The 144,179-nt window shown below is 36.9% G+C and overlaps 1 protein-coding gene across 1 annotated transcript; it reads right to left on the reverse strand.

Moving 5' to 3' along the window:
* Nucleotides 1-22,358: 22,358 nt before the first annotated feature.
* Nucleotides 22,359-84,313, reverse strand: LOC577797 (formin-like protein 2). The gene is made up of 28 exons (XM_030990740.1): nucleotides 82,871-84,313; nucleotides 80,507-81,705; nucleotides 73,183-73,266; nucleotides 67,643-67,738; nucleotides 60,574-60,653; nucleotides 51,684-51,767; nucleotides 50,754-50,916; nucleotides 46,910-46,986; nucleotides 45,309-45,402; nucleotides 44,616-44,693; nucleotides 43,723-43,833; nucleotides 41,308-41,460; nucleotides 40,352-40,453; nucleotides 39,264-39,551; nucleotides 38,418-38,658; nucleotides 37,810-37,934; nucleotides 37,048-37,250; nucleotides 36,202-36,349; nucleotides 35,050-35,136; nucleotides 34,573-34,641; nucleotides 33,534-33,614; nucleotides 32,647-32,776; nucleotides 31,219-31,382; nucleotides 30,695-30,796; nucleotides 30,182-30,220; nucleotides 29,658-29,726; nucleotides 28,916-29,018; nucleotides 22,359-23,400 (listed from the first exon to the last, which is right to left on the reverse strand). The coding sequence occupies exons 2-28, from the start codon at nucleotides 80,885-80,887 to the stop codon at nucleotides 23,297-23,299; spliced, it is 3,456 nt and encodes a 1,151-aa protein (XP_030846600.1). The 5' UTR covers nucleotides 80,888-81,705; nucleotides 82,871-84,313; the 3' UTR covers nucleotides 22,359-23,296.
* Nucleotides 84,314-144,179: the final 59,866 nt, after the last annotated feature.

The following is a 144,179-nucleotide window of genomic DNA, read 5'->3' on the forward strand; positions in this document are numbered from 1 at the left end:
CAGTATTTTAGTGTTAGGAAGTTTAGGGATTATTATCAAATTATAAATGATCCGCTATGTTTCAGCGCAGATTTAAGCGGATATGACTTTCAAACATGACTCGAAACTTTTTCCTTGTAAAGAGCGCAAATTGTTGAGCTAAGTTTTAAGACATTTCGAAAGCCATGCTAAAGGAACGGAACGACGAAGATGAAGCGAGTAAGAGGGAAGATGTGACGGGAGATAGGGGAGGGGAAGACAGTGAGAGATAGCAGAGAGAAAGAGAACCAGACAGAGAGGGGTTAGAGGCAGAGGTAGAGAGAGAGTGTGTGTGTGTGTGTGTGTGTGTGAGAGAGAGAGAGAGAGGGGGGAGGGGGAGGGGTAGAGAGTGAGATAGATGAAGGAAGAAATAGCTTGCACAGGGACATACAAGAAGAGCCGAGGGCAGAGACATGGGAGAAAGGGACAGACATTCGAATAAAGTGGGCATGGGACAGAGGATAAATATAATTTATGTGTGAAAAAGAGGGGGTAGAAGGAAATAGGGCTAGAAAATTAAACAGAGAGAGAGTGGTAAGAAAGAGAGAATCATAGGGGTGAGAGAAAGTAAGAAAGAGAGAAGAGGGAGAAGAGATAGAGTAAGAGAAGACTGAAATAGATTAAAGAGAGAGAAAGATAGACAGACGGAGAGAGAAAGATAGACAGAGATATAACAGAGGCAAACAAAGAGAGGTGGGACGGAGAAAGAGAGAGAGAGAGAGAGAGGCGGAGGGAGAGAAAAGAAGAGAAACAGGGGAAGGAGAGAGAAACAGACAGACAGACAGACAGATAGAGACAGACAGAGAGAGAGAGAGAGAGAGAGAGAGAGAGAGAGAGAGACGGGGAGACGCAGCATGACAGTGTAAAGATGAAGCGAGCGAGTGCCAGGCAGGAGGCGTGAGTATTTTGGATGCCTTTCAAATAGGGACTTCCTCCGCCCGCCTATGGAGTAATCAAATAACCCGCATTATTCAATTTACTGGATTATTCTTGAAACACTTTTAGAAAAGGAAAATGGCAATCTGTTGATAAGTAGACCTTGATCTTCACATGAGCTATACCTAGAATGCCTTTCTTCATACCGTCATACCAGTTTTATGAGTGTGTTAATTTGAGGTTAAAATAAAGAACGTATACTGTACTATACAGTAGGGTATTTCAGCTTGTCGTACATGGAAGCCTCGTTATGTGTAAATCCAGCAGATTTTATAATTGTTATGAGTTTTGCCAGCTGAAACAGATTCCATACAATCTCCTTGACTACCACCATCATCCCCATGACAACTTCCACCCGATTATGTCACCTCTTTTTGCCGAAAAAGAACATAATGACAATTGCCCTGTGTAAATGACTATATTAAATACGGGTAGCTCGTGGGACGATAATGTACCCTACATGCTGAATCATTATCGTGAATATGATTATTCGAATGTTGTGCTCTTCGCCACGGCTCAGGATTTTCCGACCTTTTTCTGACATAGCAACCAATTACCAAATTACCAAAATAATAACCAATCACACAGCATGTTTCAAACTTAGTATCAATAACACCGGTATTACGATAATTACGGTTTGCTAGGAACGAGAATTCGATTAGTATGAATGAATGCAGAGGTATACTGCATTGGCTCTTCAGTTACTCCCACAATCAATGATACCGGTACGTATCGAGTTAGCAGCTCTCTAGCCAGAGGCGTTGCGTGGGATCAGAAATTGAGTGGCATCATCTTCTTTTCGCGTTTCATCTCCCTCCCTACCCCTCCTTTTCTTCTTCTTCTTCATCTTCCTTTTCTTCTTCTTATTCTTGTTCTTCTTCTTGTTCTTCTTCTCGTTGTTGTTCTTCTTGTTCTTCTTGTTCTTGTTCTTCTTGTTCTTGTTGTTCTTGTTGTTGTTGTTGTTGTTCTTCTTCTTGTTGTTGTTGCTCTTCTTCTTGTTATTCTTCTTCTTCTTGTTCTTCTTGTTCTTGTTCTTGTTCTTGTTCTTCTTCGTCATCTTCCTCTTCTTCCTCTTCTTCTTTTCCTCTTCTATATGTTGTCTTTTTCCCAACATTTGATCGAAACACGTGCCCCATGCCACATGCCCCCCCCCCCCTTTCTAGCTAGATCACTGTAACTATTTATATGTCAAACAGTGAGACATGTTCATTCTTTTTAATTATTTGTTAACGTCAATAATCATGCACGTCAACATTTACACCTGCACTCCATCTAATTGTATAGCTAATTAGTGTCAACGAGACATCTTTCCGTTCACCAATCATCACATGTCATGTGGAGCGCGAGATCTATATATTCGAGATGTGACACATTCTGGTTTATCATAATCAATAACATCCTTGACAATATGCATTGAATTTTTAATGAGGTATTAGCTGATAAAGATTATTATTACAATTTGTCAGAACTGCCTATCAAACTTTGTGTATTTAATATTGTAGTAGATTTACATTTTCATTATGGTAAATTGACAAGTGATATACATGTATCGACGCCATATCCACTGGTTTAAACCGACCACAGTGGACGTTCTCTCTGAATTGCCATTACCCTATGTTTATGAACTAAGACAGTACATTTTTTCTACAGCGACCTCTCTCGACCTAGGTTTAGTAAATGGGGAATACCCTCTGTTTACTATTTGGCCACCATGAATATAGCCACTCTTCTAACTTTAAAAAAAAATTCTAAACCAGTTTGGAAGCGCAGAATAATTATAGAGATCGTTATTAATAATGAACTATCGGAATACGTTATTTCCAACAAGACCAAAGTGATAATTAAATATGATAATTAATTTTCATATGGACAGAATTCATTGAGTAAAAACGTTAGTGTATGAAATCAACTGAACGATATGTGAACTCTCTATACCGGATACTCAGCTAACATGGATTTGACCTGGATGGGTGTGATCGTAGGTCCATGGTCACGCTCTATCCTGTGTATCGTACGTTTGGAGCTAAAAGGACATTAACTCATATGCTTTAGCACAGAGTTAGAGTTAACGACCTTCTGGCTCTGAACAGATGATATTAACATGCTTAACTGATTAATGTAGCAGTACCGGGATTCGCGATATGGAAAAACCTGTCAAGATTTTAAAGAATGAAATGAATGTACATGTATAGACAGGTGAAAATGAACATAAAGGTATATCATTTTAAATAAGTGCATGCATTGTGGATTAAAAAAATAATGTATGACTATCCCATCTTTAATTCTGCACTGCATATCTTCTTCTTTTGTTCCCAGTGGTAAGATTGAGGTTCAAAACCGACCCAATAGGCATAATTCACTTTCGTTTAGGGTATTATGATGCTACTATATGCCTAAAGATCATTCCATGTAATATCCAGGCATAAAATGGGGATCTGTTCGTTCAGGGGGCTCCCGCGTAATATAATAATGTCTTTTTAATGACCAAGTGATTATGGACGGGATTAATTTCATGATTCAATTATGCGATAATTATGCCTTTATCTTCCACACAGGTACAAGTGGAATATTCACCGTTAGCGGAATGGGGAATGGGGAACAAGTTGGGCACAGCCGCCATTTAAAGGGATCCGGTAACTTTGTCTGAGATTCTGAAACAAAATCCTGGATAAAGCTAATGCTGCAATGATGATTATGAACCTTTAAGTCAGTCAGGAATCCCATGACTTTTACAAGCCGATTGCCTGTCTAATTATCAAGATATTTATGATTGAAAATCGAAATCGAATTTTGCGTTTTCCTAACGGTTTTCCATAGTACTACAGTCTAGTGGAAAAAAATGAGTATGGTAAAAAAGGCCGGTCACTTAAAGATTTTAATTTTTTTGAGGCACTTCATGGTCATTTTAAAGCGCAATTTGTTTAGGGCTTCAATATTACACCATAATCAAAGACACTGATAACACGTTTGCCCATTCATCTCAAATTTAACATTGTTAAACGATGCATTTAAGAGTGATTCACTATTGCTTGTCATAGGAACATACACCAAATAACTGCATACAGGTTTTCTTTTTATAATGATCAAATGCGATTTGTTAACCTATTGGATTTTATTGATTATAACGTATATCCATCGTTATCCCTTTGATGAAGTGTCTGCTACAATTTAGACCCTGGAGGATGATTCACAGGATCAGTATATCCAGGCATAACGAGGGAGCTCCCGCATAATCTAATTTGATAATAGCCAACATATATCCGAGATGAACTTAATTCAACCAATTACCCTTAGTAATGATATTTTACATTTTCTGTTGGCCTTCTGACTTATCCGTCATATGGAAAACATATTTCCGTGATCCTTCATAATTTGGTATTAGCACTTCACAGCTGACGTCATCACTTGTGTCTTACACCGCTTTTCCTCATAGTCATACGGATTTAAAGGTTTTGATCTATCAGAATTCAAACTGTTATGGAGATTCCACCAAGACCTATTAAGGAGCGAGGGTTAACTCTCATCTCTAATGAGCATTCAAGAACATCTGATACAAGATTAATATATGTTTCCCTTTACATTGTACAAAATATATTGGCTCAATTTATTTGGCAAGGATTTCATTTTACATGTAGGTAAATGAAGGTGTTCTATCGATTTCCCCCCTCAAAAGTCTCTTTTCCGTTAGACGGGAAGCCCCCTCCAACCCGAGGCTTCCGGTTATGTAACTCTGTCCCCGAGTACACCACTCACCAGTCTCGCATGGAGAGAGTAAACAAAAATGACGGAAACATAATGTAGCTCACGTTTGTTTTAAACGTAGTCGTCGGGCGAGGGAATCTTCAGCTAGAATCATGAATTATTTTTCACTTTTCATTAATTTCGGAATTCACTTTAAAGGGATTGGGTAACTTTGTCTCGATTCTGAAACAAAATGCTGGATTTAGTTCATGCTGCAGTGATAATTATAAACCTTTAGGTCAGTCAGGAACCCCATGACTTTTACAAGCCGATTGCCTGTTTGATTATCAAGATGTTTATGATTGAAAATCGAAATCAAATTTTGCATTTTCCTTACGTTTTTCCTAACACTACAGTCTATTGGGGGAAACGAGTATGGTAAAACCGGTCACTCAAAGATTTTTTTTTTCTTTTTTGAGGCACTTCTTAATCATTTTGAAGCGCAATTTTTTTTTTAGGGCTTCAATATTACACCATATCACAGACACTGATAGCACGTAGGGCCATGCATCTCAGATTTAACATTGTTAAACGATGTCTTTAAGAGAAGTTTTACCAGTTACTTTTATTAAAATATTTAATTCTACTCAGCAAGTATGCCCCGTAAGATCAGTCACCTGTGTAAGCTACATACCCGTATGCTATCTTGTCAAGTGTGATTAGTACGAGTATGATCGGGCGAGACAGCCTCAGAGACTAAACAATTAGGGAGGGGTCGATGAGTAATACGAGCTTGATCTCAGCGGTGATCAATGATCACGGGTGATATGATCACGATGAGATGATTGGTCATGGTGCGCTGACACCGCAGGCTCGTGGATGGAGATTATTAACCCGTCTTGTGATGCGAGGATGACGATGAGAGAGGCGGGGGAGGATTAATCCCAGATTAAAAAGGAATGATTTGAAGTCATCAACTTTTCGTCTGGTGGACATTGTGTTTTTGTTCTTGATTGTTTTATTTACTTCAATATGGCTTCTGTTTGTCATGTTTCTAGAGTTCAGTGCTTGTTAATGTTTAGTTTCTGTAAGACTTCGACCTTTTCGTCATTTTTTAAAATTCTTTTCGATAAAAAGCCCAATTCCAACGACACTAAGATGTTGTTAAGTTGCTCTTAAAGTGGGACACGAGTTGCGTAATAATGATCCAGCCATTAGGAGGGCATTGGAGGTTATTGCCGTGCCGGGCGATGAACCTACGATACTTGGTACTTGGTTGTTGTTCCTCCAAAAGATTCCTAGTGGAATTAAACTGGAGGTCGTGGTGGCAGAGGGTGGACTTATTTCGGAAGGAGTGCTACTTTAAACTTTGCTTCGCATTCAAACCACACGACCGCACTCCATCAAAGTGAGACGGTTCCGGGAATGGTAATTGCATCCGTGTTATCATGGTGATCAGTTGCGAATATTCTTATGAAAATTACCACCAAAAAAAAAAAAAAAAAAAAAACGAAAACCAATCATACTGACATTATTATTTTTCAAAGTCGTAAGTCAAAGGTATACAATAATTTAGATCCGTGCTTCTCTGATGAAGCGAAAGAAATGCCTGTTCATACTAACGTGATTGGTACTCCAAGGATTATGTAAATGATATAGAAAGCGAAATGGCACTGATCTCCATATTTAAAGGCATTGTTTGACAATGCTTCCAGTTTGCCCTACGTGTTATCAGTGTCTGTGATAGGGTGTATATTCCTAAATAAATTGCGCTTCAAAATGATCATGAAATGCTGCAACAAAGTAAAAATCTCAGAGTGACCGGTTTTATCGTTCTTATTTTTCCCAATAGACTGTAGTGCTATAAAAAAAAATAAAAAAACGTTGGGAAAACGGTTTTTTAAATTTCGAATTTCAATTATAAATATCTTGATCATCAAACATGCAATTGGCTTTTAACAGTCATGGGATTCATTTCTGACCTAACGGTTTATAATTATGATTGCAGCATGAGTTAAATCCAGGAGTTACCTAATACCTTTAAGCGATGGCCTATACATGGAAGGCCGATTCGGTCAAACTTGATGCCTTTCATATGAAAAGCTTACCCAATATTTTGTCATTTTTGTTTAATATCACTTCTGGTGAAAAGCATTGATTGGCATGCATAATTTCCACAGAAAGGGCATTCATTTCGCTTTATCCAAAGAAGCACAGATAAAAATGATTGAAAACCTTTGAAAACATACATAACTAGACTAAGGCTTTTGCAATTTTCATTCCAGCTACAATGGCGATGAAAATTGTTCTTTTGAATATCCAGAAATCGATAAATATTAGGAAGAAACATCCCTAGATGAGGGCGAAATATATGACTTGGTAGTCCCGTTTTTATAATAACAGTCGGTCTGCAATCAAATTTACATATTGTTATTTTTTTTTTTTGGGGGGGGGGGGGGTGGGGGAGGCTTTCAAGTTGGAAGGACAGTGGATAACACACTATGTAGGATAAGCCATATGGTTTCTAGCCATCTCTCTCTCTCTCTCTTTTTTCTCTTCTTCTTCTTCTTCTTCTTCTCTCTCTCTCTCTGTCTCTCTCTCTGGCCCTGGCTAGTCATTCGACCATCACCGTAGCGGGATGCGGATCGCCTCGGCTCGCCTAACAACCGTCTCCATTTACCACGCCTACTGTAGGATACCTTCAATTATTGCAAGGTCATGATCAAGGTCCTAGTTACGGCCTTGCCCTGAGGAACATTTGACCAGTCTGGTTACAGATAGAGAGAGGGAGAGAGAGAGAGAGAGAGAGAGAGACGGGGAGACGGGGGAAACGGGGCTGCTGTTATACCCCCAACGACTCGATATAGCCAGACTATCTTGACAAGTTAGGAAAGACTTCGTTTTCACTTCATAGAGGAGCACACCTGACTGAAGCCGTCAGAAGACCCGAGGAAAGGCGGGAAAAGAAAGAGGATGAGAAGATTTCCTTAGAAAAGCAGAGAAGGGGGAACGGGATGAGGGGCGCAAATGGGAACAGAGGAAGGTAGAAAATAACTGTAAAGCCGATGAAATCCTTAAATCTCTACGGAATAGCTAGACATCAAGTTTCACATTGAAAATAGAAAATGTGGGGCAAAAGCCGTGTTATAACGATTTTGTAATATTTAAAGGAGCAGAGATGGGAGGGGCGACAACTTTTCCTATATCTTTTTATTTTCTTCCTATTATTATAATCATCATTTTTTATAAGCAATGTTTGACCCAAGAACATAGCACTTATTCAGATTTTTTTTTTTTTTAAAGGTAAAGACCAGTATTGGAAACGCCCCAATTTCAAAAAATGAAATGGAAGCTCTCATTACCAATCATGTGAAAGAATATGTTTTGACTAATACATTATGATAAAAAATTTGCCGGGAAACCGCCTACTAATTCATACACTGTTAGAAAAAAATTAAACAAGTTGTTTAAAATTTTAAACAACCCCGAGTTAACCGGTGAATCGCTCAACGTTCTTTAAAAATTAAACAAATTAAGGTTGTTTACATTTTGAACACTTAGTTGTTTAAAAATTAGGAAACCTTTTAAACAGTTGTTTAGTGATAAAATTGCACAACTCGGTTGTTTAAAGCAAGTTGTTTAAATTTTAAACAATAATGTTTAAATTACTAAGCAACTGTTGTTTATTCAGTATTACTGCACAACTGGGTTGTTTAAAAGGAGTTGCTTAAATTTTAAACATAACTGTTTAATGGTTATTATCTGGTTGTTTGAATTTGTGAAATGACCTACTGGAACCACTCCTGCAATAATCACAACGATTTATACACTGCAACATGCAGAGTTTGTTACTAATTTACTTCAACATTTGTTCATCATATTCATGGCAGTGACAGACAACATTATTATTTGTCTCTATAACTTCACCTAAACCCCATCGGCGAAGCCGAGAAGAACCAAGTCGTCGCCTTGCCCTTGTTCCGCCATTTTCTTCTGCACTGCACTGCACTAGCACTTGCACTGCACACACTAGCACTGCATGCTTGCATGCATGTATTATGTACGTACTTTGTGCATATCGCATGTGTGTGCGCAAATAGCAATCGCGTATCGAGAAAATATCAACGACGCCCCCGGGAGTTTTTAAACAACTCTGTTTAATTAAATATTTTTGTCTTTTAATACATAGTTGTTTAAGTCAATCGAGCACTGATTTTTCGATTTTGAACAACGTTGTTTACTTTTTTAAACAACATTCTTTTAAACAGTGATATTTTAAACACCGTTCTAACAGTGTATATTTGGTAAATTTGTTTCTCTCATGGTCTGTGAGAGATATAGGGTAGTCCCATATACGTCTTTCTGTGTATAGTGCTTGTAACTTTACGAAGAATGGGCTAAATTTCTTATCTTTTTGATGATTCCAGAACCTTGCAGATGCTAGATGCTAGATGATCAACCTTTTCTGTGTATAGTGCTTGTAACTTTACGAAGAATGGGCTAAATTTCTTATCATTTTGATGATTCCAGAACCTTGCAGATGCTAGATGCTAGATGATCAACCTTTTCTGATCGATTCCACAACGTTTCTTTCACAATGCAATCGCATGACCATAACTGGTCTTTACCTTTAAATATTTCTCCTTGTGCGCCTCGAAGTAGAAGTTCTAGATATATGGCGCAATAAAAATGCCTATTATTATTACAGGTATAGTATTATTCCCTGCATGATCATCACCATCCTTATCATGTTAATGATAATTTTCTTCCATACCTTTGTGCTTTTTCTTCTTCATTTTCCCTTCTTTCCTTTCATCCTATATATCTATTTTATTTTCCTTATTTCTCTTTCTCTTTCTTTTCCATCTCTGTTTCCCCCTACTTCACCTAACTTAGATTATGGCTGCTACACTATTGAACATCATTTGAACACCCCCCCCCCTTCCACCCACCGCTTCTACCCCTTCCACCCCACCCCCTTCCATCCCCTCCCTCTGCAGATTTCATCCTGGAGGAATCTAAATATACCTGTAATTCATCGGGGTATATATGTTTTCCTTTGACGAAATCGTGAGGGTGTTACCATGGTTCCTGTCAGTTGCAAGTCTTATTACTTATTACGATATCTAGGATCAAATAATCATTGGTTTAGCAGACACGTCCATAGGGATATGTCTTGTACATTGACTTTCGTGCGAACCTGCCAATATCTTGATTAAAATTATAAACACCTTCAATTGACACTTCAATTATTCAATACCTTACGATTTGCAGGGGCGTCGCTAGTTCATTTTGAATGGGTGCGGAGGTTTCTTTCTTTTCTTTTCATCATGTTTTATTGATCTTTTTCATCTCAAATTAATCATCACAAAGTATCAAAATACATTATGATGGATCATATTATAAAATACAAATGACGTGTAATGTACACTTGTCTAACATACATAAAAACAACAACAACCAAAGGACTAGTTGTCGATTGCTGGTATTAATAGATTATGCTAGGAGTCCACTAGGCCGGCGCCAGTTGGTGCCAGTTTGCGCCAATGCAATTTACTGTGGCGCCTAGTGTCGCCAATAAGGTGCCTAGTGGCGTGTAGTGGCTCAAACTGCCTCCCAACTGGCTCGTGGAGGCCCGTAACGGCGCCAAATTTGAATGTGGCGGCAAGAAAATTTCAAAATGTTTGAAATTTTCGTCGCGCCACTTGCATCGAGCAATCAGCGCCAAGTGTCCGCCAAGTGGCACCAAATGGCGCGAACATATCGCTCTTTGTCGCAAACAATCCGCCTAATGGAATCCACTGGAATGTAATGGCTCGCGCCAAGTTGCGCCAATGAGATTTCGCGCCACATGGCGCCACTTGGCGCCAAGGGGCACCTTGTTTGCGCCACTACGCGAGCCAAACGGCACCCGATTGGTGACTACTTCGCGCCAAATGCCACCTGGTTGCCCACCATTCGGCGCCACTTGCCGCCTCACAGTGATGGCGGCAGTTCTCCAAGCTCCAGGGATGAGGTTGTGCTGGGCATCCTCCTGGTCCAACATGCGGACGTCTGGTGCCTGATAGCGCTTCCTGATGAGGTTGTGCAGCATCACGGCAGCTTCAACGAGCAGGCGGACTGTGTCTGTTTCCTGTCTCATCTGGCTAAGGAAGCACTGGAACTGCAGAGCCAGAATGCCAAAGGCATTTTCAACCACACGCCTTGCCCTGGACAGCCTGTAGTTGAAGATCTTCTGATGTTGGTCCATGTGACGACGGCCATAGGGCTTCATGATGTACGTCCTCCCACGAAAAAGTACGGCATAGGGTGCTCTTCATCATCATGGGGAAGAGGAGCTGGATCTGGGATGCCTAAAGTGCCAGCTTCAATGCACTCCTTCAGTTCACTGTTGTTGTAGATCTGGGCATCAGACTGATGGCCAACTCCACCCACATCGATCCACATGAACTGGTACTTTGAATCTGCCAGAGCCATCAGGACAACCGAGAAGAACTGCTTGTAGTTGAATTAAAGGCTGCCTGATTTGTTGGGCTTCTGGAGATGGATGTGCTTTACATCATAGGCTCCCAGACAGTGAGGAAGATTCCATCTGGCTTCAAAATCACCTGCAACCTCAAGCCAGCCTTCATTGGTTGTGGGGAGGGAGATGACTTCTGCAGCATACTCATCCACTATCGCTCTGGCTACATCAGGGACAAACTTCTGGATGGTTTCCTTGCCCACTCGGAAGTTGTAAGACGGCTCGGCATAGGTGGCCCCAGTGGCGAGATGGCGCAGGAAGACGGACAACTTGAGACCAGGGGGAATAGCCTTCCTGAAGTGGGTGTCCTTCTTCTGCAGGTGGGGTGTAAGCCTGACCAACAGGTCATCAAACATCTCTGGGGACACCCTGGTGTAGTTCTTGAACTTCCTCCTGTCATTCTCCTTCAGCTCTTCCATCAAAGTGTGGTACTGTCCACGTTCGGCCCTCAACTGTGGGTGGAGCATGGGTCTAAACCACGAGTTGTGCTTCCCTTTCTTCTTAGGAGGCTCTTCTTCTTCAGGATTGGCCAGCATAAGTTGATAGGCAGTGGCCACCTCAGCATCTCTCATCATCTTATGATGGAGCAGCATCATCACTCCAACATTATCAAAAGCCTCAGACATATCAAAATTGTAAATATTTAGTAGAGAGATGTTGTTCATACAGCAGCTGAGGAGGGTCTGAACCAGGTAGCCGATGGCTGGTATTTATATAGTCGGCAAGTAGCGCCAAGCGGCGGCAAGTTCAAACCAATTTGGCGACCTTTGGCACAAACTAATCACCAAGTGGCGCAAAGTAGCCGCCTATTGGCGCGAATGCCGCCAACAGGGTGAATTTTGGAATCAAATGGCCGTGTAATGGCGCGAACTGGCGCAAACTGGCGCAACATTTTGGAGCAAGCCGGGTGGCATTTGGCGCACGCCATATGGCACCCAGTTTATTCCACTTGGCGACACATGCCGAGCGGACATTAATTCGGCGCCACAGCGAGCCTCTACGCGCCAATCACATAATCTTTGACGCGAACTGGCACCAACTGGCGCCGGCCCAGTGGACTCCTAGCATTACATAAGCTCACAAGAGACAACCAGAGATAAACGATGGTCATCAGAAAGGGAAAACAATATCAAAGACCTGGCCAAGTGAAAGAATACATATAAAACTCAACCTCTCATTCCCTCTGATCATGTTTGTAATTCTCAAAATGTTTGCCCACTTGGCAGCATGGATGATGGGCGGGGAGGGGATAGCGTTGGACCAAATTGTTCAAATTTAGCGGAAAATGTTCCAAGAAGCAAGACAAGATAAGGGAGATATTCCGGCCTAAAATGAAATTCACTGTGCGTACTCAGGTGTGAATACAAGCATATCCACACTTCTTGTGTACAAAACACAACCCTTCAACAACAAAAATGATTAAATTAATTTTTCAAAAAAGGTTGATATATATTGTGAATTTCTAAACCTTACTATTTACAGCCAACACAGGATTCACCGCCACGTAAAAATGTACATCTTACATACGCAAAATACATGCATACATCTATACAGGGACTCCCTCTTAATTCTGCATAGGTTTGCCATTTAACCAGACTGAAGTTCAACTTGGTAGTTTACACTTCTATTTTAATTTAACCTTGATCAACCCCGTGGAGAAATCAAGGTCTATTTTGGCTGAATTTAGCAGGCGAATTGGGTGATAATCAGTGACTGCTTGCCAAATTAACAACCATAAACCCTTCAAGCCGTCCAAAATTCTTGAAGTAGAAGTCAATTACTATATAATCCTGTTTACCATCTAATGTATCAGGTTATATGACGGCTTTGAAAATAACGTACCTCGATATGTTCAAAGGAAAGTAAAAGTGACTTTTTAAATGTGTCTAAATCAGGGTACCCTGAAATGACTTTAAAAAATGAAAAGTTGCGATTTTAACCGTCAACTGTCATAGTTCTTGTTACTAAATATGACAAAGATAAATAGTTTGTCGTATATTATACATGTACATCTCTGATCTCTCCTTTTGGGGTGGGTGGGGGCGGGAAGTAGTACATTGTTTTCCGAGGATTTTGCTTTCCTTATTTGCTTTCCGTAGCCTATTCTGTACGCTCTCCTAAGACATCCACTATAGTTGACTCATGTTTCCTGTAAATACCGACGAATCCCATTATCCTCCCCTCTCTCCTCTCTCACTATCGCTTTACCATCTATCTTTACTGTCCCTCAATCTCTCCCTATTGATTACCTCATTTTCATTAAACGGAAGTAATGAATTAGTATACTTGGATAATCTAATAATTTATTTGTTTGATGTTTTGATCATATATTTATAAATTACAATTTTACAATCTTATGATCATATGAATATGATCTTATGTTATTATGTCTGCAATTTGTGCAGTGTCTGTAAATATTCTCTATGCAGTGGGTTTTTTTTTTGCAGGGCCTTCAGGGATAATAGCAGTTTGTTAACTGAAGAGTCAACCCTGCTTTAAAACCGTAATCAAATGGATACAATTTATAAATATTCTACTATTAATATAACAGGAATTCAATTCAATGTCGTTTCTAATATTATTATTGATTCTCATAAAACATTATTATGCAAAATATAAAACTGGCAGTTTGTGTTCAATTTCATATATTAGCATTACATTGATTGAGATTATGACTAATGTATGGATATATTATGTATCGACTACCATAATCTTTAAAGGTTAATTTATGCTTAATTGGTATATACTTCGCCACTCAGCGCTACCCCACTTACCCTTTGCCTACATTTTGCTCTTTCCCTTTAATAGTTTTTTCTACACTGTGAAAAGGCTGGGTAATATTTTCCAACACTTTGCCCAACGTTGTGCCAATAGATTGCAATAGTCAACCCAACCATCTATTGGGCAATATTTTCATATTTTGCCCAACAGCCGGTCAAGATTTTCCCAACAAGTGGGCTACCATAGTCGGGCAGTTGAAGGATCATATCTTTGCCAAAATTTTGGTCAAAATACGAAACAATTATGCACTTGTGAAGTAGGGTACTTTCGTTTACCAATACCACTGGGCAAAATATTGCCCAATATATGGTTGGGTTGACTACTGGCACAACGTTGGGCAAAGTGTTGGAAAAATATTGCCCAACCTTTTCACAGTGTACCTTTATTTTTTTCACATTTGGTCTTAGTATGCGTCATAAGTTTTGCTCATTTTTCTCATCACAAATATAGTTTTGAAACAAATTTTCCAGAAAATCTGTGAAATGAAGTTCCTATCGAGTAACAAACTTAACCCACGAGTCACGGGTTGGTCATGTGAATTCAAATTTTCTCCCTGAAACTTGAAAGTCAGATCATAAATCGAATTTGATAAAAAGGACATAGAACGTCCCTGTGCGGGCCCTGTGACTGGCTCTTGTTCCTGTTATCTTGATGTAGCACGTATATCGATGAGTTCCTTTGTGTGTGAGTGTATTTTTAGCAAAGAGATAGTCATCTCGACATATTGTCATTGCAATCAAAGACAATACATGAGATATAGGTGTGAGAAAAATCAAAGTGCCACATTAATTTTGTCGAATTATCTCGCTTCCTATATCTTCGCGGCTGAGCACATTCAGGTATGACCTAATGGCAATGTGCTACATGACTGTATGTGGTTAATGTCAACAGATGCAAAATGAAACAAATTAATTGTTGGCAGCGGAATAGATAACATCCAGTCACTGAGGGGGCACCTTTGTCAAAGGGGGTGGGGGCACGGGTCTTGCTGAGTGGCTTAAGTGAACATGGGCAATCAGATGGGGAGAGTGGAAATGATTAAAATAGTCTTATTCTTAAAGATAAAGTTGAGTTCTGGTCATGCGATTGCATTGTGAAAGAAAAGGTGTGGAATCGATTAGAAAAAGGTTGATCATCTAGCATATAAGTATTGGTGTGTACTGCAAGGTTCTGGAATCATCACAATGATAAGAAATTTGGCCCAGTCTTAGTAAAGTTACAAGCACTGTACACAGAAAGATGTATATGGGACTACGCGATATATATTCAGTCCGGATAGATATAATAGTTTACCAAATATATGAAGTAGTAGGCGGTTTCCCGGCAAAATTTGTATCATCATGTATTATTAGTCAAAACATATTCTTTCACATGATTGGTAATAAGAGCTTCCATTTCATTTTTTGAGAGGGGGCGTTTCCAAAACTGGTCTATACCTAAAATTCTGTTCTCTCTCTAAATTTCTTTCTGTTTTTTTTTTCTCTTTTATTGTCGTCACATGCCCTTGTGCCCCCCCCCCCCCGTATTAATTGTCGGTTTATGCAATCGGTCACTGAGAGAAGAAGGTTCTGATGGAAGCAGTTGATTATAAATTGGGCGGATATACAAAGAATACATTTGCACGTCTGACCATGTGGTATGGGATGGAGAAAATTACCTAAGAAGGTCAGAGAGAAGAAAATCCTCCTCCTATAATAGATATGAAAAATAAGTGTTACCACTTTCATGATATTAATAATGATACTGATAATATCGATTTATCAAGAGCGCTACAAACAAAACGTACGACAGCACTTACAAAATTACAGAATGTGAAGATAAACATAAAACTCATGAAACAGATAAATCGTAATTATTGAGGGGAGTGGGTGATTTGAGGGATCTTTTGCAAGTGACAAGACAGGTTAATTCTCAGGTGGAAAGTGGGATATTGTTCCACGTTTTCGAATCAGCCACTGTAAAATATTGCTGGCGAATGGGACATTCAGTTTAAGAACCTCAGCATGAAAGAAAAAAACATGTTAATGTTACCCCTTCCTTCCGTGGTAAGAAACGTTGTTTTCTCTAGTGTTTAAACCTGCACACAGTCATGCTATTTTAAAGTTGAGAAAACAGTTCATCAATCTTGTTTGCAATTAACAAGAAATGAGCATTTTCCAGGGTGACCTGTTCCCTTAAAGGTAATACAAAGTTTGGTATGGGGTCATGGATTTTGTTCAAATGAACATATTGGAAGCATATGCGATCCTACAATATTCAATGATCGCTGTCGCAATTCAAATCGAGCCTAAAGTGATGAAATTGTAAATAATAACACTTGTTATGTTATATAGCTCCCTCTCAAGGTCTATTAATTAAGGCTATACAACAATGTTTTTCGACTAAAATCGACCGATTAGCTATTCCCGTTTGGAAAATATACATCACAACTACATATTCTGAGATTTTCATGGTGTCATCTATTATTGTACGGCCGTAGGCGTTATTTGAAATTTATCAACATTACCGGGAGCATCGGTAAATTTGTATATTCAATTTTTCTCGAAAGCAGAAGTGTTTTAGGGGCTAAATTTTCTAGTGCTCATAATACATCCACAGGGGCATCCAAATATATTAAAATAGTAAAGAATCCCTATATCCTCCCAATTTTCAAAATTTCCCAAAACTTTGTATCACCTTTACCAGGGGAACGCCGCCCTTGGGTCATAATTGCGGAATGAATGTTCTATTTTACTGCAAATTTACTGAAATTGAAGGATTACAATGATGAACCCCATATGTGGCTGTCACTCAAAGGATAAAGCTAACATACTCAGATCTACGACACGTCATAATTATATGTGATAAATTTCCTTTGATTGAATAACAAATCATATTATGTTCCAAAAATAATATATTGCGGTATGAATTATCGAGAGAGACGACCATGAACCACGGGGAGTATCAAACAGTCATTGTCTGGGGAGGGGGGTTATTACGATAAGATTTATTCATTCAAAATAATTGAGTTGTATAACTATGTGTGTACTCTATATGTAATGTATTGCAATTTGAAATAAGTTGTAATATTGAATGAATACAATAAAGAATACTACAAAACAAAAAATGTCCGACAGCTAACTCCCCCTCCCCCACTTACCCTCCTCTCCTTCTTCTTCTTCTCTCTCTCTCTCTCTTTCTCTATCCCTCTCTCTCTCTCTTTCTCTATCCCTCTCTCTCTCTCTCTCTTTCTCTCCTCCCTCTTCATTGCCGCCCCAAGGAAGAACAGTAGTGTTCTATAAAAACTGCTGAATCGGGCTATCCACTGATTTTTTTGTCTATGTACATGTATAAATATTTTACTTTGTATATTTTACTATGTATAATATTTTTATCTGATTTCGGAAATAAAAACAACAACAACAACAACAACCTCTCCGATTCAAAATAATGGGCAACACGGTTTTATTTACTTGTTACAGAAAACTTTCAGCTCATGGTTTTTTTTCCGGCACGGCCGCCCCTCACGGTCTACTGGCAATATCTTGTCCATCTTGACAGTCAAGTGACCTTACAAATAACACGCTTAATTTAGAACTCAAATCACCAACAACCCTGCCATGCAATTAGGACGACACTTTTTGACATTTGGCACGTCACTTTCTAATTATTGACAAATATACATGTACGTTCACCATTCAAACTGACCACCCCATGATGGTCGGTGACTTCAGTTTAAAATGTGCGCATCGGCGATAACAAACCAGTGATTGAAGTGATCCAACATTACCTATTAAACTTGACTTTACGCTAAGTTGCCGAATTGAAGATCCCCTGTGATCTACGTCAAGATGGACGGATATTAAAATTATTTCCTATTCGAGGTAGGTAAGTAAGAAGTGGTCGGAAGGGGGAGCAAATAAGGGGGTTTATAATTGGTGTACCTTTCCCACTTCCCTATAGGCAAAACGCCTTCAGGTCGAGTTTTTGAAGGGATGATTGGTTGAATAACAGTAATCAGCAGCACTGTATACTTTTAATAAAGTACCTTGGAAAATTGCCAACAAACGTTCACACTCGACTCTAACCCATCTCACAACGTTTTCTCTTTCTTAATAAGTAATATAAACCTACCCCCGATTTACATCTGGGTAAAAACAACTCAACTGCACTATTTCATTTATTTTCCCTTCTCATTTACCTTATTTCCATCTCTCTCTTCTCTATTTCTTAAAAAAAACTCCTATAATTTTGTTTGGCATTGAACCCCCTCCCCCAAGTCATCTCTCTCTCTCTCTCTCTCTCTGTGTCTCTACTTTGGCATATCTTGCATCAAATACATGTACCTATACATTTATATGTATCTCTCAGACTTCCTTGTACAGTTCTTGAGAGGAAAGATGAGAGAAAAGGTGGGAGAAAAGAAGAGAGAAAATGAGTAAAAAGAAAACAGAAAGTAGGAGAAATCTTCTGTCTTAATCTTCAATGGACATTCTACACACAAAATCACTGGAATAAAACACTAAAGTACCATCAGAGGAATAAGTTTATCTTAAAAATATCAGAACATTTTATTCTGTACAGAAAAATAACACAAAACATACGAATGAAATTTGACTACAGATGTTTTTAAGGTACCAGGGGGTACCCCAGTGGTGAGAACTTATAATTTCATTCTTGGCTGGTTGCCAAATATGGAGACATTCTGAGGAGGAAATTATACAAGTTTTCCATAATTCTAATCTTGTTTGCCAGTCAATACAATGTAATTTCATTTTAACACCAACATGTGTGAGTCATTAGTCTTACTTTTCTATTGGGTATAAAAAAATATCAGTTAATAAGACAAATTAGAACTTCACAGACATAATGTACATGGACATACACTTCCATTGGAAAACACATCATATTCGTGTTAAGCTAAGGCAAGAAATCTGAAACAGTAAGTACACGTAGAAAATAAACCATTTCCCTATCCATTCAATAATGGATAAACCTTATCAAAATATGAAAATGAAATTCAGTCGATTTTAGAGACAAAGAAATGCAATTATTGATTCATAGATTTGGAGTTTAGAACGAAGGCAAAGTATCCATTTTGATCCCTTAGAAAGTTATATTTTAAACGAAGCTCCGTTCATTCAAATTAACCATTAACCCAAGTAGTTTTTCTTTCTAGATATAACAATTATCATATCTTGTTTATGATAACAAGTTTTATGAAACAGGGCCACAACAAGTCCATGCGGTTAAGGAAATTAAAAGTCTGATAAATGGAAATAATAATAAGCCACTGCACAAAATTGGTCCACAATAATAACGCACATCTATCATATTTTGAAAAGTAAACTGTACTAACATGTGACAGACATATCACATCATAGTGGAGACAGTTGGCTCAATAGAGTTTGAGTGACAAGGGGAAAAAAAGTAAGAAAATTGAAAAGAGCAATGTAAGAACATTGTTAAGAATAGCACAAATGACTTCAGCAACTTCAATATCAATGTTGTGTTGGCGCAGCAATGCTAATACGGTTGACACTCTTAATAAGAAAGTACCAGTAAATGTATTCATTGAACGACATTGTCTTTGTCATCTATGAGAACTTGCCCCCTGAAGTCCAACTATTGTAATGGTTTTTAGTAATGATTCAAACACAGTGAAACACCAGTGAGCTCATTCCTATAAAAATCTATGACATGATGAGGTTTTGGTGACTTAATTAAAGATTGCAAACTAACATCGCTTGAATATTATCCACGAAACAGTCTTAGAAGTGCGGAAAAGCAGAAGAGAATAATCTTAACAGACACGCGTTTGGTCAATATCATTGGTGAAGGTGCTACAAACCTGTCTCTTTTATAATTGAGATGTCAGTAAAGTGTACATTATGCATTCTTGGTCATTTATTTACATGTTCATGGAAAGGAAAATTTGTTTTGTTTTATTGGTGAGCATTCTACTGGTATATAGATAGAATCTTAGGGATGTTAATTTAATAAGGCACAACAAACCATGATACCCTGTGAATAATTCTCACATTAAAGGGTTTATGTGGCTGCTAACAATTTCAAAGGAAAACAAAATTGTCAGCCATAACAACTTAACACCACCAAAAAGTATTTGTATCACATCATGTATTTCAATAATTTGGGGGCACAGCGAGTCTTTTCTTTCTCATCTTTTTTTTTTAAAGTGCAACATTAGTTATGATCTTTACAAAAAATAAGCTTTTAACTTTCATAAAACTATCGGCTACACTTATTTGATTTGTTTGGTCAGAAAGTCTGCTATACAAAGCCAGAATCCATCCTAAACACTGGTGTCAAATGCTATTTCCTGCTTGAGAGTAATGAAATCATCATCGTAAAAATGGCAAAAATGGAAGGCTGGAATGTAGAGCACTTCAACAAGTTCTACTTTGATAAACACAAAACAAAAATCTTAGTAATGTGTGTTAGGTTAAGGGTTATACTGGACATAAAATGGCAAGTTGAAATTTCAGTAGCTTGTCAAATAGACAATTTTTAAACAAGTTGGGCAAAGTATAAAAAAAGGTTGCAGTGCAATTTGCATCGTGCATGGTCAAAAATTTAAAAAAAATTACGTTATCATACTTAAAAGAGTAATCATAAAAAAGGAAATATAATTGTACATGTAAAAGGCATAATATTACATCATTAATGTGTATATAAAACCTGATTCCATAAAAGATTACTAAAACATTGTATCTTCCTTAAACAGTTTTTAACTGTGCAGTCATACATTACTGATTTCTAAAGATTGTGCTGTGCTTTGTTTTAATAAATCCTAACGTACTAGCACAGCTACAAACATAATGATTATCTGATTTGTTTTCATCGTAAGGTGCTGGAACTGTGTCATTTTTGCATTATAATACTACAACATGATTCTAATTCAATTTGGTCTATAGCTTTGCTTACACATGTATTATAAAGGCATCTTCATAGCACTTCATAATGATTACATACTGGTAAATGTTGAAGGTACTAAAAAAAGAAATCAGGAAATTTCAGTTCATCTGAAATTTCTGTAAATCCCAGATATTAATAGGATAATACCAAGTGTCTGTTTCTGCCTATAGATACAATAGACCTATGAGTAGAATGTTATCAATAGCTTGTTAAATATTCATGTTGAACATAAAAACAAAACATAAAATGAAGATATTTTTTCCTCCAAATTACAAATTAAGAAATTCTGCAATACCTTGTACCCATTATCATGGTATTAAAGTCATACAGGTAAATAGCTTACATGGATACAGATAATGTGTTTTAAATGAAGATTAATTGCAATGGATAGTCACGGGTGCTGCAATGAGCATTAAAGAAACATCAACTCAGTTGTCAAACGCTACCAACATATAATATACAGTCCAACATAGATATAAATAATTACAAAAAGAAACTTTAATACAATAATAGATAAACTTAGGATGTTATATTGCCCAATGCATTTACATGTAAAACACAAAACACCTCCCAAGCATTTAAGCTCCTGCTCTGAGTTGCATAACATAGAACGCAGCACTTTGCTGCATATACATATATATATAAAGTATAAAAAAGAAACATCAAGACACAAAAATAATGTCTCATAGAATGCTTGTATTCAGCAAGCAGATAATCATAAATAGAAAATTTTCTTAACAATTTCATCCTTTCTATATACATTTGTGTCGTTCATATATACTTTTTTCATAATATAAAAATTATTTCTAACTATAAAAAGAATAATACCTTTTATCATTTCTTCCGCAAAGGAAGCAATCGTACTTTCTAAAAATCGTCACTTGAGGACCAAAAGGATGTCCTTATACAAGGTCTGTAAATTTCTGAGGCCTTTTGGTACTAAAGCAAGAACTTTATTATAATAAAACATCATAATTGAACATAATCATATATATGTATTTAGTTTAGAATTATATGTATTATCTATTGATAGCAGTGGCATTCACTTCTATAATTAATGGGTCCGATATTAATCACCCTTAGAAAATTTCCATTGAATTTCCATTGAATAGAAACCATGCAAGCATATCATCTCTTCAGAGCCAGGAGGGCATTAACTCTGTGTTAAGGTATGTAATTAAAACGTAGCACCCTTCTGGCACAAAACAGACGATATGACAAGATCATGTGTTCAATATCCAGATGTAGTGGGACTGCTATACATGTACATAACTAACTCCTTGATTCCACGAAGCAGTGCAGTGATACAGAGATATCTGTCTGCTTAACGCCAAAAGAACTTACTGTAACTTGAGCTATCAAGAGACCAATTCTGACTGTATAAAGGTGAAGATTACACATGGTGATCTCGACTCGGTAGGAGAACAGAGCAGATGTGATGAAATAAACGCCTCAGTACATGGCTATAATGATACATGTACTAAGCTTTGATGTGGAAATGCTCCATCCGTTGATATAATTATTTCATAATAATAGCATCATATCACTTACATAATAAAGTAGCAATGACCGTCTCTCTCTCTCTCTCTCTCTCTTCACACCCTTCCCGAGCTTCATCATGATAATGATTTAATCACTGTCCACTCACGTCTAATCAACTGACCATAACTGACCATCACAAAAGCACCACTGACCGACCAAACACAGAGGTCATGTGGGTGTGATATGGGATGCAGTCCCCATCTCAATTCAAGAAAATTGTGTCTATATTTTGAGTGGATGCTGCCCTCTACCATCAGGGAGATGTCGTGAAAGATTACGCAATCAGCAAACGATCTAGAAGAAGTGCTTGTAGTCTTGCTTAAATTTGCATTGTATCTACACATCTACAATTATCATAACTAATAGAGTACACACAAATATTTCTCTTCTTCCTGTCAAAGTTTTAGTGCAAGATAGGAGTCTTGGTTATTCTTACATGAAAGTGGATGACAACATTATACATTGATGTGTATATTAATGTGGTGTATCGTGTGCTTATCACTACATAATAAAGGATTATATCCTCTATCCAGATTGTGCACTCTCAAAACGTGAAGCGTGCATTATCTGTTCTATACGGACACCACTCGGTACAACTTGATTAGCCAAGAGTCTCAAACTGGTCTGAACCCCATTTTTTCTGTCACATATAAAGCCAGACAAAGCCTAGAGAAAAGGGGTGCCAGGCAGAGCCTAGTAATAGCAAGGTAAAGCCTGTAGCTGCAATCCTGTATTGATGTGCTTTCTAATATACTATAAGATTGCTGTCCATGTTGTTAACCCAATCACTCCTGATATCTCTCTTTCCCAAAGGTTTACTACAGGAAACATAGCAAACAGGTTAATACACTCTTTGTGGTCACTGCTCTGTGCTGGTCAATATCTCCATCCATCGGTCATCTAGATGACCATCTCGTCTGCTAGGATGGTCGGTCGTTCAACCTGTCTGCGCCGGAGACTCCGCCGTATGCCATCGGCACGTCGGTATGGCTCGTTTTTCAGATCTGAGAGTGTTACAAAAGGGAGGAAAATAGAGATGTTAAGTTGCAAACCACTGATGGATTTGTAGGAGAGGAATTCATTGCCCATGTAATGCAGAAAATGAGGTTTCATTTGGAATTAAAATCACATGAGCATAGAGGTCTGTCTCATCTGCTACTTATGCCTTAAATTTCAGAAAACATTTTAAAGGAAAAATAATAAAGAATTTAAACATAAAGTATACATGAGTGAATGTCTACTAAAATATTGTCTGAGAAGAGTCAGAAAGGTATTTTAAATAGAATTGTTATAAATACACATGCCCCAAAGCAGACAAAATGGCTGCACAATGAGGCACATAAAATATTAATTATCATAAAAGAAAAATAAGTAACCTAGTAGTTAGCATATCTTTAAAAAAAAAAAAATTGTGAGCATTTGCAGTACTGAAATCACTTCAAATCATATATTCATTTTTTCCTCCCAGCAGTTTGGATGATAGTTGTTTCAAAACCCAGCAACTGAATATTAGTGTGAAGTTATCTTTCCCAATTTTCATGATTTTTAAAGAATCTTTGATGCCTTCTTGTTTTGGTGCCTATTTCTGCGTACTTATAGCAAATTAAGCTAGGCTTGAAGGTGAAACATGGGTATTACCGTATTCTCTTTATAAAATAAAAAGCTTTTATATCATTTTTAAAGGCAAACTGAAAAAGAAAAAAAAACATGATTTGCAAAATACAAATGCAATACATCACTCTTTAATCTATACATGAGTGGATTTTGTGTAAATTCACAGGTAGTCAGCTCTTTATTTTGAGCTTGTACATGTAGAGCTAACATGGATGAAAGATGAATTTCAGGTATTTGTGCTAACAAAAAAAATAGTGCAACTTAGATTATATTCCACTCAAAACTAAATGGTTTAAACAAAAATGAGGTACAAATTATCATTTATATAAATCTAAACATACATGTACATGTATGTTTGTCGATATAGAGGAATAAAAAGTAATGAATTTTAAATGTGTGTAGGTAATGTTTAATCATATAGAGTAAAACCTGTCTAAGTGGCCACCTCTATATAAAGGCCAACAGTCTATAATGGCTGCATATCTTGTCTCCCTCAAAGATAGAAATGTGTGTTGTAGACCCTGTCTAGAAAGGGCAACTGTATACAGAGGCCACTTTTTTTCTGTGTCCTTCGGTGGCCTTAAAAGATAGGTTTGACTGTTAATGCTAATGACAGGGTTTCTTTATTAAATGCCCTGTTATTAATCTGGTGATAGATACATGTAACTGTTATTTCAAAATTTTGCCAGGAGATACATTAAAGGATAACATTAAGAACAGCAATCAATACACAAAATACAGGAATACCAGTATTCAAAACCTTAATTCACTCTACTTGAATACATTTACATATATATATATCATTTTTGAGGAAAAAATACAAGTATGGAAACTCTTTGATCACTAATGATATCTACTGAATATTTAGGTATTGAAAACAAAACTGTTTACTGGTATGATAAAGAATCAAGAATACTCGATAATAATGCGCAAGTACAGCTTAATATTAAAGTAAGGATTGTAAAATATCCTTTTTAGAAGTGTGTAGGTCAAAGCTTTCGGATAAATTGAATTCTTCATGAAAAATGAATGTGAAGTAGTGTGCTGAATGTAGCATTCTATATTAAAATTCTGTGATACTCGGTATGTCAAAATCTAAGCCCTATTTAAGCTGCAAGCAAAACTGAGTTACGAAGAGTGCAAAGCAAATTTCTGCCAAAAGCTGTTTCTACCTGTGGCAGAAGCAAATGTGATTAATATCTAAAGCAAGCAACTAAAGCAACGAATTCAAACTCAAACATTCAAAAAGTTGAAGTCCCGTACTGCAAGACGTTTGGGATAACTACTTGTATGTGGTCTACTAGTAGTGGTACAGCGATCATGATTTGAAATGATTTCAATTTCCTTCATGTTTTTTTGCTAATGGAAACATTTTTTTTTCTCATGGAAATTTATGAAAATACATCTAAGTTGATATATCTATAACAAAGCTTCATTGAAATTCTGACTTGATGAAAATGAAATACAAGTGTGAACAAATTTGTGAAAAGACATATTCTGAGGACAAAGATCTGATGTGTATGAAATTCTAGAAATGGAACATAACATTTATCATGGAAATGCCACATTTTGTGAAAAAAATTCACGTTCTTCAAAAATAAAATATGGTACAATGAAGTTGTTTAGTATGGTGTAAGGGATTAAAATAGGATTAAATGGGATTAAAATGGGATTAAAGGGATTAGAAGCTTACCGAGCTTGTCTTAAAGCTGATCATTTGAGCAAGCGGGAGAAACAAAAATCAATGGAGAGCAGTAGAAGTAGTAGGTAGGGGCAGAGATTAAAACCATCAACAAAATAAAATAAAACAAAGAAACATGCAATATGTTAGGCCATGTATATAAATATAAGTTGATTGTATAACGATGTATCCGTTCGTAGCCAGAAGGGCGTTAACTAGTATTCTTTAACACAGAGTTAACACCCTTCTGGTGCTGAACAGATGTAATGATGTTTCATCAGGGGAATGTGAAATCATAGTGATGAAAATAATTACCAGAAATGAAAGTAATGATATAAAAATCCGTGGGAAATAATAGGAAAAAAGAGGAATCCCAACATTTCAAGACTGATACCTTCTACCCCTTTCTTTGATAAAGGTAAAGGAAAGGATTTTATATATGAATCAATTATATATGAAATCATTTTCAAAATGGCAGAGTCCCTTCACTAAACCTCTATAAAAACGTGGGTTGATTGAACTTAGAAAAAGCTGTACTAAAGTACAAACACTTCTGGTAAATGAAATAACAAGTTATCCTAATATTGGAAAAGCTAGGACCCCCTTTTCTACTTCTAAGTGATGCATGGTGCCTTTTAAACGTTTTTCTCTATTTTGAATCAGAGGTAAAGGGTATACACTTGCACATCATAACGATTTAGCTTTTGTACCCCCTCTTTGACATTCATCAAAAGAATGAATTGACCAATAAAAGAAATTGATTTTCAGTTCAAAACCAACACTTCATAGAAAAAATTTGACTCTTAAAATTGTTGTCATGGTTACAAATGTTTAATTTCAAAATCCAATCTGTTTCTCTTCTCTAAGTTACACAAAGTGCTTTTGGTATATAAGTTTCCATGCAGGTGCTTTTTGGGTCCACTAAAGAGACAAACGGTAATTGTGGTTCCCAATTACAGAGGGTCTATTTCTAAACTATGTGAAAAGCATATTGGTGAAGGGGGATCAACTCCAAACTGAATAAAATAAAAGAACTCATATAAATCATAATATAAGAACAATTATTCATGCGGTTAACTAACTATAAGCCATTCCATCCAATGAACCACATATACAATTTGCCTTTAACAGCTACTTAAAGTAAGTGATGTATCCCTCAATTTTAATTTAGTGAAGTATTGATTTCCCTAAAGTGTTGATTAACTGTTATGATTTGTCTGATTTCATTATTTCTCTCTCTTTAGACCTATGGTGTACATTTACTTATAATTACTGTAGAAATATGCATTAAGATATTTATACTTTCTTATTAGTGTCTTGTTTGTATAGTTGCCGGACATGTACATGTACATGTACAGTTTTTAGTTTGATTATTTAAATCTCATTGTTTCAATCTACTAAATATGTAAAATCACTTTTATTCAGATTCATATTCTTATTTTCTCAATCCTGTCACCACCGGCATCAACAAATTGTTTGGATTTTCACTCATGAATTTATGACCCAATGATTTTACGTCCAAAACAGATTTTTCATAGATACCATTTTACAGATACTGTACATGTATGCCTAAATAATCAGGTAGGGTTTGCTTATATTTTAGGATAGAGGAAAAATCTAAGGACGGGTTTTGAAATATAACCTGATGAATACCATACATTTTGCCATATATGGAGGTTCATTATAGAAGTACAGGTTATAGTCTTGAGCTCTGAATTTGCATACATATTTAATTTATGGGTTTGCTAATGAAAGGTTTGGGGAATGGGGCTAAAAACAAGCCAAAGGTGGGATCACAACAAAACAAAATAAAATTCTTAAAGACCTGTTGCTTTCCAAGTGTCCCAGTTCAGGAGGTAAGGGATTAAAGAGCAAATAAACTACAATACTTTAATATTAGGAAGATGGTTGCAAAGATTTTCAAGATATCAACATTAGGTAAATTCAATAGCATTGTGCATTGTTTTTTAAATGCGTAACATTACAGTTCCATATATTTCTCATCATGATTTCTATGAAATATACATGTACATGTACTTAGAGAATTTAAATTATCCTTGAGTCGATTTCTTGAAAATCTTTACGATCATCATTATACAAGTAAATTACACCCCTATCTATTGTTTTAATATCATACATGTACTTCTTCTGAATATCCCCTAACATTTCACCCAATTTTCTAACCTTCACATTTTAAAAAATTATATCTTTTATGATTTAACAACAAATGTTTGATCCCTACATGTAAATGTCTATTCTGGTTTGTGTTTCACAGAAGATAACTTTAATAGAAATCTTTTGATTATGAAACTATTTTTCCAACAAAAATAAAAGGTCTACCACTCCAATGCATGACCAGGGACCCAGGGACCTGTTTCACAAAGCCTTTCTTCACTGACAAATGACAAAAATCAGCTGATAACCAATCAGAAGCAAGGATTTCACTAGCTTATAACAAAAACTGTCATTTTTCACTGATGACAAGTTTTGTGAAATGGGGTCCTGGGATTTATGATTATATATGATTATCTCCAATGTGATCAAATGAGTCTCACCATGTGTAAGGGTTTGGGACAAAAGAAATATACCGGTAATGTGTATAAACCTATTGAGAGCATGGAAGCTCGTTTCAAATGTAAATTCCCGTCACCACTTAAATATTGATTGGAGAGATTGGGTGAGGAAAGAAGAGGATACATTCTGGTTAAAATATAATATACAAGTAATACAAATAACTACAGAATTTTTAGTATAGTATTTACATATTAGAAGACTGATCATATCAAGTAGTTATAAATCAATCATAATAGCTATACTGTATATCCAGTACCCAGAAATACAAGAGAATTGGATGTCTTTAGTCAGACAATTTACATTTTCCAATTGTTATTAATTAATACACCACCAGAAAATTACAAACAGGATTAAACACTGATCTCATTATTAAAAAATCACACACAAAATCACCAAAGGGTAATTAAATAGTGTAAGGAAAACAACCAACAAATTTTGTCAATGACATAATAAGTTCCCTCGACAGACAAACAAATCTGTTGTTAATAAATAAGCACAGTAGAGCATCTAACCACCATAGTTTTGGATAGAAACGAACAGATCATTACAAGTACACATAACTCTCTGTGCTGGGTAGTGAAAGGCAAGCTTTTGATCAGATTTTGAGTGATTTGTTACGTTGAGATTGAGAGATGTTATTAGTTACTCACCTGAGATGATGTTTTCGATAGCTCCGTCCGAGACTTCTTTGGGTCCTTTCTCTTTGTTGCCCGGCCCCCTGTACCGCGTCTCAAGCTCAGCTACTACTGCAGCCTGCATGTGATAGTAATCATCAGATAGAATATGAGGAGTCACAAGAATATTATCATTCTAAATTCCTATGACTGAAGTGTAGGAGTAGAAGACTTTATTGGATAATTTGTTTAGCACAAGACTCATCTGCCACAAGGTCTATTCAGTTAACAAGTGCAATTTTCCTATCTTGTTTTGCCTTGTGACGATGGTAAAGAGGATTTGTAAAATATACCATGTTCTTTACAGAGATTGCATACTTGTAAATGCAATCTAGAACAGAAACCAGTCTGAATAATCAAACAGGGGTTTAAACCTAGAGCTATGTAAAGTATTTCATACACACTGCTGTAAAGCTACCAATGCCCCATTTCATGAAGAGTTGCAATTAATTTGAATTGATTGCAAGTCCTCTTATCAACTGCAAACTTACATCTCCTAACTCTAATCTACAGAGCTGCAAATTATATGAATCTCAAGTTGAGTTGCATGTGACACTGATCAGTTATATTTATTCATAGAGATACATGGTAGCTCGGCTAAAGCCAGGGTAATAATATGATTGCAAGGCCCTCAGGGAGAACAGTATGAATACGGATGAGGCTACCCTGGGTAAACAAGATATATTAGTATTATCATTATTATTATTATCCCCCTTACCTGATTCTGTTTGTCTTTCCTGACTTTCTGAGCTGCTGAGATGTTAGCTGCTGTGTCCTTCTGGGATTGCTGTAAGGTCAAACAGATAAATCATCATCGATTAGAAAATGAAACTGCTTCTTTCCACTTATTGTTTTCTTAAAGGTTTGTCATCTCAAGGTCGTTTTCTTTTCAGCCAGTCTTCCTCACTTTTTATAATTCATCTTTTCTATTGTCATACATTTGTCTCTTTATATATGTATTTTTATCTGTTGATCTCTTGAGGAGAAATAAATGAAACTGAAACTGAAACTTATATGTCTCAAGAAACTTGTGATTGAAGTTTCCATTAATGCACGATGAGATTTTAATCACGGAAGCTTCGCTGAAGCTGAAGTACCATACTGGTAGTACTCAGCGCTTCTTATGTTCAGGAAAAGTCCCACGTACACTGTAAGTGGAAATGTTCATGGACGACAGGGACACACAGAACAACAACAGAGAAGAAAAAAAGACGGATAGCAACAACAACAAAAAACGCTCACCTGGAGTTTTATCCTTTGTGCATTCTCAACTTCTGCTTTCTGTTTCATGGAAAGAAATTGTAAAAAAATGTATTAACATACATGGTAGGAGTAGCATCATAATAGTAATATGTACATACAAAAATAGACTTCTATAATAATGATAATAATGATAATAATATCGTGCTTCTATATAGTGCTTAATACATCTACGATGTCTCTATTTGGAGCAAATTTTGGACCAAATCAATCCTTCCTTCATACAACATTTGTAACTAAGTATCACAGGACTTATCTATGGTCTGACACTAACAGGGATCCAATGCATATGAGCCCCAAATTACATGTTTTCAAAACTTAAACAGGAACACAGAACAAATTCTATATGAAAAGTTACAAGTTTTTCGCTTATTTCCACCCTTTTATGTCACTCTAGGGCCAAGATCCCAGTCGGTAACTGCTCCTCTTGAGCTGTGAGGCCACAATATAAAAGGCTTTTTTTGTTGTTGTAAGGTTAAAGTGTTTAAGTAGTACCTTGAAAGCAACTGAGAATCTATGGAAGAGAGCGAAGAAGGCACTGGGTGGTAACGTCTTGGGATTCTCACCAAAATATCCAACTACCTCATTGAATGCATCCTGAATAAAATAGAATCAGAGAAATTATAAGTTAAATGCATTGCAAAGGCTTGATACAAGTTACAGGAATCATATCTGACTGTCATTAGCAATATCAACATCAAGACGAAAGACACCATCATCATTATCATCATCATTATCATCAACAGTTTCATCATCATCATCATCATCATCATCATCATCATCATCATCATCATCATCATCATCATCAGCGTCGTCGTCGTCGTCGTCATCATCATCATCGTCATCATCATCACCACCACTATCAAAATCATCAACATCATAAGCACCACCATCATCATCATCGTAAGTATCATCATCACCACCACCACCATCATAATCACTATCACCATCATCATTATTATCATCATTGTCAGCATCATTACCACCACCACCATCATCACCATTTTAAGATTACAAACCTTGGCTTTCTTGAGAACCATCTCTAGTTTGCGGACCTTCTCCTCGTTGTTGAGTAAGAAGTCTCTCAGGATTGTATTATCACTCTGCTGAGCGTACTCTCTCTTACACAGCGTGATACCATGACCAAGACTCGTGATGTCAGAGATCAGATTCTCCAGTGAGACTAGGGACAAGAAAATGAATAAAAATAGTTATTTGAGGTTGGTAAGGAAAATACATTTGAAGATGAGCTGTCTTAAAGTCATGCTGATTAGTCACATATTTGTAGTTGAGTTGATAAGCGGAATGAATAAAATATTTTATATACCTCACTTAAGTAATCCAGCCATCTGATTGGTCGAAATTGCATTCATAAACTTCAACTGTTCCTGTAAAATTCCCGGTAACCATGCATAAAACATTTAATATTTTTAATAACCATGGTTATTAAAAAAATAGGTCAGCCTCCATGGTTACCCCATAGGTTTACATGTTAAAAAATGGTTTGAGCGATCGAGGATACCGTATGTGTGCGAAGGATTGGTCGGTAATTTCAATACAATTGAATCTCGATCGATCTTACCGACAATTTTATCTTGCATTGTTGACATGAAGACGAAAATAAACTTCCAAAAACAAAAAAACAACATCTGCCGATAGATCTTGATCTAAGTTCGTGCCAATATGCATTGCAAAAGTAAAAGAAGGGTGCTTTTGCGAAGCATTCATCACGCCGAAGCCGGTTTCAATCCATTGTAATGTATATATTGTACAAAACTGCCAAGCATGTGAACAGCGCGCGATGGACGAGTGGTGTAAGGCGTTGGGAGAAAGATTACTCATTGTACGCAAGAGTTCGACTCTCACCTTCGACAAAATAAAAAATATTTTTTATTTTTTATTTTTTAGTCTATTTTTTTCGGCATATAAAAGTATTAATGACTGCTTTAATATTCGAGAAATAGTTGTTTTTATACGCTCTCGGGAAGGTTACAATTGGGCTATTCCCCTCGGCAAGCCTCGGGTAATAGCACAATTCTAACCTTCCCTTGAGCGTATAAAAACAACTATTTCTCTCAAAGCAGTCATTAATACTATACTAATTGTATACTGTAAGTACTACCAGGATCTTCTGACAAGATATTAATCTATATCTGCCACAATCGACCAAGGTCTAGCTAAAAAGGTACCAGTAGGAAGGAAATGCTTCCATGTAAATGCACTATATGCTCTGAGAAAGGTTGCCAAAGATGGAGTGTAACACACATAATTCCCAAATTTTCCTGGAAGTGCACAGAGACACTGTTTTTCACAAGTAATGTGATAAAACACTACCAGAACTGAATATCCTTATCATCACTACCAATCTGTACTTTTAACAAAACTGTATAAAAAAAAATTGAAAATATGAACGGTCTATGAAGAATGGATGACAGAATGGTTCTTACCTGCTGCTGCCTTCTCTATGTACTGAAGATCGTCATGGAAACTAGCGACATCAGGGAATTTTTGGTGGATGGTTCCTACGATGTAATGGAGGAGTGTGATCTTACGGTCTGCTGACTTGGTATCAAGGACCTGTGAGGGTTGAGGTCAAAATAACAAAGATATTTTAGAAATGAATACAAAGGAGAGGTGTTGTGGTCAAGTGGATATGTCACTGGACTGTCGATCACGAGGTCCGCGGTTTGAGTCCCGCCGCGACACTAATGTCCTTTGGCTAGACATTGATCTACGTTTGCCACACTCAACCCAGGTGATGTAAATGGGTACCTGGTAGGAACTTAATTCCTTGAAATGCTTTAGCGCCTTATCTTATCAGCCGGGGTAATAATATGATACCTTGTATTATTGTGCAGTAGAGTATACATGTATTCATATAGTAGCTGCGCTATATAAATTGACCTATTATTATTATTATTACAAATGTAGTGGTGAAAAGAAAAGTTTAAAATATAATCTTCAGTATGAAATAAAATTGTGATTGGATCTCAATACCCTACAGGATGGGGGAAAACATTTTGCAAAACCAAGTTTCTTGAAAATGATACCAAATACATGTAAAACCACTATCAATAGACCAATTTTTGTAATGGCAAGTCCAATATGTATGCTTGCAATTGAATAAATACTTTAAATAGTTCAGATTTGTTGTTGTTGCAACAAGTAGTGACTTGTAGTTTGCATATCTATTATAAAAATCATACTTTGGAATGCAAATTAGTGCTTGATTTTATTGTGAATATGGAAAACATATAAATGACATAAAAAGAAGGTACTTTGTAAGATAGAGAAAACAATGAGTACACCCTGGATCATGTAATGGAGAGCTTACCGTGTCTAGAGTTTGGAGTTTGAAACCATAGGCTGCTCCTCTCTTTGAGCTGTTCAGGTAGTTACCGAAAGCTAGGATAACCTGTGAATAGAACCAAAGATGGGAGACATTGAATGAGAAAAGATGATAACTATCTACAGAGTACATGTGTTAAACATATACCTCTACATTCTAAAGTCTCGTTCAGACACAAGGTGACAAATCAGCAGCAGTCTTTGTATAATGAAGTTAAAGGTAAAGACCAGTATTGGACACGCCCCAATTTCAAAAATGAAATGAAAGCTCTCATTACCAATCATGTGAAAGAATATGTTTTGACTAATACATGATGATAAAAAAATTGCCGGGAAACCGCCTACTAATTCACATATTTGGTAAATTTGTTTCTCTCATGGTCTGTGAGAGATATAGGGTAGTCCCATATACATCATTCTGTGTATAGTGCTTGTAACTTTACGAAGAATGGGCCAAATTTCTTATCATTTTGATGATTCCAGAACCTTGCAGATGCTAGATGCTAGATGATCAACCTTTTCTGATCGATTCCACAACGTTTCTTTCACAATGCAATCGCATGACCATAACTGGTCTTTACCTTTAAGCCTCATTCAGATATGCTGTGGTAAATAGCAGCACATAATAAAAATTTATGATGACGTGTAATACGCTCCACATTTCTGTATCTTATAATACAGAGCTTAGTGAATACGTGCAAGTCCTTTGTCGCATGCAGTTGCTATTAATTTACACATAATAAACAGCAGCGGCTTTTTTGAGGCGAATTACCACACCATATTCGAACAATGCTTGTAATCCAAAACTTAACATTGTCCCTACATTTTGTCTGTGAAACCTCAGTCACACTGTCAAGTTGACTCCACATTGACTCTTAACTTAGCCCATCATGCGTAATGTATCTCGACTGTTCTGTAGTCTGTCCTGTATCGCTCTCATAAGTGAGACTGGGGTATTACACAGCTAGAATGACTCATATTTTTATAAATAAAAAATGCAATAAACTCGAACATGAAATAATTACCTCCAGTAACTTCTTAATCCTGGCAGAGTTCTTGATGGATAATGATGCAGATGTGATTGCATTCAGTTGCTAAAAGAAATAAAAGGTAAGCATTGGAAGTGTTAATTTGTTAAAAAATGAGACATCAATATGTTGGATATTCCACTAGATTATTAAACATTGATACATACATTGTACATATAAACTAAAAGTGCATTGCAAGAACGGGAAACATACAAAAAAAAAAATTCAAAAAGATATAAGACTCATAAAATAACCCTTCTGAGAGAAGGGGCGGGAGAATTCTTCCATTTATGAACCACATGTACCAGTCTAGAGTCTAGAGACACTGGTACTCTACTCTACAGGGTAGGAGGAATAAGATAATCTTGAGAAATGTTGAAGGTGACCTTGAGAGGTAATGAAGATGACCTTGAGAATTCTTGAAGGTGACCTTGAGAGTTGTTGAAGGTGACCTTGTAATGTAGATGCACTTACCGGTGTGAAAGAGAGAATGGTATCTGTGAAGTTACCCATGAAGATCATACAACCTAGACGCTGACTGAGCCTATCAACCTTACACAGCTGAAAAAAGAATGTCGGAAGGGGAAATAAACATATTAGTAAACTGCAAGATAACCGAACATTGTATTCTGTACACTAGATTGCAGGGTGTTATTTGTTTGTTTGTTTGTTTGTTTGTTTTTATTTCTGCATTTTCAAAATGAAACATAATCATATACATAAAGTAACAAATATTTCTTCATTCTACATAATTATACATTTTTAAGTACATTGAATAAGATGCATACAAACACAAATATAATTTCAATGAAAAAAGATAAATTACAGAAAATTTCACTGTATGCTTGAAGTAATTGATCTGTCATTACTACTCTTTTATCAGTACTGTCATATATATATATCAACACTTTGATCCACAACATATCTATTGATTGATTAACTATGTACATGTAGCATTCTATTCACTGATTTGTTAATCAAAATTCATCTGTCTCTGCTAGTATCTGTTCCTTCATATCTGAACGATCAATACATGTATCTACATGTATCTATCTTCCATTTATCACCCTCTCCCCCTCCAATCATCCCTCCTTCCTTCCCTCCCTCCCTCCCTCCCTCCCTTCTCTCTCTCTCTCTCTCTCTCTCTCTCTCTCTCTCCCTCTCTTTATCTATCTATCAATCCATCTCTCTCTCTCTCTCTCTCTCTCTCTCTCTCTCTCTCTCTCTCTCTCTCTCTATCCATCTCTTCTCTCTTCTCTCTTACCTGAATCATGAGTCTATCCTCAGGTGTTAGAATGTTGATAGGCTTCTCATTCCACCCACCCTCCCACCCATCCATCCAACCACCCACTCACCCACCCTAACCCTATCCCTCTCTCTTACCTGAATCATGAGTCTGTCCTCAGGTGTTAGAATGTTGATGGGCTTCTAATTCCACCCACCCTCCCACCCATCCATCCAACCACCCACTCACCCACCCTAACCCTATCCCTCTCTCTTACCTGGATCATGAGTCTGTCCTCAGGTGTTAGAATGTTGATAGGCTTCTCATTCCACCCACCCACCCTCCCACCCATCCATCCAACCACTCACTCACCCATCCTAACCCTATCCCCTCTCTCTTACCTGAATCATGAGTCTGTCCTCAGGTGTTAGAATGTTGATGGGCTTCTTATCTTTCTCATATTGCTGGAATACTTTCTTCTCTTCATCCTTTGGACAGCATCTATGAAGCTGCTCCACGGCATCAATTGGAAGAGCGGCAAGATTGGTCCTGCAATACAAAATCAAAAGTAGGCAAACATTACAAATCGTGTTAAAGGTAAAGACCAGTATTGGAAACGCCCCAATTTCAAAAAATGAAATGGAAGCTCTCATTACCAATCATGTGAAAGAATATGTTTTGACTAATACATGATGATAAAAAATTTGCCGGGAAACCGCCTACTAATTCATATATTTGGTAAATTGGTTTCTCTCATGGTCTGTGAGAGATATAGGGTAGTCCCATATACATCTTTCTGTGTAAAGTGCTTGTAACTTTACGAAGAATAGGCCAAATTTCTTATCATTTCGACGATTCTAGAACCTTGCATATGCTAGATGCTAGATGATCAACCTTTTCTGATCGATTCCACAACGTTTCTTTCACAATGCAATCGCATGACCATAACTGGTCTTTACCTTTAAGATATAGGTGTAGGTTTTTAAGATTTAAAAAAAGATCCGACTCTTGCACTTGAAGGAATATGGTAGTCAGTTTCAATGAAAGAGGAGGTTCTAAGCTTTCCAAATATGTGTCATTTATTAATTATAATTGTGATTAAGTTATGATAAAACATTGATAGTTCTCTGTTTCGTTTTTTCTGGGACGCACTGTATATCTGACATATACATCTATGTATTTAAATAAAACCAAAATAGAAAAGCATGACTAGTTCAAAAGTGGCCTATAGGGTGCAGTATACTGACCTTTTGATAGCCTCAATGATCTGCTCCGTTGTGAGTTCAATCTTTCTTCTGATGATCGAGATGTTTTGTAACCTGTTTGAGTCCATGAGGGTTGTGGTTTTTTCTTTCTTCAACGTTAATTTGGCTTTACCGTCCGTCACCGTCTGACCTCCGCCTTGCGTCTGTGCCTTGAACGTCTCCTCAAAGTTATCAAAGTCAATATCCTGATAGAGAGATGATCAAGAGGAAAGGATTAATAAAAGATTAATAAAGGATTAATAAGGATTAATAAGTAGTTCAGAATGGTGCTATACAAGAGGCTAATCTTACTACAGTCACACCTGTCTATAAAGACCAATCAAGGGAGACGAGAAAAGTGGTCTTTATGTACAGGTTCCTTTAGTACATGTCATTGAGGGAAAATAGAAATGTCTTATTTTTGTTAGTGATTCAATTCAGGGGTGATAGAGAGGACTATAACATTTTTTAAAAAAAATTAAAATCCTCAACCACCCCCCCCCCCCCCCCCCCCCCCTTGAGTAAAAAAAAAAGTTTTTTTGGGGGAAAAATGGCATCTTACAACATTCCCCCCTTTTGAGTAAGAAAATTAGGGGGATATTAGGGAAAATTGGGAAAAATCAGGAAAATAGGGGTAAAATCAGAAAGAATTTTTTTTTAGGAAACCGATTTTAATCGAGTAATTATCAGGCCTGTTCAATTAAACCAACTTAATATCAGGGTGGAGTTTCCCTTTAAAGAAAAGCTTCTGAGTAGATGACTTACCCCCATGACCTTTTCATCATCAAGCTCACTAAAGACGGTTCCTCCGATCTGGTTTGGTTTGAAAGCGACCCAGTTGAGCGCTGGAAGACGATACTTGGTACGGATCTTCCTCTTTATTGTCACAGCTGAAAATAGGAGTCAAAGTAAAATGTAAAATTACATTATTATTTATTCTGCAAATACAAAGAAAATCATTTAATATAAAACAAGAGTACATTTGGAAAAGAGTCGCATGGATGCTGGGAAAAGAAAAAAAAAGTTTAACTAAATAACTACACTGTATAACCGGAAGGTCTGCTTTTCCAATCCATGTGACTTTACAGACATGGTAATAATAAATGGTGAGGTATAATAATCTAGGAATCACTGTGTAATCAACAATAATCATTGAAAAGATGATATAACAGCATAGAATAAGCACAGATGTCATGTTATAGATGGCGAAAAAATGAAAGACAGCCTTTGGGGCATATTTTTATCAAATACCACTTATACTACTGTGAGTCTGTGACACTTCGCAATTTCAAGAACAAAATGTAAATTTAGATTTAGAAATATTTATGTGTAAAAAAAAGTCCCACATTTCACATTTTCAATGTGTTACTTACATCCTTGAGGCGCTCCACCGATCATACCAGGAAGAGGGGGTGCAATGGGTGCTCCGGGTACTCCTGGGAATGGGGGAGGGGGTGGTGGACCACCACCGATGGTTGGTGGTGGAGGGGGAGGAGGGGGAGCACCTTGGCCTGGTGGAGGGGGTGGGGGAGGAGGAGGAGGGGGAGGTGCTGTTGGTAGAAAGACAAGAGAAAATAAATGATGGATACAGTTAATACATGTCAAAGAATGGTTTTTTCAAGAACATATTATTACCAAGAATCTTAACACTGGGCTAAACAAGTTACAATAACTGATATTCTGGTAAGCTCCTATGCATGTACATATACTAGATTGGCTTTATGTATGATTATTAAGAATTATGGGCCATTAGCAGAGAGAAAAGTAATGAAAGAGCAAGTGACTCATTTAATCGAAATGACACAATGCTTATGATATGACGGAGTGTTGGCTCAGTCAGTAGAGTGTCCGCCTCACAATCGGGAGGACGTGGGTTCGAAACCCGGCCGCGTCATACCAAAAGATGTTAAAAGATGGGAGTTGTTGCTACCTTGTTTGGCGTTCAACAATAAGGGATAGAGCAACGTCGATCTGGCGCTGTTCAGTGGCTGCCGGGCTCACGATCAATTGGGCAAAAAGAATTTCCGTTTCGGTTTAATAAAATTTGGAGTGGACTATTACGCTATTATTATTATTATTAAAATATTATGAATCAAACCTTAGCATTTGCATGTAGGAGTACCACATTTCAAAATGCTATCTTTCCTCAACTTGGGAAAATCAAAATAAATTTCAAAATCTCAGAAAAGCTATTGCAGTTGCAGCAGTTTACTTCATTATATGAGCTTACCTGCTCCATTGGCGATTGCAGGAGGAGGAGGTGGAGGGGGAGGGAAGTCATCATCGGGTCCTATCGTCAGAGTACCATTACCGCCTCCAAGACCACCACCGCCGCCGCTGCCGCCACCGACACCATTGCCGCCAGTACCAGTACCGAAACCAGTACCGGAACCATCACCTCCACCACCGCCTGTTCCGGTGCCTGTACCGGTGCCTGTACCGGTTCCTGTACCTCTCGGGATACTCTTCAAGACCTCTATCGTCTTCTCTGCTTCTAGCTTCTCACTCTGTAGGTACGATAGACAGAAAGATATGGAATGAAAAATAGGGATATCTCAAAGCACCTGAATGTACATTTGGATTAAAGAAGAAGTTGAGTTCTGGACATGCCATTGCATTGTGAAAGAAACGGTGTGGAATCGATCAGAAAAGGTTGATCATCTAGCATATAAGAATTTGTGTGTATTGCAAGGAGCTGGAATCATCAAAATGATAAGAAATTTGGCCCAGTCTTGGTAAAGTTACAAACACTGTACACAGAAAGATGTATATGGGACTACACAAACACATGGTGTAAAAATCCTACCCTGGATTTTTACGACGTTACATGACATATTTAGAATATGAAGGCATTTGAAGAGCCATGCTTTTCAAGGAAAATGTCTTATCTGATGTTCTTCCACACTTGCATAATAAGAATGATAATGCTCACAACTTATTTTCACCTCTTCCCAGAACTCAACCTTCTCTTTAAAGCTCTTGATACTAGAACTGATTTTCCCCAAATTGATCTTTTCAACACATTCACCATTTGTCAAACTCGTCCCATTCTGTGGGTACGTGTAACTGTTGGTTGAATCGTCAGTTGTTGGAACAGGTTTTTCAACTTTCATTCCCAGCGGAAAATTACACAGTTATCACTTCATTCAATAATATACATGTACATGTATAACTTCTAAATTTTTAACGCTAAGGAAAGGAGTGAAAATGAGCGCCCCAGGAAGTTGAGTTCTTGTGATATACAAAACAGCTTGGTGGTAGCAATGAACTCCTAAATACATGAATCTGAAGATGAAGATATATTAACCTTGACCATTTCCAGTTCTCTACTGACTTCAGCGACCCCTAGCTGGAGCTCTGCGATCTTAGCTAAAGATGCATCCTCCATCATCCGTAACCTGTCAGTCGTCTGTATTGAGAAGAAACAAAAATTCACTTGAACAACTCTCACTGAGCTTTGGTCACCTCACAGGACATGCTCTTTGATTGGCTTTTCTCTCACTTACATTGTATCTGGAACATTATACAGATGTACACCGACCCATGCGGCCGGGGTCCAGGGCCCGCCTTAGGGCCCTGGAAGCTCTGGGGTTCTAGATGCTCTCTGGTGCAATCTGAGTCTTATTTTGCAGCATTTTACACTTTGTATTTAGTTAAATAATTCCCACTTAAAAAAAAAAATAACGTACAAATTGTACAAAATGCATGTTGAATTCCTTTCAGACTTCCGAATACACAGGTACTTGATACTGTATTCGGTGTTATACATCTGAGACCATTTGTTGGTCTTCTTTTGCTGATTTTCCGCCATTTGGATTCTGTGTCAATATCCACGCATTGGTTACAGCGATCCTTATGCTGAAACAATCTTTCGCTACTCTTAATTTGTCTTTTAACATAGTGGAATTACTACATGCTAAAGTTAACAGACAATATTTCTCATTCAATTCACAGATATATATATATATACTGATAAGCGCCTTTAAAAAAAATCATGATAAAAAAAAAAAAAAAAAAAAAATATCGGGAGGATAAGGATGGTGATCGTAAGGTCGGGTGTAGGGGTGAATTATCGGGAGGGTTGGCATCTCTGAGTGCAGTCCCAATTTAAGAAGAAATGCTGCAATTTAGAGAAACAGGTATTGCGTTCTTTATAGACAGGTGGTTACAGAGGCAGATTTCATTGTACAAGTACAAACACATGTAAGCATGACATTTACATATATCTAATGAAGCCTTATAATGTAATAAATGAATACTGACCTGATATAAGACTTCTTCCAGGTTACCGACTCTCTCCAACGCAGCCGTCTTGGTATCAGAGTCTTCCATCAGCTGACCAACATCAAAGACATTGTCCAGATAGGCCTGGATCTGGACCTGGAGACGGTCACTCTCCGTCGACTTGAGCTTCTGCTGTACTTGGCCAATGTGTGAGGGAAAAGCATTGCGGATGGAGGGAAGGAAGGGTGGAGGGAGGGAAGGAGAAAGGGATGGAGGTTGTACATGATTGAGGGAACGATTAAAGAGGAATAGTAAATTGTGCAGATTGATGGATGGAGGGAGGGAAGGATGGATGAGGTCAGGGATGGAGGGTAAAACGTGATTGAGGGAAGGATGGAAGATGAATCGAAAGCATGAAGGAAAAGAATGCAGATGGATGGATGGAAGGATGGATGGAAGGAGGGTGCGAGGGATTGAGGATGGATAAAGGAAAAGATGGTACAGGAAGAGAAAGTTGTGCATGGGAGGCAAAAGAGTGGAGGATGAGCATCGTGGACGGAGAGAGGGATGGATGGATCAATGAATGAAAAGATGGAAGAGAAAGAGAAAGATGGGGAAGGGAGGCCAGAGTGTGAAGAAGGAGCATTGTTGGTGGATGAATGGAGAGGGATAGATGGGGGATTAGGATGGATGGAGAGAGTGGAGGGAAAGATTGAGGAAGGATGGAGGGAAGAATGGAAAGACAGGTCAGCAGATTGTGGATGTGGTAACAAGGATGAGGATATAAGCAGAAGGAAGGTAAGGGATGAAGGGAAAATGCATAGAGGATGGAAAATGGAAAGATATGGAACATTTGGAGGGAGGGGCAGAAAGAGTGTTACGCAACAAAGGGTTTTGAAGTTGACAAACCAAAGAGGAAACATAATTATAAAAACAAAAACACAGATGAGGGGTGCGCAAAGAACAATATTTGGAAATGAATTTAGAAGAAAGGGTTAGAATGAAGGAGAAGAAAGAATAGAATAAAATGTGTGTGTGTGCAGAAAGATTACAATAAGTGAATGAGAACACAAAAGTTAAAAAATATCAGAAATGAAAAAGAGAGGTTTACAAATGAAAGAGGAAGATAGATAAAACAGTCAAACATTACAAATATACAACAGATAGAGAAGCATCAATAAAGGTTGGATGTCAGTGAGAAAAAAACAGAGAGGGGGAGATAATGAAAAAGGATTGACATTCAATGTGGAAGAAACACACAAATACAGGTGGTGGATGGAAGAAACATATGAAGACGTAGGGTAGGATGGGAGGAGATAAGAAGCAGATACAAAGTCATTTACCAGGTACGGTCGCAATTGAATGAAAAATGCAGAGAAATATACATGACAAAGGCAAGGCATTCAGAACAAATTCACATGCGGTTACAAAGAAGAAGCATTCAACAAACGAACGGACATGCGTTAATGACGCAAGGATTATTGAGCATCGATGACAAAACCATGCACGGTCGTTTAGAGAGAGAGAGAGCAAATTCATTAGACAAAGAGCATTTTGAGGGAGGCATACAGCCGGGGGAGATAGGTTGAGAGCAGAATCGATTTCACACAAGCAGGCCAAAAAGTAATGAGGGAAAGAAACAAAAAAAAGGCCGAAAGTTAGAACACGGAATGAAGACAGTTTGGAATATATAAAATCATATTTCAGAAATGTTTCCTGGAACACGATAAAATGCTGTTAAACAGAAGTCTCTAGTCACAAACTTGTACAGATGACTAAACCACAATAATGGCATTCCTGTGATATCCAAATAGATTCCATGCTTCAGGCATTGTTCAACTTTGACAGATAACAAATTGGATGCACTACAACAAATACAGATGAAAAATTCCATTCCTAATTATACAAGACAATATTGAAGCTATTGTTTAATCAAGTGTTCTGGAAATGTCCATTATATCAAAAACCTTTCTTTTCAAGACAATGATGCATTTGGCTTCAAAGTGGGCATTATGTCCATGGCAATGTGCCTCTCATGAATTGCAAACCAATTCACAAGCATATCTCTTCGAATAGTTTAGAAATAAATGAAAAACAGATTTGTAGACATGCTATTTCATGCCATTTCACCATTCAATATACTTCAAGATAAATCAATGACCATGGCAAATACATGTATCTTGTAGAGAGTAAGAAGTTGATTAAGATAAATCCTAAATCAAACTTTAGTCTGATATCAATAGTATATGTAACACTTGTTATGCCCCCCCCCCCCCCCACATAACATGAGTCTAACCCTGAAGTTGGAAGTCCTAGAATTCACAATAAAACTAACATCTTTAAAAAATTCAATTAAAATTAACTGAATTACGTCCCCCCCCCCCCCCCCCCCCCCCCCCCCACACCACCACCACCACCACCACATACACGTTACACGTTCATGCCTATACTTGCCTCTAAATAGTTATCTAGTCCTAGACATGTGAACTCATATTGGAGATGTGCTCTGAAGTTCATGTTCTCTACCGAATGCACAACTATGTTGATGAACTGCATACAGGCCACCTGGGAGAGAGAGAGGATGAAAAATATCAAAAGAAAATGAGAAAATAAGACAAGACTAGAAGCTCAAATGGAAACGTTAATGGGAGAAAAGAATATTGTAATAAAATATGAACAAATTACACTGTATGAGTCTGAAGTTGCAAACATTTTGTGGTAGATTCCATAACCTGGCCTAAACCAGTTAATGATCCACAAGATTATATGAAGGGAGTTCAGTGTTACATCTTGACACTTTCTATAGTACTAAATTTGATTTTGAAATGTAAGCTACATGTATCAATACCAATTTCAGTATATTTTCTTGGAACTCAATTTTACCAATAAGATTAAGAATGACAGAAAGACATAGGTAGGTGGAGAAAAGAGGAAAAGGAGAAGGCAGAGAGGGACGGAAGGCACAGATGGAGTAAGATAAAGAGAGGAGGGAAAATGGAGAAGAGATACAGAGAGATAGACATTCAGAGACAGTGATGGTGCAGGAGAGAGAGAGAGAGAGAGAGAGAGAGAGAGAGAGAGAGAGAGAGAGACAGACAGACAGACATACAGACAGACAGAGGGGGGGGGGTAGAGACAGGGAGAGACAGATGGGAGGGAAGAGAGAAACAGTCAGAGAAAAGAATGATACAGGAGAGAGAAAGAGAGAGATAGAAAGAGAGAGAGAAAAAGGAGAGAGAAAAAGAAAGGGAGAGAGAGTGAGAGAAAGAGAGTGAGAGAAATAGAAAGAGAGAGAGAGAGAGAGAGAGAGAGAGGGAGAGAGAATCACAGGAAGGTTATATACTTACCATGAAGTCTATACTAGCTTCTTCATATCTTGTGAAGTACTCAAACATCTTCTGAAACCTACACGCCTCTACACATACCTAAAAATATAAACAAAATTACAAAATTAAAGATTAAGTAGGGATGAAGAAGAAGGCTAAAAATAGAGAAGGAAGAATTAAGGGAGAGAGAGACTGATGGATAAGTACAAACTGATATTGTCTTTAGAAGTGTTTCTCCTCAAAGTTTTTTATTCTACATATATATTTACATTTATTGGGGAACCATTTCTTAATTTCTCTGCATTGACATTACCAATACCCAGTAACTGTTACTGATGACAATTACATGTCTACTACATTTCAGAAATATCTACATGCTTCATTACAAAGCAAAGAATACTTTACTAATAAAACTTTTCCTTCCTCTAGTCTGGGGTATTAAATGAAAGTGTCACTACGTTTATTACATCAGCCACTTACAAATCTATCCCTCACCTCAATAATAATAATACATGCATTAACAAGATAAGATGTATATCTTTCATAAAATTGGTTTGAGGTACATTTATGTGAAGAGTCAAACTTCATTTCACTTTCATACACCACTATCCATAGCTAATAATAATAATAATCTGCTTTTATATAGCGCTTAATATATCAATGATGTCTCTCAGCGCTTTACAGATAAAGATTGCCACACATTAGAATACTTGCCAATTTGAAGTTGTCAAATGCACTAAGGATGATTTCATGTCCTCCTTTGACGAGACACACAGCTGCTAACAACTCTAACACTAAGGCTTTGGTTCTGAAAAAAGAAACAAAAACAAAAAACAAAAATAGTAACAAGAAAATACAGTAATGGAAACCTGACTGATTTTGTTCTTTCTAAATATTGGCGGATAAATACATATGATATGAAAGTTTTGCTATGATAATCTACATCAACTGACCATGTGCATTTTGTTGTAAATTAATAACAATTTTGTTACTGTGAAACAGACATCATATCATTGACACTCCTTGCATATTTTAAGCTACAAAAGCATCATGCCATCAAAGTACATTACATGAGCATGTACAGGTGTATGACGAGAAGTGACAGAAGTTAAAGAAAATAATTCAAATAAAATTAGGTGCCCTACACTATGCATACAGGAGTGTGGATGTTTAATTTATGACCAAATGCAGTGTGGAGAATTTCCCATCACTAAATTGCTGCACCTTGCTGGGTAGTTCCCACCAAATCAAACACCTTCACATGTGTCTAAATATAACCAGAGTTAAACCATTAGACGTCTTTCTTAACCCCAGGTCAAGAGCAAATAAAATCAACCTCTCCTCTTCGCTCATCACCTGTTTTTGCTGTCTATTACCTAATTTGATTTTATCACCATCTTGGCTTGTTAGGTGAGTAGACAGAAATCTGTGACATTCTCTACTCTAAGATCTCTCTCTATCTCTTCCTTTCAATTCTACATTGTACACATGGCAGTGATGACAGTACTTTCCCTTCTTCAGGAGGGAGATCTTCAATTTATTGGAGGAGTTTACAAGAGGTTAATAGAGTAGCAAGCACAGGTGAAACTAAGTTCAATATACACACAAACATATGAGGTAGCAAAGTCAAGGAGATAAATTGATAATCTTTGTTTATTGCATTTCATTTTAACAGTTTTCTATTTCTAAAAAATCTGTTTCATGATATTGATTGTGAAATTTCAATAGGAGTGATAAATAAAGGAAAGGTTGAAGCATTAAAACTTTTCTCTGCTTTTGTTCACCTGTTTATAGGTACTTGCATGCTCTGGGCATTTTCTCATCTTTCTATGCTCACTTCTCAAGACATTCTCTACCAAACTAAATGGCAGATACATGTACGTACATGAACGGTGTATCCTTTTTTTTGTAATATAAGATATTCAGTGCAAATTTGGTCTGAATGTGTGAAACACATATACACAGTTAACAAATGAATTATTCATACCCAATATATTTTGTGTAAATTCAATTTTTTTGTGTTTTTAGCAACTCAAGAATGAAAGATGAATTGGCTGAACTAGAGTCTTTGTTGAATACTTTCAGATGTCAGCTTTGATATGGCACATTATCAAGAAACACATAGTGGGACAAATCAATTTTCCACATATTTACAAAATTACAAAACTTGGTAAGGGGTATGAATAACTTAGCTGTTAACTGTATGTATATAGAAAATATATATAAATATATATTCAGTCATAACAAACTTAGCTACGAGTAATTTTAAAAAGAAAAAAAGAAAAATGAAATAAATATGTTGTAATATGACTTACCTGGGTGATTTGTGGTTGAGACTAAGGGCTATTGCATTGATACATTCTTTGTGATTAATAACAAGGTTGAAACCATACTGAAAGAGAGAAACAAAACAGAGGGAGAGAGAGAAAAAAGAGAATATATCAGGTTAGTAAATCTATACTTGAAATGTGTCCATTTTACTACATAAAATACATCAATACAGTAATCTAAGTGTACTTCCACAACAGGAGAGAAAAAAAATGTCCTTTGTGATTAATAACAAGGTTGAAACCATACTGAAAGAGAGGAACAAACTAGATGGAATTCGACTGCGCGCAGTCGAAAATGATGCCTCCGTCATAGAGCAATTTTACAAACCGAAACGGAAGAAATTTTTCAAATTCAAGTTCAATTGTAATCCATTAACATGTTCTCAGAATATCGTGATTACAAGCAATTTCTCATAAACATATATGACCCTTTGATCTTTGTCCTCATGACCCTAAAATCTACTCAGTTCATTGGCTCTGCAAGATTTCCTGAGTTAAATAGTAATCCATCTGTCAGTTCTAATGAGAATGCGTCCACAAGCTATTTTTGCATACATAATGAGCCCATGACCTTTGATCTTATGAACCATTCATTGGCTCTGCAAGATACATAAATGATCTAAGTTTGGCAGGAATCCATCAATCTGTTCTAATGATAATACGATCACAAGCTACTTTTGCATACATAATGAGCCGCATGACCTTGACCTTTACCTCATGACCCCAAAATCTAATCAGTTCATCAGCTCTGCAAGTAACATACATGACCAAAGTTTGGCAGGAATCCATCAATCGGTTGTTCAGATAACGCGATCACGAGCTGTTTTTGCATACATAATGTGCGCTGTGACCTTTGACCTCGTGACCCCAAAATCTAATCAGTTCATTGGCTTTGCAAGATACATACATGACCAAAGTTTGGCAGGAATCCATCAATCGGTTCTTCAGATAACGCGATCACAAGCTGTTTTTGCATACATAATGAGCCCTGTGACCTTTGACCTTTGACCTTGTGACCCCAAATTCTAATCAGTTCATCAGCTCTGCAAGATACATACATGACCAAAGTTTGGCAGGAATCCATCAATCGGTTGTTCAGATAACGCGATCACAAGCTGTTTTTGCATACATAATGAGCCCTGTGACCTTTGACCTTTGACCTACGTGCTCCAAAATGTATTCAGATTGTTTTCCTATAGTGATACACACTATCACTAAGTTTGAAGTTTAAATCTCCAGTGGTTCTTGAGATATCATGAAAACAATCTCAATGTATGGAATTTCATAAGTTGACCTCTGTGACCCTTGACCTTTGACATACGTGCTCCAAAATCTAATCAGATCGTCTTCCTATGGTGATACATACTATCCTTAAGTTTTAAGTTTAAATCTCAAATGGTTCTTGAGATATCGCGCTAACAAACTCAATACAAGGAATTTCATAAGTTGACCTCTGTGACCTGTGACCTTTGACCTACGTACTCCAAAATCTAATCAGATCGTCTTCCTATGGTGATAAATACTATTCCCGAGTCTTAAGTTTAAATCTTAAATGGTTCTTGAGATATTGTGATAACGGTCAAACGGGACGGACGGACGGACGTACGGACGGACGGACGGACGTACGGACGGACGTACGGACGTACGGACGGACAACCCGAAAACATGATGCCTCCGGCACCACCTTCGGTGGCGGAGGCATAAAAATAGAGAGAGAGAGAGGGAGAAATAAGATAAGTTATTAGGTTAGTAAATCTCTACTTGAAATGTGTATATATGTCACATTCTCAATAAACATAAATCAGGACAAATCAACTTTTCACATTAAACAAAATTAAAATCTTGGTAAGTGTATGAATAACTTTTTAACTGAAGCTACAAGTAGCTTAAGAAAATAAAATAAAAGATAGAACAAAAAGAGAGAGGGAGACATTCGGTAAGATAATTTATAAGGTTAGTCAATTTCTACTTGAAATGGTTTCTTTTTTACTACATCAAATACATCAATGCAGTAATTCCGCTCTACCAAAACAGACGAGAAAGAAAGAAATAAAGAGATAGAGAGTGAGAGTGAAAGAGAGAGGAATGGCACCCATACAAAATAAATTCACTGAGTGACTAGAAACAGGATGTGTGGTTAGAGTGGAAATGTGATAGGGAACTTCAGATATACGGATAAGAGAAACATTAAGAGATAGAATGATAGGAGCAGGGATAGAGACAGAAAGGGGAGAGGAATAGTGGGAGAGGAAGAGTGGCAGAGAGAAAGAGAGAGAGAGAGAGAGAGAGAGGGGGGAGAGAGAGGAGGAGAAACATTGAGAAACAAAGATAAAGATACAGACATACATAAAGAGACATCACTATTCCCCCCCCCCCCCCCAATTAACAAAACAAAACAAAACATTATTTCAGACCCTGAACTACACTGGAAACTGAACTTGGAGACAAAGATATCCATAAAGAAAATAAAGGATCCATCTCTACCAACTTTCTCTTTTCTCTTCCTACTGTAACATTAAGATAACCACAAGCAAAAGGAAAGGAAAGAAAGTAAAACAATTCATCTCCATTTAAATCCTTGTTTCTTAATCCTGTCGCAAGCTTTCTGTGAGATTCTGGCAATCAGCTTAAAATATCAGGCAATATGTTACCTACATAACACCATCACTGACTCCATAGCCAATTACTAGCCCACTTCTACCATGCTATAAAGCATGTATGATACCACTTTGTCCAATTATATCATTACAGGATTTTCCCTATTCTTAAGAGCTAACCCTTTTTTACCAATTGCTTTATAATGAAATAATGGAATTTTCCTTTCATTTCTCCCACAGGCAAGCTTCAGAATGTAAAGCCATCTGTCATTTTTCACACTTTTATTCTTATTGGTAACCATGAAGCTAGCTCCATTTTGTGACTGAGAGACACTAATTTTAGTGGGGGCGAAAACTTGGCAAAATACTGACATGGCATAATTGGATTAAATTGATGCAAATTTCATAACTCCTGAGGTTTATGGAATAGTGCACGTGCTGTGCTCATGTATAAAAATGCAAATATCCTAAATTTATCTGGAAAAACAGCAGATTTACATGTGTTTTTCACAAGTTCTTCAGCGATTTATCATCATACCATCTGTGCAAAAATTGATTGCACACACTGAATTGCCTCAACTTTTTGGGCAAGGTTTTGTAGACTTGTTTATATGTTCAAAACAACCTGCCTTGAGCATGACAAACAATCTGCATTAGTCTAAATTGGTTTCTTTGAAAACTAAATTCTTTTACCAGACCTCAAAATTAGCTTTAAAAGAAAACAAAAATGATGATGATCAGAATAAATATCTTTTTTCTATTCCATACAAAGTTTTTCCAAAAAATTGATTAGAGACAAGGCTATCAGTCCATGAAAAGCAGTCTTAATTAACAGGTGGTTTATATGATTAAAATATGATTAACAAATATTTTTAATGGTGATCCTTCACCTCCTACAAAAATAAATTCTGTGACTTAACAATGATTATTAATTTTCTCATTAAAATCCCATCAATATCATTTAAATTTGGAAACAAACAATACCTATGGCTCCTCATCATTTCTTGACTTTTCCAGATTTTTCTTTGCCACACAAACCCTATATAACTAATCATTGAAAAGTGGTCTTTATAGACAGGTTGTTACTGAAGCACATGTACTTGTGTGTTCCACTGTGATAATTCCAAGCAGAATTGCTGTAATAAGATTTTGACGCTTGAGAAACAAGTGGTCTTTATATAAAAGTGGTCTTTCTGTAGAGGTGGACTCTTGCTGCCGTTAGAAATACTTACTTGGAAGTTCATGATTGCTCTGCAGCACATAATACAGACGTGGACGTCATCTCTAGTGATCGCTAGATGAGACTGCATCGAAAACTTCTTCCCGTGCCTCGACCCTCGGACGCTCAGCGCACTCCTCTGCTTTGGCGGGAGCGTCTCTAGATGTTCTTCGTGCCTGAGGGGAATGAAATAGAGACCGGGTTTGGCATTTAGACGATTACTGGGAATAAGATCAGATAACTCTGGCTAATTTAGTGGATGAACGCAAAGACACATAGCGTTTATTGGCTGGATTGGTCTGTTTGTGTCATGCTCATGTTACATATAACCATATCAAATCTACTTGGTGCAGATGCCAATCAGCGCAAGTATCTCGCAAACAGTACTGCAGCTGATAAGAAGAAAAATAACAAGCAATACTATTCCCAATCCTCTCACTCTTAACATTACGATTGCTTTCTTCGCCTCTCTGCACAGTTGCTCGTTTGCCACACTTGCAATTATGCACAAAATATTAGGCACCAATACTGATGGAACGATTGCTTTGTTTAACAATCTACATATAACAACTCCCTCTTGTATGGGCCTTGATTCTGGCCAAGAATAGAAATTTACAGGGAATACTTTTTTTTTCTTCGAGATGCCTGATGTCTCCTATCCATGTTGAGGCCCTGTTCATCACCCATACAACATATGAAAATGCCAGAGCCTAAAAAGTGGCATATCTTAAAGCCCCACTGTACTTATTGTAGCTACTTGCTCCCTCTTTATAGAAAACAATGCCTAATCGGTGACCATTGGTCTCCCATGATCCTCTTTTTATTATGTTAATTGAAAGCCGAGTTGATGAGAAAGCCACCTGTCAGTGACCATCCTGGATGGTCTAATCCCTCCTTGCCAAACTAGTACAGATGGTCTTTAAGAAGGATTGCGGTTACTTACGTCATGGTTTTGTTGAGCCATTGCAGGTACTCCACCAGGACATCTAACCCAAGGTTCTCCTCATTTAGGAACTCCCTCACCCACCTGCACAAGAAAAACAAGAACAAATCATCAATATTAGAGAGAAGTGTCATCTTTATAAGTTAATACGAATCATGAATTTAATCTGTTCTCAATCAATGATAATAATAACAATATTTATAAAGCGCAACATATCCACCTGTAGAGATGCTGAAAGCGCATACAAATAATTGATATTAATATTCAACATACTTAAGATTAAAGAAATATTAAATGTTAACTTGCATTAGATCACACAACTTCATGGTGCCAAGGTACATGTGTTCCATAGTATCAAACATTGGGGAGTGTGTAGCGGGATATTGTTATCCAGACTCAAAAGATCTTGGTTTCATGAAGAACCGGGAAAATATGCTCTGCCTTGAAGGCTACCAAAAAGTGCACAAAATACCTGCTTGAATGTCATTTCATACCTGACATAGAGTACAGGTATTGAATTGGATTAAATTGATTTATTGTCCATACAAATGGAAATTCGTTGCTCACTGGTACAGGTGTGTTACAAACAATGTACATAATGTACACATACAATTAATATCTATATTCATAGTTATACGAGTTAGTGAATAAACATGGATTCCACAGTCGAACCATACTGGCCAGACGTGGTTGTGTCCAAAAGTATTAACAAACAAGTAGATTGCAGCCATTCCAGCGAGGGGAAATCATCAATTATCTCTTCCATTTCAGCTTTCAACAGGATGATATTTGTTTTTCAAGTCTCTTGACAGTGGAGAATGACGCACACAACTCGATTGTATCACACAAAAACTTGCTATTTTGGTCCACTTTTATGTCGCCCAGCTTTTGGGAGGTTCTGTTGTGGTGTATGGCAAGCTAGACTTGGATACCAGGTGTTTTGAGCACTGATTGGTATTGAGGTATTCATTTACGTTTTGTTTCATTGCCTTGAATGAGTAGAAGATAAAGACAAAGATACTGGGCTGCTTCTGAAGTGAGTCTACAATCTTCCTAACTGAATGAGGCAAGCAATGATGACACATCGATCAGATATAGCCCTCTCTCTTCAAATTCAACCTCTACATGTATCTCTCCCACCTCTCTCTCTCTCTTTCTCTCACTCTCTGTCTCTCTGTCTGTCTCTCTCTCTCTGACACACATACACACACAAACACTTTCCTCCAATATCAAAGCAAAATGAAAGAAGCCTGTCAAATATTAACACCTGGATACAAAGTCTAGGCTTGAACACTTTCACAGAATCATTCAATTCGGGCCACACTAAAGAAGTACATGTAACAGACTGGTCAACCAAGTCTAACTGCCATCTGTCAGCCGACTGATAAGCGGTTTTTAATTTGCGGCATACGTGGTGCGCCAAGCGGCCAGTGTTTTCATAGACACTTCCTCGCAAATTTCAGCTCAATTAATATCAGGTGATGAGGTCACATGTTGGTGTTACGAGAATGAGGTCTGCGTAATAGCCGGCCCATTAAGGACACTTAAGGTCCCGCAGACTTAGCAACCAAGCGTGAATACTGGGCTAACAGGCACTTAAGGTGTACAACAAAAGTCACACAATACATGTAGTTCAGTGGAGGGGGGGGGGGGGGGGAGCAAAAAGGATAGGTAAAGGAGTAAACTTTATTTTTCTTCCATCGAATACGGGAGGGAGAATACGGGAGGGAGAATTTTATCCACAACAAGTGTGTAATACAGTACTTAAACATTCATAAGAGAAGGTAACGAACTATGCTTAACTTAATGGCTATCATATAAAGACCAGAAGGTCCAATCCCTTTGAAAATCGAGTAGTCTTCACAAATTGGTAAAATCTTTGAACAAGAGGAAAACAACTTTTACAGAATAATCAAAGCAATGACAATAAATTAAAAAAACATGTTTGCTGAAGATTGGAGACCCTGAAATACTGAGATAAACTCGTTCCATTTCCACTTCTAAAGATAAACAACCACTTGCCTTCTAGATGAACCCAGGCAAGGAAGGAAAGACGGTCGATTTGTAGACAATTATAGGAAATAAAGATTGACAATTTGCAATAAAATTCTCTCACCAAGCTCCTATTTTAAAAAGTCTGTTAAAAACAAAAACAAAAAACCCAACAGATGCATTTATGATTAATTGAGACAGGTCAGGATTAGGTTGAAGGACAGGACAAATATTCCAGTCACAATAAAATAACCGGTTTGATTGGTGAAATGTCAGACAATTTCAGGCAATAAAATGAAGGATTCCCAACTTCACAATCAGTGTCAGCTCCTATTAGAATGAAAGAACTTCACTAAATCATTCATGCAAAAGTTCTGAGTGATCAAAACTTTAGCATTTTAGCAGCTCAATGAATGTGTTACAAAAATGTGTACCATATTAAAAATAAAGTTTCTCGGATGACTATTGAAGCAGAAATCAGTGGGAGAAATATTTGAGCAATTCAAATTACGAAAGGGAGTATTCAATGAATTCCATCATCTATCAGATGAGTAGAAAGAAAATAAATATAGAGTACATTCGTTGCTTTTAGAATTATTCCACTTCCTTGCGCCGTCCATCACTAAGTGCTGTTTCTATGAGCTTGAAATAAATATACATGCATGCCTGTGGTTTTCTTTCATGTTTCCTCTTTCTAAATAAAACAGAAGTCTTTTGGCTATAATCATCAGCATGGGATAATGCTATCTTCACATTAATGTGTTAATAAACCTAGCATTAGCCGAGAAATGCTAGCGTTTATGTGCATGATAGAATCGCTAAATAATGCCCATGATTTTGATGCTGGTACATTCATAACGATTATTCTGCTCCTAGTATTAAGCACTCTTGGGGGTTTATGAAAGGTTTATTTGATACCGGGTAAGTGGTTTTTCCCCACAACATTATGTTGCATTCTGGAGAATGCTTTTAAATTTATCTCTGCATGAGTTCTCAGAAAGTACAGACAACTTTTTAACAAAGATATCGATCATTTAAAAAAAAAAAAGAATTCCACATATTTTTATCCTGTTGTTGAAGCCATGAAGGTACACTGTACAAGCAATTTTAAAGATTTTTGGATGAAATCTGTTACTCCTAAAAGCTTTACAACCAAAGATACAAATTGTTATGAACCAAAAGAATACACGATGTTTCAACTTTTATTGAAACTTGAAAGAGCACTTAGAGCACATATAAGCAATTAGAAGACATATGAGGAGCCGAACAAAGAGCTTTAACATGGGTATCATCATTACAGCATTAGTTTCTTTATGTTGCAAAGAATAATCGTTCACAGAAAACAGTCATGCTTTCCGTTTTGAAACTTATTTTTCGTTTGTGTTGTATTTGTGACACACCCATGCATCATCATCACTTGAGTCCTTTCCTTTAGTCAAGATTTTCTTCAAAGGTTTCAATCGCAAAAAAACTACTTAGATGTATCTATCAGCACACACACATGAATATTTCACTTTCTATGCAAGTATAAACACATACTGCTTCCGTGGCATAGTCGGTTAACTTGAATCTAAAAGCCATACGGCTCTCAAACAACAAATTTGCATACAAGTCCTTTATCTCCATTTACCTGATTTACATTACGGATTTGATACAAGAGAATAAACCGTTGAAGGCATAGTCATTCAAAATCAAAATAACTGGTGCCCCTGTATCATAAATTTTGTAAAAAATCATGAGACAGCATAATATTTCACTTAGATACACATGCATGCACTTAATTTCAAGTTCACTATTTCTACTTCATCCTCTTCCTAGACAAGCAATTTAACAAGCCGGTCGCTAATCGGCTAATTGCAGCAAACTACATCCCAACACCCCTGCCTCTCTAAACCCACAGTCTGGAAACATCATGATCGTTTAATTCCTCCTTCCCAGCTCCGTAATTTGGCTGGGGATTGGTTGCTCTGGTCTCTGTGGGTCCTTGCATAAACCTGACCTTGCACCAGAACATGACAAGGCAGTTCCTGGTCACCTCTCACCTTTTGGAAAAGGACACAGCACTTTTTTCCCTTCTTTTTTGTGAGTGCAAGACAGATACCATGATAAACATTTCAATGTCATTGTCTTCAACAACTGGAATCAGAATTTCGGACTGTGGTAAAATAGTCCCCCAAAACACAGAATGACCTATTTAGTATTTTACAAAATTTCAAAATGAAATCAAAGTAAGAAAAAATAGTGTCTTTTTGTTTTAGTGTCCTACAGGAATGTTCCTTTACTTAATTTACTGTTGATGTCATAAATGTTAACCAATTGACTACAGACTTCTTTCATTTCAAGTATACACCCTTCCAGCTGTCTAGATAGCAAAGCAACCTGTTCCAATCCATCTTACGCCCTTGTTAGGTGGAAGAAAGGCAGTAGAGTCATCTAACGCCCTTCTAACACTCCCACAAGGCCATGTAATCCATTGGGTCATGAACCTGCCCCTAGTCCAGACTAATTATGCTCCTATGGATGAGGACTGGGGCAGCAAGATCCTGTTATTGCACTCTACCAAGGGCAAGTAGAAGTCACTTATTTTCAGAAACATTTTCTGATTTAGGCTCCCAGATATTCATTTTCCTGCTTGCTTGTATCATGCTTTGCTTCAATAAATAATATTATGTCATTATTCACTTTCAAGTTTCAGTTCAATCATTCACATAAAAAATAGGCCTCACACCTAATCATACAACGATGATGGGTAGGTTTGGAAACTAATATAAAGGTTTTGTTGTTGTTGAAAGGCTTGATATTCTGATAAAATGGGACAAACTATGGGAGTGAATTTGGAGGACTGAAACTGACAGTAATTGCAAACACACATCTTTGTTATCGCTGCACAATATACTATGGAAAGTTGGAAACATTATTCTCAAACACCACAGAATCTAGTTCAGATTGGGCTCAAAATAGCTGTGAAAATTTTGTTACAATTGGAAAAATGTCTGCTTTTCTTCTCTGTGTTTTCTTTTCCTCAGGCCCCCTTGCACCTGCACAATATAGGCCAACTCTTCCAACCCCTCCTCCAAAACAGGAGGGAAAATAAAAGGGGAAAGGGGTAAAAGCCGCGGAATCAACACTTGGCCTAGGTGAAGCTGTGAACAAAATGCCAGTCAAAATATAAATGCTCCATAACAAAGCAAAAGCACACATTCCTCTGTCATATAATAATAATAATAATTGTCACATTTGTATAGCTCTTCACAATACGTTTCTAAGCGCTTAAAATTGTAATTATTACTACCATGGTCCTTGGATTCAATTGCTAATCTACATGCTCCACTCCCTGAGGAATCTTTGTTGAGAGCCAGAAAGGATTTAATTTGTTTATCCTTTAATCAGTTAATAACCTTCTGGCTCTCATCGAGCATGGGAGAACACACTACCTGTACATTTTAAGAAACAAATCAAACTTCCAACTTCGTACGTTGCATTCATCTATATCTGGAAATTATATTCTTGTATTTTTGATATTCTTGTCCTACAGGTGACATTTTGAAAGCCCCCCCCCCCCCCCCTCATCTTGCAAGGTAGTTGAAGCAGATTATCACCACCTTGTACAAGTTGTCATTATATTGCCAACAATTCTTTCTTTTTTTGTCACATGTTCAGTGATTCAGCAGCTTGGCATTCAGTCAGAGTCAATGCCCAGACAGAACTGTCAAATAGCTCAGCAGTTTTTGACCACAGGATTGAAATCTTTTCTGTCATTATTTCAGACACAAAGTAAAATCAGTTTGGCATGACCATTCCTGTCAAATGATTCAAATGATTTTTCTCTACTAAGTATGGCACTTTAGATCCTTTCTTCCATTCATTTAAACATGGAAAGTAACACAATTTGCTGTTAGCCTTGATCAGTTCTGTCCAGATTAGGATTTTTTTTAATGGCACTTGAAATCCTTTCTTCTATTCTTTCAATCACTGAAAGCGATACAATTATTACAGTTTGCCTTAAGCGCCTTGCGCTGTCCAAAATCTGTATTATCTTTTACTGTGACAATTGGAATATTTTAATTGAATCTTTTACAGAGAGAGAGAGAGAGAGAGAGATAGCAACGCAATTCTTTGAAAGCTCCCTGGTCAAGGAAACACTGTCACTTTGCTGTCAGTTGATTAATCATTTAATCATGTCATACACTTCAATAGTAGGCCAGTAGCAACTATTGACAAACACTTAATTTGAAATGCTGATCTACAAATCTTCTCCTTTGTATCTGAATAATTAGTAAACAATCAAAAGACCTCTGTTCATTAGTCGGTTCTTAATTGCATTTAAATTGTGGATATTGGGATTTTATTCCACAATGAAAGAAATACCTGTAATGTAGCATATAGCCATATACATGAAATGTATACAAAATGCATTTAAAATATTGAATGCATCTCAGAATTGAGGGTATTGACACAAGAAAACAGGATATTTAATACATACTAAAAATATTTTGTATTTTGGAGTGGAATGAGGAGACCCTTTCAAGCATTTGGAGGCTTGATTTTGCGATAGAATATATCAGAATAACTAGAATTCACAAAAATGTCACACAGCAAAAGAAAAGATTCATCCATTTAACTATAACACACCCCCTCCCTCCCCCTACCCCTCCCTCCCCCCCCCCCCCCCTCTCTCTCTCTTCTTCCACAGGTACATTTTGAACTTTAAAATTCATCTAAAAAGGTAAACCTTCACGTCATTCACCAAGCCCATTGTGCAATATATGTAGTTTCAATGACTGTGGCTTGAAATGACTAATGGCATTATAGCTTTTGACAAGTAAACCTATTCATTACAGCCAACAAAAGAAGACTTAATTTCAAATTCCAATCATAATTCCATTCGTCAAAGGAACTAATCCATAGAAATGTTGACCAAGTAGTTCATTGAAAATGTTGACTTTAGGTTCATTATCCGGGCTATTTTATCCCACACAAAAATATATTTCAATTTAGAATGCTATTGTTTGATTGGGTGAATCTTCAAAGTTCCACATGATGTATATTGACATCCTACCATACAAAGAGAGAATGTCATTCACCTAAAGCCTCGGTCACAAATGCCATTACGAACTGCTACGAATGCCGTACAAATGATTTTCAGACAATGGAAATTCGGGAAGACAATGGAAAAACGGAGATTTGTACGAAATTATTGTTCGTACAAACCTTTGTGACTGTAGCATAACGGTCCATAAATGTATAAAAAATATATTATCAGCTGATCACAAAAAAGCTGAATGTCGTATCAATAGCAGTATAATGGCCTTCTTGCGGGCAGCCGGAAATATGAGTACACACCGCTTTAGCTCTCGGCAGATAATACTTCCACTACATCACTTTAAACCCCACAGTGATAAAAATATTAATAAAATAATGATCAAATAAAAATAATCAAATAGCAAGGTATATTTCTCTACTATCCTTGACTGTAATATTTTTAAGTCTCTGGTATGCAGCCATTCTTAATTTCTTATTCCATTTCTTACATTTTCTTTATTCTTGTTTCGACACAATGGAGATCATTATCATAAACTTTTTGTAAGACTATACTTCCCTTGACCCCATTCCCTAACAATGCTGTAGTGGTTTTATTTAGATAGATTTTGATCGCTTGTGGATGAGTTTCCTGGTGAAATCTCTCCATCAACAATTCTAAATTTATTGGAGGATAAGGCTTTTTCTATTTCATCAGATATACATATAAGCCAGTTGACTCAATGAATCTTTTATCATGGGAAAAATATTTCTAAAAGTTTGTACAAATATGTCCAAAAGACTCAAATGCATTGTAGTTTATTTCTCTTACAACGGTTTGAACAATTCTTTTAACATGCATGTTTTTCTTCTCACAAGATTAAATCTCTGAAAAATTGTATTAGTGTGTTCATTACCTCTGGGGGACATTTTGAGACGCTTTGTTACTGCATTGACTAAGTGTGCTATGAAATGAAAAAAACATATTCGTTTCTAGACAAGAAGTCATTGAATACTGTTAAATTTTTGTCAAATATTTTGACAACATATCCCTTTTTAACACCCTTTCTTTGACACATACAAACTATGCCCCGAATCCTGATCATGACTGTACCAACCAACACCATGCAAACTTCTGTCAAGTTATTTTTAATCACACCTTAAACGTTCGAAAGGAAACAACAAGCTTAGTGTTTGTAGGTGTGTGTCTGTCTGTCTGTCTACCTGGATACCTCTCAAACCACCACATGACCAGGGTTGGGAGAAAAAGGTGATGAGGGACACGTCTAACAATCTTGCTCTTACTCACTCTGACAAGCATCTGTCAAAGGCACAAACAACTTCTAGTTCTAGCAGTCAGCTACATGGTTGGGTAGTGTAAACAGGAAAATTTTGAAACAAAAACTACATTTTTTCTGCTAGGTTCTTGTTCTGTTGTTTGTTTGCTTGCTCACTATAGCTCTCAGTCATAAATATCATCTCCTTGATCAATTATAATTGATATGGGTAAAAATGGATGACATGGACTTTGAACCCTGAACTTCCAATTTGAAGAACCACTGGACCACTTGGTGTTTGCCCATAGCTTGTGCTTTACTGCCCTTAGAGTATTCAAATGATTTTATCAGTATCAGATCATAAACACTGGTTTCATAACTGTTAAAAGCAATAAGATATCACAGCACTTCACACACAAAAATATCCTCAATGATTTTTTTTTCTTCAAACTGGACAACTCATTGCTCTAAACATACAACTGTGAATAAATCACTGGTGTATTAAAAAGCATGAGAGGTGGGCTAAGACTTGAACCCATGACCTACTACACAAGTGCACAATCACACAACCACTAGACCAGTGTGCTCTATCAGGTACTTACTGGATGTTATTTGTTCTGAGTGAGATTTCCAGGTCTCGAAGATTCTGCGTTGACGTATCAAACATCTTCCTTCTCGTTCTCTGTAAGGGTAAAGAACAGTGTCCAAAAAATTGAAGTTAGCACAAAGAAAAAGTCATTTTCAGAGAATTAAGTCCTATTTAGAGAGGGTTTCCAACCAAGAAGAGATTTTTTAAAATAATAACTATAGTCTGTTGAGAGCCAGAAGGGCAGTAACACAGAGCTAATGTCTTCCGGTTCTCAAGAGAAGATTAATGTATGTAACCCGGTGAATTACAAGTTCATCTCAAAATATGAAGTTTGGCAATAAACATCACCAGGTGACATACCCCTGTAGTTGGGTTGTTGAAATTGGTTGCAATTTGTTCTCTCACTATTTCAGGCATTATGGCTGCAATTTATCATCTGTATCAAGAGCAAGAAAGGCATGGACTAATATAATTTGACAGTGAGTTTACTCCCCTGTTGCTATAAGAGATGACTTTTATTATAGGCAGTAAATTCTAGTCCCAACAAAAATTTGCAAACAAGACAAAGAGACTTCAGGGATATTGAATCACAGAGACTGTTCATCAAAGTGGCATATATTTTCCCAAGCATGTACTTTCCTTTTCATAGTCATGGAAAGTGTAAAACACATCTATTTCTTCAAGCAGAAAGCTATCTTGAACAAGCTATCTTGTTTAATCGACTGTAAATTGATAGGTTTGGTTGGAAACTCCCTTATAATAGGACATCAAACTAATGGTTTCCCAAAAAGAGCATTATGGAATGGTGAAGTTAGTTATGAATTGTAGAAGTGATGCTGCTTTTCAGGAAACCATTATAATGTTTGTATGTTAGTAAAAATTAATGAATTAATCATAAGAAAATAAAGATAAAACTATAGTAAATATGTGAGGGAAATTGTCATGAATTGGGGCACATAAAAATAAGGAGAAATCAGTTATATTCTACAGAATCAGAAACAAACAAATTTAAAGAGAAAATGAAACAAATATCAATATAATAAAGGTTAAATCATTAGGACTTGATAGTGACAATTCAACTTAAGGTACAAAGAGGGAGTTATATGTTTAGTTTGCTTCATTCGCTTCAGGTTTTACTTCATGAAAGTTTTATGGTAAGGGCTGGATTTTGGGTGTTTTTTTTTTTGGAGGGGGGGGAGGGTAGCTTGGGTTTAAGCTTGGGTTTAGGGTAAGGTTTAGGTGTACTGCTCTTGGCGGGGCTGAGGTAAGGAATTCATTATCATAGTGCATAAAATAAACGATGGGCATTATTGGAAGCATGCAGTCAAACTGAAAGGACCTCTCCTTGATCCCTTATCCTGAAAGGAAACCCAAACCCACATACAGAAATAGAAATATAAATAATTGTCAAGTTAAGGAAACATCTCCCATGACAACTTCAAACTACTTTAAATGTTGCAAAAGTGTTTTGAACTAATGTAATTGTCTGTTTCGGGGCAAAAGGGCATTAATTCATGTGATTTTTTCACAGAATTAAGTCAATTAACACTGTTCTTGCTCCAAACAGACTGTTATTATACTCTACTTGTTTCTAAGCATTTCCTGCTTATAAAAGTATCATCACTTCATAGTGTACCAATTGAAATTTCTGGTATATGTTTATTTTTTGCAAGAATGATGTGACAATTTTATTAAATAAAGACCATACAGGAATATGAATTTAGAGGATCATTAATATATACTGCTCTAACTTCTACATGAGTATCTGAGCAAGATATATGTTTACAGTGTATGTGAAAAAAATGTTCATAGTTTTAAACGGGCCTACTACCATCCACATCCCGTTATCTCCATCACATCACAGAACATTTCAACCTAACATAGTTTCACAATGTTTAACTCCCTCTTTAAAAATCACCAAATCAATACCAATGGGCTCTTCCAGACATCCCTAAATTCTAAGATGAAAGAGCACCTCATGTTGTGTACAATCTGAACCATCACTTCAAATGGCTTGAACAACGAGAGCAATACTTTGTAGACGCCTTGAGCATCTCCCGGGATGGATACATGCGCAATTTAAATGTAGCTACAGTCAAACGTGTCTACAGCGACCGTCTAAGGGAAACACAAAAGTGGTCTTTGTAGACAGGTGGTCTTTATAGACAGGTTCCTTTAGTACATGTTTCAATGAGAAACCATTTTCAAGGGAAACAAAATATGTGGTCAGTCACTAAAGCAGATTTGACTGTATTATTATATTATCATGAATGACACATTTCAGTTATCAGTGAGCAGGCCCACGAATGGGATGGAATATCATGTAGACTCATGTGTAGACGAATGTGTATTGCACCTGTACCACTTGTTGCTCTACTGTCAATGTAAACAGACCCTAGCTGAAAACCTTCTCATCAATACATGCAAATTTAAGTGCTTTCCTAGCTCCAAGGCCATCATGGATCTTCCCTTTTCAAGTCTTTTTTTTCTGCATTTACTTGTCATAGGCTGTTCGCACAAGAGGAAATTTATTTTTCGTTTGGAATGTTCATTCATGCCGTTTGCTATTTAACAATTTTTTATAGGTAGTTATAGGGCTACTTCATTCAGACTTGAAAAAAACATTATTTATCATAAAATGATTATAAATAATAATAATGGGTTCTTGTTTAGCGCTCGTGTCTGTCAGACACTCTCAGCGCTCCACCTTCTTACCCCCAGCATGGCTGCCATTATGGCGCTCTAGCATTTCAAGGAATTTTACAATTTCTAGCCATACAGGCCTAGCCAAACACTTTTTAGAAGTCTGAATGAGGAGGGGGGGGGGGGGGTTGTACGATGATATTCACTATAACCGTTACTTTCATAGAAGCTACAAATGGGCATCTCAATCATGGCAGTATGCATAATGTAAATGTATCTCAATTGTCAAATCTATGCTGCCTATCTCATCCATTACCTTTAGTTTCAACAAAGAGATACCTCTTTAGTTTCAATACCCTAGGTTATATTTATGCCCATGATCTTAGAGCACACACATTCCACTAAAAACTTACTTCCGCCCAAATAAAAGCGTCCCCAAAACAAGGTTTTCCAAAATACTGTTCACACGTTCCTAAAGCAGCTCTTGTCTCGATAAAGCCCAGTTTGGTGTTGCAGGAAAATTGAATAATTTGATGGAATAAATGCAGATTAAATCATAAGCTTATCTACAGTAGCTTACAGTTACAATTTCATTTGCTTTCTGCTAACCCATATCTTTATCCTTTGGCTGCCAATGGGATAATATCTGTTTTTGTGGGTTTTTTAATCAATTCACTTTCAGTTGATTGATATTTTAAAAAAATTATGAAACATTATATTCCCAATCCTTACTTCATTTTTAAATTACCTGTATTCTATCTGTATTGTTTAATTGGACTAAGTACGAATTTCAGCTCACAATTTGCTCAACTGCATGATCTTAAACATTTCTATCTCAAGCTTGTGTACTCCAGTATCATATACATGTAACTTCTGCACTTCTTTAGATACCCATTTTTGATAACATTCTTTTCACCAAACAGGAAGGCGAACATGACTTTTACATGAAAAATGATATTCCAAAACAAGAAACTATCCTGCTTTAGGCTCCAGAGGTCTCGGTCCTCTTATTCCCAAAGGAGTCTGGGAAGACAGGAAATAACAGTTAGTCTCCATACGACAGGCTGTTACATGTAGTTCATCATCTATAATATCATGTTCCTTAATGTCAGCAGTGATCCGTGACAACATGTACAGGAAAAAGCCTGTTTATGAGACTACAAAGGAAAACTTAGTCTCTGAATGACAGGCTCATAGTTCATCATCCCAATTTCAGAATTTACTAACATCTCTAATGGGCTGTGACAAAACACAGAGGAAAACTCTGTTACAGCAGACTGCATACATTAAATTAGACTTCACCTTACAGGCAAATAGTTCATTACCTGACCAAAATAAACCCAGAATTCAGATACAGTTTTTGATGTTACGTGAGCAAACTTCTGGAAACAAGTCTGTACAATGGGAAATGGATGGTTTGACAATTTGACAGGGCTCTTTCGATTGGACTGTTATGGCCAATTTACTCCTCGTATTTCACCAGGGGTTTCTGAATTTAACAACAAAAAAGCCCCCCCCCCCCCCCCCCCCTCACAAAGGCCTTGCTTGTCTCATTATAGTAACCTAAATAAACATTAGCAAATGATGCTTGTACATGAGTCTAATGGGGAATTACAACCGGAAGTCTTGAAGTATGTCACAATTTCTGCCCTGATTTGCACAGAATTCAGAGTTTCTTCTGCAATATTGAAAAGTGAAACGTTGAGTGGAAAATAATATATACCGGTAACTAATGAGAGTCACCCCGTAGGCCCATATAAATATCTTGAATCTCTTTTGTCCCATGCACAACATCATGAACAAATTGATTCTGATGATGTACAATTTATTACTCAGCCCCCCCCCCCCCCCCCCCCCACATGTTTTCCCACCAGGTCAATATGAACCTGAAGATGCTTGGTATTTAGCTGGTTTATTTAACTTTGTTTTGCATGTGTGTATGAGGGTGGGGTGGGTAATCTATAAATAAGTTCATTGGCTCAACAAACATCAGGTGCAATATTTGGTTTATGCCCTCTTTTGCTAAAATGAACACATTCTGTTGTTGTTGTTATGTTTTGCTATCATCTTTGTTTGTGTTTTGCTTTAGTTTAATATCTTTAAAAGGGAGGAATTAGCCTGTTCTAATATTTTGTTGAATGTCGATGTAATTTGAAAAGAAATCAAATGTTTTGAGATGAATCAAATCATTTCTATAATCAAACGGAGACCTGAATGATTTCCTATGCATAAGGGCCCTACAAAGTTAAGAGAATCATATGATATCAGCCAATTAAAGTAATCACTGAGATGGTTTACAGTGACAACCAATGATTGATGTTAATACCTTAAGTGAACCAGTAGGTAGGCAGGCTTGCTTGACCAACCAATCAGTATACCAATATATTTATTGCTTCCATCTACAAACGTACGGCCCCCATGAGACCTGAAATTAATACTGCTTTCATTCTTAATGGACATCACTACAATTTGGCCCTCTAAATAGATTTCCCTCACTATATATCCCCATGTATGTGATACCTCATTTATGCAATCAAAGAAATCATTTTCCTCTAATGTTTTTTTTTTCTTCTTTTGATACCAAATATTTTCTCTGGTATTCAGTGAACCTCATCAGATAAATAAATTGTTATCACGGAACAGTTGTAATGTCACATATTAAGATATGCAGGACTATATATGTCACAGTCATGTTTAGGTGCAGTGTTGATAGTAAAATTGATAGTTTATTGCTAATACGTGACGATTTGTGAAACCCGGTAAATAGCATCTTATTTTTAATGAATAAATGTACTGGAAAATAAACTGAAGGTTAATCATCTTGTGAAATTATTAAATGAAATGATTGATCCTCCATTGAGAAAGTTATAATGCACAAAGTTTTTCTTTAAAATCGTAGCTCTAAAGGTGATTGAAATAGAGAGGTGTTTAATACTTTGTGAATATTGAGTACCAGTACTGAAGTGGATACTGAATATCAATCAAATAAGTGATTATGGGTAAAAATATTGAGGTGTTTGGGTACCAAAGTGAATATTGTGAAATATAATAGTGAAAACAATGAAAATATTGAAGAAAATAATGAGAAATTAAAAAGTGACTTGAGACGGAAGGATTAGACACACTTTAAGATGAAACTGGTTAATTTCGATTTAACAATAAGTGGATAACTGGATATAAATGGGGGTAAATAAAATATACAATGACCAAATTGTTGGGTGAACTTAAATAAAATCATGAAAAATTACTCTGAAAAGTGATGTGACAAACACATATTAGTTAAAAACATTATTGAATATGATGAACTGAATCGTGGCTGTCATTATAGTATTAAACATGTAAAACACAAGAAAACAATATTATATACAATACAACAAAGAAATGGGGAACCGACACCATGAATGGAGGAAAGAATACCGAAATATTCTAGGTATGAAAATCAATAAAACTGAAACCTGAAGACCTTTTCCATGATTCACAGATGCAGAAAATCCACCGAGATGGAGGGAAAAAAGGTGTGACAGAAAAATGTTTTGGATGTCAGGATATAAATTTGAATAACAGTGGTTGTCATGATGGCACTGGCAGGATGCTGTCTTTTTGTATCATTTGAAATTTGTTTAAAAGTGATCACTCCTCAAAGGTGAGTAAAAGCCAAATAAGCTAGCACAGGGCACAAACTTACTGCAAGTGAAGACATATGCTTCATGAAAGTCTCATTTGTGAATATGAAAAGAACTTTAATTATTTTGGCTTATTATTTAGACCAAACAGACCATCAAACTGACAGAGAGAGAGAGAGAGAGAGAGAGAGCGAGCGAGAGAGAGCAAGAGAGAGAAGGGGGGGGGGGTTAAAACTTGTTAAAGTGGAGAACCAGGAGGGGTACCAATGATGAAAGTCAACACAAAATATATGGTAGAAAACAAAGTCACAAAACAAACAATAATAAGGTGTCAAGTGGTATAGAAAGCAGGTGGGTGAGGGTAGGTGAGAAGAGGGTGACAGGGGGGAGAGGGGGGGGGGGGGTTGTGGTGAGGGGGGTAGTGATCAAGCCAAAACAAGAAATACAGGAAACAAGAAAATGATCAACACAATTTGAAACAGGAAAGCAGGTGCAAGGATGGCAATGATCCAACAAACGAAAGGAAGATACTTGAACATGCAGGTACGTGCGACCAGACAGACAAACAGACAGACAAACAGACGGACAGACAGACAAACAGACAGATGAACAGACATGATGCCTGGTAACGTGAAGTCTCACCAGTATACTTTACCACAAACGAACAAGCCACGGCAATACAAGGGAACTGGGTTGTAGCCATGCTTATATGAAGCAAGCCTACCATAATACCACTTTACTATATAATGACACAAGTGGTATTTGTAGTAGAAGTAGTAAATATTGAACAGGACTGCGTGGGTTTGCGATTGATACCTTAAAACTACCGACCTTGGACGTGTTCCCGGGTTCCATCACTTTACAAATCCTGGCGATGTATTGTTCAGGTGGCGCTTTAGCACTGACCTTTTCCTGGAGAGAAGAAATGAGAAGGAAAAAATTATAAATAAAGCAATTAAAATTCATTCACATACAAATTTGTATCTTATTTTTCTATGATTCATTACACTTGCCTATATCATCATAACTTAAACACAAATTCTTGTCATACTATCATTCGAGTGAATTTCTTTTAGGGACAGACGAAAGTATTTGATATTTTAATCAATATTTTATGCAAAGGACCATTATTATCTTTTGAAAAGGCATTTGATTAAAATGGAATTATAATAAGTTTAAAAAAAGAATGCATATGGAATATTGCCTTCCTTCCCTCAAGCAAAGCAAGATAAAAAGACAGCACTATCAAGCTACTTGCTTGGGGGATAGGGAGTTTATAAAAGGTTCTAATATGTTTTTTGTCTTTCTTTCTTCAATTCCAGATACAGCACTTCAAAGCACATATTAACTAGAAAGCTTGATTTCTATATCATTTTCAATTTTTCCTACAATTTTGAAATTGGAAATAGACCTTCAGCTATAAACGTGTGTCTTTGAACTTTACCCCGAATGTCATTGTGAAATTATTAATAGCAGGAAAACATATAAAACATATAGCTTGTGATATATCTATTGCTAATCTCTATTAAAGTTGTCTTCATCAGATAGGTGAAAAGAATGACTCGACAGGATTTAGAAACATTCTAGCGGATGCCAGATGTCAGAAAATTCAAGCCCAAACAAAACAATACTTCGGAAAGAAGATGTGCCAAGTTGTATTAGTCTGGAAGAGAAGGACTTGAGTGCGTTTCCTGTCATTCCTTAATTCTTACATGCTATCAAAACATCCATTCTAGAGTAAAGGTTTCCTTTTTTGTAGTTTTTTAACCAATTATATGGGAAGATAAACATCTCTTGGAAGTGATGTTGCAAGGGTTATTTCAAGTTTCGCAAGAACCTCCTAAGGATATTTGTAAAGCTTGATTAATTTCTCTTTCTATGGATCTTTCTCTCTCAGTCATGTTTAAGATTACACATACATGTATATGGACCCCAACTTTAATATTACATAACTGTATCAGCCAACATCAGATTATCTGCAAACTTTCAATGATCTGTGATACCAAATGTTCTGCTTTTATGAAAGTCAACCTGATACTAACGAGTAACTTGAACATTCTTGAAGTCGATGAGACTTAAAAATGAGAGCACTGTCTTAATTTGGAATAGGTAAAAGTATCTGCTCAGAACCAGAAAGGAATTAGCTCCATGAAATTAAGTTTGTCTCTGAATTAATAATGCCCTTCTAATGTAGACAGACACAAAAATTCATTTCATAAAATGTTTGAGCATGCAGTACATGTAGGTCCATGGTTTTAGTCATGGTTTCTTGGAGGTATCAGTACCTTCCTGGTCTTAATGGTGAATGTTGGTCGTAAGGGTTAGTGTGGCTTTGAAGGAAACATCACATTAAGTCTGAGAGGTGTTACTATAAAAAAGAGATATCAGGAAGACCACATGTTGGTCTAACATCCTCGATCTACTCAACATGAGATTTTTCTTTCCTTTAACCCTTTGCTTGCTTTCCTTAGCCTCTCTGCATGGTCACTAGTTTGCCAAACATGCAATTTTGCACAAAACAATAGGCACCAATTGACAGAAGGATTGTTTTGTTTAACACAATGGCTTTGCAAAATTACAAATTTCTGGACTTTATTAGATCCATGACAAATGCTTTACAGAAAGGTAAAGATTAATCTTGCAAGTTGGTAAGTGGAAACAGTGAAATAATCTTGAAACTTTCGGTATGCCTATTCTATGATGAATAAAATGTGGCACAGGAAGATTATTTGTGCGGCATATAAAGGGTTAAGTACGAAAAGAAATGGACTACAAAACCTTAAGCAATATTTTATGCAATGGGTATTGACTGGCTGTACGAGCTGCATGCATTCAAACTAGGACGGGTTTTCAAGTAAGAGGACACCAACAAAATAGCCGCAGCTGTGAATAAAATAGAACCACTCATGAATACATGCATTCCTTTTCAATGCAAGATAGTCTCTTGGGTTGTCAAATGTACTTTTTGTTCATTCTAAAGAGGCTTTTCCCTCGAAAAAAAAAAGTGTACATCTGTTCTGTATATCATATCTGTTATCCCCAAACCAATCACATATCCCTTAAAAAACTTAATGCAAACTATTAATGTCATAAACTTTCCCCATTTACTACTTGCACATTGCAGACCCTACTCTCTGAGCTTATCATATAACTGGACTTTAAAAAATATCCATTCGTTCGCTGTACCCCCCGTCCCCCCCCCCCCCCCCCCTAATTACTTAAATACCCTTTTGGCACAAATATACTTCCTCCTATACAACATCATATGTCAGTATTGTGTATAAAACTCAAAAGTCAAATCTGACATCATGATTTTCTGGCATAGTCATCAATATTTTTGTTTTTGCATTTTGTTTTATGGTTTTGACTAACATCTATACATGTACTTAGCAATAGTAACTACATGTACGTCTTTCATAAAATTTACACCAATAAATATCCACCCCCTCTCTCTTTATACCCTTAAAGATCTTTTGACACAAATGAACTTCCTCTTGTCAGTATTGTATCAAATAAATATCAAATATAATGTCATATCTGACATTCTACTTCTCTGTCATAGTCATTATCTATTTCTTCCATTGGAATGACTAACATCTATAGAGAGGCGAGCTCAAAGAAAGATAGCAGGATCGGAAACACGCAGGAAAAGAAGCCAACATCTACCTTTTCCTGTCACAAGTTTTCCATCTGAAAGTATATTCTGCTCAAGTCAAACTAGACTAGGTGAGTTATAATGGCAGATGTTGTACTACAACTGATTCATTGTCTGGATTACAAACTCACCTTAATCCAGGCTAAATTCAATGTAAGTAACAGTCAAGGATGGATTAAAGAAAGGCTGGTTTATATTTAGCCCATGTTGCCTCCATGACCCTGCCCCCTTCTTCACACCTTTCTTTAAATAGGCAAGTTATTTTTTTGGGCAGGAATTATCATCCACCCTATCACCATTTTAAATTAATAGCAAAGTTTTCAAACATCTCTTCATGGTATCGGAACAACTGTAAAAGACTAATCCATAAATTGAACACTGCTGGCTGCACTTTTCTGCAGTATTTTCAAAAATTAACTTAAACAGATATTCACTGCAAATCTTATGTTATGTTATCTAGGAATTTCTATCGATTAATAATTGGTGCAGAATCTATTTGATTTCTTTTATAAATTGATCTCTTTGTTTGCTTATTTTTCTTTTTTTTTATTTTGGGGATGAGGGGGGGGGGGGTAGGGTACCCACATATACAGTTGTACATGACATCTGTTGTTGGGCCGACAAACTTTAAGCAAAAGGAAACTCTCATCCTGCCCTGGATCTGCCGACATGGAAGGCTAATACTGACAAAAAGCAGACCCTAGACTCAGATTTCTAGACCAGACCCCTACAGTGAGTGTAGTAGCTTGTGACAGGAACTACAATGTAGGAGCAGGAACCAGGAGCAGGAACCAGGAAAAGGAACCGGAATTAGGATAAGTCTAGGTAGGGCGCTTTGATAGGGAGAGTAAGCTGGCATGGGAAAAGTGTCATGGTCATTCTACTTTCAATAGTCTTTATATCTAAAAGAGAAGCAAAAGTCAACGAGGGGTTGTACATACATGTAGATTTGCTCTCAGGCTCAGGGCCATTTATTGAAAAAAGTAGCCCCACTGCCCATAAATTATTATTTTTTTTTGTTGATAGGATGATTGTTGTTGAAAATTTGGGGAAAAGGTTCCTCATCTTAAAATGATATGATGGGTTCATAATGGTAAAACACTCATTTGTAAAGTGGAAGAGGTACGGTATAGATTTCTTCTTGTAATAATCAAAATGTTAAACAGTTCTTTTAAGTTTCAAAATTAACTTGTTCCTGAAGGACTGAAAAATCTAATAAACCACTAATTCCTCAAGAGCACAAGCTACAATCGCCTAACACCCTACAGACAAATATTATTCTTTTCATGAAGACACAGCCGTGATGGAAACATGTCCAGCTGAGTTTACCGATCGTTCAGCCTAGCTCATGATATTAATTCCCTTCATATCCATTAATCTATCATGATACCTTATAACCTTGAACAACATTTGCCAGCATCCTGTTTTGAGTCGCTCGCTTTTAGCGAAAAACATTCTTTTTTCACACCCTGACTGAGGCCTGAGCAGTTGTTACGTGAATATCATGTCCATAACATTCTGTTCGTCTGGCTTGTGATTTAATTAGACAATCAATTAACTTATTGATGATATGACATGCAAGACTATATGCTCAACACTTATAGGCGCTCTGGACACATGGGTACCCAACATCTAGGTGTCAACCCCCAAAACATTTCTACATAGGGTCATAGGGCTCATTTTATTTAGACCCAAACATTTCAATCCTAAAAGTTATTGTGGGGCCCTGCAAAACAGCATAGGTCCTTAAGGAATAGTCATTTGAACTGACTATCAACTTGTTTGAGATGATTATCTTGTTAATTCTTTACCTCTAAACAAAACTGAATTTCTGTGGGGTTTCATAATGATAGCGTGGGCTTATAATTGGTATTTAATGGGTTCCAAAGATAGTTTGGAGCCAGAAGACAAGTTAACTCATATACTTGAACAGAGTGGCTCCAAATAGATAGTATTATCTTGTGACCTCTCACTAAAGGCATTAAAACTTGATGAAAATGTCTGAGTTTGTATCTTCTTTCAATTCGCAGACATGCCTTCCTGCATCCTACTCTAATCTTTCTATTTCTTGATATATCTTTCCTTCCTCCTTCTTTTGATCTACTAATCATTATCATTTCATATTAACATAGAGCCATTGTTCATATGTCACCCTGAACTTAAGTCCATGTCATTATCATTTCCTTTCCTCGTATAAATAATCCCAGAATGTCATTTCATCGTCTTCATGTTTCCTTTACTAACCCTTTCATATTTGCATACAATAATTCATAAGGATACATTGTTAATGTCCTCAGCATTGTTTTGTAAGGAAACAAAGGATGATCATGATTTATGTGAATGGCATTTGTAATCACATTGTCTTGTAAAAGATTAGTTTTCAATGACAAATGTATTCATATCTTTGGTCGGTCATATTTATAGCCATAGACACAGAACTATACATCATCTAAGAGGTTCATCTGATTGGTAGAAATTCCATTTAAATAGAATTTTCATTATTTCACAATCAAAAAGGTTGTTTAATCTGTGAGGCTTTCGCCTACTCGTTGTTTTACTACCCCATCTAGCGGCGATAAAAACCTGCAGTAACGAGTAGGGGAAATTTTCACAGGAAAAACAATGTTTTTGTTTGTGAAATGATGAAAATCTAATTTATGGAGAACTAGAAATCGTTCTTGGTCTAAATAAATGATCTTACCTGATCACAAATCAGGTCCCATTTCTTCTCATCGTTATACTGCCGTAGAAGCTTGGCTTTCTCTGGCGGCAGATCCATTTGTGCCTGCAAAATACAAGGAGGAAAGTTTTAAATTTGAGATATCAAATTAAGATTTGTTCTGTATGTCTCTTTTTACTGATATACACACAATTTTGAATAGATTTAAATCACGATACCCCTATTAACTATCTTTTTGAAGAAATGGTCACTTTCGTCAAATAAAAAACCTAAATGACATTATTAATTTCAAACTTTCATTAATATTATATATCATCTGCTGAGTGCCAATAATAATTTATAAATTCACTCTTTTTACTTCACATAAAATTAACATCCATCTGATTCTCTGCAAACATCATTTCACAAGAAAAAAAAACATTTAAGAAGCTCTGAGTTGTATCAAAATCTGCTTTGAAAGAATTTGAAAAAAATTGTTTGACTTTACTAAGAAATGAGAAATGCAAAAGTTTTACCTTTGCTATGACTTACTCACTAGTTCCTTAGATTAGTCATATGTTTATAAATTTGTCTTGTATCCATGGCAATAAGAAAAGTGGATATGTTGAAAGATCTTTGACTAATTGGTTTGAATAAAAAAGGAAATGTTTCCCTATTCATGAATCATAGTCAGATAAATATCTACTCATATCTTTCTCTTTTGCTCTCTCTTTATATCTGACAATTTTGCACGTTGAAAAACAAGGCGTAAAAACAAAGAGTGCCATAATGTAAACCTGCAATTGAATACTGTTAAAAATGGATTTGTACAATGTGGTTTCACTTAATGCCACAATGTTCATTAAAAAAAATGGTCATCAACATATATGAGTAATACACAAGTAATTAATGGATATTCAATAATCATGACTGGTGAAAAGAAATTACATCCCTTGTCAATAAAAATGTAAATGGTTAATCTGCAATCCAATAATCCATTCTTTGCACGCAACAGTAGTATGCATGCAAGTGATTTTTAATAAATGGGTTCAGCAAGAAAACACACCCAATACACACTAAGAATGACAAATGGAGAAAAAAAAATTGTTCCTGTAGAGCATAGGTATAAATTACATGAAAACAGACTACCTGGTATATGTTTCAATTCACTTTCCACACAATAATAATCAACATTGCTAACCGCAATAATGAGAGAATTAATATGATTAGTAATGAGAAACAAAGCAATGAATTTCAAAAAATATATAAATACACAAATATATATATATACACATATGTACAACAATGCTTTATAGCTGCCAATTGAAGAATAAACAGATCTCTCATGGTACCTGTGAAGTTAAACAGAGGGGCACATAAAGAACTGTCATCATCAATTTACATCAGTGAATTTATGCTAGGATAAATCCTGAGGAAAATGGGATAGACATCGAAATAAAAATCATATTGAAAATTTGAAAGATAAAAGTCAGTATTCATTAAGATCCAAAATGGTGAATACAATACAATACAATGAACATTTAGGGCGCCATTCCCATAAGGCTCAGAGCGCTAACATCAAATAATATTATTGGTCTTTACTACATGTAGTAATTAAAGGCTACAATTAGATATTCCATATAAAATATTAAATTCAATTGATTAAATTAAATAATTAAACATAGAGGAGAATTCATGTAAAGAGATGAGTTTTCAGAGCCTTCTTAAAAATATCGATAGAGGCAGATTGTCTGATGGACATGGGGAGATTATTCCACCCTTTGGATGCTGCTACCGTGAAAGTCCTATCCCCGGCTTGGACACGTGTAATTGGATAATTTAGACGGAGGTTATCATTTGAAGATCTGAGATTTCTGCTTGGTGTATATAAAGTTAAACAATTAGACAGGTAATTAGGAGCTAGGTGGTGCAATGATTTATAGACATATAAGAGTAACTTAAAAATGATTCGCTGTTGAATTGGAAGCCAGTGAAGGGAATTAATTAATGGTTGAGCTGAATGACTTCTACCGACCTCAAACACAAGACGTGCTGCCCAGTTTTGTAGGCGCTGGAGACGGTTTACATGTAACTTTGGAAGAGAGGAAAGAAGTCCATTACAATAATCAAGTCTAGAGAGAATTAAAGACCTTACAGCATGATGACAAGTTGATTGATCAATATATCTACGAATTCGTGATATGTTCCTTAAGTGAAAAGTGACCGTTCTACTAACATTGTTAATATGTGAATTCATACTCATATGAACATCAAAGAATGCGCCCAAGTTTTTAATTGTGTCTGTAGGTTTTACGGAAATATTTCCTATGGTGAGAGTTATGTCTGGCAATTTTCTGAAATTGTGTGGTGAAGCAGCAATAAAAAACTCTGTCTTACTGTCGTTCAATTTCAACTTGTTAATGGACATCCAATTCTTTATATCACAGATGCAGTTTTGCAGTGACAACAATGCACAATCTAATTCACCACGTATTTTGGGATCAAATGAAACATATAACTGTATATCATCCGCATATACATGGTATGACACATTATGATGCTGAGTAATATCACTAACCGGGAGGGTGTAAATTGTAAAACCAACAGGACCTACTACAGAACCTTGTGGCAGACCAAACTTGGAAATGATAGGCGCAGACAATTCCCCTGCAATGTCTACTTGTGTTGACCAGCCATCGAGATAAGACTGGAACCATTTTAGGGCAGTGCCTTTGATACCAATCCTCGTTGATAAACGAGAGACTAGGATATGATGGTCGATGGTATCAAAGGCTGCTGACAAGTCTAATAATACCACAAGAATTACTTTGTTTGAGTTAAGTGAAAACATAATATCATTCTTCACCTTGATCAAAGCAGTTTCTGTGCTATGTCGGGGTCTATATGCAGACTGAAAAGGGTCAGCAAGATTGTTAGCTTCAACATGCTCCATTAGTCTTGAGCAAGCTACTTTCTCAATGAGTTTTCCTACATACGTTGAATTAGACACAGGTCTATAGTTCTTAATATTATTCTTATCCATGGATGCATTTTTCAAGAGAGGTTTAATTACAGCACGATGAGCTCCTTTAGGAAAGATACCAGATGATAAGGAGATATTCACAATATTAGTGAGTACAGGTAGAAGATGATCAATATTCTCTTTCAAGAACCATGTCGGTATAGGATCTAAACGACTAGATTTACTAGGAGATCTTGTAATGATTTTCATAAGATCACTTTGGGAAACTGGTCTTAAGACTTCAAGCGATGGTATATCATCATTCAAAGTATTATTGAAGTCAGGCAATGGCATAACAGGAAGGTTATCAAGTTGATCACCTGCAAAATAAAGAGGAAAAAGTAATGTATTTAAAACAGAAAACCAGGGTAAACAGCCCTGAGGTTGATGGCCTGGTTTCCACCAGACAGAGGTCAACGAACCCCACTGACCATATATCAACACACTGTGACCTAAGGTGGACGTGTCAATACTATTGAGGTGTAGAGATACTGGAAAAACAAAACCTAGAAATGCCTGCCCTTAGAATAAGGACAAATAGTGATTACCAAATATACACATCCTTAAAGGGAAAGACCAGTATTGGAAACGCCCCAATTTCAAAAAATGAAATGGAAGCTCTCATTACCAATCATGTGAAAGAATTTGTTTTGACTAATACATGATGATAAAAAATTTGCTGGGAAACTGCCTACTAATTACTATATTTGGTAAATTTGTTTCTCTCATGGTCGTGTGAGAGATATAGGGTAGTCCCATATACATCTTTCTGTGTATAGTGCTTGTAACTTTACAAAGAAAGGGCCAAATTTCTTATCATTTTGATGATTCCAGAACCTTGCAGATGCTAGATGCTAGATGATCAACCTTTTCTGATTGATTCCACAACGTTTCTTTCACAATGCAATCGCATGACCATAACTGGTCTTTACCTTTAAAACAGACAAGGGTAGAGTAGGCTACTATAGTACTAGGCTACTGACCTTACTACTGGTATGTGTGCAAAAAAGGAAAATTTGTATAACGTATTTGCGGTGTAGCTAGTAAAATACCTTTATACTCTGTTTTACAAATTAGTGTGGTTTGTGGGATAATCAAGGATGTTTAAAATAGAATTAAAGTCCTTCAAGTATGACTCGATATAGGATAATAGAGGTAATACACAAACCAGATACACTGTACAGGACAATGTAGATTCTACATACAAATATTTGTGTAATGACTATTAAACATGTCACAATTAAAATAATAAATCTACAGCTTGCTAAAAAAAAAAAAAAATATTGTTAAAATTTATTTTCTATACAGGGTAACACTGTGGAATCATTGTCATATTACATCAGTATGGAAAACGAGTTGTTCTTTTATTGTAAACAAATACATGTACATGAACATACCCCTTCAAACAAGTCATAATTCTCAAAACGGTAGTTATTCATAAGAGAATTTGGAAATCCGTGAACTTGATTTTTGCCTTATTTGGTCATGGTTGGGAAAGTGCCACATTATTCACAAAATGTGGGCCAACATGTATACATACATGTAAATCTTTTTTTCTTCTCCGCAGAACAAAGGAAAGTCAGCCCAACATCTGTACTGTCACATTAAACATTCAATGTTCATTAGATTTACAAGATGGCCATGCACTTGTGCTTGTACAATCTTTAAACAACTTATGTCAAGCTTCAGTTGAGGCATGGTTGCTTTCTTTCTTATTCTTTTGTATTTATGTTTTTTATTGAAAGCCAAACACAGAAACATAAAACACAAGGATAACAAATATGTAAAATATGTATGGTTGCTTTCTTTCCTATCACGCTTATATTTCAATGATTTTCTATAAAAGAGAGCAGATACATTTGTACATAGGTACTTAGTCGTTTCTTTTGGGTATAAAACATCAAATACCTAATGAACTCATGAAAGTGTTTATCGTGTGTAACAATGAAAATAATTAAAAATAAAGACTCATGACTGCATGTACTGTACCAATAACAAATTAATAACTTTGATTGATCCAATAATTTTGCTTTGTATTCCAATAAATGAGGAAGATTACTTGTCCTTCAAGCCACTGATTGACATGTTATAAACAGGTCAGTGAGCGATAACAAACTGATAAGAAAACTCAAGATTTCATGTTTTTAGAACTTAAAAATGTGTGGGCATGACATCAATGTTCAGGCAATGTCTCAATACTGTCTCAATAAGATGTTGTATCACCAATTGTTTTGAAATGGGAGGGGGATGGGGGACATTATTTAACTGGTTTTCATGATCATGTCCCCTACTTGTCAGAGCTCAGTGCATCTGTGAACAGCCATATAAGGGCATTTCTCCAGCATTACCACATAGCCGTTTCATGTTTCATGTTAACTACAAACATACACACAGCCTTGAGAAGAACAAAGGCTGTCAACCCTCCTGACAGGCCACATACAGTACCATGCTGGTAGCTGGGTCAAAGGTCGTTGACGACACGCTGTGAATTCTGGGATACTTCTTTGCTAAATGGGCTCTCCCACTTTGTCAGAGCATCTGGATATCATTAGCGTGGCGTAATGCCCATGACAAGATAAACTTCACTATAAAGTCATCAAATCCTTTTTGATTTGACGTGAAAGGACATTAGGCCCAATAGGGGAGAGCATCCATCTTGAGTTCAAGATTATTTGACCTTTGAATGATTATTTCCCTAAATAAATATAGCCAAACAGCTTAGAGAATGGTTTCATGATATACATGTAGACCTACTACCAGTATGTATACATACATTTTCCTGTGTAGGCCGTAATGTTTCATAAATAACATTTAAAGAACTACATGTATTCTCTTGAATTAATTGTAAACATACCTAACTGAATAAACCACCACAGGAAGTTCAAGCAATGATAATCATTATATATATGAGAGTGTTCTAAGAGGAAATAGCCTTCATATGATGATGAGGATCTGCCAAACTATTGAACTTGAAGTCATTGCCATGTTCCACAGGTGCAGGCTATTACATAGAAAAGTCATATTGGGTGCTTTGAAAATGAAAATCATAATTTCCCCTAAATCTATTTCTGGAACTAATGAGTAATACGTGCAGTTTATTATAAGCCCTACCAAGTACCATAAAGTATTAAGTATAACCTACATGACTTTGCTTGACAACCTTAATACATACTAACAGTATGAAGATGGGGAATAAGCTGGGATTAAAGGGGGATGGCATTTGGTGCGAAAAGATGAGATATCCAAGCGGATTAGCATAGGCCTTACCATGTAGTATTTTTAACCTACGAGGACAGGACCGTTCAGAATCATGGGCTTTAAGATGGGCTTTAGCTGAAAAGTATGACAGCTTAAAAGTTTGACAGCTTGTAAAAGTGAATTTAAAACCTACACATAAATATCTTGAAATAAAAATACATTTAACAAAAAAGTAAATATGGGCACAAATAGGTTTTTAAGACTCTAGACATCAATATTTGTTGAAGTACATACAGTGTATACTGTTTTTGTTGTTGTTTAAAAATGGTGCCTCGACAAAGTGATGTCCTAAAACTAAAATATACAGATTGCATACTGTCAAATATTAACATTCAAATCTAGTAGAGAGATAAAATGAACCAAAGCACTCTCTTCCATGAAACTAAATTGGGTGGCACTGCAGTAGCTGATGTCGATACCGTGCGGACGAGTGGATAGGTTTCATCATGAGGGCAGCTTCGGCCATATCTGTGAATGAAGCTTAAATGAAAAGGAAGTGAGGTTTGAGGGAAGGGAAACCGAGCTGATTATTAAAGAGAGACAATGAGAGAAGGCAGGAGAGAGAGAGCGGAGAGAGAGAGAGAGGAGAGAGAGAGAGAGCGGAGGTAATAACTGGTCATTAGGATGAACCCTGGCTGAAGATGGCTCTAGACAAGGATCAAAATGACATCGTCATGGCGACAATTTGATGAATAATACCGTGATGTAGGTGGACCGTCTGTAGGATGGATTACTGAGAGTATTCAGGAGATCCAGGACAGAGAGAGAGAGAAAAAAAATGCTATAATCAGGTTAAGGTAAGTTAATAATTCAAACAAATGGAAGAGTACACAATATTGTTATCATGACCTGGTCGGGACGAAGGGGGAAGGCCGAAGGGGGAATGCCAAGTGCCAGTGTATAGCAATCGAAGGGAAGAAGATTGTACTGCATTGTAGAGACAAAAGTGCATCTGTAGGAATGAAAAGATTGATGGAAGATTAGAGATTAGCATTATTAGATCTGGAGCATCTGACAAAGAAATCAAAGGGGAATATCATCTACATAATCATGACCCTACTACCCTGGTCTTGGGTGCAAGCTTACCTGATACTGCTGCCATGTATCCATCTGCTTCCTGCGATTCAAAAAGATTTCACTAGGAATGCTTTCAATGATGTGCACACTGTGCACCCTCTTCTCAATGGCTGAGTTCTTGCGGCCCTTGGAGGACCTATATTGCACTGACGATCGGTGAGCCAGACGAGGCTGCGTACGGGGCTGTGTCCCCGTGCTTCCGCTGCTGCTTCCATTGCTGCTTCTTGTGCTGCTCCCGCTGATGCTCGCGGCACATTGCGTATGGCCGTTGGTTAGTCCACCATTTTGTTCCATCAACGCACATGGACTGGGCTTGTGGGTGATCCATGTATCTATGGGAGTAGTAGGAGACTCCGGCCCTGTCGAACTTGCTGAAGACGACTGCCCCATGGTTAATTTGCCAACACTTCTCTTAATTAATTATGAATCCAAGTTATAGCCCTGTCTTTTAGTAAGATGGAAAAATTCTTCCAGAACTGTCACAGTTCTGCAACAACACCCACTCTCACAGTAGTGTCACATTTCTGCTCTTTCCTAAAGAGGCTCAATACACAACTGAATAATAATATTCAGAGTTGAGAAGTTATAGATGATGAAGATTCATTCCCATCAATTGAACTCCTTCACCTCAGACATTATTACTATTCCAGTGTGTTTGTGAGGTGTAAGGATCTTGAAGTATGTAATCTGATACGGTAATGTCTGTGCATCTATGTCTATGTATCCCACCGGTGCCACCAGTCTTTATGCCATCATACAGGAAGGCTAGGATATCCACTCTACAGCTTAGGAATCACATGAACCACTACCACTGCCACTCAACACGCTTCTATTGGGCGGCGGAAACTTCTCTTTGACGCCGTCCTGCATCCAATTACACCATCCACCAGGCTCCAGCCGCGCAAAATCTTTCTCCACCAACACCTCCTAACAGCGAATGTCGATTCCATGCACTTCAATTGATACCATATCAGACAGGCTTCAAAAGGCCCGACTATTGTTGCAGATATCGATTTGATTAAGTCATTCAACTGCAATGAGCTATTCTCCTCCTATCTCAAATTGAATGAAATAGACAGTCACGGACACAGTTGGAGGAGTGTAAAGTAAATGTCATTTGAATAAGAGTGTGTATATTCTGCACAGGGTGTTCTTATTCCTTATACTGTTCTCTGGAAGATGGGCAAGTAGTGAAGAATCAAGGGTACCTTTGGTGATAACGAAGGAGAAAACCAAGTTTAAGAAATAAGATTTGAATGTGACTAAATCCAATAATTCCTATCCCTCTCTTTGGTCAACAGGTAGTAAGTGACTTTCTTTTATTCTTATTTAAAGTTGGGGTACAGTTCTCTTTTATAGTTCTCTTAATTCTATTTTACATGGACATCTCTGTTCTAAACCCTTTCCAAAATTAAATATTAAACAATTGCCATACTGAGAGCACGCAGTAAGTCTATAAAAATCTTCCCTTTATCTCATAACTGTATGATATACATTCCATAGTACCAGTATGTAAAAAATTAATACAATTATAGAATATGTCTAAAAGTATGTGCCATTTTTGTAAACGATGGGAACAAGTAGGAGGGGATGCTATTTGAATATCAATGACAGGCCAAATTTTACTTATTTTAATTTGGACAGACTTTTATTCCAAAATCCTCTCAACTTTAAGAAATTACATCATGTTTTTTTTTCCTAATTAGAATTTAGTAACGTATGTAAATATCAAGAATATTTGAAGCAAATCTCAGGACATCTTGAGGATATCTGATGAATAATTCAACAAACAAAAAAGGCCTGACACCCCAACAAACGAGACTCCTTGGAAAGTTTAATCAATACAATACGGACAGTGAATTACAAGGAAAGACGATCTTCAACACCCTATTGACAACCCAGGAAAGACAACATCCCTGATGTGTATTCAAGCTACTAAAACCACAATTACACAGTCTGACGTTGTGAAATCTTGATTCCTGAAGGAAATAAAGCATTCACCACAGAAAGCTACTAAAATATCAACCATGAATATGAGCTACAGTATGTTAAAGAAACCAATCAAGGGGTTTCAAAAGTACATAACATCAATAGCACAAATTACACACAGGCCTACTTCAGCTTCCTGTGCTACATTTCTGAGAGGAAAAGCAGAAAAGTCAATAAATCCAAGAAAAATAAAATAATGAGCTGGTTGGTTTGTGGTATATACGGCTCACCACATGCGTTTCTATACAGAGTTTGTTTAAAACAAATATCTTTCCAAAGTTTCACGCACTATACCAGCCTTACTAATGTCTTTCCTAACGATAAAAAGGTGCTTTCATAGTCAAAGTGTGACTTTGATATTCCTAAAGTCTTTTGATATATTACCTTCTTATCTAAAGAGATACATGTATGCTATTCCATGGCTTCTTTCACTTTGCTGACCTGTTTACTTCCCATTAGGTTTAAGAAGAAAATGGACTTAATCAAATATTTCCTCATCCATTGAGGATGTTGTCTTCCTGGCCTGATCAAAGCTTTACAGCATTTAGGATCTACCACTGGCCCTATTCAGGTGACCAATAGACACACCGATGACCATTAGAGACACTCGGATGACCATTAGGCTTAAATGACTAGCTAATGTCACAACAAACATCCTGACCTCTGTGAAGGTGATAATCAGTCTTTCTTTGATACCATGCTTTCCTAATCTCCTGCCACTTACTCTTAAAAAACAAAGGCAAATACAGGAAGCCCAAACGATAATGTCCGCTTCAGGCCTCAGAGGCTCAGATAAGCTTATCAACAAGAGCCACTTCATGATCTCAAGTCAGACTTCACTCCTACGATTCTTTTCGTTTAAAAGCAATGGTATTATTAACTAGCAAACGCATTATTACAACTACTTATTACTTGCAATAAAAAGACAAATGATAGCATTCCAATGGACACCTTACCAGTCCATGCTCAAAGACAAGGTTTCCTTGTGTCTACACTTTACAGTCTTCTCCTCCAAAAAAATGAATAGAAACCAACCTCAAGCCTGAAGTGAAATGCCATTGAATTCATACCCTGCATTTCTGTCTACAATCTTATCTTGTCCATTTCTATCAATAGCGAAGAGATACGATAAGTGAAAAAATGAAAACCTGGGAATTCTGCATCTCCGACTGAAATAGGATCTGATGCCCTCGAAGTAATTATTTCATTACAAGTTACAACAGCAGAGGGACGGGCGGAGAATCGATATTACACCTTCAGTGTAGATATAATCTTCATGTAACGGTAGTCCAGCTCCGGAGCTCTACTAGGATATGATGTGTGCTATTACCTAAGGTACATGTACATCATCCAGGTTAAGGCCACTTAAGAATTCATATATCCTCATCTTAAAATAAATAAACCTTTCATCATAGTTGAATCATCTGTGTGGGCTACACTCATGACCAAATAGCTGCAAATGTAGAGAAATCTCTAGAGCTATTTTGTTCAAAAATTTTAGAAATGACTAGGGTTTCAGGAATCAGGATATACCTCCACCTACCCATATTTCGCTAAATCTGACCTCTTGTTCTTTAGCATACAATACTTGAGACTGGTCTGTCAATGAAAATGACAACTATATAATTTATATAGTTGTCATTCTCATCAAATTTAATAAAATCCCCATTTGTATTTCCTCATGATTTTCCAAAGATAAGAGAATGTTTCCCAACCCCTATAAATACATACCACAATATCCTTGTCTTACAGATTTGAAAAGATCTTGATGAAAATTCCCTTATCGGACAAGACTTATGAAGGTGATACTACATGAACGTAAACAGAAGATACTCTCATTTTTGTTTTCTAGTGATAAAGCGTCTACATTACAATGAATAAATCAACTAAAGTTTAGCTTCAACGTGCATATAACGTGTGATATGTGAATGCAAGCTGAGGCATCGATACACACCATCCTTTCATCAATAAATCACTGTTCATAGGATGTAAATGTATCAAGTTTACACATTCATGATACCGGATTTCCCTTCAACACCTGGGCAGCAGCACACAGAACTATTTCCAAAGGTTACCATACAGGTATAATTTTAATACGTGTAGTCATGTATCGTCGCTGTTTCACGAAGTGACGGTAGTGAAAAAAAAATTGCATTCACTTTGCGTTACGATTTTCCTCACTACCATCACTTCGTGAAAACAGAGACGGTATGTACAATGTCCACACTCGTTGTATTCAATATGTGTCAAAAAACATCATTAAAGGTATTGGGAGGAGATTTATTGTATGGTGCGCAGTTTATATGAATATAGATGGCATGATGATGACCATCAAAAACAATCAGCAAGTGAAACATTTCTTCCCAAAATATCTTCGGACAATTAGTAAGGTCATTTTGTATGAAAGCAAAAACAAATAAACCAATGCAAAGTCAACTTTTCTTCAACCTTTCTTCAGGCTTCACTATTGTATTGGTGGGTTTGGGCAATACACCTTCTGCGGTATTTGTTTTTGGTGCCTTGGGCCTAGGGGGAGAATCCAGGCCATGTTTTCAACGGAAAGGGATTGCATGAGAAGGCCCGTACTCATCAGCTCGAGTTTGCCATCAGCTCGAGTTTGCCAAATAACCCGCCATTTTCAGACTTGGGATATTATCTCGAAGCTCAAAATTACATCCTAGTCTCCACCAGACTGATATGCTTATCACAGACTAGCTTGGACAGGTGCAAATTAGCCCATTATTTCCAAAATAACAAGACATTTTGAAAACAAGACCAACATTTCTCAGGATATTTTCTTTACCAACTATCAGGCTTATGAAAACACAAATTAGCTGGCAAATTTGCAATCGGGATAGTTAAAATTATTTGGCAAACTCGAGCTGATGAAGACAGGCCTAGAGTGACGAGACGCTCCTTTCACCTCAGGAAATTCAATCTAACTCTTTCCAGATGATGATGATATCCTAGCATGACGCTGAATCATCTCCGCCTCATCAAAATAATAAACTAAAGGGCTACTTTTATTTTAATCCTGTTCCTGAAAGGTATATTTTGTAAACCCTCGAGATAAAGATTCTATTATAATTCTAGTATTATTGTCTCACACAAGATATCAGTGGTAAACAATATTGCATACCTTTTATACTCAAAGTACAGTACATGAAAATACCATTGCACCATTGTGTTATGAGAGTTTTTTCATCAATTTTTTTTGGTGATTATTAATTAATAAAGTTCATTAAATACACTACATGTACTAAGCAACATGTACATATGTTGAATAGATATATTTGAAAAGATATTTGAACAGGGGACTGGTTCTTAATCAAATCTGGAAAATACATAAGTGGCATGGACCCATGCACTCCTGAGTATAGGCAACTTATGTACATGTACATTGTAGTATCTACAAGTACTACTGGTCCATGCAGTAGGTCCTAAATGTTATACATGTCTAGAACACCTGCTGAGAGGTAACATGAATGGAATGCGCACCTGCAGTGTAATCTACAAGCAGCAGGTTATCAGCTGCACCATGCCATCCTTGATTATGCAATATACATCATTAGTTCAATTATGTCACTGCAGTCAAAGTTTACAAGCATGAACCATTACTGGGAAAAAGTTACAAACGTACGAAGCATGATGGCGATTAAAGGTTGCTCACATATCGATGATAATAATTACAAGTAAATCAGTGTACTGTATGTAGAGTAAGGCTGTGCACAACAGTGTAATGAGGTACCCGAGTACACTCCCAGGCTTACAGGCGAATACTCGAGTATTCGGACGCCATGTTTTTTTATAATTTTTTTGAATTTTTTTGATTTTTTTTGAATTTTTTGATTTTTTGACTTTTTTGACTTTTTTTTTCTTTTTTGACTTTTTTTGCCACTACCATACCACACGGCAGTTTCTCAGATCCCTCGCCCAAAACGCATGCGATTTTACTTTGAATTGCAGTTGAAGGCGCCGATTTAATAAGAATAATAACAGTAAACAATGCTGTTTTAAAAACCAAAGATGGCAGAATAATCCATTTTCCTCCAAGTCCAAACAGAAATCTGGACATTTGGTCCCAGTTTCTGAAAGGTGAGTTTGACAGTGCTTGAGTTGGGAAACATTTTTACCGACGGTACCATGCCAGCGGCTGCCGCTCTCCCTGGCACGGGTAAGCGTGGGCCTGGACATTTTTTTTTTTTTTTTTTTTTTTTTTTTTGCGGCCGAATATTCGGGTACGAGAAATCGTACCCGAGTAGTTGTCAACCGTGCGGGTACTCGAGCATTCGACTACCCGTCGCAGCCTTAATGTAGAGAGTGTATAGCGCTCAACAATGTATGCACATGAATCTTGGACTCTTCGGCAATGAGTTACCCTCTTTTCCTTTAGTATCATTATTTGTTACCGGTAATACAATATCCGTCCTTAATATGGTCGCCTCAATCAATACAACACAATTCTGTTGTGTTGTTTGCCACCATCCAGGGTCATTGCATGTCAATAAAAGGGGAATCATTTGACCCAAAGCAAAAACAACAACAATGACACACAACTTGTGTGTCATTGACATCCGGCAAAATAATGTACACATGTACAGAGCAACCTTTACTTTAGATTACCTTCTTCTTATACATGTATCTCTTTTGAAAACCCTACAAAAAATTAATACAGCACAAGAAGACAACAGATTATATCAGGAGCTGCATTCATTCCTTCCCTTGGATGCGATTTAGCAATTCATTCTCCATTTCAAATCTTCTGAATTAAATCCTGATCATTACCTTTAACAAGAAGGCTCTGACCCTTCTCCTACATCCTAGTGATTATCCGATCGTTTCAAATACCTGGCCCATCCCCGACTCCATCCATCCCCTTGTTAATAAATAAATACGAGACAGCGTACCCTACACAGATGAAAGTCAATTGGACTGATACATGTTCCTTATCAACATAATCATGCTATCCAAATATACACATCTTCAAGTTTGCCCCCGCCACCGGGATTGCCGATGCACCCGGTGCAGTTCAGTGCACTCGTAAGGAACAGTCGATACTCATTTATACCTCACCGAGCAAGACATGCGACGTACTGACGTACCTCCCCCGCTTCATTCGTTTAAACCCCAGGTCCCGAGGTGGGTTTTCACTATTGAATGATTTGAATGAATTCTTAAATTAGAAGGCAGGCCGACTGAAAAAAGCAGAAAGCAAAGGCAGAATTTTGTGGTTAATTTCACGGTTAATAGAACTGGCAGGCAGAGTGAATCTGTCCCATTGCTATCTCTAGTGTGTGATTTACACTTCATAAATGTCATTCAACTTATTGAAAAAATCTCTTCACATTGCCAGCAATACATGTTCACCTGCAAGTTTGTTTAATGCACCTACCTGAGAAAAGGGAAGATTATGAGACAGGCCTTTATATAAACATGGAATAAAAAGGACATTGCACCGTTTGCACATTATGTAAAATTCCCCTCCAAACGATGCTGTTCTGCACCGTTCAATGTTATGAAAATACAAGTCTTTGTTCAATCCCTCTCCCTTAACAGTGACAAGAACGAAACATCACCCATATTTATGCCCCTCAAAAAACTAAAATTAAAATGACCACATTTCCATCAAATTGTCACATGAGGGAATGTACAACACAAGCGGATAACTATTTTTAGATTGATTTCCCATCTCCTTCCCCCCTCCCCTCCCTCAAGAAAAAATGGCGCTCGTGGCAATTTCATTAGAGACCTAAATCTGAAGATGGACTGACTATTTATGTTCATCATCAGCTCATATTCTGTTTCACAAAGAGCTGTTGATCCTGCGTGAAAAGTAGAATATGATACATGGCTGTAGAGGAGAGAGATTGAGTTTCATTTCCTTGGGAATTCACTTTAACATAAATCTGCTTCACCCCTTCCATAGCCATAGTGTCTGTTCATGGAGGGATAGATGATGATGAAACCAAACACTGTATTTTCCATATTCTAGCTGCAAAATATTTCTTTTCTGTTTTCCTCTCAAAATAAATGTATAATAATAAACAATCAATATCTATTAAATCAATATTGTTTGTTTTATTTCATCAGGTTTGCATCCAGTTATCATCTACAAGTCTATTTTGAAATTTCTGTAAAATTATTTATTTCAATTGTTCATCTTAATTATGCACAAGTATGCAGCCATCAAAAAGACAGTTGGAGAAACTGTCCCCACTGCAGACTTTTTGTTCAGTTTCTACCTACTGTATAAGAAATCTGTTTGTTTTGGAATGTGCTGAACACTTGATATGCTGTGAAACATTTATTGCAAATACCAGGGAAATCCTGAATATTTCAACACAACAACTCAAATATACCTTACAGGATATCTCCCTTGTGTATGAAAAGTACATGCTTTTTAGGTAGTTTCCGATATCAACCTGACATGCAACATGATTATTATGTTATCTCCTATTATACCTTTCAAGTCCTCACAAGATTTGGTTACGTTTCCCAGGGCATGATGGACGGAGCACATTTTTTGCTGAAAAACTCAATAGTCCCAGGTTTTCCAAAGTTGAAAATTGATCGCAGCACAACAAACCGCACATCTTTCGATTCCAAAAGACATTTGCAATTCAGTGAGGGTCCCCATCTCTTACTCTAACGACGGTTGAATTCATGAATTATTCAAGATTATAAGAGAGGCGGCTCTAACAGCTTTCGCTTTGAAAGCTCACTCTTCAAGACAATCGGGCAAACAGATGACTTGGTTTTTATTTGATGTTGCATGTATGCGGGACTTTTACGGCAAAACAAATAAGGCTGGTCTTGAATACTTAATAACACTGCTCAATTAAATTGATAATAAGACAAATTGTAGGCCTACACTGTACGTGTACTGCTGAAATGTGTCCACGCTGTTTAGTCAATACTGTAGATGAGGACATTGCAATGAACGTAACAGTACAATACTGATTACTGAGTAACAAAGTCTTTAAAGATTCATTGAGTAACAATTTGATTGCAGGCCTGCACTACAGTTACAGCCCGGGTACAAAAACAGAATATCATTACACAAATCGGTTCATTGGAAATCGAAAGTAGTGGTAGAAAGTAACCACATAATTTGTTGATACAATGAGATAATAGGAAGGACATTCCTCTCGTGTCCGGTCTACATTTCCTGAACATTTGTATTCATTTAGTGATAAGCAAATTCATTTACTTTACATTTTGATAACAGTATCATTTCAACTCAAAATTAACATAATTATGGATTAAACATCAAATAAACTTATCCTTCCATTTCAAACCCAAAGATCACTCACTTTTGTCAACTTAAATTAAAATTACACTATTCTTTATTCTAAAAAAAGTAACATGAAATATATAGGAAGCATTATAATAATCACCCCATGTAAGCCTTGTATGTTGAAAACTGAAGTGTGACTGTTTCTGTGTACAATATAAAGCTTGTGTGTTGTGGAGAGATAAAGTGAAATTAGCTAGATTAACTCGTTATATCCCATGTCAACCAGCTCGCCAGACATATTTCCTTCTCTTTCCCCCCCCCCATTCCATGCCAGGATGTAGCAAATTATGACAATACCATCGTCGTCACCTCGCTATTAGAAACGTCACATTGACTGCTAAGCTGTGTTTTAAACTTAGCACCATGCATAGACACATTGGTCTTTTCCTGTTTGACATCAAATTCAAGGACTCAAGCAAGTCTCTAATTAATGCAAATCTTAACTGACCCGTTTGCAAGAAAATGTAGGGCCTCATAAAGAGTTTGTATGGACAATTGGACAGTGATCATTGAAGTTCAGACTAATTCATGTAGTTTCTAGGATTAAAAAGTAGTAGTTTATTGCTACTTTGAAAAACCAAATTGTATTACTTGTTTGGAGCCAGAACTTCCAGAAGGGTGTCGATTCATAATGTGTGTGTGTGTGTACTTTTAGAGTCACAGAGTGAATGCCCTTCTAGTTCTGAACATACAAATTAATCAGGTCGGGAAAATGTATGGCAATCAAAAATGGAGAGATTGATGTTTTACCTTTTGGAATATAAAGATTTATGAATATTCTGAATTATGACATACCGGTAACCATATAAAATCTTGACACTTGTACTTTTCCACCAAATTTAAAAAGTAAAACAAGTTCTATTTATATTTTCATCAAGAGCATGAATGACATCTCAGTCAAAATAGCAACTAGCGGCACTACTGTAAATATGTTGATATCAATTTTGATATTTACACAGAGGATATGTTCTAATAACAGATTGAATCTCACTTAATGTTGTGAAATAGAACAACTACAAGCCTACTTTCTAACTAAGTATTTGTTGCTCTGATAAGCCTGAAAACGAAATCAAATTCTCAGGGGAGAAACTGTTTTTACTAAAGTCTCAAATTCATAGTGTGCACCTACAGAAAGTACGTTGCCACCTGGCTACTCTCAATACTCTGCCAGAATTCTAATAGAAACGGTTTAATACAATCAGATAGAACTGCAGCAAAACAACAAAATCCCTTGCAGATACCCCCCCCCCTTTCCTCTTATAGTCTAAATTCTCTCTACATCTCTTTCACACTCTATATATTCTCCCCTCTTCTCTCAGTACAGGCTTGTAAAGTAAAGCTAGATAGAAACAATTTAACCATGGACCTACTACGGCGTAGGTCCATGGTTAAACACAATCAGATAGAACTGCAGCAAAACAACAAAATCCCTCTCAGACACCCTCCCCCCCCCCCCCCCCTCCCTCTTATAAAAGTCTAAATTCTCTCAAACTCCATATATTCCCCCCCCCCCCCCTCTTCTCTAGATGTACATGTAGCACATAAAGTTGTCAGCTACATTTTTCCAGGACAGACAGACTGAATATATTCCAAATGTAGAATCCATGCCCAACTCATACAGTTGAGTGTACTCAAAATCCATTCCACATGCATGCTAAAGGAAAACAGGAAAAATCACAAGCCCCAGAGGTGTGAAAATCCTCTTCCAAGGCCGGCAGTTCACTGGTTCCCATAGACGGACACAGCATGCAAACTGTGAATAGCCACAACATATGTGCAGTCCATACAAATGTGATTGATTTTCTCAGCTCTAAACAATTACTACAGTGTACAGTATGTACAATCATGTTCAGTAATGGCCCTACATGTAGTATACGAAGACGAAGGAAACCTTTCAAAACAGTTCAAATGCACATCTTTTGAACGTCATTTTATTCCATGAAGCCCCGCAAAACAATATGCCACCATACAAGTAGACAGCAGAAAAACATATAAACGTGTAATTTCTTGAAAACTATACGTCTGTTATTTTACACGTTTGACTCATAAACATGAACTTTGCCAAAAGATTTAGCACAACAAACCAATCTTAAACATACTAGGCCTATGTCATGCATCTTGAAAAAACATAATACATAGTAAAGGCATTTTGAATGCTGAGCAAGTCACAATTATCATGATCTCCAACAACAAATCTAAAAACATTTCCATAACAAGAATGAAAACATGTCTTGAGATCCAAGCCTTCTTGCTATGTTGATGTATTCACACATCACTTCCTCTGATGATAACTAGATCTAGGCCTATATGCATCCATTGGAAATAATTCCACATTTCAAAAGATTTCTCCACTCTTTATAAAATCTCCACAAGGATTCCAACAATATTCCATGCTAATGATCATTTCCACGTCTCCCTTCTTGCTAACATAACACACCTTAAATCAGATTTCACATTGAAATGAACAGAATCCTGTATCCATAGAACTATGTGCACCGACCGGGCAGACAGACAGCGCTCCTAATGCTACTGATCTCCTGTAGCACCTAATGTAACAATAACATCCCTACGCTAGCGTCCTATTCTAGAGATGTAGCCAAAGGAGCTGAAAAGAAGAAAAAATTCCCTTACGGTGCGTCCGTCAGAATTCGTCACACCGCTCACTGCGTTGGCTTTCGTTTCTTTTGAGAGAGAGAGAGAGAGAGAGATGTGGGAGCTCACCGCCTGCACGCGTCTCCCTCTTTGTCCTAGAAGCCAGGGTTGTCAAATTGGCCAACCGTTGGCGAGATAATCCCTCTTGTAATCAATGGGAAGGGGTAAGGCCAGTGCAGCGAGTAAGGAACTTGTGAATGGACAGCCACTCTCCGTCCCAGTGTGTGTAAAGTGTTACTGTGTACATGCTTCTTATCTGTGTGTGTCGTAAACTATGCACACACACAAAAGGGCCTTACACACTCACTGCAGAAATATGTTGTAGGTTTCAAATTCTTGTAATTACTACATGTTGTAGGTGTTTACTATTTAGTCTAGTCATACCTGACCCCCTTGTTAGTGGTTGTAGAGTTTATTGACTAATAATAGCAAAGGATCTTATGGGTGAATTCCACACTGTGGTTAGATTGTTTATGTAGAGTGACAAAATGAAAGTCCATTAAATACCACAAATGACTGATTCCTGATAAAACAAAGTCCTCCACTGGTTGTAAAAACACCAAGCTGAACAAATAACCACACCACAACAAAAACAAACAAAGGTTTGTCCTACTACAATTGGAGTTTTAAAAAATGGCTTCACTTTTTTGTTTAACTTGAAAAAACATTGAAAATTCATCACTTCCAAATTAGAATGAAAAACCCAGGGAAATTTTTTTTGGGGGGGAGATATCATATTTCAATTTTCATGACTTTTTAGGTCAAATCTCTCAGCATTACTGACGGAGAATGGAGGGAAACGGAATGGATATCTTTTAATTTTGCTGAACAAAAAAAAAGAGAGACATTTGAAATACAGGCGATGGGATGAAATACTTCTTCTCGATGTCCTAACTGCAAAAGAATGCGAACAGAAAGGGGAAAGACCCCGTAGCCTGCAGGCAAACAAGACAGATCGAAAGCAAATCAATCAATTTCATTATTTTCTCTTGATGAAAAACATTTGTTTGGTAGGTCGATTAGATTTTGATATTGATAAAGGAGTAGGTATGAGTCATGAATTTCCCCCACACAGGAAACACATAGTGGAAATAATGTACCTGGGGCGGGATGGGGAGAAGGGGAAGGGAGAGAGGGGAGAAGGGGGACACTGTCTGTAAAGGTGCAGACTTCTGTTTTACAATGTCAGAAGGAACCCAGATATCGAGTAGTGACCCCCAACTGTGTTTAAAATGACACCAGAAACTAGGCAGCTAGTCTGCAGGAAAACTTGCCAGAATTGGATCGAATTGAATGCACAAATTGAATCACACATTCCAAATGAAATAATTTCTCAAGCCATGTATCTGCATTAGTCATGTTGTTATTTCCTTGACACGATCTTGATAATATGACGGACCCTCGTTGCTCAACTTGTTCAGGTTTACGGTTACCTGCGGAGGAAGAAGAACAGTCTCATGTTCCAAGAATGCAACTTCTCTAGTATTTTGTCTCACAACTATGATTCAATTTAGATCTTATAACGCCTTAAACATTTCATTTAAACCCTGCCAGGACGCAAGACCATGCAGAGGTAAAGGTTGAGTTTTGAGACTCTTTTTGAGCTCTTTACACCATTTTATTCTTTCAGTTCTCTAAAGCAATGAAGCAAAATACAAAACAAAACAGAATTGTACAAATGTGTGTGGGCTTCCTGTAGGTCTACGATTCTCATTCAGAAAAAAACCCACTGGAACATGCTACAAATGTACCACATCCAAAACTCTTTTCAGAAGATTTTTCTTGTACTGTTTCAACAATATGTATGGAGGGATGAATCCAAATGACAACATACAAGGCAACAGAGTATCAAGATCTCAGGTAGATGATCATGAAAACACAAAGAAATTATTCCATGATTGAAATCAATATTCATGTATCAGCTAGGGGACCTAATAATTGAATGTGATATCATATTCTCATGTGAGATGATGAGTGTTATATAAACAGTACAAAGAAGCAGTGAGGCAGGTGCCGATTACTCCGTGAAATCTCTAACACAATACCATTCCATTGTATCAAATTATCAATAGCTAAGAATTGCTTTACATGAATATTTAATGACCAGAAACAAGCAGCTGTCAGCTTTGTTCTGGGCGTGAAATCGCTTCCGCTATTGTAATATTCTCTTTCTCTCCGTTTTGTTTGCGTTACCTTGAAAGGTAGGGGGAGTGACCTAGTAATTCTTGTTTGCCAAAACAATGCCAATATTACTCAATTACAAATGTCATATGCTGTGTCTCGTCACCTGATGCAAGCACGCTGGAGCTAAAACAAACAACAACTATATTAAAGGCACTATTCTTGCAATGTACATTTAGGGGCTGCAGTGAGTTGAAATGGAGCCAAGAATAAATTTTAGGTATTCAGTTTCAAAATATGTTATTTTGTAAACAAGTATTTATGATTACTACTATACTGATGTATGCTTTAGCTCAGTCAACAAACTAATAAGGGTGTTGTAATTACTGGTGAATCACAATTACCTGTAAGCCTTTATACGTGATAATGACTGATACTTTTTAATTCAGATTTAACACAGGGCTAGACACTATTTAATAGTTTGCACAAACAAGATAAATATAAGACGACATGAACTGTGATGCACATCCTTTAAAATTATAGTACTGGCTACTGAACTAAAGCATTTTTTTTCAATGACAAATTTCAAAGAAAGTTGAACTCTGTGTACCAAATGAGCAAGCTCTTCTAACCAAGGGGCGCTAATCATCACCCCTTCACTTCTCAGATGGGGTATGAATGGGGGCAGGCCATGGGGTCATGGTCAACACACCATGGAACAATTCTCTGCTTCTTTAGAACAAAAAATGACCCCTGATGTTTATTATGGGAGGACATAACTAGCAAATGAGTGATAATTATATACCCAGGGCGCAAAATTCTTGAGAAGTTCATAAATTTCACCTTTTGACCTCATTTGAACCCTTCACAAATATGGGTCATAAATCTGCAGGACATCAATTTCATGAGTTCATCATTGATTTCTAATAATTTGCCCTTGATGAATTCATCACAAATAAATGGATAAATAATGCACATGATTAATCCCAATCCTCGAGCATGTAATGAACACTGATTGTCTATCGCATTTAATGTCATATGTGGTTGTAATAATGTATATGTAGGGCCCATCATTGAAATACCTGGAATTGGAACTTGGAAGATTACCCCACCCCCACCCCCAACCAACAACAACAACAAGAGGGTGCAGGCCTACTAGTACTAACAAGTTAGAGAAATTTCATGTCCTTCTCAAGTAACATTTCACAGATATGTTAACCATGAAGTAGGCAACACATTACGTAATAAGAGGTGAGCATAAAATTGCTGATAAATGCTGGTAGTACAAAAACTCTCGAAGCTCCTTGGAACAACACATACAAATACCTGTACAGCCTAGTGCCCACTACCCTCACATCAGGATAATATTTACCCAGCATTTATATTAGATCATTTTGATGACACAGGTTGTTAAAGGTACTACCACATCGATCTAATTCTTTTATCCACCATGCAAGTCATAAAGATGCAGCAGGTGAGCAGGTGAAACTAACAAAGAGTAAATAGACATTGTAAATTACCTGACAGGCTGACATCTACCTCTACACCTGCTTAAAAACAAACAACAGGAATACCTTATCACATGTCAGAGCAATTAGAGAACAACCTGCAACGCTTGATCTGACAATATTTGCTCACTTCTTTGATAATAAAACAAACTTCTTGTTCTTGTAGTTCTCGTATCTAGAACAAACTTCTTGTTTGATAAGTGTGCTGTTGATTTCTGACTTGATGTACATCCTTGTTCACTCACTGAACCTTAGGATTACCGAAATACTGAAAAACAAAGTTTAGAAAAATATCTTTCTGTCCATCGATGTGTGTGACAACTTCTTTGGACAGCAATTTATCTCCCTCCCCTCTCCCCTCAATTTTTTTTTTAATTTTCCATTTCTACTGAATATTAAATTCTCATCAACTTTCCTCCTTTTTTCCTGCCACATTTCATCCCTTTTCTGCTTTACCCTATACTGTTGTCTCTCTTCTTCCTAATTCCATTTTCCTTCTTTCCTAAAAAATAATGGAATACCTCTCTGCCGTATGAGACAAAAAGAACTTACTTAGACAAATGTATTTGTTGTCCATGAAAAGTAAGGTGCATTTATTTGAACAATACAAATGAATGATAAAACAGGACCAAAGACTCAATAGAAGAACAATTTTTTAATCTTTCAATTATTTTGTGAGCTAATTGAGAGAGAGCTTAGTCAAATTTCACAAAAATAATAACCCACACCAAAAAAAAAATACAGAGGACGTCTCTTCCCTGATATATCAGAACGCAGGCAAATATTGACCCTTCATTCAAGCCATAGGTTGACAGGACAAATTAGGTGGCTGTAAGATGACTGACTTGTGTTTGCCCAAGCTCGTAATTCTCTGAGACAACAATAGACGTGGTCTGATAAATGGTTCTTTGTTCCATTCATCTTTCATTTATTCTTCCGTTCCTGATATGATTCGCTGGCCTTTTTATTAGGAGATATTTGGGGCAAATTGAATTCATGATTAGCCTCGGGGCTCGAGCCTTTGTTCCTTCCGTATGAGAGGGGGAGGGGGTATATAATGTGGTATGCCGCACTGATAAAATTATGCAAATGAATATATTTCCTTCTGTACCTTTCCTTCAATTCATTTCCTTTCAGTACCATTGCATGAGTATGACTGGATCGTGACGTCATGAAATAAATCTCGGCTCCTTTATCAAATGAAGGTTAACCGCTCACTTATTGCTGAGGATTATTGGAGATAAGAGAGAAATCTAGGCCATGCTTGACTGACTAATAACCAAGAAATGTATTTATCTTCTAAGAAATAAGAAGTAGCTTATCATCAAAATACAATTAATTCTGCAAAGATAAGAACATAAGAAGTTTTCAAAATCCCCAACTCCTCCTAATCGGCTTTATATTTCCAGTCATGAAATAAGAATGTCGGAGTAAAGAAACACAACACATTAATCTCAGGATTTTGGCCAGTTTCTGGTCTAATTTGTCTAAGAGGATTATATGATGCTTTGCTTTCATGTTAATCCAACATGAAACTTTGCAATGAAAACCATTTTGAAAGCAAATTTATTTCTAATCGTATTCTCCTTGAATGAAAGGAATGTGTACATTGCCTATGCTGGAATATTCAAGAGAACTTTAAAAATAACCTTGTTTCTTTCATCTTCTCTATTATTTTTTCTGGTTAAAAACCAAATTTTCAGCTTCCACTTCAAGATGTTATGATAAGAAACTCACACTGCCATCACTCACTAAATCCTTTTAAGAAAATTTCCATTTTGTTAAAACTCTCACTCTTTCCTTCCTTCCTGGGTGTGTTTGCATTGAAAGTAAAGCAGCATTGTCATCACTCCTTCGCAAGCCACAAACGTAGCACATTTGTTCTTTTATTAGCCCAACTTTGTCTGGGCAGATATAATATATCATGATTGAGAGCATATTGACAGTGGAATATATTTTACAATAATAAATAAATCAATAATGAAAAGCAAAAGTATAAATCTAAATGAGTATTATCTAAATGAGATTTTTAGCAATTGTGGGCCAAAGACTGAATTTTCAATACAATGCTAAGAGATTTTCCATGGTCATTTGCCCCCCAAAATGTAGAAACCATTTGATAATTGCACCAAATCATAATTTTTAAAAACTTGTATACATGTACATGTAACTTAGGGGGAAAGGGCAAGCAACACATTTAAAGCTAAACTTCAGATTTTAAATATATTGTAAGTACATGTATGTACATGTAGGCTAGAATGTTATAAATTTGAAATGTATGAACACACCCTTCACGACGACAAACACCCTCGGAGGCCCAGATGTAAGAAGCCATGAGAGGAGAGGAAATTCTATTCGGAAGCGAAAGTTGAAATGAACTCACAAAATGTCATACAAGGTCCTCCCAAACTGAGTTTCGATTGCACTGAGTATTTTATCCTACCTTCTCCCTACCTACTTTTTCTCTTTCTTGAAGTAATATAAACCTACTCCTGATTTACATGTGAGTAAAAAACAACTCATCTGAACTCTTTTATTTATTTCCAATTCTCATTTACCCATCTTCATCTCTTTCTTCTCTGTTTCTTGAAGAAACTCCTTGGAAAGTTAACGGCACTGCATCTCCCCCCCCCCCCCCTTCCGCGCTGTCTCTACCCCCGCCCATTTCTCTACTTTTCTTACTCTAGAACATTCTAAAAGTAATTTTAACCTTCCAACCTTCCAACTTCCTTCTGAAGAAGAAAATGTTCCCACAGTATTGGGTATTAGGATAATGACATTTCTGGTAGGCGTCTCCTATAATTTCAATACCAAAATAGTTTCCATTGCTTGTCTAGGCTATGTTCATTTCTCATCCCTAGCCTGACACTGACAGTTGAACATGGTTTATTTCATAAAAGTAGAGGATATAAAGATGATTTTGTATTACATTTCATCATTACATACTTCATTTGGATATCTTATGAAGTAAATTCATTTCTTTTATTTCTTTCATGGGAGAATATTGACATGTTGTCTACAGTATGATGCCTAAATGAATATGAAATATATATGCTTGAGAAAATAGATAAAGTCACCCAGCTCAGCTCAGTTAAGCTCAGCTCAGCTTAGCCTACAATATATGTTTTTCTGCACAAAGTGATTTCAAAACTGTCATTTCCAATATAAAAAACTGTAAACCAGTTAATCCTATTATCTCCATCATAATCTCATCAAGCAAACTCAGGCACTCAAATAAACTATTTCTTGAAACCATTACTTAAATGTATAAGACTGTACCTTTAAACAAACACAAATTTTCCCATGGATATATTATTGCCTGACTGTAATGGACAATAAAAGTTACATCCCTTGCGTCAAGAACACTTACTTTCTATCATAAAACATGTCTGGCAGTCCCTAAACAACAAAGGCATCTTGTTTGACCTACTAGTCTCCTAATCCCAGGCCATTATAGCTATTATCCTATTGAATGACATACACCAGGGGTGTGTTTAATGGAGCAAGAGCCTGGGAAGAAAGACTTGAGACTGACCAGCTCATCACTTGTAAATGAGTCATTATCATGGCACTGGCCAAGTCATTTGTAGACTGGAACATCAAAGAGAAAATGAGTAAATGATGATTGCTGCGATGATGGAGAGGGAAACCATATGGTGAAGATGCACAGACAAACTACAAGACACTGCATGGGTTCATTCACATATAAAATATCAAACATTAAACAGACACTTGCAGAAATTTTCACCATGACATATTGATTCCTTTTTACTGAAGCACTGCCCTTCCCTTTTACAGATGTATGTCTTTATTTAATAGATCTGAACAATAAAAGAAAAGAAAAAAAGTATCACATTTCAACCTCCATTTCAAGAAGAAAACTATCAAATGGCAGGGTTTAGTGTGGGCCTAAGGTTAGGCCAAAATATATGTGATCAGACCTACAGAATACAGTTTGTAATTCATGACGATGTGAACATTTACAACTGTGTATGATTTTGCTGCCTTCCATTCACAGATGTACAGTAGGGGACATTAACATTTATTGGAGATTAGATGCAAGATGTAAACAGGGCTTATGTAGAGGAAATGGGACTCCCAAAGTCTGGTGTGAAACTACACATAAGGGTAATGGATTTCGCACTGGGGCAATTATATTCCAGTCAAGTTCTGTATTAATATGAACTAGATCCATAACAAAAGAAGGGGGCAAGGTGGTAGATATTCACATTGACACAGACAATGTAAATCATCAACTAGAGTATAATGAATATTGCATTGCTAAATAATAACTATGAAGTATGAGTATGACATTCATTTTTATACACTAGGCAGCAGTAGTGCGATAATAATGTATTATTGCAGATGCCAACATGTATTAATTCAAATGTGTTGTCCTTTTGTAGTATACTGTAAATTACCTTTTGATATGAAAGAAGATTTGTATGGCATGCAATATTGGAGAAACATTTCCACGAAGGAACGCGGCCTCCGATCAATAAATAAATGTACAACCTGTACCATACAATGGATCGTAGACATCCATTTCTACTACTTCTGAGGAAGCGACGATATACATGTAGACAACAGAAATCCGTATTCATCTATGTTCTAATTACATGTATATCCTTTCAGAGTTAAAACGATCAATATTGATTGTCCTGTACAGAATGTGAGTTTAATTAGATGGCTATCGTGGGGGGGGGGGGGGGCAGAAATAAAACACAAACGTTATTACAACAATCAATTGACCCATCCCGCCATCCACCCTGCAGTCCCATTTATTAATATTCCTGTGGAGTTGAGCTTAATTACGCTAGCATAATGTGAGGGATGAGGCGAGTGTCATATTACCCACTTTATGAATGGGAATAGCGTAGACATATGGCGGTCGGCAGGGCTGACTGATGTCAACTATGAATATTTAATTAAGAGGCGGTAATTAGTTGTATTGTTTGGTATTTAGACGTACTATTTGGGTCACAGAGGATCCCACATTACAGAAATGATGTTGGGACATTTTCGCCTTTACAAGGTCACAAGTACTACATTATTTATAAAGCAAGGAATGCCAGTAGATTTTACTCATTCAGCCTGAATTCTGAAAATACTTGAAAAAATTACAAATTTTAAGCAGCTTTCCATTAATTTGACTAATTTCATGTAGAAGTATGATTTGATCTGATCACATGGCGATGTTTACATGTAAGTGTTTTCAAGGTTTCATGTAAATTTATGAAGCTAATTGATAATCAAGTGGTGCTTGATCATCATCATCCAAGCGTTACATGATGAGTGAAGGGAGACGTGCATGATGGCGTTACTTCTTGAGTTTAAGTATATTATGAGTTAAAGCTCGCTCTCATTAGACAGTTAGATGCAAATCGGCGTTCAAATAATTATACACCTTGTCCAACCCTCATTCAGACTAGCCGAAATCATGGTACAGTTATACAGGAAATGTATACTATGCAAATATGTAAAACAAAAACATGTCTGAACAATATAAAAGAAGACTTGATGATGGTCCAACAGAGATTTGGGCATCATTTTTAACAAAACCCAAACAAATGTGTCTCAGGATTCATTGCCCATAAACATCATCAAGCAAAACTGTGAAACTACATGTTACTATAAAAAATACTAATCCATGTCATGACAATGCATATATGTACTGTACAAGTGTCACTGGCCAGAAGATATTTTGAAACCGTAAGCAATGCCAATCATATAGCCGAAACTGTAGGCTTACAGATAAAAAAAATACATGAATAAAACTAGTTTCTATATAAAATGGTCTTTCATAAGAATCTGATTAATTTTCATCCAATGCGTATGCCCCTTTGCCCTTTGGCTACGTATCAAACTGATTCTTCATAAATTCATACATTTCCTTCAACAAATTTCTTCCAGTGAGAATAACCCTGTTAACCTCCACAATCCTACAAATCTATCACCAGCGTAAAACCCATGGCAGAATTGGCCAGCTCCAGTTATTGATTCTCCAGCCTATTTCATCCAACAAGTTTAATTGGATTACTGACTGGGCTAAGGGCTAATTATAGGTGAAATTCAAGGTGGATCCATTAACAAGAAAAATACATCCATGCCCACTAGATTAGTCTAGAATACTTGCTATTAGGATAAGATGAGAGAGAGAACGAGAGAGAGAGAGAGAGAGATGGAATATTTGTATCACTATCAGAAAGTCAGAGAAATGGAACAGAAACAAGATATTGTAGAACAGAGGGTGAAAAGAACCCTACAATAATCAAGGGCCACTCCACTTTTTAAATGAAAACCTGCTCCTCCCCCCCCCCCCCTCAAAAAAGGGGCAATTTACAACTAGGAAGTAGCCCCCCGCCCCCCCCCCCCCCCCTTGCAGATCACTTTGTAAAGTAGAGAGATAGAGAGGGGGAGTGGGAGAGGAGGAGTGGGAGGGGGGGGGGGGCGATAAATCAAAACACAAATTGCTTTTGTGCAAGCTAATGAAGCTACACATGTTAGTCACCATTCACAATCAATTCCATTATTTCCATACAACTACAAGTCCAATTGTTTTATTTCATCATGTATGAATAACACTGACTGAATTCATTAATGCAAGCAAGCTCTGCTAACGATCAAGTTACGCTGATAACATGTTGGGTACAATTACTAGAAAGCTCTTTCCCTGGATCTAGCTGAATGTAATCACATAAAACTATCACATCCAAAAACCTGAAATCCAAAGCCTCAATCATCAAGTCTAATTATGACAATTCCTCATTTCCACATTGCGGTGAGTTTCGAGAGGCTACGGAGGGCTACGAAGGGAAAGAGAGGTAAAACTCAAGCAGAAGGAATATGGAATGTTTTTTTAATAAACTATTTCCTATCACCATACTCATATGCAGAGTTAATAACATTTGCAAAAAAGTCTTGGTTCTAGATCTGAATTCCTTCTCAACCCATACCATGAATAGCCTTCAGAACATGAGTGAGGCCTATATATTTCTAATTGTTACAAGATTTAAATCTGCCCATTTTATCGTGTTTTTAAGGGTGTTTTTAAGGGTGTTTTTTCACTATCCAGAGCTAAATTATTTCCCCATGTATTCTTGTTATCACCAGGGCTTTTTCAGCAAGGGTAGTTTATAGTTTATACCCCCCCCCCCCACTTATCATTCTGAAAAAACAGAAAAAAGCTTTTTGCTCGTCTTAATATTGGGATAAGCCATGGTTCATTGAAGCATGCCCCCATCCTCATTAGCCTGCACATGCCTCTAATTTGAGCAATCAGATTGTGCCATTGTCAAGTCATGCTGGGTTTACTGATAATGATTACTATTTTATCTAGATTATCTGCTATCAAGGCAGGAGTGGCTAATCCTCTAATCATACCCTGGGCTTCTGGTCATTATCCCTATTATCATTGATCATGAGGTCCATATTGAGGGAGGTAATCATCATTAATGCTGTCTATATCGAAAAGCGCACATCTACATTACCATAATACCCTTCATCACTACACGCAGCACCACAAAATTAGAGCTACAATTTGTTCTTTTGTTTCAATTTTTGTTAGTACAGTATCAATTGACAGACCCTTTCTTTCATTCAAGCATGACACAAAGGAAAGGAAAGAGAAACCTGAAGTTGTATATATTGCTTTCTCAAAAAAAACTTTTGCATTTCAAATTCAGAGCACCTTAATTTACATATTTTCATATAAAGTGCATAGAATGTAGAATGTAGTAAATTGTCTCTTTTTATTCAGAAGGGTGTCAACTCTGTGTAAAATTATGAGTTAATGCTATTCTGATTTGAAACAGATGAAATGAAGTTATTATGATGGTAAACCTTACAGACTTTTATCAAGTACGCCTACTCTACAACAAGCCAGATATGATTGTCACAGTATTCTCACCTCTCCTACCTCATATTCTGCTATAAGTGTGAAGCTTATACATGTGTTATTTCTGGTTTAGGTGTTAGGTTGGAGCTACACAACGGAAACTAACTTCAAATGGGCAGGAAGTCATACAGTACAAGAGACATAAGGCAGGCAGCCAATAGGCAATACCAAGCACAAAATGCTACCACAAAATTACACTCTCCTAGCTAGTTGATTGTTTTTACAGAGCTCTGTTCTATCGCTTTAGATCAAGAGCAAAACAAGGCGACCAGCAACTCCTTTCTTATGTTTAGAATCCTCTCTAACCAATGTTGTTGTGATCCAAGGACTAGAGATGGATCAATATTTGAGTATTGGTGTTGGTACAATGAATTGAGACAGTACTTTACCTACCGCAGCTGCTCGCGTGCTGGTTGCATTGTGAGAATAATAGGCCTATTGATAACTTTGACAAGCTCGGGGAGAAAGTTGAATAGGTAATTTTGTGGTGGATTGTTACATCTCTTCGCACCTGTCCTATCTACTCAATGATACGCCTGACAACAGACCATAAACAGCGCAGACAAACCCTACTTGTATCTGGATGACTGGGTCTATTGTTGAATCTCAAGCCCTACATGTATTAGGCTGGGTGGGTCTATTATCTTGTAGAGACTGATCCTGATCGTTGACAAACTGCAGCAGCATGCAGATTTATGACCTATTTTTTCTTCTTGACTATCTATTTATGAAGCAAATTTCAAAATTGATCGAGGCACTGCTTATGACTGGCTATCATCATGCCTTTATGAATCATGAGCCACAGCATGTGTGCTGCACTGGATAGAAATCTACACCCTCTAAACTGAACATGGGCACAGAGTTATGTGTCATAAATATCAAATTTTTCATCAACCTTATTATTTAGTACAGTGTTATCTGGCTAATTAATCCAAAACTCCTTTCATTAATTTTCAGTTTATATCTGTTAATTCTAGCATAATTATTACTAGATGGAATTCGACTGCGCGCAGTCGAAAATGATGCCTCCGTCATAGAGCAATTTTACAAACCGAAACGGAAGAAATTTTTCAAATTCAAGTTCAATTGTAATCCATTAACATGTTCTCAGAATATCGTGATTACAAGCAATTTCTCATAAACATATATGACCCTTTGATCTTTGACCTCATGACCCTAAAATCTACTCAGTTCATTGGCTCTGCAAGATTTCCTGAGTTAAATAGTAATCCATCTGTCAGTTCTAATAAGAATGGGTCCACAAGCTATTTTTGCATACATAATGAGCCCATGACCTTTGATCTTATGAACCATTCATTGGCTCTGCAAGATACATAAATGATCTAAGTTTGGCAGGAATCCATCAATCTGTTCTAATGATAATACGATCACAAGCTATTTTTGCATACATAATAATAATAATAATAGTGTAATAATAGTGTAAACTTATAGAGCGCACACACCGTCCAGGGACGCTCATGGCGCTAGCTCAGCAACAGTTCTCTTTGATACAAGTAAAGTAAATAATTTTGCAATATTTTTTTGCGATATTTTGTTATAACCCATTTGAATCCTCAGCTCTGCCTGATGGGGCCCGGTGCCCTCCAGCTGCTCCGTTCACTGACAATTTAAGGGACTAGCCCAGTCAGCACATTATTCACAGAAGCTCTAGCATCTGAGGCCAACAGGCCCCACACAGGCAGCCAATGAGACTAAAGGGTGATAACTAATTAATTTCAAATGTATATACAAATAACATATCAATTATGGATTTAGTAAAATAAACTTATACGACTTAAGGAAATACTGGGTTACAGATGGAATAGGTAAGTCTTAAGACGAGTTTTAAAGGCAGAGTATGTTGCAATACAGCGAAGTGATGAGGGAAGCTTATTCCATAATTTGGCTGCTGCATGCGAAAAAGCATGGTCTCCGCATGAATGACGGGTACGGGGAATTTGCAGCAAATTATCACTTCCAGATCTTAAGGTACGAGTTGGATTGTAGGAGTGTAGTGAGTCTTTAATGTATTGTGGCGAGATTCCATGGAGAGCCCGATAAACAAGTAACATAATTTTGAAGTGGACCCTTTTCTGGACAGGTAGCCAGTGAAGAGAGCGTAATATAGGTGTAATAGAAGACATTCTTGGTGTGAAAGTAAGGAGTCTTGCACTGGAATTTTGGAGGGATTGCAGTCTGTCTTGCTGCTGTTTTGTGAGCCGCATGACCTTGACCTTTACCTCATGACCCCAAAATCTAATCAGTTCATCAGCTCTGCAAGTAACATACATGACCAAAGTTTGGCAGGAATCCATCAATCGGTTGTTCAGATAACGCGATCACGAGCTGTTTTTGCATACATAATGTGCGCTGTGACCTTTGACCTCGTGACCCCAAAATCTAATCAGTTCATTGGCTTTGCAAGATACATACATGACCAAAGTTTGGCAGGAATCCATCAATCGGTTCTTCAGATAACGCGATCACAAGCTGTTTTTGCATACATAATGAGCCCTGTGACCTTTGACCTTTGACCTCGTGACCCCAAAATCTAATCAGTTCATCAGCTCTGCAAGATACATACATGACCAAAGTTTGGCAGGAATCCATCAATCGGTTGTTCAGATAACGCGATCACAAGCTGTTTTTGCATACATGAGCCCTGTGACCTTTGACCTTTGACCTACGTGCTCCAAAATGTAATCAGATTGTTTTCCTATAGTGATACACACTATCACTAAGTTTGAAGTTTAAATCTCCAGTGGTTCTTGAGATATCATGATAACAATCTCAATGTTTGGAATTTCATAAGTTGACCTCTGTGACCCTTGACCTTTGACATACGTGCTCCAAAATCTAATCAGATCGTCTTCCTATGGTGATACATACTATCCTTAAGTTTTAAGTTTAAATCTCAAATGGTTCTTGAGATATCGCGCTAACAAACTCAATACAAGGAATTTCATAAGTTGACCTCTGTGACCTGTGACCTTTGACCTACGTACTCCAAAATCTAATCAGATCATCTTCCTATGGTGATAAATACTATTCCCGAGTCTTAAGTTTAAATCTTAAATGGTTCTTGAGATATTGTGATAACGGTCAAACGGGACGGACGGACGGACGTACGGACGTACGGACGTACGGACGGACAACCCGAAAACATGATGCCTCCGGCACCACCTTCGGTGGCGGAGGCATAAAAATACATTTCAATAATACAGTGACAATGTTGAACTATGTTCAAATATGAATAGGGAAACAAGATATTTAGTGTATATTCATCTATTCTAGTACAGGCTACAAGCCGAAATATCAATGATATACTCTTCTAAACTCTAAAGCACACACAGGCATTCATAAATAACATGGTTTTAACAAAAATGGACTGTCAAACAAGTATGATTAGATCATTGTGAGATAATCTTATTCATGACCATGACTTCAATTTCATTTTTCCATTTGAAATGCAGCACAAATACCACTCTGTTGAAATTTGGAACAAGAGAATTCAAGTCACGCTTGTATTTGTTGAACCAGATATAATCAGTCCTCTGTCCTCAAAAGTCAAAATCTCAATTCCCTAACCCAACCCAACCCAATCAAGGGCAGGCAAGAGGTTATTCATAAGTTGAGAGGGGTGGCACTTGAAAAGAAAATGCCCCCAATCGCTGAATTAAAACCACACTTACAATGAGACACCACTTCAAAGCTGTTTGACAGAACAACCCAACTTGTAGCACTCTGTAAATGTACCGGGCCATGAGCAATTTGCTTCCTGTGATCCAAGATTGAAAGAGATATCTGAACATAACCTGATTTCACCGAACCGCAAGTATGCAATCCCCTAACACAGGACCTATAAATCTTGGAGTGTAACAACAGAAGCTTTTCAGTCACTTGGCCATTTGAGCTTGACAATGGTCCGTATTCTTTCGTCTTAAGTGACTCATAAATAGCCCAAGTGGAAGATTGGACCACTGTTTCCAATCAAAGTAAAGAAACAGAGTCAAGCCTCCATGACAGTCCGTCTCATAGTGCTCCATTTCAATCAAACTGGCACCTTTAAACAAACTTAGGTCATCCTTTCACTATTGTTTTAAAGGGCATATGGATTGCAATGATACCTTGAGTGTCTGTGTCCAGTGCACCCCACAATTCAGAATTGTGGGTTTTCATGTCCACATGTTTTGTGTGGTTTTAAATAAATTAACTTGAACTTGAACTTGAACTTGAACATGGTCACTAATCTCACTATTAGTTTCAAACCCTCTCTATGGACCTTTTAGCTAATACTAAAAATTTGATTTATTTTCTTCATGAATGGCCTGAATTTAGTTGTAGGCCTACACTCTACAACATTATACATTTTTACCTTCAACAAAGATACAGGCCTGACATCATCTATGTAAACAAATTAGGTATTGAAACTCTTCAAACTTAAATACGTTTCCCTGAACTTGAACCGCATAAAAAAGATTTAGCATTCTGCAGAGGATTTTGTGGGAGAAGAAAAACAAAGTCGCCGGCGACCAGCTCATCTGAGTGAAACCGGCACAGATGCGTGAGTCTGTGTGGCCAGCGCCTGAAAGAAAAAACCTCAGGTACAATTTTGGGCACCCAGAGCAAACAGAGGCAAAAACAAGCAAATAGGAGTTGAAACCCTAACCGATACGGGACTAGAGGCACACATGTAGACTCTTGTAACAGTATCGGTGACCGAACCTCGAAAGAATGCCACAAGTTATGATCTCAGTCAGATTCATAAAAAAGAGGAAAAAAATGTGAAGTGAAAAGAGGAGGAATGGAGGACGAACTCCAATGCCTTGAAGAATTTAATGGGGGAAGAATTTCCCATACTGAATATTTGTAAAGATTTTATCATTATATTATTTTCATTTGTGTCTGGCATGGCATGGGTACTACACAACATCTTATTCTCATACTTTTCCCCACAAAAAAGGCTCTATTTAAAGAACATATCAATATCTTAAAATTGAGAATTAAATTTAATTTGGGAGTTAAAACTAGAATTTCTATACATAAAATATTAAAATTTTAATTATAAATCCCATCAATATCAAGTACATGTCACTGTCTGAACTCTGAAGAATGAAGTTGAAGATTTACCACTCTGCAACATATTTACGTGAATCCTTCAAACTCAAAGGCTGCTTCATCTTGCTGTTATATCCAAGAAATTAGTGAAATCCAAGAGACAACTCCTGTCACAAAGAAGTACAAATAGTAGGTCCACTTTCATGAAGATATATATCAATAATTGATATCACTAGGTGCTTCGATCATTGGCTAGATGAACACAGTCAGATGATTGGCAAAAGTAGCAAAACTTCAATGCTCTAGAAAAGTAGTACACAATGCTCCTTTCCCAATCCAGGGCTCTTGTGGTAATGAGGGTGTGTAGGATCTGCACTGCAGGTCTGCTATCCTTCTCACCCTCTACTGTACACGCACCAAGGATTGTGCATGCAAGGATTGGGCATTCCACCCTGGCCTGGCTAGCTAGCTCTAATCTTTGTTGCTGGCTTGGTTTATGCTCAGGTGTTGACTCTTGCCTATAGCAATACACTACCCTATTTCTCAAGCAGTTCCTGTCAGGAGTTGTGTGCATTCAGTGGAAGGGGCTACAGGAAACCCTTGCAAGATCACTGTTTACTGCACCAAATACCCTCAGACCACAAAACAGAGAGAGAGAGAGATGGAGAGAGACAGAGAGGGAGATGGAGAGATAGAGAGAGAGAGAGAGAGAGAGGGAGAACAAAATGCATCCGTCCTTCAAAAACAAGTTTGACAGCGACTTTCAAACCTTGACATGCAAGGCGTGAGCCTCGTAAGGATCGTCTTCATTTCAAATTTTAATTCTTGGGATATATTTAGAGCCTCTTGGTTGCCCAAAATATCACCCCTTTGCAGGATTTGTCAACGTGGAAGTACATAATTACTCTCCTATGTGCTCAAGTAGTTTCGATCAAATATTTTCCTGACTCGATTCTGCAAGAACCCAACAAACACACAGGTCTACAGGCATGACAGGACATCTAGACAAAGAGCTCACAGCAACTTTGTCCTGCAAAATCAAACCCCTGTATTTTAATTTCTGTTTCTGTTTATTCACAATGCATGAATCAAACAACTAGATTAAAGAATACATTTTTATATGTGGCTCTTCGAGAACAAAACATTCTTATCCCTCCAGGCCCCATGGTCTCTAAAATATTTGAATAAAAAACAAATTAAAGGAGTGGATGACATAAATAAAGACAAAGGGATATAGCAATATAGGGATAATCACTAGCATGGATGCAGTACAAACAGATCACCTAAATTTTACTCCATATCCATAAAAAAAAAGGAAATAGGGGCCATACAAAATTACAAATGGACTAGACATTTTTCACTTTGAGAAAAATTCAACTTGGAGCCCTGCATAGCGTATATTTTTGTGCCGAAAACGGTGCTGCATGGGATGAAAGAAAAGCTGAAAGAAAAGCTAAAAGAAAAGCTGGAGGGTAAACAAGTCCAACTATTAAACGATCTGGATCCTTTTACAGTCAATTCCAATTACCATCAAAAGGGTTTCATTCTGAAAGCAAAAACCCAGACATGAATCGGCCAAAACAGGACGCAGTGAGGGAAAGGTCATGATGTTCGGTAACTTATTTTGAACAACCTAGATCCCCCCCCCCTCTAAATACATACAATTTTTGTTCTTTTCATTCATTCTTCCCTTCCCCTCTACCCTTACACTTTCTCCCAATGTTTCTCCCTATATTTTCTCTCTTCTTTCCTTGCTAACATATTTTCAATCTGCCCCTATTCCTACCTTCCCAAATTGTAATGCCATCTATCTTGCTCTTTTTCTTTCTTTCTCTTTCTCTCCAAAGTGTTATGGTACATGTACTTCCCCCAAAGAGTACAAAATATTCTACCCCCCCCCCCCAAAAAAAAAAAAAAAAAAAAAAACATGCAAACTTTAAGCAAAATAAGAAAAATTCTAGGGTTTTAGGACAAATTTCAATTTTCCCTTTTAAAATGATGTTGCATCATACCCAAAAGTGAAAGCACCTCTATTTTAATTTCTTATACTGGTAAGGGCAGTTAGAATATTGTCAAACAAGCACTTAATCCATGTTTTTTTGTTATAAATAGGCCTACATGTAAAACAGCAGGCTTCCCATAGATGAGTCAAGGGATAAAATATAACCTTTATCTCCTGATGTGCCGTTAAACGATGGTAATGTTTATGGATAAAAACAGTTTTCTGTCAGAGAACCGGAGAGGAAGTGATAATTTAAACTTCAAACGTGACGACTAGGGCATACTCTTGTTTTTGCATCGCTAGACGGGGACGTTAAGAGAGAAGGGATAGATGCATGACAGAATGGTGATGTCACATATTTTTGCATAAATTTCCTGTTGCGGCCAAGCGGATAAGCCAGAGAGGAAAACATAGATTCTGATGAAATAACATAATGAAATTACAAAATCCCATGCTGCAGTTGCCAAAGGTTATTATGAGCATGTGAAAAGGATATATAAAGTGAATTATATCACTTTTTAGCAGCCATTAATGTTGGATGTTGTTTACAACACAAAGCAATATACCGTTATTTATAATTTACCTTTCCGAGGTGATACAAAAACATATATTGCTAATTGATGATGATGAATTACCGGTAGATGATGATATGAAAACCATTTCACAACACGTCCCTCTACAAATCATTCTTGCTACAGCTTTCAGGCAATAACAAAAAAATACAAAGATACAATGATAAATATGTGATTTCATGAATATACCCAAATTCCAGGGTGAACATTTCAGGGGTTGTACCCCCACCCCCCCCCCTTCTCATAGATGTACCCAGAAGTCCAAAAATAAGGAAATATTTCCTTTTGGTGCTGTCCTTTTAGCTTGTTTGAATTTTACTTCCAGAGAACATTACCTTTAATTCTTGCTAGAGGAAATCAGCTGAGGTAACGATGGTAATAGATAATTGCTCTTCACCACATTGGTGGAAAGATTCATACTGGGGATGATTAGAGACGTAGAAGCTGAGTGATTGAAAGTGACGTTGGTTAATCACCAAGTACCTGGACTCTCAGAAGAATCATATTTTTTTCATTTACACACAGGAAGCTGAAATGTTGCAAAATCATTCTTGCTTGGAAAATTGTTAATTCAGGTCACTAAATCTCTCTCAATTTTGTTGTTGTTGGTTTTGTTTTCCTGATTTTTTCTCATTTCTTTCTTGTTTTACTCTATCTCTATCCCGCTCTGCACATATATAGGGATATCAGATATCTAGTGTAAGTCATGTTGTTGTTCTTTTCTTTATCAAATGCCTTTGTGTGTCTCTCTTTTCTTTCTCTGTGTCCCTTCCCCATCTCTCCCCCCTCTCTCTCTCTCTCCCCCTCTCTCTTTCCATTTGCTCTTAACAAGCCAATCATTTATCAATATCTGCCAATATAAGCTGGGAACGCGAACCCTTAACAATCCTTCCATTTCTCAATACAAAACAGTATCTCTTCCAAATCAGGCCTCCAACCCAACACTGCAACATCCTACTATATAAACCCTACACTACACTCCCTGCAAACTCTTAAAAAAACAATCCTACACCTAGAATTAGAATCACAACATTTCTTGGGTTAGTGACTTCAAGGATTACGCCAATATTCATCCTCAATCTTAACATCCAACCCAACTTCATTGATTCACATACCAAGAGCATGTACATTCAAAGGGTTGATAAATAAATTTGTACTTGGCCAGCAAACACACACAGGAGAATGACTGGGATACTACAATTGAACCTCCGGAAGTCGTCCCATAATTTTACAAGATACATTGTGACAGTTGAAATGAGATGGGTACTGCCCACTTGGCAGTGTTAGTAGTAAACAAATGCTTCATCATCTTGTCAATACAGTCATGCTAGCCAACTAGCCAAGATGTTACGGACATTAGTCTAGCTTTCAGGATCCCTGACATTTCCTCTTTTTCCCCCCTAAATTTTATTACCAAATTAATATTCTTTATGACAATGTAGGCGTACTATGATGAGGAGTATTAGCCTAGCAATCAACAGCTCAATTATAAAACGTCCTAATATTGGATCTCATGAGGCATATGATATACAGTGTACCTTTACAATAAATGATTGAGTTTATTTTATTGATTGAATTGAAATTAAATTTTTGTTTTCTATACCATATTTTCATGTATGTCACCAAATGAAACATAAATAAACTAATAAGTCAAATTGAATTCTTCTCATGCACCATCTCTGCATTGTAGATGAAAAAATGCATCCTACATTTAAGCCAAGCTGTAGTCTGCAAAGCACAGACTGCAATTATTCATTTTCATTGTGGTGTCTGGAGGCAAGCATAATCCAAAGTCAGTTAAAGCCTATGGAGAGCAGTCAACCATGCCACTCTGCATAGTCTTACACTCCAGACTCTCTGTAACCTATTACGATTACCAAAGCTTTGCGCCTTCAAACTAACCAAGCTGGGCATGGGCTGGTGTGTGTTAGTAAGCTACAAGTGTACAGTACTAGGGGGTTTCTGCACGGCCTAATATACAGGGCTGACTGAATCATGAGCTATTCCAATTTTCTTGGCAAATTACGAAGTCACCGGTATTGACGAAGCAGAATGCCTGGCAAAGATATTACATGGTAGACTTAAGGCATAATCCCAAAACCAGGCCACAGAACAGTCAGAAGTCAGAAGGGAAAATAAGAACAGGGGGTTAAAGAGAAGAGAAGGAATCAAATGAGAGAAACAAAGAGGTGGTGGTGGGGGAGGGGGGCATGCACTGCCAAGTTAGAAATGAACATTGGGTGCATGAATTTCAAGATGCCCTCCACAAGAGCATGGCAAGAGTAGGACCTGATTTTGTGGCAAAAGTAGGATGGCGATGTCATTTGTAAAATGATGTAACAAAGCCTTCGGGCCTACAGTTTATGTCATTGTTTGACATTAACACCAAGACAATATGAAAGACCTCATCTTCAACTTCGCTCTTACTTTAGCATCTGCAAATTAATAGTCAATAAAATGATTTTCTTGATATCCGAAGATCTTAGAAAATAATGGGTGCAGGCAGCTACATGTAATTTCAATCAATATTGTTAGAAATAATACATTCATGTACTTCAACACATCCAAATGGTTGAAAAACAGTGAACTCGAGAGAATGGGTGAGCAAATGGCCCCGGGGATTCTATGTTTCGTTTCCTGTTTCCCGTAGTCAGGACGTAGGGGCTTTATGGCAGGAGAACACCAATGTTCAGATCGTACAAAGCGAGAGTTCAGGTGCTGTTATATTTAGACACACATCGGGGGATAGGACGGAGATCAGAAGGATAGAAAAGCTAAGCTTGTTTTAGAAGGGCCTTGGCTTCACAAGCACATAATAGGGCCTGCCTTCATCAGCTCGAGATATCCCGCTATTTGAACTATCCCGATCGCAAATTATCCAGTTAGTTTGCGTCTTCATCAGCCCGAAGTTGCAATTAGCGGGATATTTGGTCTGGAAAATCATCCCAAGATAGCTTGAGATAAAATATCCCACTATTTGGCAAAATTTCGAGCTATTTGTCCGGTGCATCTTCACCAAACCGAAGACTCGCACAATGTGCGAACGCTGAGTAAAATATCTCAAGCTTATTTCTCAAGGTCGAGTTTCAAGTTTTTGAGGTCAAATCTCGAGGTGATGAGGACGCGATTTGTATTAACTTCGGGATTATTTCCCAAATCAAAAATAGCGGGGCTATTTGGCAATCTCGAGCTGATGACGACAGGCCTAATGAGTTGCTTTTCCGGAGCTGTCAATCGCTACCTGCAATTAAGATTTGTGTCTTTTCCTTTGCATACATGCCTCATCTCTTATCTATTATATAGTGTGGGAAATATGGAGAGGTTTCTTCTTGCAAGCCACAGAATATGATCTGTTACCACATTCTAATGAATGTGTATGACCCTGCATGGCCTGGGGCTGGGTGTCTTATGATCTCTACTCAGTTGAACTGGTTTTAGCAGTTAGCACATGTGATTCATGATCAAAATAGGAGATCAAACTATAAAATGAATATCAATGGGAAAGCAGCATTGATACAATCATGAAGATTGATAAGTCAAATTTACATATTGTAAAACAAGATGTTTTCTTGAATTGTTAAAAATTGCCTTCCTGTAGAGAGAAACTTTACTACACGTACTTGCACAAATTAAACAATGTAATCAAGGTATTTCAATCCTTCAGCATTATTTAACTTTTGCAAATCTTGACTTTTCACAGAATCTCTTTTTTTTTTCTTTTGGTATCAGAGTTAGGCTGCGTTCATGCTTAAATTTTGAAGGCAGAATGAGCGATCTGAAACGCTCATCGTAAACGCTCATCGTGATCGCAGTTCCACGATGTAGTGTTCATGCTCACTTCTCCAGGCAATTCTCCTTGGGTGGCCTTCAGCTGGATTCGCAAACCTGTGTGCGCATGCTACGTAGACCCACTAGAGGTCAGTGCGTTGACCCCATTTAAACGCGTTTACAAATTGTAAACGCATCTTTTTGTGAGTTTACAATCGGCGATCGTGATCGCCGTTTTTCGGTGATTCTACAAAAGTGAGCATGAACGCAAGCGTGTTTTAAACTAAACGCGTAACAGATGCCTGATTCTGGCCGTCAAAATCAAGCATGAACGCGCCCTAAGAGAAATAAGGAGCTCAAATGAGAGAAATCTTCTCAGCAGTCAGCAAGACAGATGCGAGCTTGAATAAAATAGAATTATAACTACATAAGATATATATATAGAAAGATATCAACTATAAAAACAGATACAGTACATGTACGACTTTACTAGGTACATTTTCTTGAAGGCACTTTCTATCACTGTTCACATGGCATGAAAAATACGCACAATTTCAGGAAAGATTACATGCAGAGAGACAGCATAGTACCCCAAAGGAGAATATGACGCATATCTGTATATCTTTCATTGCCTGCTTTTATCCGATCTGGAGATTACTTGTATCCAAGTAGTACTATGTGACCTGATGGAATCATCTACAGATTATATGACGTATAAACTTCATCTTTCAAATGATTCAAACACTGGAAATGAGCTCTAATTTTCTCAAATCTGCTGAATCTACAACGTCTTGAAGCTTGTGTATTTGTACATGCAATTCTAAAGAATCACATGGGAACATAATAAATTAATCTTTTACTTGTTTTGAAAAGAGTGGGAAGGCTTTGTTTCATTTTTTTCCTTCAAAATAAAGCAAACTGGAATTCAATAAGGATAGTTTTTTTCCATTGCTCTTTTGTTGTATCACTTTCTGTTCGTCAAAGTTTGTACAGCCTTTCAACAAACATTATAATGCACTGTTGAAATCTGACTCAATAAAGACAACAGAGAGTTTGCTAAATATAAACATATGAAAGAATCAATGTATGTCTCCTTTTAGAAATGAATATCACCAAGGAGGCCAAGGTAAGCTCCTTGATGTCACTAAAGATTCTGGAAACTTCTGAGGAGATTCTCAAAGGGCAGCTTCTCTTACTCACCCCGAGGTATGTCCTAAAACTTTCTAGGGGTATGTGAACTCCCCTCGGTTCATATGCTGCGTTCATATCACAGCCATCTTCTAAGTTCTGAAAAACTAATTTCTAAACTACCGGCAAACTTTGAGATGAATTTCTTCTAGAAAACCACCCTAACAAACTTTTTTATTCTATGAATACAGAATCTGTTCTAGTGACTAGTGTTTAAACTTTAATATAAATGACTACGGTAACTTCCAGAAAACTAAGTTCTTGAAGAATTGTATTGCGGATGCAGCTAATGCCCGAGCGCAGGGGTAGGAGTACGTGTCCTCAGGTTGCCTGAGCGCAGGGTAGGAGTATGTGTCCTCTCGTAGATGCATAACGGTGACGAAGCGATGTGTGATGAGGGATTGGAGGGGTTCTACCTTACCCCTCTCAGTGAAGCTATGTCATTTCCTGAGAACTGAATAATTGGGGACAGGTCAGGTTAGAGTTCACAAGCTTCCAGTTTACTTTAAACCTGTGCGTCCCTCATGCCCCCCCCCCTCCCCACACACAGAGAATCAAATAGGCCCTTTCATATTCTTTTATCAAAAGGGGAAAATAGCAAGATACTCTGATACTCATGTCTTACAGCCCCCTTTTCACAAGCACACCAAGAAGTTTGGAGAAATATGTAGGCCTACCGGTACTTTATTCTTGGGATTTTTCTCGTACATTTAGTTTCTGTTAAAAATTCAGAAAATATGTCTTATATTCTGATCAGAGTTGAACATGACATCTCCCTGGTTGAACCCAATCAGAATGACAGGAGCACAGGATGTGCCTGCACATGGATTTGACATAATGTAGTATGAACTACTAGCTCAAGTACATGTACATGTATGTCCATTCGTGGTAGGTCCGTAGCATAGTATGGTTGGAGCATGGACTTACTACATGGTAGGAGAGAGGTCTCATGGGTCCATGAAACCATAGTAACCCCTTGGTAGGTCCATGATGAAACTACTACTAATCCTGCAACCCCTCCCCCTTTCCCTTCCTACCTTTCCTCCTCCAGTCAACAAAGATGATCCCTAGCTTGTTTATTTGGCCTAGCATTGAGTGGTCACTTCCTGTCTGGATCTGGTCAGTCAATCTAGACTGGACATCAATGTGTTTAGAATTCAATGTGTGAGGTCTCTAACGTTTCCATGTGTTCACCTAAATCCATTTATTTGTTATGACTTCCATCATATGGATGAATGAATGAATGTCCTTATTCTTGGCCTATGGCTATGGCAATTATTACATCCTGCAAGCATATGGATATGGTTGCAATGTACACAATCATTTTGGTCATAACAATTTGTATTATTTCAGCCAAAGAGTTATTATCAGCCAACCTTGCATCTGCTATTACTTTTCACATTATCTCCTTTACGTATGTATAAATCTCTTCTTCCATTTGAATTCTTTCCTTGTTACAAATGGAATATTGAATGATTGAGCACATCCATCTCAGCTTTATAAGCCAATGTTCAGCCAGGGACAGCGCTTTTCATCTCCAGGGAAGAGGAAAGAGGGAGAATGTATTACATGATGTTATTGTTTATGATGCTGTTTCCTACATGAATCATAACAATATAATTACACTCTTAATTGTGGGACAAAATGCATTAGAAATCGACTTCTCAAAAGAATTTTAAAATAAAATGGACAAAGGTAAGTAAACAAATCATTTCCAAAATCAAATTGCAAAAAGTTAAAGTTCACTTTATCACACTTCCCCCAAAATATAACATTTCTAATGCTACATGTACTTTACCATTATAAAGCTCATTTGATTTACTCTTTGCTCAAAAAATCTGAGAGTTTTGCTTGTTATAACAGAGTCTGAACTTGCAGAATAGACATTATAGAACCCATTAGTTCAACCCATTCTACTTTGTAGAGCATAATTGCTGTATCAATCAGTCAATCAAAACATCTTGAGGAGATTAGTCTGATTACCCATACCAATCCAACACTATAAAGAGTGTGCTTTTCACAGCTATAAGGAGAACAATCACACTACAAGGGATAAAGGGGATTAACAGGAGTGGGTTAATTCACAATTCCATGAGAAAAGAAAGCAGTGCTCAAGGGATTATCTGGAGGGCAAAATATGATGTGGAGGGGGATGAAATTTCCCAAGGAAAGTTGTAGGAAAAAGTGAGGATTAGAGGGATTCATTTGAGATATGGATTAAAAGTAAGTGCCTACTACCAGGTACATGAACAACCATTTGACTCCTCCCCTCTCTCACTCTCCACCCACCCCTCATCTCTCTCCCTTTCTCTTCCTCACTCTCTCTCTCCTTTAATATCTATCTCTCTTTCTCTCTCTCTCTCTCTCTCTCTCTCTCTCACCTTATCGCTTTTTTCTCTATCTCCTTATCTCTCTCTCTCTCTCTCTCTCTCTCTCTCTCTCTCTCTCCCTCCCTCCCTCCCTCCCTCCCTCCCTCCCTCCCTCCCTCCCTCCTCCTCCCTCTTCCCTCCCCCTCCCCCTCTGTCTCTCTCACCATCCCCTCCATTCATTCGACTCATTCTCTCCATCTTTTCAGATCATTTTAGGCTCATTGAAGTCATTCACTCTTTCCCTTCATTCACCCTCAGAGTCAGAGAGGAAACAGGTCAAGTGGTTCCCTTTCTCAGCTCAGCTCAGAGCCGTCCTACATATTTTCTACAGTTCATATTTGATCAGCAATGGATCCCAAATACTACCATAACCATTGTATCACGCACATGGCACTTCAATTCAGATTCGGCAATAATACTGGGCCCATATTCCATTTCATCATCTAACACCAGAGGCTTTGGAAATATACTTAGTCTGATTTTCTTGATTACTGCTGGCCTGTTTTTCAAATTCTTGGTTCATAATGACCCTTGCTCCTGCTACAACTGCCTTTTGGTAATTTCCTCCACTATCGGAAGTCCTAACTTCAACCCTGGATCTGACACCATAACTAACCCTAATCCTAACCATAACCCTAAAGCCAAACCCAATTGCAACCCTAACACTTTTCCAGTACTTTTTATCAAATAAAAATGATAATAATCTGGATTTATAAAGCACCTAACACAAAATAAATAAAGCCCAGAGCAAATACCCCTGAACAAAATGACGGAAAATCAGTCTGTACATTGTAAAATATAACTGTAAACCAGTATAAGACTGTGATGTAAATACCCAATTCACTCTTTTAAAAAGAACATTCTTAAACTTCTCAATTCAACTGTTTATTTAAAAAAAAATAGTATTGCCCTTGATATTAACAGAGATTATACTTTAAAGTTATTAGCTTTTCTGTATCAGTATTCAGTTCTTCCAAATTGATATACATGACTGAATGAATCAATAACAATTATGAAAACTGAATAACTCAATAAAGTGAACTGTAATGTTTTTGTTTTTGCTCTTCAAAACAAATATTTATTGGAGACAAGGTTACCAGAAAACTGGAACAGAGTAAACAGCAAACAGAAAAACAAACTAATAGGTCTAAATAGATTTATTTTAATGCAAAGCCAGAGGGAAGGTAAACAAATCTTGAATAGGAATTAAACAGAGCCAACCACTGTTTACAAACATCAACTGTGTAAATTAATACAATTTGATCATTTGAAGCTCTCAGATGTAAACAATGTATGGATATAGTTCAGTAGAGAATTTACAACAATAGAAAGTATTATCTGTCTTTCTTGTAATCAAAACAAGGAAACTACAGTACAAGTAAATCATACATGGACACAATTTAAAACTGAGATAGGCTATCATTTATCAAGAGAGACATGAGATCAATTAATTAGTTTGACCGTGACCAAGGAGATATTAGGCTGTATATAGCTTTCTTGGTTTGACCAAATAAAGATGTAATTTCAAGAGCAATAATTTCCATGCTAAATTGTTACTATAAAGTTCTTTCACTTCCATGGGAAAGCACACAAAATATTGTTCACTCTTAATAGAATTAGACTTCAGAAGTTCATTTTTCTCTTTAAAGGGACTTACTGTAAGTGAAACACTGGCTGATATAGGGGGCACAACCAGCCCCCACCTCTCCCTCTCTTTTGAAACATAAGTCCAAAATGTGTCCCACCCCTCATTTTGATATTATGACTTTTTCACTTTGTTGAACTTTTGATTAAAAAGGTTGATTGAAATCCTGACAAATTCTTAGTTGTTTTGTTGTTGTCGTTCAATTTTTAAATCTCAACTCCTTCTTAATTTGTCAGCAAATTAGAGAAACACAGTTCCCCCCCCCCCTGTTTGCGCACCCCTGAATGCACCCCTGGTTGAATGAAGTTAAAGGGATTGCAATGGAGAGCATGTGTGACCTTACGTGACCTCGGAGGGCAGTGCAAGACAAGTCTTTTCTTTGAGACCTGGACCAAAGAACAGTCCTACTATTGTTCCTGTCTCAGCCTACATGCATTCTCTCTCTGTTCTAAAATAGGCCAACTGCATCCAAGACATGGACTAGTAGTCTACATACAGCTTCTAAGGCATCATGCAAAACCAGTGAAAGATTATTCTATAATTACTATAAAATATAAAGAGTTCCTTCTGTTCTGTTGTCAATAAAATGTCTTACAACACAGGTGTATCCATATGCACCTTATATTGTGTCAATAATTGCTACCTGGACCATGTGTATGATAAAGCCATCAATCCAGTGACCCCTATTGATCTCTTCATACATACATGGTTATGCCAAGAAAGAGGGTCCTAGATATATTCAGGTTGGTAGAGCTACAAAACTATGGGACTACCTGCATGGAAGCAGTGACTTTCAATTGAGACCTTGATAAACTGTGAAATGACTTGGTAATCCATTGTAGCGCCAGGCTGTGGAGTGTTAACAGAGGAGCAATGACAGAACTTGTTACTTATTAAGCCTACCAGGCTACCACACTTTTCAATGTTATGCCTTTATTATTTTATCTGTTCCTACATATTCCTCCAATCCTTAGTTTGTCCTGCTCAAGCTTCACCTCCTGTTTCTCTCCTCTCATGCCCCTTTCACATTTACTTCCAAAGAGGGTCAAGGCGAACCCAAAGATGATTATAAAAATGATTATCATTCTGCCCAATAATAAATAATATGATTACATTTTTCAATGGATTATGCACAAGTTAATCATATGAATATGTGGGATATTGGTGAGTACATGTACTTTTAATGCACACAGGCCTTTTTGTGGCCAAATCACTTTCATTTTATGCATCAAATAATTGATTTCCTTTAAAAAGCAGACTGGGAACAAACTTTGCTTTCTTTCAAAAGTGTGGCGTGAACAAAGATCAAAAAAATAAATTGTTTGGAATGTAAACGGATAGACTTTCGATCTCTAACATCTAACATCACCAACCAGTGGAAGGAAACAGAGGAAACAAAACAACAACAACATTTGACTGAGGTCACTGATTGCCTTTATATTCCTCTGCTCAACGCTCAAAAGGATATCAAACTGATAGTCCTACTGTTAGTCTTTCTCTTCCTCCTTTGCCGAAAAAGAAAAACTTCCTGATGAAAATATGAGTAGATTGATGACCTTATAATGGAATACAATGGGCTCATAAATAATGTTTCTCTTTATGCGATCCATAGGATATCTTTGTAGGCACAGGATTTATATTCACTCTGTTCAATGCAGGGACCTTTCCCTACTCATTGTTTCAGTACAATTGTGTTTCATTAGTCCACCTTATGAAATGCAGATGGTTAAAACTCCACACCAGATCAAGAATTTTGAAACGGTAGGCCTCCTACATTATATGCCCTGACAGTCACAAACTGCCATTACTAGTAATCACTTTAATTGTTTGACAAACAAATGGGAGAATGGTCATAAATTAGATATAAACTCCTTGACACAATGCATTTCTTGAGAAGAAATACATTACTTTTGTGAATGTTATGCTCACAATCAACAGTAGATGCGCTATGCAATTACTTTTGTGAGTGTTATGCTCACAATCAACAGTAGATGGCGCTATGCAATTTCACCCCAAAGCAGTTTCAATCTCCTTTGCTGCAAGACTCAATGGACCCAAGCAAGCACCAGAGTAAAAGGCTATAGCGTCCTCTCTTGTTGACTGACAGTATATTTTACACCTAAACAGCTGCTGCATGTATTCAAGAATAATTCATTCTTCAATCAATTGAATACATGATTAATACTAGATTATCTCCAATCAAGTTATAGACCTACTCTCTACAACTATCAAAACAAGTTCAAATCTTAAATATTTTCACCTTTTACATTTATGTTATCCATGTTACATTTGTAATCTGTCTATTCTACAAAGCCAACTAAGTAATCATCAATGATGTACATGTAATTATAAATAAATAATAAACAATTCCTCTACTGATAAACTTTTAGTCCATCCTCAATCCTTGCCAAAATGATTAAAAAGCTTCAACTCAGGGAAAAAATTATTAAAACAATTTCGGGGGCTACTTTTCAAGCTTGCTTGCATGAAAATAACATTATTTTATTTGTTTTGCATTGAAATCTATGCAAACTTTTGGGGGCTCTTTTATGACTTTTGGGGGCTCTTTTTGGCGTTTCGGGGGCTAATTTGCCCCAAGCCCTCATGTATTTTTTCCCTGCTTCAACTTGCACCCACTTTAGCCATATCTCACTTGCTTTGAACCATAATGTCCTTTGATCAACATTCCTCACTCTTTCCATCAGTATCCATCTCATCCTCTCATTTATGTCATTATAAACTCCATCACATGCTCCCTCTCCTTCTTCTCTTTTCATACCATCACACTTTCTCTTCAAAAATTGATAGCTCATTTAGCAGGCCTTGTCATAGGTGCCGATTTCAATTATGCCCAAGTGTGAAGTTAATTTACAGGCCACCATACCACATAATACCGCGCTATAGACTGCTAAACTCCTTGCATCACTGATCCAATAACTAATTTTTCCTTCAGGAACACCTTACAGCCACACCGCTGTATCACCTATGCATATGGGTACACCTCAGCGTGAGTACGTCGCTCAGTTATCAATAGGGCACAAAAAATGTACGTCACATATTACTAGTATTATCATTCCTCTGTATTGGAAGTTGTTATATTTTAAGGCAGTTATAAACTTTCAAAGATCTATATCAAACAAAATAAAGAACAAGTCCTTCTCATAAGGAAATTAGATACATAGCATAAGATTCATAAAGTTAATAAAATGAGGAAATATCCAAATGAAATGTCAAGAGCATAGTATAGATGAAAATGATGTGAGTGCATCCATGAAAACTGAAAGTACAGAGTGTCAGTTTACATTTATAGCAACTTTTCAAGTCAAACGCGTACACACAGCTCCACAGGAGGCGTAAGAATCACAACCGATTCTGCCTTCTGACTATGTTTATAGTGTACACAGAGAAACTGGCTCTAAATATATATGATGACCCCATATTTGAAGGCTATGATAATGGGATCCCACTACACAATAAACACAACTGACCCAATAGAGCTCTCCCATGGGTAATAACCTGTCTTGAATCTATAATGCTCATTCACTAGGGGTACACTAGAGGCCTATCATCATCAGCTCGAGATTGCCAAATATCCCTCTATTTCAATGATCCCGATCGCAAATTAGCCAGTCAATGTGCGTCCTCATCAGGCCACAGTTGCAATTAGCGGTATATTTGGTAGAAAAATCTTGGTCATGTTTCCAAAATATGCCGCTATTTGGGAAATAGCGGGTGAATTTGCGCCTGTCCGAGCTAGTTTGTGATGAGCATATCGGTCTGGTCACTCTGGTGAAAACGCAATTTTGAGCTTCAGGATAATATCCAGAGTCTGAGTATACTGGGTTATTTGGCAAACTCGAGCTGATGAAAACAGGCCTTAGGGGTACACCAGGGGGGCATCACAGGTAGCCATTCCAGCTCAGGTCACTTATCAGAACACTTACCTATCTCATGACTGTGAATAAGATAGTGTACAAGGTGACTTCATTAAAGTCAAATATCAGGTCAAGTACATGATAGAGCAAATATCCCCCTCAAAACAAAACAAAATAATATTAATAATAATAAAATATATATATTGATAATAATGAATAAATTTTAAATATGATGAAGAAGAAAAGAATTAATAAATAATTATGATAAGAATCAACCTCATGGCATTCACAGATACACTTCTTTAAAAGAAAAGCATTTGCACTCAGCTGTACCAAACGTTCAATTCAAATTTCAAACTGTAAAGGTAGAGATAGTACACTGTAGTAGATATGGGCAGGGATGTTTGTCAGAAGCCCAGTCAAATCGTCCTTGTATTTTAGTCTGGGTATTCAAGGGGAGGGTGTGTGCAGGCTCAAGCCTATTCTGGCTACACCACTGCTTATACTGGGATGCATTTCATTTTACATCATTACATGTTTGCTAAACTGTCCCTTTAAAAGAAAAAAAAACTCATAAAAATACTTATCATTTCTGAAGTGCAACCCAATATCACTCTCCCATAAATTGGTAGAGACTACTACCAGCAGGACTTCAATCATTCACAGCTCCTCCCTTCAATAATGGCAAGTTAATAATTGAAGGGTTGACCGGCCGGCCGGTGTGGGATCTGCTTTATATCAAGAATACCCAGCTCATTAAAACATCACTTCAATGTTGTGAGCATTTTAATCAGTGTGGGAAAGTGAATAATCCAATCACCCCCCCCCCCCCCCCCCTATATGGCCATGAGAAGAGATGTTGCCAGAGTAAGAAATCAGTTCTTGGGAAATGGCATATTGTCCTGGATTTGATGTAATAATAATAATAATATTCAGCTTTTACATGTATATAGTGCTCAATACATCTTGGACGTCTCTAAGCGCAATCTCCACTCCCAGGGAGCATTCACCTATAAAATTTCTGATTAATATTTTTTAAATAGTTGATGCTAGGGTGTACTGGTATTTATACCTTTTATATGAATTGAAATACAAACATCTCAAAATCTTTCACCATCCTGTATTAACATAGCTACATAGCCTAAGGGCTATTTAAAGGGTCTGTAAATGGTCTGAATTATCTTCTGCTCTCAACATGCAAAGAGTGTTTTATTTCCTTCTTTTTTCTCCTGCATGCTTTATACACAAATTCATGAAGTTTCAGAACTTTGCTAATTTGTTGTTACAAAGACATTATAGCTTTTAAATACAACTTTCCAAGAAAGGAATATCAAATTTGCCATTTATATTTAGGTTAATACATACATAAAAAGAGGTCAGTATTTCAAGTAAGCTCAAATACATGCGGGTTGTGCTTGTTCTGGCTTCTTAAGAACCTTTTTTAGAGCCCCTGATAAATATTAAACCCACTCTCTCGAATTGAACGTAATCTCATATTCACCAGACTATGTCTAATAGCTTTCCAGAAACCAAAATGACTTTACATATTATATTATAATGTAGATTTATCAATCTCCTGCAGTATGAGGTTTGCAAGTACATGTACTATTACATATGGCAAGGACTTTAAAGGATAATCAGTAATGTATGCTTATTTTTGCTAAAAGGTTTTTGAAAGGTAATAGGTCTTTTTCACTACCAATCAATAACATTCTATTCCATTACCTGGGGTAATGCTGAGGTGGAAAATATCTCGAGATTAATTTATAAAATTGCTATTCTTTGATACATATTAATTGCTAATAATAATAATAATAATCAGCTTTGATATAGCGCTTATTACAATCAGTAAGAGCTTCCAAACTTGGAGATTATTACCCCAGCTTTAGCTGTGCTGCCATTACGGTGCTCTAGCATTCCAAAGAATTAATTTCTGTCAGGTACCCATTTACATCACCTGGGTTGAGTGTGGCAAATGTAGATCAATGTCTTGCCAAAGGACATTAGTGCCGTGGCGGGACTTCAAACCGTGGACCTTGTGATCCACAGTCCGGCGACGTTACCACTCGACCACGACACCTCTAATTCTTAATTGAAAAGAAAATGTTCAATACTTTAGACGACTGAATAATCTTCAAACAAACATTGATTATGTTAAACCTAAAACTATGGTTTACAATAAATATCACTGTGTGTGTGTCAGGAGCAAAGAGTGTAAATGTTGATATAAATAATGTTTGTTGTCAACTTTTCAAACCTTACAATAGTACAAAGGAAAGGAATGATATCCAATAAAATGAATCATCTAGGTCAGCAGTTCTAATATTTATAGCAAAATACATTTTAGGATGAGATCACGTTTTTATTGGAGCTTGAAGGAATCAAATGTTCACAGACTGTGAAATTAACTCAATTTAGTAGCTCTGAACCATTTTTAGGGCATTCTTCAACAAGGTTGTCATGAACATTCCTTACATTCCTGCAAATTTTTCCTTGACCATAAATATTTCTCTTACTGTTATCTCACAAATCATACCTGACAAGTTAATATTGTATTCAAATGGTTATCCTACTATCAGCCTTTTCACACACAGCTAAAATTCATCGTATCTAGTGATGATTAGAATCATCGTAAAATTTTAAACATGTTTATAGACAAAATTTCCCAGTGTGAACATCGTTTATACGATGTTGGGATAGATACGAAGTCGCGATCCATACGCCCCTAAAAGCAGGCTGCAGATACGAAGTTCGTATCTAGAGAGCTTGACATTTTGTGTGTGAAAGGAAATTCTTGTTTAAACGTGTTTAAACTGGATGGAGCGTGCGCTTTGATTGACATGACATGACCTTCAATGCGCAATGGCACTACTGCGCATTTTACGAGCAGTAGTTAATCACGAAACAATTAACGATCGCACCGAAATTTCTGTGTGTGAAAGGCTCGTGATTAGTTTAAACACGTTCGAAACACGTTTATACTAGTCATGTTTATAGAATTTTAGCTGTGTGTGAAAAGGCTGTATAGAGGTTACAATTTTGTATGTAGAGAAAGTTTATTTTGTGTAGTTCAAGGATCCATGTAGATCTTCATGTACATATATGAGACAGCTAAATAGGCAAATAATATTAAAGGGATCGTTTAACAATGTTAAATCTGAGATGCACGGCCTTACGTGTTATCAGTGTCTGTGATATGGTGTTATAGAGAAGCTCTAAAAAATATTGTGCTTCAAAATGATCAAGAAGTGCCTCAAAAAAGTAAACAAAACCTTAGAGTGACCGGTTTTACCATACCGGTACTTGTTTTCCCAAATAAACTGTAGTGTTATAAAAACCGTTTGGCAAACACAAAATTTGATTTTGATTTTCAAGTCATGGGGTTCCCGACTGACCTTAAGGTTTATAATTATCATTGCAGCATGAGCTAAAGACAAAGTTACCAGATCCCTTTAATATACACATTTCCAAAATGTATAGAAAGGCTAAACAAGAATAGCAACTCTACAACAACAGGATATCCAAGCACACATGGAGACTAGTCACATGTTCCGCCAATAAAACCTTGTCATCACATGAAAAATATGGCATCATTTATGAAAAGAAATCAACAAAAACTAAAGGGAAATTTAAATGCCTCTTTTCAAATTTGATTTTTGTTTTTTTCTTCTTTTTTTTTATTCTTTTTTTTCCCCTTGTTTTTTCTTTCTTTTCTTTCATGCTTTAAGAGGCTTGAATGAAATGAATGACCACATTCTGAAAAAAGTTCAGAGATATAAAAACTGATGGCCCATGAACATTGGTTATCTATATGATGTGTATTAAACTACATGTATGGAAAGCTTTCAAAAGGAAAGCAGTGGTTGTTACTACAGGAGGGAAAAAAGAGAAAAACCAAGATAGAGAAAGGAGAAAGGGGGAAAGGGCAACACAACAAATAACTGCACGTCTTCCACACCCTCATCCCACTCAAAAGTATGCTTTCACATTAGATTCATCTGCATACAAACATACAAGTGTATATAAAGTAAGACCAGTGCACCCCCCCCCCCCCCCCATCCCCCTCTGCAGGCCCCCCCCCCCCCCCCCCCCCCCCCCCCGAAAGGCTGGACTCTGGCTATGCCACTGTATTGATGCACAATGGGTTTAAATAAACGGGAATGTGTCACTGATTCATCACATACAGACACTCTGAAGTGGAGTCATTTCTGCGAAACGGAGACCATTTGATGAGTGTGGGAGTGTTATTAATGATAATCACTGTCTCGGTTTGGGGTACATGTATGTTAATAAGCTAGATCCCTGCCATTACACATCTAGAGCATACTCTAAGCAATACCATCATGTATCCATTAACATTTAGGCATTCACACTAGTTGCCGAAACCTAGACAACGTTTTTCAAAAAAATAAACAATTATTGCTATTACTTCCTGTCTATTAAAATCTATTGTCTTAATCTATTGTCTAAATCTAGTCTTGACTTGCAAAAATATTAATCATTTCCTTTAATACCTATCCTCTAAACCACACTGATCTATATGACCCAAACTCAGTTCGAATTGTCTAAAGACAGCATGACGAACAACAAGATTCACTGTAATAGATATTGAGGAAATTGCTTCTTTTTTGTCTTCAAATTATAGAAGGTAGTTTTCTAAAGAGCAATTTAGAAAATGGAATATAACAAAAATAAAATGAATAAAAGATGAACAAATGATGAATAAGCAAAATAAGTTATGAACAGTTTTTTTAAACTGCTTTCATTTTCACTTGAATATTTTCCAAATACATACATGTACTTGTATAGGCCTAGTACATTTCATAATTAAAAGCCATAATTTCCACTAAAATACAAGTATGTACTATACTATACAGGGCCTGGTCCGTTTACATGCCTACGGCCAACAGGGAAGAATTTTGCTCTTGTAAATATTGAAATAATATCACTACTATATATATATACTCATTGTCTACACCTATGTTATTTCAAGCATCAAATTTTCAAAAAAAATTATTTCCATTGAAACATGCCATTTATCCCAATCTTAAGTTTACAATGAAATCAATACCAATAAAACAGCTTTAATCACTGTTGATCTTGTTGGTACAGGCCTACTTTATTGACTTTGCAATCAGGAAACGGAGGTTTGCAGGACATGTATAGGTGTGACTCATCCTCTCAAGTCATGCATTATTCCTGGACATAGCAACCACTTCTCAAGTTCTGAGACATTTTATTGCTAAATTTGCATAGTCTTCATTATACACACACAATCTCATTATGTTGACAGTGATAACGAGCATACTTGCACGACTTTATATATTTACACAGTAATTCGTCATCACATAAAAATCCCATTCATAGAAACTCGGATACCTTCCATTTTTAAGTAGTAAGTGTTTTATCATGAATTATTGATGGCCGCTGATAGTCATAAAGTGACTAAGTATTAATCTAGGCTATGGTTTATGGGTAACTTTATTTTGCTAAATGCATGAACATGTCTTTATCCTAAAAGTACAAATCAAGAGTTCAGTGACACAAACACGTAACTCCATATTTTGCCATGTATATCAAAATGTTCAAAAGAATGTGGGCTTTCCAGGAAACAAAAAGACTTAACTCCACCCATCCCCCATTGAAGTCAATGGCTAGTATAGTGAAACATAGACTTAACTCCTTGAGGCCCAATTGCTCAGTGACAAATGAACCACTTTTTGTCAAAATGGCCAAAATGGAGTTACGTCTTTGTGTCACTGACCCCTCAAAATGCTCTTGTTTTGTAATGAGAAGTTCATATAAATTAAAGATAAACTTTAGTACTGGTAAAAAAAGAAAATTAATTCTCACAGAATCAAACGAAACTTACACTGAATGTTTAAGATTACAAATAAATGACATGTGCCAAACAATTTTGGAAGAAAATGTATAATGGCTGAGAAATGAGCATAGAAAGACAAGGAAATCAAGGTAGTACTAGCCCCGACACCATGTGTGCTGTCCCATATATAGCTTTCTGTGTTACATTACCAAGACTCGGTCAAATTTATTATGATTTTGATGACTCCAGAACCTTGCAGTGCACATCAATACTTACATGCTACATACATGATCAACTGTTTCTGATCCTATCAACACCATTTCTTTCACAATGCAATCGCATTACCAGTACTAAAGTTTAGCTTTAAATCAAGAAACTTCTTTGCTTGACCTTGAGCTTGACCGGCCAGCAAAGTGTTCATTTCGTACTTGTAATTTATATTTCACACTACAAGTTACAGTACTATTACTGTTTTTTTAGTACTTCCCACCCAAAAAGAATAGGGACTTTCCTAGATGAATCCCTTCAATGAATTTAGCTTGTGGTAAAACCCAACATACATTATCTCTGGCAAGACGAAACCCAAGTCCAGGAAAATGAAAATGTAAGACCTGGATGGTGTCTCATGCCAAGAGTAACATCACTGAAGCCAGTAATAGCAATTGAGACTAATCGACATCTTATTGCATGCCAGATGCACCACTTCATCCCATCATAGAGTTTAGAGAATTTGGTGGAAAGCACTTCATAAGTACCGTCTTATTATTATTATCATTATTATAAATATCTCTCACTTCCCACAACCTTGCATACTCTTGCCAAAATACTTGAGCAACATCAGCCAACGCTTGACGTTAAATGCAGAGTTTATAGAGTAACATCATCGGATCTTGAGAAGGATCTAGCTTGTTGATGTCTAAGACTTGACCTATTTTATGACCTGTTCCATGGCATTCCCCGAAGCTTGGGTTGCAGTGTTGCTAAGCAACCAAAGAAGCTTGACACAGATTTAGGATGAGGAGTAGAGGGGAGGGGCTGTAGTGCTCTAGTTTTTTGGAAGACAAATCTTCTCTTATTGGTGAAGCCTTTTAGTGCATACAGTGAGAAGATTCTCACAACTTCTTACAAACTTTCGCCAGTCTACTTCTCTGATTATTCTGCTTTCTTCTAGATTAATTTGCTATCAAGTTTGGATTTTACATTTAATTTATTCTGTAAATGATAGGGTAATACCCTTCTGCTTCTTAGCATATTTTCAAGTACCAAGCTAATAATTAAGTTAACCATCTTCAAATATAAAAGAGGAAGCAGTAAAATTTTGTTAAGAAATTGTTTGTATATATTCTGTTAAAAATCCTTCAATAAAAATCAAGGTACTTCTTGTTCTACATTCTATTCCTGTAGAGGGTCAAGAGGAGGGTTGTCCATCTCATTTTAGGCCAAATTAAAAAAAAAACATGTTTAGCGTCCTGCCTGTTTGAGAAATAAGGAGGAGGAGGCCCTTTTTTTTCTCAAAATGGCCGCTCAAAATGGCAGCTCGGTACATTTTTCCCTGACAGTCGTGCTTTTTTTAAAGATGGATGCCTGCATTTTTAATTTTTTTAAAAATCAGAATAGATCTATTTTAGCAGTGTTTTTCATGTTTTTTTCTTCAAAAAAAAAAAAAAAAAAAAGGAGGCGGCCCCCTAAAAGGAAGCAGGCAGGGATGCTAAACCTGTACATTTTTTAAATGGCCTTACAAGGAGTTACTGCAGGGGTGCAAATTATTGCCAATTGGAGAATCCCTTGCTCATCTCTTTTGTCTTCTGTCGCTTTAGATGCACTTAAGTTCTTATTCTTGTCAATTACATGGTATGGGTGTTGACTTTAGCTGTAAAACATTCATTTAACCTGTATCACTGAAGGTCACTGCAGTGAAAAAATACACAGGGGCTCAGGGCGAAATAGCCCCCAAAATGCCAAAAGAGCCCCCGAAAATCAGAAAAGAGCCCCCGAAATTTGCATAGAGTTCAATGCAAAACAAATTTTAGAATGTTATTTTCATGCAGGCAAGGTCGAAAAGTAGCCCCCGAAAAATAAATGTTAACTTTTCCCTGTGAAGGTGTTGCTTTGAGCGGTTCCTACCAAAGAAGAAAAGTTGAAGGGCCGACTTGAAAACAACAATCTAGTGTTCATTAAAAGGTACATTGTACATGAACAGGCAGCAAGAAGTCACTGCTTTTCTGTATGTAACTTTCAGCAGAAAGCATGGTTAAGGCGATTGTGAATCTTTCCTACTACTTCTACTTCTAGAGAATCTCTATCCCATATACTTGACTATGACCTATATAACCTGCACTCTCTGCAGCCATTCCTCCGCTGAATGAAGCCATCTCTCACCACCTCTCCGCCTCAATACTAGCTTGTCTCAGGACATCCTATAGGCCTACATAATAAGGGTCAGTCAGTATTAAAGGGTTTGGCTCACAAGGTCCTTGGCTAAGATCATTTCATATCCAGGCATCTCAAAGGAAAGCTACACTAGAGCTCTAAGTGAGGCTCACAATTCATCAAAACATAACTTTTAACAGTGCACCCTCCCCCCTCCCCCCTCCTCCCATCTACTGCAAAACCCAATCTGGTTGGCTTACATAAAGCCAACTAAACAAGATTACATGTGCATCATACTTTCACACACCCATCAAAGAAGTAGATCAACAAATCAGAATTTGTCAGTGTCACCTCCACTCCCCACCTCCCGATATTTGCCAAATAATTTTATTACACAATCAATTCAATTCAATTCAATTTATTTCCACATTTAGTTAAAAACAACGAAATGCAATCAATATGTGAATATATACATTGTTTGTATAGTGTTTATAACAAAGATTTTTTTTAATGCATTAATATGATCAAAGAACAGTATAAAGTTCAACATTTTTCTTACAGTTCTATTGGCCTACAGTACATGTATGTATCCTACATGGCTCACTTTCTTTTTCATTGATGAAGTTATCTTTCAATTTCAGTTCTTTGCGTGTGGTCACTTGCCAACCAATGTATGTCGTGTTCAGTGTGCACTATACAGCATCCGTTGCATATCCTTCAATACAGGATGTTCACCTAGCGTATGTCATTACATAATAACTGGCAATTTAGATTAACAACTGACAACTTTATACGTACATTCCAATGCAGGCCTTCATGTTATTGTGGTCTTTATAGCCATGTTGGGCTAACTTGCTTGTCGTTAAAATGTAAAGAATAAGATCCTACTGTGTGACTTGACAAATAGAGGCTAATCACCAAAAAGAGTGTTTTGCTCTCTACATCTACAATTATGTTACTGTAGGGGCTCCATACCAGAGTTTCAAATATTATTTCTGAAGAGAGACATCACACGTTTGAATTGAAAAGTTCATTCTAAAATATGAGTAAACGCAATCCGTATTTAAAGTTGTGGGTAGTTACATGTAACTCGCACAAACGCTAACTGAGTTAACTCTATCTTGGTCCTACATGTATGCTACTTTTGCAAAAAATTGTAATTCTCTGGGGAGGGGTGTTAAATTCTTGGACATGGCTACCTTCCCATCCTACATGTGTGTAATATGAAGAGGCTAACCTATAATAATCATTAGCAATCCTTTATTTACTGTTTCAATTTCATTTTAATGTTTGCACTGAAAGAACATGCTGGTACATGCGGAACCATAAATCTTTTATCTATAGAAATGCATTTGTCTTGGCACTCATCTGCATACATACTCACTCATCTACAGTGTGAAGTGTATCATCATGTTCATGTACAGTATTTGTTTCAGCCATACTGCCTTGAAAAAATCAACCACATATAAAAACCGAAACAATGACGAACAATTTAAAATGTTAATTTTGTGGTTTGAAAGTTCACAGCAGCTAGCTATCTGCAAATCCTGCTTTGCTGGAGCCTACATACTATAGCAGTTTGCATGATATTTGCCTGACATAGCATTGTCTGTATGAAGCCAGAAAGGCCTTAACTCATTTACATGCCTGTGTAGTGTGTACATAATATCAATGTATATGTACATGTATTTCTGGCTTCCATACAGTATGTACATGTACATTGAATATTAACAGCTATTTCTTTTACTTTCATTATATGTTATATTCTATAACCTCAAAGGATAAAGAGAACAGAACTTACATGTATGAATCGGCTCATCGATGTTTGGCATTGCTAGAATAGTAGGTTCAGTACACAATGTAAACATTGCATATACATTTGTAAGATTCTATCAGGTTTACTATTAAAATGAGATAGAACTATAATCGCTATACTAATATTGAATAAATGTACAAACACATGTATGCTATAAGGTGGTATCAAAGATGGAGCAATAACAACCAAAGTGTAGATATGCAGTTTTACTAAACAATTTATAAAAGGGAAATGTTAATACCCATCTTCAGCTCCATTTTATGACATGAAATGTCCTTGGTTTATACTACAGTTTCCTTAGTTGATCAAATCTAATGAAAACACATTATTAATAGATCAAGTTAGTAGTAACAGAGGTCAGTATAAAATATATGAAGCATGCATGTACATCTACTAAACATAACAAGTCCAGTCCAAATATATTGATGTTTTTTTCTTGACAAAATAAATCAAACCAATCATAAATAATATAGAAATTTTTAAAAGCATGCAGTTAAAGGTAAAGACCAGTTATGGTCATGCGATTGCATTGTGAAAGAAACGTTGTGGAATCGATCATAAAAGGTTGATCATCTAGCATCTAGCATCTGCAAGGTTCTGGAATCATCAAAATGATAAGAAATTTGGCCCATTCTTCGTAAAGTTACAAGCACTATACACAGAAAGATGTATATGGGACTACCCTATATCTCTCACAGACCATGAGAGAAACAAATTTACCAAATATATGAATTAGTAGGCGGTTTCCCGGCAAATTTTTTATCATCATGTATTAGTCGAGACATATTCTTTCACATGATTGGTTATGAGATCTTCCATTTCATTTTTTGAAATCGGGGCGTTTCCAATACTGGTCTTTACCTTTAAAGCCCATGAAATTATGCGAATTCCAACAGGAAATAAGCAACAAAAGTAGCTTCTAAAGTACTTGTGTAAATATTCTGATTTACAATCGTGAATATATAAAATCTACAAAAGAAGATAATATCAAACCGTGTACTTATCAACCATGATCATAAGATATTGAAAGCCTACAGTACTTGAGCGCAAGATCAATCATGACTGAATGACTGAACTATTCTCTATAGCAGTTTCTACTTTCAATCTTCTTTTTATGTCATCATCTCTTTTTAATCACTTTTTCTTGCTTTTATATTCAAAGGGGAAGTCTACCCTGAGATACATTTGTGTACGTCACAGAGTTGCCAATTTGGGTTTGATTCATCTCACCTTCAAAAATGCATAACGTTCTTATCTTTAATTGGTATTTGCTCAAACTTTCACTGGCTTGGTTCTTGTATTTATTTATTTCTATTAAAACCAACTTAATATCAGTGTGGTCTTTCCCTTTAAATTAACTCCCTTTTCTTTAAATTTACATTAGCCTGAATTGATAACTTTTTGACACACAATAAAAACAAGGTAGATAAATGTCTTTCCTACTCACGTAGCACAGCACTGGAACATCCTAAAAGAAAGTTACATGTGTAGCATCTGAGATGAAATAAAAAAAATCTCAAAATATTGATGCATTTCCAGTCACTTAAGGGGTTACCATTATGGAAGAGCAGAGAGAGAATGAAAAACTTTCCCCATTAAATCTGTCACAATGTAGGCAGTATATCAGCAAGAATGACACTTTTACATCTACTTTAGATCCTAACTATGTGCTGGCTCTCAAGCATTGAGCTATGTTTACATACATGTACATCACTTTGCTACCACTCACAAAGGGTGCGTTTATCATCTTTTGCTACTCAGAAACAGCGTTTCTATACTTAGAAACACAGTATACAAACGTGATTTGCAAAATGTTGTGTTTATCAACTCATCACCAAGAAGGCCTTGTCTCTGCGAAGCTGCTTTGCGCTGTTTGACCCAAGAAGCAGAGAGTTGCTCGGAGGTCAAGTAGGGCATGAGCTTTTCTATTTTTCTGTCCTGAAAATATGTTTGGGAAGGTCCAAAATATATGCGTTTCAAAACAGCTTTGTTTTTATCATCTCTCAGAAACTTGATTCTGGCTCATAGTGGGTATCAAAACACACTATTTTGGCATTTCATTATACACAAATATAAAGACATATGAAAACGTGCAGGCGTTTATCAACATGCAAATTGGCCTAAATCATGTTTGAAAACGCTGATTATAGGCTGGAAAATAGTTGATAAACGCACCCATAGAGACATCTCTTTGCTACCAATGCAGTCAAAGAGTAAGCAACATGCAGGGAGGCAGGCAGCGTGGGCTTGATGGAAGGTCTGATATATCACTCTCCCAAGATCTCTTCTCCAGGCCTGCTGCCATGGTAGCATCGATAATGAACTTATCAGCCTCTCCCTTGCTATGTGAGGCATGTGATTGTTGGTATGCCTGGTATGTAGGGTTGAATGTATAGCTTTCATTGGTACACCCTCTCCTTGACACAATGGACTCTTGTCATTCTAGACAAACCCCCCTTCACACCAGACAAATAAATCAAAGTCTCTATCTTAATGAGATTCAAGCGCTGTGCTGGTCTAATTTCACTCATTTTATGGATAATAAATCATTAAAATTGATGATAATATGGCTGCTATTGATCGTCTAGCGTGTGTTGTTTCGGCGTTGTGTGAATCCGGCATTGACATTGCTTCAATCGCCTACGTATAATAAAAGCGCCCAGTTTGTATGATTTCGGTTTCGTTTTTTTTTTGGGGGGTGCCAAGATTCAATTTGCAATGTCTGATTATGGTCACATGTATTTTAAGGGAAAAGATATGAAATGTTTCACTTTCTTTAGAACATGAGCTTTCATTTAACATGCAATGTCTATTTTAATCAATGTCTACTTTAATGAGATGAGAGTGCTGTGCTACAACTACACATAAACACTGTATAGGAATCTAGAATTTTTTAGATCATTACAATTTAAAAATGACATTATTGGCATGATAGAAAAAGAGAAATGATTAATGCTGTCAAAACGACAAAGGACAAAGAAAATGTGTGTGCATGCAGATTAATTTTGTAAGAGTCACAAGATCTGTAAAAAATGTATTTTATGCCAAAATGTGAACTTTCAAGAGTAAATAAAGGTATTTTTCCAAATGTTTCTCATTATATTGTCTGCTGAGAGCCAACAAGGTATGAAGTCATATCCTTTAAACACAAAGATAACATCCTTCTGTCTGTAGAGAACTATCTTCCTTGTGAACAAAACAGAAACTTCCCTGTGAATCTATCCATTTCTCAGGCAAAAAGAAAATAGTTATTTTAGTCTAAATTTATAGATGATAAATGTACATGTATATTGATCTACATTCTTTGGCAGAATTGGTTAAAAAGTCTTATTACCGTATTGAATATGTAAATGATATTCACTGTGTATAAACATGTATGTAGCCCTATATGCAGCATTTTGCTGCAAAAATTTCCCTAGCTGTACATGAAAGATAAGGCATGTGAATTGCTTCGAGACATTAATTATTCTTGAAGCAAAATATGTTTTAAATATGGTATGTATCAAATGTTGCTCCATCTGCTGAGCATCAACCGATTCACTGTGACAAACCATGGACGATCTGTCTCCAGTAATATCTCCACATCAACACATGTTCCTTGTAAGAAAGCAGTGAGCACTAGTGAGCAATACATTTCATCCGTTGCTAAGCAACAGGCATCAAACATGAATGATTATGCACATCATGCTGGTGCTATATCAGGCAAAATGGCCCATATAACATTACTAGATAGCCACTAATCCTTGTCTGTGGCAAATGTCTAGTATAAGGTCAAAAGTGTCCATATTTTAAACTACAATTAAAGTCTAAGTAAAACTTGACACTTCTAATGTTGTCAAGCTTTAGACTTGGCTCAAGTCACAGTGCACTTTGTTATAGTCACAACAAAGTCTGTCATTGGAGACTAGGATCATAATATAACATGCAATACCATTCTTAAGACATGTTTAATATATGTTCATTGCTGTTAAATCATTTCCTATTTAATACACATACAATCTCAACTTTCATGTCCATAATGCCACTATTAAAAAAACAATGGAATTTAAGACCTGTGAAGAAGTCCTGCATTCATTCTAAAAACATTTGCCTGAGGACAGAAATACAACTACTGCATCCAGACATCTCAATAGATGTGACACAAAATACATGTACATCTATATACATGTACATATAGTCAAATTGAAGTCATGGAATCAATGACCATGAATGTGAATGCGCGTTTAAAACGAGCACAATGCATGCCCCCACCAACCTACATTATTACTCATAAAAACATACAGAAAAGTGTTGGGAAGTTTGTGGTGAGTTCTTGTGCTTCAAGGAGAGCATTTATGCCTCAGTCACACTTTTGCGTATTTGGTTTGTGTATTGCTGCGTATTTACGGCAAGCCGTTGTAATATTTATTCCTTTTTCTTTCAAGAAATGATTTTCTGTTGTAAATCAATGGTAATTCTTGACATCAAGAATTCATTTCTTTATATCATGGAATAGGAATAAATGTTAAAATGGATTGCTATAAAAATGCAGCAATACGAAGTCAAATACGCATAGGTGTGACTGAGGCATTTGATGCGCCAATCACTCGTGACAGGTCTAGGAACTGGTATGTTAGCGAGGAAGGAAGAATGCAATCAAAGAAGGCAGGCCCTCAAATTTGTCCGAAAAATAAGCTCCCTCCCTGGTGCTTCTCGGGTGCTAAAACACAATTCACGGATGGAGACAAACCCTTATCGATGCAGGGGTGCAAATTGTTGCCAATTGGAGACTCCCTTGCTTGTCTCTTTTGTCTTCTGTCGCTTTTAGATGCACTTAAGTTCTTATTCTTGTCAATTACATGGTATGGAATGTTGACTTAGCTGTAAAACGTTCAGTTAACCTGTATCGCTGAAGTTGTTGCTTTGGGCGGTTTCTGCAGAAGCGGAAAGGTTGAAGGGCCGACTTGAAAACAACAAGCTAGTATGCATTCAAGTGTACATTGTACATGTACAGGCACTGTTACACTTTTTTGGATGAGGTACAAATTAGGACAATTTTTTAGGACAAAAACAAACAATGAATTAGTGAACACATATTTCTAAAATGCTAACAAAAATAATTAAATTGTATTGCAAATTATGGTAGATTCTTAAAGTGTATTTTCTTTAATAAAACACACTAAAAAAACAAGAATTTTACAACGCTACTGTACAGTCCAATTTTTTTGTTTCAAATGTCTAAATGTACGCATAAACTTCCCCATCATGTAACATTATATTTATTTAGAAGCAATTAAAAAGTAATAAACCGAAACGCAGGAAATAGATTTTTCCGATTTGTTTTGTCAATGTTTGATGGAACAACCTTACCAGTGAGCTTTCATGTGGGACTACAGGATTGGAAGGATAGGAAGGATAGGAGTATCCCATTTCCTGCATTCACGTAATAAATGTTCTTTCAGTTTTAAGAGGTTCTAATAAATACCACACTTCAACCGTTGCTATGGGCAACTAACTGGGCAGGGCCAAAACAATCCTTTAACATGGATGCGAGTTTCAAGTTTAGAGTTTGTTTCCTCTTCAAAGAAGGTGAGACAATCAGTCATAAAAATAAACATGACTACTTTGTCAGATTGAGAGCAAGTAGGACGTTAAACGTAAAGACCAGTTCTGGTCATGCAACTGCATTGTGACAGAAACGTTGTGGAATCGATCAGAAAAGGTTGATCATCTAGCATTGGTGTGTACTGCTAGGTTCTGGAATCATCAAAATGATAAGAAACTTGGCCCAGTCTTGGTAACGTTAAGCACTGTGCACAAAAAGATGTATATGGGACTATGCGACACATGCGCGATATCTATCAGGTCCAAATAGATATAACAAATTAATCAAATATATCAATTAGCAGGCAGTTTTTATCATCATGTATTAGTCAAAACATATTCTTTCACAAGATTGCTAATAAGAGCTTAAATTTCATTTTGAGAGGGGGCGTTTCCAAAACTGGTCTTTACCTTTAAGAAAAGGACAATAAAATATGACAAGACTGAAAGTGCTGCTGTGATCTCTGACTCATCTGTCCATGTATACATACAAACCCAAATTCAAAAGTGATTCTACAAAAACAATGCCGATTACTATAGAAAGCAAAATCTGGACTCAAGGATTACACAGAGTTGGGTCAGTGTATTATAAATTGCTGACAATTAGGATGCTACCTGCTGAGGTGATCATTACTCCAGTTTCCAAACTGAAATTAATGTGTGGCAAGCTTCCAAAAACATGAGTAAAGTTACTATACATGGGGAGAATCATTGCTGAAGTTTTGAAATGTATTTTTGTATTGGATTGGGAATAAACAATGTCATGTAACTGTGATGTAATGCAGGGCTCCTCACTAACTTTTTGAGGAGGGGAGTTCAGATTGAACTTTTTTGAACAATCTGTACTTTATGTAAGAGCCTTTGTGTAAAATCTTCAAAATCTTGGGGTCCGGAATTTAGATTGTTGGCACCCATGTGTCCCGGGCACCTGTTAGCACTGAGCCCTGAATGTAATGCATGACAAGAAATGTAAGAGTAAACAAACATAAAAAAAGAGAAACTACGAAATGTAGAGAAGACAATGTGTGAAGAAAGAGAATAGACTGGACAAGACAGAACTTAAGAAAACAATGTTTTGTATTCTATTGCAAGCATCTCTTTTGTTCAAGATACATGTATATGTTCATGTGTTCACACCAAACACTGTTTAAATAAACAATCACTCCGCATACATTGTTGTACATTGCAAGAGAGGAGAATTGCCAGCAAATGTTTAACATCAGTTTCATAAGCACAGGTCATCCATCAACTTGTCAAAATGAGTTGGGTTTGTTTTTTCCAAATACCCACTTGAGGACTACAACTGAACTGTTTAAAAAACCTGTTGAATGTACAAGAATACATACATGTACGGTACATGTTTCTGCATAGCAGTGCATGGGGTCTGATGCAAGTGTTATTTGGTAAAGCTTGTCAATATTAGGCCTACCGGTAGTCAATATACTACATTTTGTAATCAACTGATTAAAAATAATACATGGCATGTACATTTTGTATGTGGGACATTGAATATGAAAGTTGTTTCTATTAGCAATCTGAACAATGTGAATAATGAATAGTGTTGTACTATATGTACAAGACTACAAGTAAGAATGTAAGAAATGCCAAAACTTCAAAATGAGTACCGGTACATATCCTGATACATGGCTGCTGGCCATGTATCTACTTGCACTCTTGTTGTATTATAATTTAATACCAGGCAATCAACTTTCCAAGTCACAAGCATACAGGTACGACACTTCAACAAGAAACAAAATGAATTCCTTTGCCGCTTCACACATTCATAGAATTTTCCTACTTAATCTAATCGCTAAATTTGATATTCAATATTTCTGTTCTATTTCTCTGATGTAACTGTAGCTCAATTACCAACCTTACATTATGAAGTTATCAACAGGTATACAATGACATTTTACAACTTCTCAGAATATTGGCTTTTTATAGAATAATTTAAGGGCATAACAATAAAGTAGGGAGAAAAGAAATACAGATGCAGGTTGATATCAAATAATAAAAGCGGTTACTCAAGGTTCACTCGATATCGGTGTCATACGGACATACATGTACTTCGTAGTAGGTCCATGGTCATATTCACATGGAAACTTCAAATTTCTGAGTTATTGATGACAGGAATATACTTTTTTTCTTACACAGGTTGTATGTAAAAAAAAAATGCAATAATTATATTTAGGGAGAATGTACATGTACATGTATGATTGAGAATTGTGAATAGAAGATGTTGAAGATTTCTAGTACAGGGTGAGGAGTTGCCAATTTGTGTTTGATTGGTTGCCTTCAAAAATTCAAAACTTTCTTATTTGTACTCAGTTTTAGCTCAAACTTTCACCAACCTGTTTCTCTCATTTTTCTGCCTCTATTAGAGCCAACTTAACCTCGAGGTGGCCATCCCCTTTAAGTAGTTGCTCAATATGGCAATGTCACAAACTATGTGATTGAAAAAAACTGCTGACATCACAATAACAAATAGATGGCCAAAATAGGCTTTACGTTGATATGATTGAGACGGATTGTCTGTATCACAAATAGCTCTGACTCATACAGGAAAATGACCCTCCAGTTTAAACCGAGAGATGATATTCCTTTCGTACCCTAATAATAATATAAGCTTTGTGCCAAATGAGAAGCCGGAAAGTTGGGATACTGTACTTCCAGTTTGTTGCTTGCCTTAGTTTTGCTTGAAGTATCTAGGGATTTACAGAGAGAGAGAGAGAGAGAGAGAGAGAGGGAGGGAGGGAGGGAGGGAGGGAGGGAGAGAGAGAGAGAGAGAGAGAGAGAGAGAGAGAGGGGGGAAGAGATAGATGGGGGCAAACTACCTAGTGTTTTTCAGTCAATATTATGGTTAATACAATCTTTTTGAATATTTATCACACCTACATGTACACGAACTTAAGTATTCATGAGTTTCATTCTATAATACTTTATTTGTATATTGAACAATGATCCAAGTTTTCCAAAGGTTTTTGTAACAGAGACCTATCAAAAACTACAAGTAATGCTCTTATTGTTCTTCCTTCTAACTTCATTAAAGAAATTTCATTTAATCTGCTGATTTGTTTTTCAGTGTTTTTCCCTAGAGCCTTGTCAAAACAAAGATATTATTATGGTTATTCCTTCCAACTTTAATTCAAGAAGTCTAATTAATTAATTCTTGTAATTTGTTTTTCAGTTGTTTTTTCTCCCAGAAGTCCTGTCAAAAACCAATGCTGTGGAAGTGGTTGATTAAGTCCTTTGCTACTAGACGCATTAGGGTCCTGGTGGTTTTTCATTCGTCAATAGGATGTATTTGTTTCCTAGGACCCCGGGGAATCAACGAGGTTTAATAAACCCTCCGAGACTTAGGACTGACCAGGTTTAATAAGTCCTGGGGGGGGGGACCAAAAGTTAGGGAGTATCGAGCCTAGGCTGAATTTATTGATTCAATGCTAGGACAATGGTTTGATTTTGAATCTCAATCAGAATATCCCTTCGTGTAACTGATGTATGGGTACATTGTGTAGTACATTTTATCTCACAAAATTAAAGAAAATGAGATTCTCATGATGGTTGCGGAACTGGTTAGTTGATCACCTCAATTGCTACATGTCTGTTTCTATATGAAGTGCTGAACTACATGTACATGTATTTACAAGTGGCAGAAGAATTCATGTAGCTATTTGAGCTTGACACTTCCAACTCACTTTAATAGTAGCTCTAGCATGGTTTGAGCATGGACCTAGTGGTTTGAGCAACCTTTTTTTAACCTTCCTGTATTTTGAACATGGTCGCATTGAGTGCCCTACGGCTACGGTTCAATTCTAAGCAAACAATGACTAGTTTAGTGGATGTGGATCAGTGGATGAGTCCACATGACCATTAATCTCCTTCAGACTTTAACCAGACTGAAATGCAGGGTGCTTAATAACTACTTATGCATAAACGTGCATTCCAACTTTGAAGATCAACATAACAAATTTTGTCAAAATGTTTTTATAAAATATTTAGGAAAGCCACCAATTCATTTTTATTTAAACTTAGTGCCTACATGTACATGTACATGTATGCATGTACGCTAGCTGTACACATATAAATTGTACGATGTGCATGTACAAAAAATGTAGCAAGGGGGGGGGGGGTTCAAAAATGATTTT

This window comes from Strongylocentrotus purpuratus, unplaced genomic scaffold, assembly GCF_000002235.5.
Source record: "Strongylocentrotus purpuratus isolate Spur 01 unplaced genomic scaffold, Spur_5.0 spur5_scaffold_19, whole genome shotgun sequence".
Lineage (NCBI taxonomy): Eukaryota > Metazoa > Echinodermata > Echinoidea > Camarodonta > Strongylocentrotidae > Strongylocentrotus > Strongylocentrotus purpuratus.

Excerpts from the sequence above, each read along its gene's own strand:
- LOC577797 (XM_030990740.1), bottom strand. The coding sequence starts at position 80,887 with ATGGGGCAGTCGTCTTCAGCAAGTTCGACAGGGCCGGAGTCTCCTACT. Across the intron at positions 37,251-37,809 it reads ATGATGAAAAGGTCATGGGG|GATATTGACTTTGATAACTT; the intron begins GTAAGTCATCTA and ends TCTCTCTATCAG. Across the intron at positions 30,797-31,218 it reads TGGTTCTCAAGAAAGCCAAG|GATGCATTCAATGAGGTAGT; the intron begins GTTTGTAATCTT and ends TATTTTATTCAG.